A 121,148-nucleotide genomic window follows, 5' to 3' on the forward strand; every position below is an offset into this window, starting at 1 on the left:
CTAAAAAGTTGATCATAAAAATTATTTAAATTAATACTGATTTTTTAATAGATTATTCAATCAAATATTTTTATTTTAAAGTATTTTTATTAATACTAAATTTTGTAAATAGCTTCATAAATAAAGATATATTTTCAAATAATCACAAGTTTTTACTTAAAATTTATAATTTTAGTTAACAAATTTAAAACTTTATGAAATAAAAGTATTTAATTTCTCCATATTTTATAATTTAATCTATATTTTTATTATTATTAAAAATTTTAAAATATATTTTTCATATTTTATATGAATTATAAATACTTGTAAATATATAATTTTATTACTAATATATGATGTTAAACACATATACTCATTTCATTGTTTAGAACAAGAGCTTAATAGGAATGCATGAAGATGTAAATAATTCTACACTATTATTAAATCATAAATTATTATTGGTATGACTTTTAAAATAATTTTATAAAAGTAAAAAAATTATCATACATAATAATAATAATTTATGATTAAATAACATTATAAAATTATATCATATTGTATAATTTTTTTCCTCTTAGAATAATTAATTAGCAAATTATATATCGGAATTAAAATTTTATGTTATAATCACATGAAATATAGTGTGATAAAATTAAAGTCAACAATATTCAAACACATGATATTAATTTTTTTAATTAAAATGATAAATGCGAAAGATTTGACTTTAGAAATTCGAAATTTAGTCACCACTCATAAAACTTAAGTCATTAAAACCCATTAATCAATTAAGGATCATTCAATTATTTCAACAAAACCAATTCACATCCTCATAATATTTTGCCCATTCATTCTCCTTTTTACTCCTTATTTTAGATGGGGAAAAAAATATTTTGGGCAACTCAGATATGATAATTAAGATAAAGGTAAATATCTAATTTGGTCATCGAATTTGTAAGTTGTTGATACTTGAGTTTTTTAAAGATGGAAAAATAAAATTTTGTCCCTGAATTTTAAAAAAAGTGCGACAAATTCGACCCACCGTCAATTTTTTTTGTTAATCAAAACATCTAATCCTATGTGACGTCGTTGAACTTATTTGTCATCTTACATTTTGTTGTGTATTGCATTGAAAGGACTAAATTGTCATCAAAATTTCGATGAACTAAGTTGTCAGTCTGGAGAATTGTAGATCATTTTCTTTTGTTGTTTTTCTCTTTCTCTTCCTATGTTATTTCCTTTTCCTTCTTTGTTACATCTTCGTCGCGCCTCTGCACTCTTTACCAATGCTGCATCTTAATTTCTCACCGCAAACCCAACACCACCCCCACACAATTTCATTCATCCCCATTTCCCCCCCCCCCCTAAAATCATTTAGAAAAAGACTCATCAGGAGGTCGACGCTTGTCGCCTCTACGGAGATGCGAAGATAATTTATTGTTAATTTATTTTAACCGTGATGTTTAAGGTATAAGGGAATGTAAGAGATGAGATAGAACCAAAAGGAAAAAAAAATGAGAAAAGGGCTTCGTGCTTCAATTTTTTCCTCTTTTCTTTTTTCCTCGTTTGTTTTTGGGGATTGCAGGTCTCCAAAAATATGATTCTATTCATGGCAGTTTGTTCTGGTTTTTTGTTGTTGTTTGTAATGGATGTTTGTTGTCACTATTTATAAAGATAGTGTTTATGAACTTCCACCTGAGAAAAATGTTGTGACTTAACTACACATTCTTTAACTGGACTTTACTACACAATCCCTATAATATTGGGGTTCAATTAGGTTTTAATTAGTAGTAGCGCGTTACACGACCTTGCGCATGTATCTTGTTTCGTGAGTGTCACTTAGAAATTAATCCATATCTCAGAATGGCGGCCCCACCACCACACTCACTAGGTGAATTCTCAAAGAATGGTTTGAGACCCCCACCCCTACAATAATTGTCATGTGATTCATTAAGAGGTATTTTTTTTACCAAAAAATACACATATATAAATACCATAATCTTAATATTGTCACAATTTATAATACACCTCGTCATAGGAATGAGAAACAGAACAATTCCGTCAAATTTTATTTTGGTGTACTTTAGTCAACAAGCAATTTAGTTGTTACCCATTGAACTTCATTCATGGGATCACTAATCACACGGAGACGGGTGTCCATTGTTGTAACTCAATAATGGGCTTTAGTCCCATTTTCCTCGACGGCTTAAGTATTTGTTGGCGCGACAACCCTTTTGTAAGGGGATCTACGATATTATTTTCTAACCTAACAAAGTCAAGAGAAATGACACCATGAGAAATAAAATTTTTGATAGACTTATCTCTCACTCTTAAGTGTCTTCTTTTTTCATTAAAATTTTTGCTAGTAACTTGAGATATAACAACTTGACTATCACATAACAAATTTTTAAGAAATTCAGTCTCACTAGTAGCAGTATCTAAAACAATTATTTCTGCTTTCATGGTAGAACGTGAAATAACAATTTATTTAGTAGATTTTCATCATACTGCACCATCAGCTAAAATAAAGACATAATCACTTGTCGATTTTGTTTCATCAGAATAAAAAATCCAATTTTTATTAATTTTAAGAGAACTTATTTCATCATTAATAGCTTCTTTCCAAAAAGGTACATCAATAGACCCTATGGTCTCACCATAAGTTTTAGAATCATTTTCAAGTAAAAAACCAAAATTCAAAACCAAAATCCTTAACTTTTTTAGATCTTTTACTCCTCCTAGGTTCAAAAATAATGGCCTTATTAGCATTACTACAAGATGATAAATTAGAACAAGAAGTATCGCAAACAAATTTAGACAATTTATTTTTCAAAGGAAAAACATTTTCAAAGAAAGTGGTATCTCTAGATTGCATAATAGCACCATTAGAAATTTCGGATACTTTTGAATTAACAACCAAGAATCTATAAGTAGTATTATGCAAAGAATGTCCAACAAAAACATAATCAACAGTTTTGGTCCAATTTTCCTTTTCTTATTAATAGGGATGTTAACCTTTGCTAGACACCCTCACACTTTAAAATATTTCAAATTTGATTCTCTTTTTTCTCCATAGCTCCTATGGGGTTTTTTCAAAAAATTTATAAGGTACCATATTAAAAATACGACATGCAGAATATAAAGCTTCATCCAAGTGTTCATTCTAACTCCAATTATGATAAACTCATCCCTTACACATGTTTATTTTTTTTAACAAGGAATTACATATATAGAAGCAACCAGTCACCAACCTGTAGCAACAAAATACTTGCAGCAAGAAACATAAAATAAAAACTGAACAACAAACTTCCTAACATTAAAGACCCTGTAACGTTCATAAAGGAAATTGATCAAGTAAAAAATAGTTTCCTAACATATAGAAATGGAACTAATAGGGTGCTTTTAGTTTTTTTTTTCACGGAAACTAATTCTAAAAGCATTTTATCTTTAAAAAATATAATTGATAAAGAAAATATATTTTAATTTTAAATTTCAAATTATAAGAAAATATTTTCCAACAATCTACCACTAATTTAAAATTTAATGAAATGAAATAATATAATAAAACATTTTTAGTAGAGCATAATACATTATGTTTTCATCCATTAATTTTTCAGGCTTACTAAAAAGGAGACTTAATCATATCCATGACAGATATTTTGGTAAAACAGAATGTTACTGCAAAGACTATGTAAGAAAAAAATAGTTTTTCTCTTTAAGACGGTTAGAAAAATAAAATAAAATGAAAGAAATAAATAAGAAGAAAATGCAAAGTCTTAAATTAAATAACAAAATAACTTTAATTGGCAGCAATGAATCAACAATACACTATATCATACAATAAATACAAGGAAAAAATAAATTAGGAAAAGAAATAATTAATCTGGATTGAAGCGCACAAACGCTATCCTTAGAGAGCAAAAACTCTCCCACTATCCAACCCATTGGTTTCCAATCTCAAAAATAAGTTTTTAGAGAAGGAAGAGAAAATTTTAAAGATAAAGAAATCAAACTCTTTAAAAAGACTTCGTGTATATATATATCCCCTTATACAATAACAAAAACATAATTCATTAAAATAAAATCTTAAAAAGATAGAAAATTTAATTTTACGTAACAGAATCTAAAATAAATATTTTATTTTATAAAATAGAATTAATATAAGTAATATATATTTATAAATTTTAAATTATAAAACAAATATTTAATAAGATTATACACGTCTATTTAAAAAGAGTTGGTCCCTATGATTTGTTTCTCTGAATGCTTAATCTAGAAGTGTCAATACATCATCAAGTATCAACTGCAGGCTTTTGAGACGCTGGAATTTCTGTATTTACAATTTTTTTGCAATTTAGGTTCTATGCAAATTTTATTATATGAATAATATAAATTTTGAAGCATACCTCGTACATTATGTGCAAATTCTGATGTCTTAATTGTAATCAAGACTCCTATTTGATCTTTTTTCATTTTCACAGCTATTAATAAATTGTGGAGTTTAAATTAAATGAAGCCATATTTGAAAAAAGAAATCATACATTTGTCACACAGCTTAACTTCCAGGTTAGAGAAGGGAAGTAGGGAAGCAGAAACTGTGTCAATTTGCTTCTATATTCCAAATTTTCCATTTAATGATTATTCTTTCCAAGGCATTTCAAGTAATACACAAACTTTTGTTCTTTCGTTTTTCTAGTGTCCTTGTCTATGTGACTATGTTCACATAAAAAAAATTCAAAGTATGACAAACAATTGTTGTAAAATAGTGTATGGTACTAAAACAAATTGAATGGCAGCTAGCAGCAGAAGAAACTGCATTTTGTTCCTCCTTGTAGTGAATGAAATGCCAGCCAAATGACAGACACTTGAAATAATTCTGATGAAGGAGTTCCTCTATGAATTTGGAACAAAGGTGCCAACATAGCCAACCCCCGCAACAAAGAAGGCCATAGATTGCAGGAAGAGATATATGAAGTAGTGGTTCTTCCCATATTTCAGATCATAACATGCACAGAAAAACAGGTAGGCCCCCACTAGAAGTTCCAGGAAATGAAGCCTGTTAATCATCAACAAACAATTAGTGAAGGTGAAATAATGAATGCTGGTTATGAAAATCACATTTTAAGCCACATGCAAAATGATTGTTATAATGCAAATGTAGACACCAAATTCCCAACTTGAGGGAATCAAATGAACTCTTTCATGTCTATGTTGTTCATACTATTCTGTTATAAATGATAACAAATAATTAGAGTGTTATCCTTATATGGGTGTACCTTTCACCGATTCTGATACGAGGCTTCCTAGCTGCTTTGCCACCTGACTTTGTTTTAAGAGCATCTCCCAATTTCTCAGTAACTACCCATTCATTTACTCTCCCTGCCTCTAACAAACCTGTAAGTGTTGCCTTGGTCCTATGCATTGACATAACATTTTCAAAGAGTATCCAGAATACCAGTAAGTGGATTGACCTGCACAAGATGTACACAAGTTACTAACATCACAAATGAACAAAGAAAACCTTGTTTACCAAGTTTTTCCAACTTAAAAATGCTTACCTTGGAGTTCCAACTGCATTAAGGAGTGTAATGATAGAAGGAATATACACAGCACCCCACTTGGGAACTTCCACTTCTGGAACTAAAACAGTTGCAGGCATAATCACACAGTAGAATACAAATGTGACCACATGAGCAACGATTTTCCGGACAAAGAAGAAACTATAAATCACATATAACTTCTTCCACATGGAAACTTTCTGCATGGTATGGTAAAAAAGGAATTAGAAGAGATGGTGGATACTAATATAATTTGACTTCTTCAAACAACAACCTAAGGACATTGAAGATTAATTACAAGGAAACTGATACCTTGTTTCTCATGATTTCCATTGCCATTTTCTTGAAAAGATTAGCTGGGCCACATGACCACCTGTGCTGCTGATAACGATAGGCTTTGAAGGTACTTGGCAATTCACTTTTCACCTAAATTTATTTACATAAAGTTAAAAATTGTTATATGAAATAAACAACTCAGTATAGGAGAAAAGACTCAACAGAAACTTGATGTATAACTGAAATACTTTTTGTGCAATCTTTTCTAAGTAACTCATTGAACAAACTCCTGAGTATAAACAGTGAAACTAAATGCGCAGCGTGTTTCAGTGATACCTTGAGATCGCTAAGATACACAAATTTCCCGCCTTTGAGACCAGCACGGACAGCCAGATCCATATCTTCCACTGTTGTGCGGTCCTTCCATCCACCAGCTTCATTTAATGCTGAAATTCTCCACACACCAGCTGTGCCTGCACCATGCATCATATCGTTTACATTCACATGACTGCTTCCACTAGCCAAAGAAACATTATTGTACTGTTTATTAGGGAAATGATATACCATTGAAACCAAAGAAGGCATAGGTTGAGGACCCAACTTCCTGCTCCACAAGGAAATGATAATCCAATGACATCTCTTGCATTCTTGTCATTAAGCATTCATCAGCATTAACTGACATACACAAGATATATAACTGTCACACCTTACCTAAGGCAGATATTGACATTCTACATTGTGACAAATTTATTTCTTGTAAAGTGGAAATGATTTTTTGTTGTAGCTAAGACATTGGTATGAGTCCTGTTCTTTTCTAACTGTTGATTTGCTTTGGTGGAATTAAATTTTGTTCTATATCAAAATGGAGTTGTGTAGATATCAAAATATTTTAAATATTAGGTGGTATTGGTGCCGTGTGCATGTATCTTTTCTGTGCTTCTTAGCTTCCGTAAGACATTTGTATCTCTAAGCAGATACTATTTTTGAGTCCATTGGCTAAGCTTGGCCACGATGCTCTAAGAATTTTCTTTCCATTCAGGATTGAACACTTCTGATAAGCACAATCATGGTCTTTATACTGATTATTAAAATGAATCGCAACTAATAAATAGGGTTAAAAAAAGAAATAGACAAGCAATTTTCCTAAACTGTAATCAAATGTAAAACCTTTTAATTTGTACAATAAAGAATCTTCGCACTTAAACATAGTTTTCAGACGTAGTAGACTCTTCCAAAACTGTAATCAAATGTAAAACCTGTTAATCCTGTTTTAGTTAAAAATCAAAAACCAAATATTTTAAAGATACCTACATGTCCAAAATCCCCGCTATAAAACCATTTGTAGACTCAAGAGTCCAAAACCCTCACTATATAAACATCTCTTACAGTCAGAGTATCTGCACACACTCAGATTCTAAACTCTCTTTCTAGTCAAAAACAATAGTGGTGCCAATCGCACCACAGCTAGTAGCGTTACAGATTAACACTAATGCTGCTGGAAGTGGAGCACGCCAACAATCTGTAGGGTGTTACTTGCTCTCGGCCTTACAGTGGACGAAGAAGACCACACCATCCTCTTGGTCTCACCTTCTCCCACCCATATGGCCGTAGGTTGTAAAAGTCATAGCCCTAAACCAGCTTATGCTTGAGACTAAAATCCACGTACCGCCTTCTCCCATCTCCATGTCTAAGTGAGGCAGCCCATTCTGCAAGCATTTCATTATTCGGAGAGTTTTCCCTCTGAACTTGCATGTTGATCTGCCTATCTCCATCTAGGACAGAAAACCCTTCTTCTTTGTACTTGTTTGGTTTCATCATATTCACGAAACTAAAACTAGGAAGAGTTCTTTGAACTTTATGTTCCTTGTTGATTTTCATATCTTTGACCACTTTTTGGACCGTACATATGTCCGCTGCATCTTTGAATGGAAGGAATGAAACAATGGTGATAAGAACAATTCCATGCAACAAAGAGAACTATTCTTTTCACCATTGTGTGAATGGCTATGTGGACAAGTTCTCTTTGTTGAAGGAAACTATTCCTATCACCAATGTTTCATTCCTTCCATTTAAAGATGCAGTAAGGACATGTGTACCGTCCAAGAAGTGGTCAAAAATATGGAAAAAAATCAACGATGAACATAGAGTTCAACGAACTCTTCTTTGTTTATCCTCATGAATCTGATGAAACCCAAAGAAGTACAGAGAAGGGTTTTCTCTCTCAGATAGAGACAGGCAGATCAGGATGCCAGTTCAGAGGGAAAACTCTCCAAACAACGAAACGCTTGTAGAATGGGCATCCTCGCTTAGACTCGGAGATGGAAGAAGGAGGCTCGTGGATTTCAGTCTCAAGCGTAGGCTGGTTTATGGTTTTGACTTTAACAGCCTACGACATGCAAAGTAATTCATCCCACCACTTTCTCCACTTCCTTGGCCATATGGAAGGGAGAAAGTGAGACTAAGAGGATGGTGCGATTCGCACCACTATTGTAGTTTTCTTAGGCTTTTGTTGTGGTGGCGACTGATCCACCCTTGCATCGGTTTTATTAAATGTTGTTGGTAGTTGTGATGGTGTTAAAACTAGTTTACCTGAGGGTTTGTTTGCTGTCCGAGTAGCAGCTGCTGAGCAATTGGTGTTTTGCTCCCTTGCAGAGGAAGCAGTGACATCATCTTTGCTGCCTCTACTGCTCTCGCTTTGGGAAATTGGGATAACGGTTTCTTTAGTCATATTAGAATTAGGGGAATTGTTGCAGGGGTTCAAGAGGTGCCTGAAGAAAAAGATGTTCTTGACTAGAAAAAGAGTATAGAATCTGAGTGTGTGCAGAAATTCTTACAGTAAGAGATGCTTATAAAGTGAGAGTTTTGGACTATTGAGTGTACGAGATGGTTTTATAGTAGGGATTAGGATTTAGTCGTGTCGGTATCTTTACAATATTTGGATTCTTGTACGTGTGGTATCTTTACAATATTTTGTAAAACTGCTTCGCAATTAAACGTAAGTTTTTAATTGTATAACTATATTTTGACACCAGATCCTTTGTAAGAGACCACAGTTTTAATTTTTAATTTTTAAAGCAGGCTTGCACAAAAGAGTTTCATGAAGGATGAGAAAAACAATACCGAATTTCCATCGAGCTTGGACTAGTGCAACTTCTGGGTTGTAAGCAAGGAATGGTATGGTGCGCCAAAGGAAGTTAGGCTCAGGTTGGAAATCAGCATCAAAGATGGCCACATAGTCACACAAATTCACATAGCTGTGCTTCATGCCTTCTTTGAGAGCTCCAGCTTTGTAACCATTTCTGTTCTCTCTGATCTCATACTTTATGTTTACGCCTTTACTGGCCCATCTCTGGCATTCCACCTCCACCATATTCTGTGGTGTTTTGGTAAAAAAGAAAACAAGAAAAAAAAAGAGGTTATGTGAGCACTAACTAGGAATATATGAATGTATTGTGTTATTTTATACATGGACAAATTGATGGTCAGGATAGATAATGCAGAATCATGTTTTTTATGGATAAATTGATGGTCACCGTTTTTCTCTACCCCTAAATGTTCAGAAAGCATGACATGTGCAATTGCGTTTTGGGTTGAAGCCTTGGATTTCCTAACATAAAGTAATTTGTTCATAAATGTTGTTTTGTGAAGGAAAATTTTCCATGCAAGTTGACCTAGATTATGAGTAATGAGTAAAATTATTCTTTAGTAGCCCCTAGAGAGTACAAAAGATCTCAATAGGTAAAAAAATAATAGAAAGGTTTAACATTGCTTAATTGTGGGAAGATAAAGCAGTAAACAAAATAATTTATTGGAAGATAAAGGAGCAAATTGCCAGTTAATTTTATTAGTAGGAAGGGATGATTTCAACCTTAATGATTGGGTCAGTGGAATCATCAAGAACTTGAATAATAACCCTATCAGATGGCCATGATAGCCCACATGCAGCTCCAATTGACAATTGATACACCTGCAACCAATGAAACAGTACCCACAAAAACTTTAACTTCAGTAAAAAAAAAAAAAAAAACTATTTCAAGAAACAATCCATGTCATAACAATTTTTTCTTTTGAATAAAAAAAAGAGGTTTATTAAAGGAAATAACTCTAGTAATACCTACCTCTTTCTCATTGTACATTGGAATTTGCACCAAGACCATAGGGTATGCAGAGTTTCCAAACTCAAGGTCATCCCTGAGTGGCTCCCATTTATACTTCTTTTCTGGCTTGTACCTAAACAACTTCACAAAGATTATGACTATACCCATATAAACTCTCTCCACAAATAACATAAGTGACATGGCTAGGCACAAAACCACTAGCAATTTCATCAATGGAACCACCAGGGGTGCCCTGGCTTGTTGCCAAATCAAACCCATTTGGCTTGCACTGCCATAGTGCATGCTTTCAAACGTAGCTGCTGATGAAAGCCGATCCATTTGGTGGCTTTCTTGGTTTCCTATGGAGAGACAAAGAGCACTAGTACAATGGTGTGACTATATAAAACAATGTGATATCACTCACTCACTAGTTGTGCTTGGTCTTGGTGGCTTATTGGCTTTGCGAAAAGAACACGAATTGTTTGTAGTTTTTTTCACTTTTGGTCACTCAGTGATTGTTGCTTAGGAGTTACGTCAAGGCAATAAGGAAGGGCTAGAGTCAGAAGGGACTATTATAGCACTGTGGTAACAAAGAAACAATGCATTCACACACTGAACTAGCTAGTAGTTCAGCTCCATGTGCCAGATTTTGTGACACCAAATGGAGCTAACGTATGTTGCAGTGCTTTTCAAGTTGTATATCTCTCTCTCTCGCTGGTCCCTCTTCTCGTTTATGATCGGTGAGAGAGAGATAGAGAGAAGGGTGTTTGGAATTTTGGATGTCGTGTCTTGAGTAAGAATATTAAAACAATGTGTAATGTATTTATATATAAGAAATATATTGCAGTGTTTGTATCAAAGAGAAAGAGAAATAAACTGAAAAACAATTATGATGAGATCGATTATGGACACAGCTGGCTTGAGGGTTGAAACCAGAAAAGAGTGTCACAATCCAGTAGCGTTAGTAGACATGTAGCTAACAGAACATTAAAATATGGAGCAGTGGTTTCCACAAAGCAATGTTGGGAACTTCATTTTAGTCATTAAAATTGTTTTGCGTATAAATGTAAAAGTACATTTAACAAAGTTTTTAATTTAAAGACAAAGTTAATGTGATTCCTATGACATGGTCGAAAAATTATATTAATATCTACTTTTAAGTTGGTAAAAATAAGTTGATGCTACTTTTTCATGATTAAAGTTGAAATTAATGTTAATTCTTTTAAAGGCCAACTTAATATCATTTGCATCTTTAAAAACCTAAAATGAGTATATACTCAGTTTGTTTTTATGTTTAAAAGAGTTTTCAAGTGTATTAAATTATTGTATTAAAGAAGTATTTTTTTATTCATAAAAATCAAATATAATATCAGAAATTTATAATAATTTTCACATTTTAATCAATTCAGCTAAAAAAATGTATATCTAAATTAAGAAGTGCTTTTGGTTATAAGCTGAAAAATTTTAGATTTGATTTTTGTTCTTTCACGTATCCAATTACAACGGATGTGATGGATCATGAGAAGGTATTGTTAAATTAGACAAAGAGCAGCCAACAAAAAGAAGGTACTTGGCGGTTGACATGTCGATATATTTTATAGGTCTTAAGTTCTACTCACCTTAATTTTATATCGAGAATTTAGATGCCCAAAAAGTATACATGACAATTGACATATATAATAATTTTGGACCTTCATCAGCATAGTTCAAATTATATGATTAATTATAATTTATATCATCAACTTTCTTCAAATAAATTTAATTGAACTTGACGAATTATTACGATGTCATAATTCGTATTGAAGGCCACTTTAATATCATCATAAAAATATATTAATATGGTGATTTAATTTTTTTAATTAAAATGAGAAAAATGTGTAAAGTGAGACAATCAAAATATATTTATCAATAATTAATTTTAATCAAGCTATGGTCATGATCGGATCAATCGAGTTTAAATCCAGAAATCCAGTCCGACATAACCTAGATGATTGTTATTTTAGAATCAAACCATCTTATTAAAGTATTCGATTTGGACAGGTTATAGATTAGGCAGATGAGTTGGTTCGCTTAATGCATACACTGTAAATCAATGTGAAAAATGAAAAATGAAATAATAAATCAAAAATCAAAACACGGATTAAAAAAGCGTGCATAAATTGGGTTGATCAAGTTTAGATCCAGAAATTTAGTCCAACATAACCTAAATGGTTGTTAATTTATAATCAAATTGTTTTATTAAAGTATTCGGTTTGGGTGGGTTATAGATTAGGCGGGTGGGTTGGTTTAGTTAATGCATGTACTGTAAATTAGTGTCGAAAATGGAAAAGGAAATCAAAAATAAAAACATCATGTAAAAGGAAACATAAAGCATAAATCAAAGTCTTGAATGTGAAAATAAAAAATACCTTCATGAAACAATGAACCCAAAGCATGACGCAAAAGCTATGGCTTCACGATCTCCACTTGAGTCGATGATAATGAAGGAATGTGGATGCGAGCTCCATTTGAGAGGACGACAACTATTCAACCTTAGGACAACAATGTCTTAAGCTTCTTAAGGTTGTGAGTGATAGTGACTGACTCTTATTGTGACTATGAGTTGTTTGTTTTACACTTTTATACTCTAAATTTTAGGGTTAATTGGTTAATATGGGCCATTGGGCCATGTATGTATTGATTGGGCTCATACTCATTTGATTTAAGTAGTGTAATCTCATGAAGGGAACTAAGTTGGGCCTAACCAAACTTATGTTAATATAAACATTTTTTGGTTGTGTTAGTTTTCGATGGATATAAAACTTACATGGCAGTTGCTTTGGACACACAACATTTTTGCTGGGACACCCAGAAACTAAGGTGAAAGGGCTAAAATGTCTTTCACATGTTCACTATAAAAAAGAATAGTGACTCCTCCGTACGAGTCACATTCTCATGCTCTTCCATTCACGTTTCTTCTTCCTTTCCTGGTGCTAGCTCATTGTTGTTTGTTGTTCGTTGGTTCATCTCCTTCTTTGCTTCCATCCCTGTTCTTCGTTGTTGCTTCTTCTTCGTTGGTTCATCTTCTTCCAGGTAAGTTATTTTTCGTTTCCTGTTTTGCTTAATTCATAGTTTTGGTTTTTTGTTGTTTGAATTGAATCAATGTATTACTTCCCTGTATTGAATCAATGTATTGCTTCCCTGATGTTTGAACTAAAACCATTGGCGAAAAAATTACATTTTTCTGGAAAAAAAAAACCCATAAGGATTGTTGATCTGTATGGGTTTTTTTTTTTAATTCTAAATATATTTTTTAAATTGTTTTGTAGTGTATTTTTTTTAATAGTTTTAGCAATTTTATAATTTTATATGATTTATTTGTTAAGTATTGATTTTTTTATATAAAAAAATTAATTATTAGATTGCTAAGACTAATATTAGATTAGATTGCTAAAAAATTAATTTAAAATATTTTCATATTAAATTTGTTTAACTTTAAATAAAATTGAAACAAATATTTAAAAGATATTAAATTTGTTAGTTATAAAAACTATTGAAACGAAAATTTTAAATAATTAAATTTGTTATAAAAAATAATGAAACAAATATTTTAATTGTATAATAAATTTGTTAGTTATAAAAAATTATTGAAACAAAAATTTAAAATATTTTAAAATTTTTAGTTAGTTTTAAAAAATTGACGAAACTAAAATTTAAAATTTAAAATATATTAAGATGGTTAGTTTTAAAAAATGATTGAAACCAAATTTTAAAATATATTAAATTTGTTAGTTATATAAATTGTTAAAACCAAAATTTAAATTTGAAAATATATTAAGATTGTTAGTTTTATAAAATGATTGAAATCAAATTTTAAAATATATTAAATTTTTTAGTTATAAAAAATATTGAAACCAAAATATAATATAATTTAATTTTTTTAGTTTTAAAAAATATTAAAACAAATGTTTAAAAGTGATAATAAATTTGTTAGTTTTAAAAAATGATTGAAACCAAAATTGAAAATATTTTAAAATTGTTAGTTAGTTTTGAAAAATTGTTGAAACCAAAATTTAAAATATATTAATATTGTTTGTTTTAAAAAATGATTTAAACCAAAATTTAAAAGATTTTAAATTTGTTAGTTTTAAAAAATATTACGCGGACAATGGTTAAAACTAGAGGTCTCGAGATGAGCTTTCCCTAGGGAGGAAAGAGGCTAGTGACGATGATAATGATGCCCCAACGGCGAAGGCCTACCGCATCTGCCCGTAGGAAGCGATAAGAGATGCCTGTTGTTGAGGATCCTCCTACAACCGCGGATTTAATTCTTTTATCATTAATTAATTTAAATCAAGCTATGGTCATGATCGGATCAGTCGAGTTCAAATCCAGAAATCCAATTCAACATAACCTACATGGTTGTTATTTTAGAATTGAACCATCTTATTAAAGTATTCGATTTGGGCAGGTTATAGATTAGGCAGGTGAGTTGGTTCAATTAATGCATGCACTGCAAATCAATGTGGACCATGAAAAAGGAAATCATAAATCGAAAATCAAAACACGGATTAAAAGGAAACGAAAAGTGTGCATAAATTGGGTCGATCAAGTTCAGATCCAAAAATCCAGTCCAACATAACCTAACTGGTTGTTAATTTATAATCAAATTGTCTTATTAAAGTATTCGATTTGGGCAGGTTATAGATTTGGCGGAAGGGTTGGTTCAGTTAATACATCTATTGCAAATTAGTATCGAAAATGGAAAAGGAAATCAAAAATCAAAACATCATTTAAAAGGAAACATAAAGCATAAATCAAAGTCTTGAATGTGAAAATTAAAAATACCTTCATGAAACAATGAACCCAAAGCATGACACAAAAGCTATGGCTTCACGATCTCCACTTGAGTCGACGACAGTGAAGGAATGTGGATGCGAGCTCCATTTGAGAGGACGGCAACTATTCAACCTTAGGACAAGTGCCGTAAGCTTCTTAGGGTTGAGTGATAGTGACTGACTCTGATCGTGACTATGAGTCATTTGTTTTACACTTTTATACTTGCAGTTTTAGGGTTAATTGGTTAATATGGGCCATTGGGCCATCTATGTATTGATTGGGCCTATACTCATTTGATTTAAGTAGTGTAATCTCATGAAGGAAATTAAGTTGGACCTAACCAAGCTTATGTTAGTATAAATAATTTTGGATTGGATTAATTTCCGAGGAGTATAAAACTTACATTGAACACGATCAAATTTAATCATTTAAATCCTTTTTTTTTACTCGCCAAACTTGTTGACCCACCCGAAACCACCTGAAAATGGATTTTTTTCTTGGTTTCTTTGATTTTGGGTCAGGTCGCCCTAAACACAATGGTTGGAAAATGGGTCAACCCATTGCAACATGCCATGATCCGCCAAAATTAGATCGGGATAAATTATCCCACATAAATAAGTTTAAATCTCATATCATCCAGTTTACTCTTAGATTGGTGAGTTAGCATCTTGAACCCACCAAAAAAATTTTAAAAATGAAAATAGATGATTATCTGTGAATAATTAATATCAACACCAAAAATATAATTAATTATATGCTCTCACTTTTCATGTTCTCACTAATTATGTTTTCCTAGTAAATAAAATTATATAAATGTTTCATGAATATCCTAATGAGTGTCAACGTAGAAATAAAGAAATAGGAATAACATGATAAATATAAAATGATATTTTTTTATGATTAATATGATATGATATATAAGAAGAAAGAAATAAAAAAAAAAGGTGTCAATAATATTTACACTATTGCTTACAGTTAAATATAGAATGTCCCAAAAAATATGGCACGTTTTCTTCGCTGTCATTCTGACGTGGAAGTTCATTGTTTATTGCTTATTGTATAGTATAGCGGTTATTGCTTGTTTGATTGTAGCTGTTGATCACTGCAGTTGGAAGAAGGTTCCAATTATGTATTCTTTTAAAAAGCTGAGTTTGGTTATAATCCATATGGATATCAATCAGTAACAAAATAAAATTTTGCTTTACGATATTGAGTTTATTTGGATGGTCCTCGGGGCAATATAAAACAGGATCAGTACGTATGCACATGCATACGCAGAAGAGTAATCAGTAAGTATATATATCAAATCAATCTGCTAACGGCTTTCTATAGTTTGGCTTCACAATCAGGAGGCAGCACTTAAAGCAAAAGCATTCAATAAACCATGCAAATGCTGAAATGCAATCATCGTCGTTACATTAACGCAGAACCTCCCTTCTCAATAATACGTGTAATATTTTGAAACGACGTACACAGACTCAATTTCACCAAAAAAAAAAGCGTACACAGACTCAAGGTGCAAAATGTATCCTTAATTATATATCAATAAAGAGAACTTTAGATTTAAACCGTCAATATATAACATTAGTTAGGATCCATAAACCATGCCAAGATCGACGTTTTTGAACTGATCATTGATTACGATATATGCCTATGTATATATGTTTTATAAGATGTTGTTAAAGGGAAATCTGATGTCGATTCAGACCATTGATTTGTTAAAGCTATAGCTTTTGTACTTTGAATCGGTGGGAATCATTTCAATTACATGTACACTTGAGAAGGGAAATAATTTAATTTAATGCAAATCTATGTTATGTATATATGCTTTTGATATAAATCATTTAGCAATCAATTGTCAAGAAATTTAGAGTAATATTAAGTGTTCATGGATTTTGGTTAGAATATATTAGTAGTTGTCGGTAATAATTATATTAATGTTAAAAGAAAAATCTATTAAGATTACATGAAGAAAAGTTCTATATATATCTAAGTACAAGTACAGTCTCTGTAAAATATGGTACTCGATCTTACCGTTTTATACTACTTATGCAACTTGATATGCTTGGTAAGGAGTCAACAACACTCTCATTCCAGAACAATTATTACAAAATAGGATATTATTTTGCAATAATTATTTCGAAACATAGTTTTTGTATTCCAGAATACCTATTCTGAAGTGTTTATTCTATTTTAGAATAGGTATTCTGGAATATGAAAACTATATTCCATAATAATTATTTCAAAAGAGTATTTTATTTCGGAACAACTATTTTAGAATAGGATACTTTTCTAGAATAATTATTCTGAAATATAGTTTTCGTACTCCATAATAACTATTATGGAATGTAGGTTTTTGTATTCTAGAATAGCTATTTTGGAAACCTATCCTATGTCAGAATATTTGTTTCAAAATAGGCATCAAGACTACCTTTCCTTCTTCAAACTTGAACTTGTGCTGCCAAGCCATTGTGCCACCGTGTGTTACGTCTACACCTCCGCACCACTATGCACCACCTTCTCACATCAACCTAGGGTCGTCACATGGAACGGTAGGGAAGGTTTGAACAACAACATTTTTGGTGTAGCCAATGATGATTTAGCGACCACCGATGGCAGGCGAGTGGAGGGGAGTTTGAGCCAATTACAAGTGGCGACCATGGTGGGGTAGGGGGAGAAGGTGTGAACTTTCTTTTTGCCGTCGTTGAAGCCACCCGTTTGGACAAGGGTGTCATTGGGTGCTTGGGTGCAAGGAAGAAGGAGAGGAGGTGTCAAGGCTAAAGGTATTTTTTTTACCATTGAGGCTTTTTGGGAGGTATAGGATACTAGAGGTGTTCGCGGTTCAGTTTAGTTCGCTTTTTCGTCAAAAAGTCACCCGAACCAAACTTATAAAATATATACGGTTCAGTTTCGTTCAATTTTCATTTAAAATAAAATTTGAACCAAACCAAACCAATATTTTGAGGTTTAGCCCGATTCGATTTTTGCGATTTTTACTAAAATATTATTTTATTAAAAATTATATACTTTCTTTTCATCTTTTAAATTAAATTACATTAAAAAAATTGCTAATAACAATCTACCAAACATATTAATATGTTAAACCTTCTACAATAAGAATCTGTCAAAACTTTATCAATTTTAAACCAAGCATATCTTAAAAAATTCGTTTGAAAAATAAAGTGGTATAACATACATTGTATAAGTTTCATATACATAACACTACAAATATTGTGAAACTCAACCGATATACACATAAAATGCATAACACTAAAGTAATTTCATTATTAATATAAGTATTGTAATTTATTTTGGTTTCAAAAACATAAACCACAAACTAAACTAAATCAATTAATTTAAGAAAAAAAAGTATCTAAACAAATCTAAAAAGAATCACAAAAACTATCAAAACCATATTGCTAGGTTTCAAAAAAACACGAACCAAACTAAACTAAATCAATCAATTTGAGAAAAAAAAATCCAAACAAATCTAAAAGAATCACAAAAACTATCTAAGACCATATTGCTACTAAGTACTATTACTAATTTAATTTTAAATCTTTTTTTTATTTGTGGTGGAATCAAAGATGCAACACAATAGTACAAACAAAAAAGCTTAAATCATCGCATGCTAAATGAGTACCAGCCCAAAAAGGCCCAAAACCAGTACTCCAAAATGCTTAATCTTGACTTAAAAAAGACCAAAGGATGGCATGCCACTGGATTGACCTAATCTAAAGATTAAAAAATATCCCTGAAGAACCTGAACAGAAAAAAATCGTACAAAAGTATAATGAAAAGAGAAACCCAGTAAAATATTTTCTCTTAAACAAAAATAATATTTAAAACATATCTAGTTTGACGAATTTTTATTTAGTTTAATTTTTTATTTTATTAATTACTATAAAAACAACAGCTTATTTTTCGTTTATTTTCTGTTCTTTCAAATATTTATAAAAGACACTGGGAAAAAGTATCAAGCTTAATTACCTGTCTGGCTTGAATATTTGGTTTATTGGTTTGGATGTTTCAATTAACTAAAGATTTATTATACCTTATCGATCACACCATCAAGGAATTTAGAAGCCATGCAAATCAGTGTTTATAAAAAAAAAATGAAGAGCTCTTGCTACTCTAAGAAAAAGAATCTAAAAACCCCAGAACCTGGGAAGAATAAACACTTATTGTACAAGCACAAAATGAGTCGAATAAGGAGATGAGACAACTCAAGTGCTGTCAAAGTCAATAACCTATGGATGCTTCTAAAAAAGAAAAAAACAAGATAAATTATTCATGGAGAGACAAGTCATAAGCCAACTCAAGCCATAAAATATTGACAAATATCATTTACGGACAAAATATACACACATTTTTTATTTTTGTCCCTCTTTAATGGTTTATTCACGCTTTACTCCCATCTCTTTTTGTCAACTTGCATAGCTACATAATATCTGCCTTTTGCTTTATAATTTATTAAAGCGACGTCATTATATATTTAGCGTAAGCATTATGCAACAAATGATTTTTTTGGTACAGAAGCAGCAACAAATGATTTTGCTTCAGTTGGCATGTTTTTCATATAGTAATATATAATAATTCCTACCATGTTTTATTTTTGTACATTCTTGGGGTTAATGAAGCCTTATAGGTTGCATAAAAAAAAAAATCCCTGCGGACATGGATTAGTCAACAGCTTACCAAGACCAAATAAGCACTTTTTTGGTTTGTTAAAACCAGAATAAGCAAAGCACTTTAGTTATTTGTGGACCATTATATTACATTTCCAGGGAACCTTCCATGCCTTTTTTAATTACAAGACAAATTGGACAAATCCATATGCCAAGCAAGAGCAGCATAGTACTGGCAAAATGTCAAGAATCATGATGACTTACGAGGTTAATTGGATAGGAAAGTGAGTGTGTAACACAAGCCTTTCAATAATTTTCATTAGAGAGAGAAGAGAAGCTTCTGGCAAGTGTACAAAATTCCTTTTGTTTTCTACTAAAATTTGTTGCTCCTTTCACTTTAAATGAGAAAAAGTGTAGAGCATCTTACTTTAATTGGGCAAACCGCAGACATATGCGTGCATGGAAAGAATTGAGATGAAAAAGAAAGGAAAAAAAATTAGGAATAATTAAAACAAGTATAAACAATTCCTAAAAGAGAGAATTAGAATGCTGTATAAGGTTGAAAGTATGAAGGGAAAAAACTGTTAAAGGGGCATTGAAGAAAAAGTAACAAATTTATCTTTTAACTGGTTTACTTGATGCCATTTAATGTGTTTGTAGTTTGTTTTACGGAATTTTGATAGATTTTTTTGGAATATGAATACAGAAATATACATTTTTATACTTGTTACAAGTTTTTAAAGTATATCTCCGAGTATTATTATTGATTCTTGAAAATGTTATAATTTTTTTTATTATGTTTTCTTACGTTTATATCCGCATTAGGATGGGTTAAAAAATTGATATTTCCATGAAAATGTGAAAATTTATTATCTAATATACATGTAATTTTCTTTTTTATTTAAATTATTTTAAATTTTAAAAACTATTCCTAACAATATTAAACTTTAATCAAACATTTTTTAAAATGCCTGAAAATGATATTTCCATGTTCTATTCCCGAAAATAACACTCCTCGTGTAAGAAGATTCTAAAAAATAAACGTCCCCTAAAAGTGTTTGTCCAATAGACTAAATTATATTTTTGGGATTGTTATTTTTTTGGAATAATTTTTTTATTAAAGATGTTTGATAATCAATTATCATTCCTTAAAATGTTTTAATTTAAAATAAAATATTTAAAAATAGAATAAAGGGAAACTAGAAAGTTGTAATAACTTTGATTTTTATGGGGTATAAAGATTTTTACTTTTTTTCATGTAACAATGAAAATAGAAAGAGGAAAAAATATGTGTAATATAAATTCTTGAGAATAAATAATACCTGGGAATAACTTTTTAGAATTTGTATGAAACATGAGAATGTTACATTTTCAAGCTCATATTCTTGAAAATAACTTTTTAAAACTTGAAAAAAAAACACTCTTATCTTAATAATAAAAAATATGGACCTATTTTTAAATATAATAATTGTTAATTTCTAAATGTTTTTAATTTATCGTATATCTATTAATAAAATATTCACTCATTTTTCTATGCAACTTATGTATTCATTGACCTGTTAAAATTTAAACCATATATACTCAATGATGGAAATAATTATTCTTAAATTATGAATACTGTTATTAAATATAATTTTCACTTAAATCATTTAATGCTATAGTAATTTCTTAACTAAAATTTAAATTTCTGATATTATTAATCAAATTTATTTCAAAAAATCTTGATGTATTAGTATTTTTTTAGTATATACCACAGAAGGAAATATTAAATATGAGTTCTCTTGTGTTTTTGGAAGAGGAGTTTTTCTTCCCCCAGAAATATCTCAGCAGTGTATATATTTTGAAAGTCAAAGTGTATATTGTTTTTAAATTTTATGCAAAATGTCTAAAAGTAATTATATTTTTGGCCTAACTTTCATACTGCAATATTCATCAACAAAATCCTTAAAGATAATTTTGGTGACATGGAAGATTAATTACTCTTATTTGTCTTTATAAAGTCAAAGTAGTGTCCAATAAATAGTGGTCCGACTTTTCAAACTCATTCATTGATTTTCTTTTTCTCCTTAAATATTGTTCATGGGAGAAAACTAGGCATGCATGCATGAGTATGGGATCATTGATTATTAGTGTTATTTTCAAAGGTTTAATTCGAAACGATTTGAAATATGATGTGCTTTTTAGGTAAATATCTACAAAAAAAAAATGTTCAGGAGACTAATAGCCGTCACAGAAGGAAAATTCAACTCATAATAATAGACTTCAAAGTTCATTAACATCGTCACTATGGCCGGTGGCGTACTTGTATTAATGGTGGGGAGATAATATGCTTTGGACTTAAAACTTTTTTTCAAAAAAAACTTCATCCCTTATCCCAATATATACTACTACTATAATTAGAGTAAAAGAATTAAAATTGCTTTAATTTATTAATAAGCAACGTTACCAATGCAATATTTTATCATCAAGTAAAATTGATATAGGAATAATTAAATATGGGTCTCAGTTCTAATCTAATATGTCACACTTCTTATTCATTAAGTCACAAATAATTTTATTTAATCACAAATAATATATATATATATATATATAAAATGAGTGTCTTTTGTGCATTTCTTATCAATAAATAGTTTTATTATGATGTAGATATTTATATAAAGAATAGCGCACATGTATGTAGTCCACATGTATATTGTCCACTTGCAAAGGTTGATGTAGACCTTGTACGGGTCAACCCCAGTGAATTACTTATTAATTTTATCAAGTGAATTAATTTATAAATTAAATTAAATTAAAATGTTGTTAATTAGTATGAGTAGAATTGGATTAAGATTTTTTAAGCAAGATATTATTTTCAAATTTTGTGGAAAAAAATATAATCATTTTGCATCAATGTTAAGATGATAAAAGAAAAACTTAAACTAATTCACGTCATTTACTACTATAAACTATTCCAATCAAACACGGTGTATTGTTGAATAATTGTCATTTAATGTTGGTATACCTGCACAGAATCTCACAATCATCCTTGTTAATCATTTTTTTTCCATTTCTCTAATGATCATATATAAATACTTACGTTATATCTTCTTTAAAATCTAAAAAAGAACAAAAGTGTACTATAGAAATATAAAAAATTACACTAATGTTTTTTAAATGATATTTTTTAAAGGTAAATAGTAATATATATATATATATATATATATATATATATATATATCTATTTAAAAATACATAATTCAGATTACTAATTGAAAGACAAATGATAACGACAACCACTTAAGTTAGTTTCTAACCTTTTACTATTGAAAAATTTATTTGATGGTTAGTTAAACAAATATTTTAAATAAATTATAACATTTTTTTTAAACACTACTAGAAATCATATTTTTTATTTTATTAATTTTTAACTTTTAGTTTTTTACATATTATTTAATTTTTATTCTTAAAATATTTATTCAATTTTTTTATTATTCTTTTTAAATATGTTATTTATATTATTTTACATTTTTCAACTATTTTAACGATTAATTTTATTAAACACTTATCATATATTAAACTAGCTTAAAGGCTTATAGTTAATTTTATCGAATATAACTTAGAAATTTGTATAAATTTATAATATATACTAATACTCCAAATATACATCTTCTTTTTTCTTTTTTGGGTATTCATACACACCATATTAAAATTATATTATGTGCCTTTAGCCAAGAGTTAATGGTCAATTTTTATTTATTTAAATGAGCTAATCAGAAAGGAATCTTGTTAATTACTATGCGTTAGTTAATAATATTTTAGTTAATTTTTTAACTCGTTAATATTTGGCTTTTTAAAAAGTATTGTTGGCTAGTAGGTTACTCAATTCATACGTTGCCAACATTTTTTTCTCTCTCACCAAGACAATAAAATAAAAGCGGACAATCAATGTATAAAGGTAGTTGTCATAAAAATGAAGGAAAATAATCATCATTCTTATAAAACAATTTATTGAAATATCTAATATGTAAATATGTAGTTTCAGGTTTGACTCTTGATTTTTTTTAATTGTTAATTTATTAATGTTTCTTAACTCGAAGAATAAATCTATGATTTTTTTTTCATTGTCTTCTGGAAAGATGTGAGTTTCTAATTTTTAAATGTAAATTTAAAAATATAACACATTCAATTAAAATTGAGTTGAATTAAATTTTAACTCAATTTCAAATATTTTTTAGTTTAATTTAAAAAAAACACGAGAAGATATTTTGGGTTTTAGATTTTTGATGTAAAAATAAATTGAAAAATATTAACTAATATCTTAAAGATATTGATTAAAAAATTAAAAGTAATTTTTGAAAAAAAATATTTTTAATTCTTATATTTCATTAAATCTTTTATTTTTAATATTCTTCGTATCATCCAATTTAGTCATTTAGTCATTGTATTTTAAAAAAAAAAATTGTTTTTAGTCTTTTCTCATATGATATTGATGTTGACATTATTTCTTATAGGACAAATACATTATCTATTTACCGTGAGAACTTATGGAAGTAACATTTTAAAAAATAAACATAATCAGAACAAGACGCAAAAACAATTATGCAACAACGGTTACAGAATGATATGATAATCGGAATCTATCAATTAATTCTAAAAGGTCAATAAATTTAAATATTTTTTTAATTTCTTTATTTATCATTTAATGATAAAAGGAATCAAGTTTATGTTGATAAAAGACTTTTTTTAATCGTTACCTAAAGACAATTATATTTGAATTAGTTAAGGAAAATTGTATTCAAACTTTAAAATTATTCCATTTGTTTAGTTATTAATTTTTTTTCCAACTCAAAAAGGTAACACGTAATTAAGAGAAAGAAAAAGAAAGACTAAGGAAGATTAAGCATCTAATTAGATTTACACATATACCCATTAGTGAAAGCAATTATTTTCACAATTTACACATCAACGCCCAAAAGTGAAATTGTTGTCCTAACAGTTACAAAGATTAATATCACCCCGAGATAAAGAATAAGAAACTAACCAGGAGCATCTTTTTTAATGCAATCTAACTAGTATCTAAGATAGTATTATTCTATTTACAAATTTATGTGTTGAATTCTACATAATTTTCTAACTCAATTACTCTCTTCCCTTAGTTTCGAAATCATAAAATGGTTCACTTAGCTGTGAAAAGTGAATAGGTACGTGATGCGGGTTATTTAAAACAAAAATCCAAATTTTGTTAAATATTTTAAAATCAAACTAGAAAGATTTTCTTCATGTATAAATCTTCTATTAGAATGGTTTGTTTTGACTAGAGGCAACTGACTATTTGCATAAAATAGTATTATACCGTTAAGACTTGTTTGTTTGTGTTATCTTAAGAACAAAATTTAAAAACTGTATATAAGTTAATAATACATTTTCTTTAGAAAATAAAAAAAAAATTTAGAGTTTTTTTTTTAGAAGTTGGAAACAATAGTACCTCTAAAAGAATAAAAAAATTATTATTCTAAAATTAAATAAAACGAGTCCTAAGTAAAAAAAATATTAAAAGCAATAATTAATTAATTATTAAAAAAAATAATATAATCACTCAAAATGGTTGCTTTCAAGTTTAAGTGTTTAACCACGAACATGATTGCTTTCTCACTTTAACAACTGTGAAACTAATCAGAAGAACTCAGTTGTATTGTAGCCAGGTTTCCCGCATGTGTGAAATGGAAATCTTTGTATGGTGACAGGCTGTATCTGGTCAACATTTTCTCACAAAAATACATAGAATGTGGCAACCATAATATATAATATACTATAATACAATGCAGCTGATTAAATTTGACTTCAATATTGATGCTGGATGAGCCACCTTGATGCTTTATTCATTGTCACCCTAGCCCACCTCACCATGCCATAAAACTCTAAGCATTCTTATTAAACTAATCATCAAGCAAGTTGTTACACATGTGTGTCACTGTCTCATATACCATTCAAAATCATCATATTTTTTTTTTCCAACGCACTGTAGTTAATCTTCTTTGACCTCAACCATGTTTCTGCTGTACCCCCTAAACTAATTTCGGTCTTTTTCAACATTCTTGTCAACTTGCCTCTCTTATTTATTTATCTATCTGTGTACGAGATCATATAGTATTATTGTTAGCTCAAGGTACATATATGAAATTATAAAAAACAACAACAACATAGGAGATACAAAGAACAAGGATTGATTCGTATCAGAGAGAGAGAAGATGGGAACTGTTACACGCAGCTCCTCTGAAGTGTATTCAAGTGACAGTGAAAAGGGGTTTGCGATGAACCACTCTACTTCTACTTCCCCAGAGCTAGATGCAGGGGCAAAGTTTGTTCTTGTATCTCGAGGTGAGGCTGCTTTTCCTTTTTATTCCATCATGGTTGTGATGAACAGAAGCAAAAGCAAAAACAGCCTTTGTTTTTTTTTACTTTTCCATCAAGATGAGAAAAAGGGTGTTTGTGTTGATGAATTGTTCACTATACGCAGGATCATGGTTGCACTGTGGGTACCATTTGACAACATCTATTGTGGCTCCGGTGCTTCTTACTCTTCCTTTCTCCTTCACTTTGTTGGGTTGGGTTGGAGGAGTGCTTTGGTTGACCCTTGCAGCAGTTATCACATTCTATTCATACAACCTTTTATCTGTGGTCTTGGAATATCATGCACAGCTTGGCCGTCGCCAGCTACGATTCAGGGACATGGCTAGAGATATTTTAGGTGATTTTTCAGATTCTTTTGCTTCCTGCTTTGAATTAAAAGCATCTCACTTTTCACAAAATTATCTTGTTTTTTTGGGGGGACATAAAATCATCATGTTATGTATTTTCGTGGTCCAAATTTGCTTTCATCTTCAATTCAAAATATGTTCAGGGTGTTTGGAAACCTGATGAGAAGTATAAAATCATGTCAGCCGCGTGGAAGTTATATCAATTAGCTTCATAGTAAATGTGAAAAATCAAAACTGGGCCGTGGAACCAAAAGCTGGAACTGCTGCTTTTCCGAAATTGGTTTTCTAATTTCTTTGTCAGAAGAAAATCACTTCTATTTTTGAAAAAGGCTGTGCACAGCTTGGTGTAATAGCTTCAGACTCTTTATCATATATTAGAAAAATTAGAGAGAAACTATACTGGAGTATAGACAATAGCTACTAGTCATCTACAGAAACTTTTTATCTGCTAGTGTTATCCACTACTTTAGTAGGAATTTGGACTACTTGTCTGATTTTTCTTTTCCCGAGACTAGTAGTTTCCTTATTTTCATTGTTGCATTCCTTTACTTGGATGGCTTGTGTGTCTTAAATGGTATAATTGAAATGAAAATGTTGTGGCAGGACCTGGATGGGCAAAATACTTTGTAGGCCCTCTTCAATTTGCTATATGCTTTGGCACAGTGATTGGTGGTCCTCTAGTGGGAGGAAAGAGCCTCAAGGTAATTTAATTATTAGTGTCATTTGGCCATTACAGTTTCTGAAATTTCCCATTCCCATGTTACTGTGTTTTATTGAGAATCTACATTTCCATCTTCTTTGCAGTTCATTTACCAGCTCTACAACCCAGAGGGATCAATGAAGCTTTATCAATTTATTATTATATGCGGGGTCATAACACTGATTTTGGCTCAACTTCCATCCTTTCACTCCCTGAGGCATGTTAATATGATTTCTCTAATTCTTAGTGTGTTGTATGCCACATGTGTCACGATCGGTTCTATATACATTGGTAAGGAAAGGAAAACACAATGGCATTGGCAACCTGAGCAGAAACTTGTAATCAACTTGATGTCTTGCTTGTATCTACCACAGGTCACTCCAAAAATGCGCCACCAAGGCATTATTCTGTAAGAGGTTCTGATGCTGATCAACTCTTTGGTGTGTTCAATGGTATCTCAATCATTGCTACCACATATGCTAGCGGAATCATTCCAGAAATACAGGTTAGTTTAGCATCTTGCTATTCATTTTTCACAGAAACAAATTCTCCCTCCAGTTTTTTACATAAGAAACAAATGGCTGCATTTCTTTGGTCCTAACAAATGCCTATGATTTCATTTTGCCTATGGTTTTTTTTTTTATCGAAATTTGTTAGAAATTCATTGGAAATCATTGTAGAAGTGCATTAATGACACTTTTTAATGAAGAATTCCAATTTTTTACTCCTTAACCACTGCCTGAACTATTTAATTATATGGGTAGTTCTGGAATAAAATTTGAATTTATAACATTATTAATTAAAATTAACTAACTAAGCACCTATTAGACATCATGTCAAGTCACTAAGTAGAATTCTTCTGCAATTTGCAGGCAACATTGGCGCCTCCTGTGAAGGGCAAAATGTTGAAAGGGCTATGTGTCTGTTATTCTGTTATAGCCACCACCTATTTTAGTGTTGCAATCTCAGGTTATTGGGCATTTGGTAATGAATCCGGTGCATCAATTCTTGCTAACTTCATTGGTGAGACGAAGCCTTTGCTTCCCAAATGGTTTTTCTTGATGACTAACATATTCATCCTTCTACAAGTGATGGCACTGACTGCGGTAAGAACAGCTTCTTGGTATAATATACATTTGTCACTTTTTGCAATTCACAACATTCCATGTTCATGATGAATAACCATAGATTGGTCATGTTACAGGTTTATCTGCAACCAACAAATGAAATGTTTGAAACAACTTTTGGAGACCCAAAAATGGGACAATTCTCCATGCGCAATGTTGTGCCAAGGGTGGTACTTCGGTCACTATCAGTGGCAGCAGCCACGGTTTTAGCAGCTATGTTGCCATTCTTTCCAGATATAATGGCTTTGTTTGGGGCATTTGGATGCATTCCTCTTGATTTCATTTTGCCTATGGTTTTTTATAATATGACTTTCAAGCCCTCAAAAAACACCATAATGTTTTGGGTGAACAATGTGATTGCAGCAGCATCCTCAATTTTAGTTGTGATTGGAGGAATAGCATCTATTAGACAAATAGTTATTGATGCCAAAACATATAATTTGTTTGCAGATATGTAAAAATTATAGCAATACATACAAACATCAGTCTAAGTTTCATTGCAATTCTATTAGTCATCTCGAATCAAGCAATTTTTTCAACGGTGTGGATTTTCTGACCCATTATCTTGTTAGAACTTAGAAATTACTAGCTAGTAGTATGTTTTATTGACAGCTTGATGGTTGTGGGCAATGCACGTCTATAGCTACTGGGGTTTAGTAGTTTATCAAGACAGAACTGTGCAGTATTAGTCTTTAATGTGTAACATCATTTGATTGCTGGTTGTAGACCCACAACGTTGTGTGGGTGCCAAAGATGTAATTAATAGTTGAATTGTTTAAGACATTATGTTGATTGAAAACCAATGTAAAAAAATCATAGTCAAGGAAATAACCTTTAGACGTGGGATAAAGTGGAGAAAAGGTACCAGAGAAGTTAAATGAAAATAGTTAATTAGAGTAGTAGTTGAAAAGAAAAAGAATTAATAAAGGACATTGAATGCAATAGTAGTGAAGGAGGTTGTACTAGACTCCTTTGTAGAGGTCTATGATCATGAACCAAGCTAATGAGTTGGCCCATTACAATTAAACTCAATAGCTGGTCCACAAAGACTCAAGATTGAGAATTTTCTGCCGCTACACGAATCCCAATTCACCCGAGAGAATAAAGTTTGTTAAAAAAGCAGACACAATGAATTTCACAAGTCACTCTTAGTCCTAGAGACATTTGCCACGCCTTATCATGAAATACTACTATGAGTAATATAGAAATAACTTAAATAGGCCATATATGCCTCAAGTACAACCTCTAATTTTTACACATTCATTTTCCTCTTGTATGAACATCAAATTCCTTACAAGTAAACTGCTCAAATTTGATTTGTCACATCTAAGAAAATTCTATTTAGATATTCTTCCTCTATTTAAGCATTGATTGAAAGGGAGAGGGGGGGGGGGGGGGGGGTATTTCAACCACAAGGTGCCACCTCAATCAAAAACGTTATCCTACCTTATCATACTAAAGTTTTACTTAAAATCAAAATGGCCATAATAAATTTACGATTTTTAGGTGAAAAATATTCAATGAAAAAGTATTTTTAATAAAATTATTACTCAAACTAACAATAAATAAAATAGATTTAAATAATAGAATTTGAATTTATTAAAAATACAATTCCAGAATGCAGATGAAACGTGGTATACTATACTATCATTCGGTAGTATATGTGTGTTTTAGTTTTTTTTTTTTTTTGATAAGTAAAATTTGTATTGATATAAGCTGCACAAGTGCAAAAAGTTACAATAATTACAGTAATTGGCAATCCCCATTCAAGAGCCTACACAATCAGTGGTATAGCAATAGCAGAAGACAATTCAAAAAATTCCACCAATAACATATTAGCTTATAGAAGAGAGTTGCATATGGGAAGATGCTATCAAACATAAAATAAGGAACGCCCTCCACCTTATATATGTGTGTTAGTGTCACTAGTTCAATTTCATGCAGCTTTTGATTTCCATAGCTATTGCTATCTCCTTGACGCTTGAGAAAAAAGAACGACAATGACCAAAAACACTGAAATTGAAAGCGCGGTGACTGAAAAATTACCCAAACAACCCACACCGAACCTCTTCTCTTTGTTCCCTAAACTCAACTTTCAACTCCCTTTTCTCCCACCCAAACCTCCGAACCACTTTTATTACTTTTCATGGAATAATTTGTCCTTTTCGGCGTCGGAATCCGAAGCCCAGCGTCGTTCGGTTTCCCATAACCAACGTTGTGGTGGCACCTCTCCACGCTGAACCTGATCACTCTTTTCCCGCCAATACATCCAATCCTCTATTACTCTGCCAGTTATTCCCCTCTTTTATTTATTTAATTTGAATGTTGAAGGGCATCATCACTTGGTTAAAGTTTTGATTTCCCTTTCTTGAAGCGAAAATTCCATTCATATGTATGATATCAGGGTTTAGGATCTCTCTTGGAGCTTGCAACTCTTATATATGAATTTTTACAAGCCGCAATCATAATGCCATTATTAGCACAAAACCTCATACTTGTCCGGTGACAAATATGATCCGGTGAATATTTTTATGAAACTTTGTGATTAAGTGACGGTATACTATTAAGAAGGTTGGTTACGGAGATATAAAGTTGGTTGAGTGTTTAAGAAAGAAGAAAAAGGAAGTAAAATCACGGGTTTGATTACATTAGTTCTGATGTATATTTCTTCAAGTGTCATTGTATATATGTATTTTTGTATATGTATGTATGAGCTTTCCAAAGCTGGTTTTTTACCAAGTTAGATATTCCATAATAAGCTGTTCTGTTCAAAGACAGGATATTCGTGGAAGAGGTTGATTAGTCTTGTTATACTCCATTTACATATTCTCACAACGTTACTTCGTTTGATTTCAGATATATGCGTTCGTAGGGTACTTCATTTCAACATGGATTCGGGCAAGGTGGAATGAGAGGTAGGGTTGAGGAAGGTCTCCCAATGATAAGAGGGCTGAAGGAAGGCATTCTGATGATGGTAGTCATCCATCTTCAAGGAAATGGGATGAATAGAAATTCTCACTGGACACAGTGCTATGTCAATACTCTCAAATTCTCTGTATGAACAAAAAATTGGTTTATTTGCTTAAATTGCTTTGAAGAACCAAATGCTGTTGAAGGTGCTCTTTGTCATATACCAAAAGTTGTTGAATTGGTACATATTTTCTTTCTTTAGTATCAAGTAATGACAAATGATGACATTGAATATATATAATTTCTAGTACGTTGTAAATCATCAATTCTTACTTTTCTCTTATAATTTTAAGTTGCAAAATTATTTATCAAAATTTCGTATTCAAGTAATTTTAACATTTCCTAATAGATAAAATAACTAGTTTATATAATTTATATTAATACATAATTAATCTCAAATGAGATTTAAACCATTTTAATTTTGAAAATTTGTTTTTAATGGTAGCAACAAGTATATTATTGTGAATATTCTAGTCCGCCGGAGTTAGATGCAGGGGCAAAGTTTGTTCTTGTATCTCGAGGTGAGGCTGCTTTTCCTTGTTCTTAATGAACAAAAGTGACAGAAAACTTTGTTTTGAGAAAAGGGTGTTGATGAATTGTTCACGATATGGTGGTGGGCAGGATCATGGTTGCAATATGGGTATCATTTGACTACATCTATTGTGGCTCCGGTGTTTTTTGTTTTTTGTTTTTTTTTTTGAAAAGTCAAAGAAGAACTGTATATTACTTTAACTGTAGTTTGGAGCACAAGTAGTGCCACAAAAAGAAACAACTACGTAAGATCATCATGTCCAGTGACAGATACAAATAAGCTAAGTACCCTGTGTACATGCACAATATCAAGTGAAGTACCCACAACCCATAATATGATCACAAAATAATTGAACCCTGTGCTATCAGCAACTTGCGCCAAGAGCATTCCTCGATCCGTTACTACTGCACTCCGCTTGACAACGCCAGCTCACATGTGCATTTTGCATGACATCTGTTAAGCTCATAGGCAGTAATTCCATTGTGAATTGCTGAAACCCACCCAAATAAACTAACCCAACTGTAATAGTTCAGCTAGCTAATACACCACAGAGGATCAATCAACCAATAATAGTAAGATGCAGAGAAGCCTTCCTTTTTGCCTTTCAGCCACAGCCAAGCTTTGAACTTAATCGTGTCAATGATTTGCTGCAGATTTCCTCTCTCATCTTTAAAAATAATCTGGTTCATGTGTATCCAAATCATTGCAGCCCAAGTCACCCACCACGCCAATCTTACCTTGTTGCCTTTGAAACCAAGAGCATGTTCCAGATGTGTGGAATGCAGGAGTCAGGGAGTGGTTGCTGTCTCCCTATCCAAGCGTAACATTCCATCCAAATCTGATAAGAGAACCTGCAGGAGAAGAACAAATGGTTCAAATTTTCTGCTTCCTGGTTACAAAAACAACAACACGACCAAGCTTCTTACTCTTCCTTTCTCCTTCTCCTTCAAGCAAATTTTAAATATGGAAACATGCTTGCGTTTAGTTAATTAGTTCCAATAGAATAAGCACCAATATGTATGTCTGTATATGTCTTCCATCCACTCCTAACATTACAGCCCCCATAGTAAAATCAGCAACATTACCGAATTCTGTAATGAAAAGTATCTGCATAATTTAGTCCGGCAGAAACCAACACATCTCACACTGTAGCACATTACTAATATTTATCAATTCTTATTTTACCCTTATACTTTTAAGTTGCAAAATTATTTACGTATCAAGTAATTTTAACATTGTTTTATAGATAAAGTAACTAGTTTATTTAATGTATTTTAGTACATAACTAATCTCAAATGAGATTTAAATCATTTTCATTTTGAAAAATTGTTTTTAAAGGTAACAACTATATTAAGTAAAATCAGAACTATTGATATCTGATGAAGAAAATTAGTAAATCATTTGAAGTCTTTAAGATTCGAAACCTTTGTAACTTGCTTGATTATTTCAAATGTTCATTTTTAAAAAAGAAAAGTAAAACAAATTAATGACATGAATGATAACAAATCAACAATGAAAAGTAGAAAGTTAGAAACATGAGAGAGGTTCAAGAATGAGAAGGAGAAACAATAGAAGAGATATAGTTTTTTTTTTTTCATGGCAAGGGAAGAGAGATAGCTAAAAATATTGAATATGAAAAAAGTTGTAGAATAAATAGTTATAATTTTCTTTAATAATTATCAATGTGTTGATTAAAAGTTTACAACAATAACTTGGATAGAAAATAATGAATCTCTAATAATTATAGAATTTAGTTAAATTAATACATTATCATTAGCTTAAATATTTTTACATTATTAATTAATTAGGTAGTATTATTGTAAATATAATTTTTAAAATAATTATTATGAAGTTGAACAATTCTATCAAACATAATATGATTTGATGTTAGTAGAATTTTTTTTATATAAGTGTATTCTAATTTAACTTATAATTTTAAGCTGTAAAAAATCAACAAAAAATAATTCATTAAAAACATAAATAATTTAGAGACAGATGGAGGGCGTTGCACGCAATAGAGTGATGGTGTTGGACGAAGCGAATGAATGAGTGACGTAGTAACGACCAGCCTACTATTTCAGATGAAACGCCGTATACTTTCTTTCAACTCTCCAAACTTCATTCTACTATATATATATATATATTAGGGTTTTAATTTGAAGCAGCTATTGTTTTTGCTATTGGTATCTCCGTCCCTTGAACAATGAGCAGAAGGAGCGATGAAACTGCGGTGACTGAAGAAGCACCACCCAAACAGTCCCTACCGAACCTCTTCTCTTTGTTTCCTAAAATCAATTTTCAACTCCCTTTCCTCCCACCCAAACCTAAACCCAAACCTCAAGAACCCAACCCTCAGGCTCAGCAAGAGGGTCCGAAGCCTAGCCGTGTACAGTTTCCGAAAACCCAAGTGGCGGTGGTTGCTTCTTCGCCTCTGCAAGCTGAACCTGATGCTGACCACTCTCCCGCTGCTAAGACAACCAATCCTCTTATACTCTGGCAGGTAGGTTGTTTTCATTTCCCCCTTTTTTGAATCAAAAATTGCATTCATATGTATCATCATATTAGGGTTTGCTTCCGTGAAGAGTAAATAGTCCAATCAATGATGACAAAGTTATATCTGTGGTCCCTCAATCGTCTTGTGGCGTGAGCACTAGTCTACCCCAGGAAGTGCGCGTAATTTGTATCGTTTAACTATTTTGTTTGTGTGGGTGGGGGAGGGAAGAAAAATTGCATTGGTTTTACACTCTCATATGCATAATTAGGATTTGGATGATTGAAACATTCTTCTGGCGCAGGATGGTACTTTTGTGATGATCTTTTGTTTTTTGTTTCTGCACATATGGAATAAACAACCACGATTCTTGAAAATATTTTTTCACAACCAGCAATCATGATTAAGCACATGCGTATGAATTGTCAAGGTTGTCTAGTCAGAATATGATTCAGTAAATAACTTGTTGTGAAAACTTTATGGTTACATTATTTCTGTTCTGATATTTCTTCAAGTGTCAATGTATATGGATGGTTTTATGTATGGTTTGAGTGCCTTGGATTAAGGACCTACGGATCCCCCCCAATCCATCAACCCTTCCTGTGCCTCTAATCTGCTTTGAGCAGCCAACCCCTTTCAACCCATTTGGATAAAATTTTCTATTTTCTATTCCTAGCATAGTCACCAGCAACTTGTGTCTTGTATGCAATTGTGCATGTTGACAGTTTAATGAGTGAGCATACAAGCTTCTGTTAAGAAGCTGATACTCTGTTCTCATATCCAAACAAATAGTCCATTTGTACTTGATAATATAGTTATCAAATCACCTAAGATAGGATCATCTTATCACTACTGATCTATATATTTTAAATATCCCTTGATTCTAGGAGTTAGTTTTTCACAACTGTTGTCACTTGTTTATGCATACATGTAAACATTCAAGAGATAAGCACACTCAGATTATTCCCCTAAATTTCTTTCTGACATTGTCAAGAAGGCTGACAGACAGTTAAAAAGTTTTGGAATAAGAGGTCATTGGTTTCAAAGCCCAGAAAGATGTAGCCCGTGTCACATGGGAATGGGGTTAGCGACCAATTCGATTAAAAGACCTTCCCCTCTGATTTTCAGTTTTATGGTGAAGTTCAAAAGAAGTCCCTGCAAATGATTACATGACAGTTCTCCTTTCTCCCTCTCTGATAAATCTCATGTCTACCATATGGAGAAAAGGAAAGACTAAATATTATTTTTGGATATTGCTCAAATGAGCAAATCTCACTCATTACATGGATACATTGTGCCTTTTATAACATAATTGGTTACAAGAGTAATTAACTTGTAACTAACTAATAGCTAATATGCAACTAACTAAACTAACAACTAACTTGTAACTAACTAATGTTAGGAGTTTATATCTCTAACTGGACTTGCATAAGTGGGCATTCTTTACCTATCTTGCCTGTATAGTAAACTCTTCTTTTTTCTTATTTTCCTGTATTATTCTGATACTCCTCATTCCCAAGGTATGTTGGAATATTGCATTTTAATCTTAATATGACTTTTGCGGTGAGAGTAATGAATTCATGTTTAATCCATTGGCTGTTTTGGTAATCCAACCACTTTTGGTGAGGTATGTTTTGATTAAGAACTACCTTTAAAGTTTGCATTATATATGTATTTCACTATTTTACATATGTATGAGCTTCCAAAGTGTGCTTTTTGTTCATTGGTTTGAGTTATTTGACCAATTAGGATATTCCATGATAAGCTGTTCAGAGACAATATATTCGTGAATGATGTTGCATAATCTTGTTATGCTTCAATATGATGTTAAGTCCATTTACATTTTCTCACAAGTTTACTTTATTTGATTTTAGATTTATGCAATAGGAGCGATTGCGATTTCATCATGGGTTTGGGCAAGATGGAATGAGAGGAAGGGCCGAGGTGGGGGGTCTCCCAATGATGAGAGGGGTGAAGGAAGGCATTCTGATGATGGAAATCAGTGATCTTCAGGCGATGAATAGAAATTTCCATTAGCTGTATACAGTGCTATGCCAATACTCTCACATTCTAAGTATGAATGAAAAATTGTTTCATTACCAAGAGTCGCCGAATTGGTCATATTTTCATTTTAGTGTCAAATGATGGCATCGATTCTTTCTCGTTTCTGTTCTCAAAACCTCTGCAGCCACAGGTGATCAATTAGCAGATTAACCTTAACAATTGAAGATAATTATAAACGTTTTTTTTTTCATCAAAACTTACATTTCCACTTTAATTTTCTTTTCAGCAAAATAGTATAGCTGTATACAGATAAACAAATAAAATAAATTGTCTCTGAACAAGATTATGCAACATCAATGCCTCAATATGATGTTAAGTCCATTTACATTTTCAATATGATGTTAAGTCCATCTCTAAAATATTAATAAAATAAACAAATAATTTTTTTAAAGACGAGTGTTAGACATACACTTCTTCAAACACTAGTTAAAATCTATTAAAAATTACAAAATTAAGAGATAAATTATTTTTTTTAAAAATGAGTGTCAAACATACTCTTTAATTAATTAAAATTTATTGAAACCTGTAAAATTAAGAGAGAAATTATTAAATATTAAATTTGATGTGAAATTCATAAAGTTTAATCATTTTTAATAAATTTAAACTTATAAGAGTGAATGTATTAAAAAAATGTGTGAATATGTTCTTAATATTTTTCTTTTAAAAATAAGTTGAGATGATCATGTAACATACACAAAACTGGCCTTAAATATTAAAACAACCCTTTCCTTTAATGTTCTAGATTTTCAGTACTACTTTTGTATCTTGGAGTACTTTTGAATAATTTATTTATTATTTTAAATTTCAAATATGATTTTAATTATTATTTTTAATTACATCCTTATGAAAAAAAAATATGTGCAACATGTCTAAATTATAAATAATTTTAATAAATTAAAAACTCTTGATTTATGGGGAAAAAAAATAAAGGGAATAATGAATATATGACAAATAAAAAAAGAAAAAAGCGAGTTTGTCATCGCTTACCTCCGTAGCCTTTCTTAATTTACAACTCACAACCTCGTTTCGGTTTCTATGTTAACACACAGAACAGAGAAACAAAACAAACATCCCTTAACTGCACGTTTGATGACGGAAATCGTTACAGCCTCCGTCATAACGTCGTCTCTGATTCCTCCGTCACAAACCCTAACCCTAACCCTAACTAACCCTAAGTCCCTAATCCCTCTTTCTCTTGGTGGTCACCGAAGCTACCCTCTCCTCGACTATCCCTCCCACGCGCAGCCGCACCTCCACGCTCCCACGCGCCACCACTTCCTTTCCTCCTCCTCCTCCAGTCCCACCACTCTCCCCGCCGCCGACATCGCCACCGCCGACTACTACCCACACGCCTCCTCCTTCTCCGACGACTCCGCCAAATCCAACTCCAAACGCGCCTCCGCCGCCGGCAGCCCCTACTACAACAAGAAGCTCAAATCCACCACCGATTCGGTTCCAGCGACCGATTACTCGAAGGACCGCGAAGAATGGAGCGACACGGCGATCGCGTGTCTGTTGGAGGCGTACACGGAGAAGTTCAACTTGCTGTACCGCGGCAACCTCCGCAGCCGCGACTGGGAGGAGGTGGCGGAGGCGGTGGGGGGACGGTGCGGCGGAGAGGGGAAGCATCAGAAGAGCGTGGAGCAGTGTAAGAATAAGATTGATAATTTGAAGAAGAGGTATAAGGTGGAGCTTCAGAAAATTGGGAGTGGTGGCATTGTCTGTGAAAACTGTTTCTGATGATGACAAGGCTGGCAGTAGTGGTGCTGCTGCTGCTAATTCTCCTTCTATGGCTAGACAAACCAAGAACAGGTCTTAGTTTTTTTATTTATAAAATCACCGTATGTTAGTTGTTGGTTATGCTTGTCATTTTGTGTTTGTAAATATTATGTAACGGATTCATGATGCAGATTAGATAACCGTTGGGAGAAATGCTAGCAACAAACTCTCTAACTCTTTATTATTGATTCAAATTTATTGAAAATCACAAAATTTTGCAGGTTTCCCTTCGTATTCAACGAGTCTCACTTATGATTTTGTAGTTTCTAATAAATTTTAACCAATAATATATAGTCTTACCACTCCTCTAGTGTTTTGATTTTGCTCCAAGTTATTGTTCAGTTTTCGATTTACAGGAAATTTGGCTTTGGTTGTCGACTTTGAATGTTTTCTTTTTTGCTAATAATTGTTCTATAGGTCATTTGTTTGTTAGTTGATGTTGTTGTTTGGTATGTGTAGTTAACTTCACCTACTGAGACAAGGTTTGATTGTTGTTGTAAACTTGGTATAGTTCAGTCTCTTGTTCAAGATGGTGTGACATGACATGCTTTTTAGTTGTTCATAACTTCTTGTTGCTTGTCTTAATAGTTGGTTGTTCAAGGCATGCTATGCTGTAAGACATTGGGATGGCCTTCTTACCATTAGTGATAAATTTGTTGGCAGATATGCACCTAGCAACGCTACTGTGGCAATCAACCTCAAATTGAAGCCGGCATCAAATCTGAAATGGCATAGAGTTTTGTTTAAAATTAGTGGCTCTGCATTGGCTGGAAACTGCCAGAACATTGACCCCAAGGTGCAATTGTTGTTCTTGATTCTATTATCCATTCATATTATATTGTTTTTGGAGGATATTTGAATGAATAGGTTGTGCTTCCTACTCTTAGAGACTTAATTGGAAACTGCAATTCAACTGTTTGCTTCCATCATTAGGTGGCAATGCAGATTGCTAGGGAAGTGGCAACAACTTGCCGCCTTGGGGTGGAGGTATTCCCTTGCCTTCTTTATAAAAAATTTTAACAGTTTTTGTTAATGTTGCCTAGAGCTCAATTTATACAGGTGGCCATTGTTGTTGGTGGTCGTAACTTCTTTTGTGGAGATGCATGGGTGTCTGCTACCGGGTTGGATAGACCTATGGCTTACCAAATAGGGTAAGTGATTTTAGTTCTTTGATTGATTATTTATGAAATTATTTATACTAATTAAGCAGGTTTTTTCTTTTAATGATGGCATTTTGTGAGGCTCTATATGTAAAGAGTATAGGATGAGATTGAGAAAATACAATAGGATCTTTGTTTAAAAGTAAGGCAAAGTTTTTTATATTAAGCATAATACTGTTGTTAATAAGGTTATGCTCTGTGCGTGTGCAATGGGTCAAGTGATGTAATATCAACTTTACAGTACAACCTGCCTGAAAACTTCTAGAAACATATTATTGATTGCATCCTGACTTTATGTTATTTTCTGTAAAACAAGTATGATGGGAACAGTTATGAATTCTATTTTGCTTCAATCTGCTTTGGAAAAGCTGGGTGTTCAGACACGTGTTCAGAATACATTCTTGATGCCAGAGGTTGCTGAACCATATAGCAGGCAACGAGCTATTAGACATCTTGAGAAAGGAAGGGTCATATTTGGTGGTGTTGGTGCTGGCACTGGAAATCCACATTTTACCACTGATACAGCTGCAGCTCTCAGAGCTTCTGAGCGTATGACCTTGCACTTCCACTTAAGCATCGCATCTTTAGTTTTGCTGTTTTTATGTCAGTTCTAATTATGTGCTCTATAATCATCTGTATATTATGCTTGATGCCTGAGTAGGAGTGAATTTTGACAGTCTTCCAACTATATTTTTTTCTGGGTTAATGCTGATGCGGTTCTGAAAGTTACTAATGTGAATGGTGTCTTTGACTGCCATCCCCATAATGATAATGTAACACTCGATCACATTTCCTTTAGGGAAATTGTTTCTAGGAACGTCACCTCCATGGACATGATGGCACTGGCATATTGTGAAGAGAATGGAATACCTGGTTGGTATTTTCTCACTGTTTTCATTCAATGTAATCATACAAAAAATCCATTTTTTCTGAGGTAGTCTTTCTCTCCAGTTGTAGTCTTCAACATGCTTGAACCAGGGAATGTTTCAAGAGCATTATGTGGAAGTTGACACTTTGATCGATCAAACTGGTAGAGTGGAGCATCAGCTTCCTAGTTAATCGTGCTTAATTTGGTTGTAATCAGATTATGGTAATCACTTAATCTTCAACACAAGTGATCCCTTGATTTGTTTGTATTTTAACTGAGGCGTTGCCTGTTAGCTAATGTAGCACTATTCATTAGATTTACCACACATGTAACTTAACTACTGAAATTTGGTACTTATTTAACTAATGTATGACATAATAATATATTTGACATATTTACACTAAAGTACTCATTTACTTGAATGAAGATATCGGGTTTCACTTTGTTACTGTAATAATAATTTGATTCATTTCGCCGCTTCAACCTGTGAAAACCAATAAAATTATTGAACTTGCCTCTTTTTCAATCCTTTCTTACTCGTTTAAACATAATCCGAAGTCACCATCTTCTGCAATTAATTGCCACATAAAGAAATAAAAAAAAACTAAGGTCACCTTAAAATTCAGCAGCTTCAACAAATACTAAACAGGAGGATTGACTCAACAAGTCAAGGTGGATCTTCTTCATTAATAGAGGGTAACATTATTCTTGCTATATACATTGATCCCTCAAGATGCATTAAAAATAGAAAAGCTTGATCGTCTGTACAAAATTGATCTTATTCAAGAACAATTACGATGTATGTAATCAGCGACTACAAACTTTAAACATGCATATATCATCAATGTGGACCACCATGATGCGCATCAACCCAATACATTCCCATATAGATGTCTGCACCAAGATGATCTCCAGCCAACTCTTATAGCCTGTACAATTCCCGAGACCCAATAAAAATAACAGGGTCCACTACTTCTCCCCATCTTGTCATTACAAGGAGTGTTACAAAGAATTAATAACTATCCTCATTGCTTAAAGAAACCAAAATTGGTTATGCAACTGTTCACTGTCGGAGTCTTTTAGGAAGTAAGTTCCCTGTTCACTCAGACTTGAAATAACTATCATCAATTGATAGTTTGTCAAATGCATCAAAATTTGCCTTCAGGCCAACATACTGGCTACCTAGTTGAGCACAACCACCATTTGGCCACCTGCAGCCTCCATCTCCAAAGCGAAATGGGCATAGGGTTTCACATACCCGACCATCTCCAAAGCGAAATGGGCATAGGGTTTCACATACCCGACCAATTGCATTGTTTCCATCATCATCATCACCTGCTGTAATCACTACTGAAACGGACATATCCTTTTTGTCATCACGCACATTACTATTTGATTCTTTCCTAGAGGAACAACACAGAATGTCTGGGTTGCTTTCAATATCAACAATGCATTCACCACTACTACCAGAGACATGAACCTTGCACCCCATTGACTGAATTGCACGCTTTATGGCCATATTTTCTTTGCTCATACTCTTGGCCATGTTCATAGCTGAGCTGTTTAGCTGCTTCTCACGTCGTAATTCAGCATTCAACGACTCCATGGAATTTGTAACTTCTTTAGCTTTCCTTTCTGCCATTTCTTTAGCCTGTTACCATCCCAACAGCAATAAAGTTAAAAGGAAAACCAAACAGATCAACAGATTCAGGACATTGTTCTGATAATTGATAAGATAAAAGTAAAAGGCACCCACTAAAATTAAGGACCTACAAACGTGTGTTAATCAGTAGTGGCTTTCCACAAATGAAGGCAATGCCTTTTAAATGGGGCATAGTCATAATCAGAAAATAGAGTAAAAATAACCACCTTCTGCATCTCAGCATATTTCATAACTATCTTCCTGCATTGTGCTTCAATCTCCCCAGCTTGAGCTTCTTCTGGACATGCCCAACGAAGGTGGAATTGGGGCCACAAAGTAGGGGCTAATGCTGCTGCTGGGGGCAGCAGAGGACCACTATGCTTCAGTGGATCATAAAAGGGATTGTAATGCACATGGGAACCTCCTGATGATGTCCGCAAATCAGCCAAGTATACCCACAGACATCCACATGCCTCGAAAACATTGAATTGCTGCCTCTCCTTCTCACTAATTTTTTTTGCAAACAGCACAAAATACAACAACCAGCATAAGGGCAACTGCAATTCGTCCAATACTTATTTCACATTTTCGATACTTTAATCCCAGTACATTTATCATTTAATTGACACACAGATCTATGGTCTTTTTTATTTCTAAGCTTAATACATAAAGAAGGGTAGTGTTCCTAAGACTAAACATCAATAATAATGACAGACATTTCAGGTTCTAAAATGCAATCATCAAACCAATATTGTGGTATAGATATATATAGCTTTAAATGAAAATTAAAAAGGTTAGGAGTTACAGAGCTCATTAAAGCAAAGGAAAACATTATTAACAGTAATTAATGACGAGAAAATGCTGACTAAGCAGGACATGAAATCATATAAATGTGAGTATAGCAAGATGCAGTTTGATATAATGGATTTGAGAATTCGCTGACACTTGTATTTGCTAGGAGATACCAGTAGCTATAGTAAATTAGCAATCATAAACCAATTTTCTGGCATGATAAAAAATTAGACATAACTTTTCATAACTGTTAACTGTAACAGCCTATCGGCAAAAATCCCAAATTACTAAACATTATCATTCTTAAATCCTGAATTACGTCTCAAAAGTGAAACCTACTCAACAACCACATTGGTATCCTTCACAAAATTCAAAGTGAGAAGTGTCAGGAAAAAGGATGCCAATGACCACATCCATTCCAAGGAGAAGACAAATTGCAAACAAAGGAAGTACCTGTTACATAAGAAGTTTCCAAAACGACAAGAAAGCATGCAGTCTACGAAGTCCACCAGGAAAGCCTGGATCATGAAAAAGTAGAAGCTACTAGAAGGAAAGATACGAGAAAGAAAACCATGCATCAAAACAAATACAAAAATATTCAAGGATACATACCGCAGAAAACTCAAAAGCAAAAGGATATATCCGTAATAATTGCGAAACACAATCAACCCACTGAAAACATATAAAATACAGTAAGCTCACAATAATATCATTTCAAGTGATAATACAATAATACAAATCACCCTTAAAACTGAAGAGCATCCCTATCGAGAAATATCATTTTAAAAACAGGAAAAACCAAGATAAACTATAATAAAAGATTTCCAACACATGTCATACAGGTACTGGTGTTGGAAACAGGTCCAACAATTTGATACTTTAAGCAAGAGAAGTGTATGTACTTCATAGCTTACAATAATATCATTAAATTTGTAGTGATATACCGATATCAATATTCAAAGAATTAGCTTAAGCCATTAAAAAGAAAATGAAGCATGTACTCAAGCCTCAATTTGAAGGTGAGATTTTCAGGAAGGAAAAATGCAAAGATATAACCCACTAACCCAGTTAATTAATTATAAACTACTTTGACGATTAAATGATGCATAGAAGTATTCAATAAACAACAACAGTAGCCTTTTTACCACTTGGTGTGGTTGGCTAATGGCTACATAGATCAATTGACTTCATAGTATCCTATTATATACGTAAATCATGTCTACAATCCATTTAAATCTAAATCTAAAATAAGGAACCAACCTGCAAAAAAATGGGAGAATAGTTGTTGGAGTTATGCGAGTGAGATGAAGCTGGAGGTTGCGACACAAAAGTCCCTGATGACTGGCGCATGGGTGATGGTGGGAAATTGCTAGTTGAAGACTGCCTAGATAACTCGAAAGGCACATTGCCAGTTCCAGAGACAGATGGCATTCCCACCCGATCAGAAAATGGATGACCAAAAGCAAGCCAGTCTTTATCAACGAGTGCCTGCATAAGGGAGAAAAAAGTGAAGCAAAATTAAATAGCACATACATTGATTCATTTTCAACACATGATAAAAAAAACAGATAAATGGCAGCTGACTAGTGTGGAATGAGTTTAAATGTGATATCAATAGTAAATAGTAAATAGTAAATAAGAAAGGAAAAATTGCTAATCTTCTTCTAGTGGCATTGACATAGAAGATATTTAACTAGTTGAGTAATGCCAATCCCTTACCTGAAACCCTGTGAATGTCCGATAATATGGATCAAGCAACAAATTAGCAAGTGAAACCAACTGGCTTGTCCTATCCCATCCATCACTACCAAAAAACAAAAGGTGCAGGGGGTAAGGTGCAATGCTAGATGCAAAACAAACCTGAATATCATATGAAGGATTATATTGAAAATTTTCAATTTAGATTTCAGTGAGAAAATACATCATAGCACCTGCAATGCACAAGAACAGAAGCATTTTCCATTGCAACACGAGCAGCAATCCAAGCTGCACCAGCCAACACATTCTGAACATGTAGTAACCATCCACTGTCCCCAAGGGTTGATACCGAAGCAGACATACTACTTAGATTGCCACCACCCCATGTTGACCCACCTTGTCTCTAAATAAAATTCATAGAAACAGAGTGGGAATGCAATTCACATAAATTTAAGAGACAGACTTTATGAATCGATGCCCCACAAAGTTAATCTAGCCAACCATAAAAGCTAAGGGTGTTCACAGACTGGATTGGATTGGTTTTGAAGAGAAAAATCATCCAATCCAATCAACTCAGTTTTCTTAATTCATCATCCGGTTTGATTTAAAATCTAAATCCAATTCAATCCACTCTAATCAAAAGCGGTTTGGATTGGATCAATTTTGATTTAAGTCTTGGTTCCATTTTTCTTAGAAAAAAGTATTAAATAATATTAAGATATATATTAAGCATAATTAAAAAAAATTAAATATCTAATCTACAAGTGTCATTATATAGCTAATAGTAGTATCACTCTTCAAATATCAAATATATACTAAAAACTTCGTACCCAATAAATGATTTAATTACTCATTTGGTCCTTATACCTATGCACCATATGTATGTTTTAGTTCCTACACCTAGAAACTACTCGTTTTAGTCCCTACACATACATTTTTTAACCCGTTTTAATCCCTGTCATCCAAAACTATAGGGATTAAACGACTTAAAAAGTGTATGTATTGGGACTAAAACAAGTAGTTTTTAATTTTAAGGTGTAAGGACTAAAACATAAATATTGTGCAGGTCTATATAGGAACCAAATAAATTTACACTACCTGAAAAATGATAATTACATTTTGTTTTAACATTCACGGACTAACCAAAAAAGAGGACATTCCATCTGATGACGTTCTTCCATGAGTGTCCATGTATTCTCGGAGCCGAACAAAGCTCTCTCTCATCGCATGGATGTTGTCTATCCCCAAAAAGACTATCTGATAATATAAAATAAGAATTTAGATAGTTAGAAAATAAAGTCAAATTTATAATTATAACTGGAAAACAAAAATCACAACTGGACACTTCAAGCTTATTACAGACCTCGGATTGAAAATAGTTTGATGATGATTCTGAACCACCTCCCATGGCACCATTAGCCAATGCATTTTTCCTAGGCCGTGCATCAACAATATATAGCTTTCTGAAATACAATTTAAAAAAGTTTCAAAAAAATGCAGAGGATTGCACCAAATTCCCCCCTTTTTCACATGCACAAAAAAAAAGATGCATAACTACCTGAGGGTAGCATCATGTATTCTGTCAGTTAAATATTTAAATGGCAGTATAATAATTTATGGAAACACAAGAACTTAGCCTTCATTCACCTAATGAATTAAGTTTTTAATCCTCAATAGGGATGACAATTTTCCCCATCATATTAGAGAATTCACATGAGAACTGCTCCATTAGGGGCCACAAAGTTCATGTGTTTTTTTCCCAGCAAGGATTGGGAAGGAAACACCCCCTGAAAGAGATTCATGTCCGTGGTACGGGGAAGGTGTATAAGGTTCAAGTATAATGAAAATGATAAAATTATCCTTAATTATAAATACACATATAAATGATTTTTTAGTCTTTTTCTTAATAACCAATATATAATTATCTTTTTATTTTTAATATATTGTTTTTTTATAATTTTATATTCAAAGGAAACTTATATTTTGTTATCTAACTTTATTTTTTTAAAAATATTTTAAGTGTATATTATTATTTATTTTACAATGTCAGAGATCCCCATGGGGTAATGACAAACAAGAATAAGAATTACCCCCTTTGTGGGGAGCAGGAATGGGGACAGGGAAATAATGTACAAAAGGGACGGACTGCAGGGAGGTACTCTCCATCCCATGCAAGTGTTATCCTAATCCTCGGTATAATACCAAAGCCTCTACGAACGAGCGATCCCCAGAATTTAACCCTTACTGCCCATTCACAATTAAGTTGAAATTCAACACAAGGTAAAATGGGCACATACATTGTCCACATATCACAATGAGTATAACATTAATATACAAATCTTACCTCCTTGAGCCATTATCTAGTTTGCTGCAAAGTGCACCCACCAGTTTTTCATCCATGTTGCTGCAGGAAAATACATGAAAAAGATTGTCAGTCTTCTGTTCATTTTATTTCTTATAAAAAAAGAAGACCCCCCCCCCCCTCCCCCAAAACAAAAATAACAAAAATAAAGAAGTCTCTCTACCATAAGAAACAAGACAAACATTTCGACATTCACATTTCACTCCATCAATAATATACCCCACAAAAAGTAAATAGTCACAGTTTATACAGAATAAAAAAACTTGGTTTAAAACCAATGTTTTCAAAACTGGTAAAGGCATTGGATCAAGGTTCAACACGGTTGAACTGGTATTTATAAAATAATGATGATAATTAAATAATACAAAAAATATTAAACAAACATAATATCTTAATTTTATAACACTAAAATTTAAAAACAAAACACCATTTTATAACACAAAAGTATAAAAAAAATTACAACATTCAAAGTACACATAATATTTCAAATCATATATATTATAATACTTAGATCTAGTTTCAACTTTCAACAATATACAATAATATCCAATAATAATAACAAGTTTGCATATAAAATAAAAAAGAAAATGACAAATATCTTAGGTTCATTTGACAACACTGCATCTCAAACAAACAATTTGTTTCTTTTGCCTTTGAGACAATATATTTGATAAAATAGTTAGCATTACCTCCTCATGTTCATCATAAGACCTACTAAGGGTTGAGAAGATCGTGCAACAACTGCTCCAGTCACTATAGTCATCAGTTTCATATAGTTAGAAGGCCATCGTCGATAATAAAATGCAAAAGAAAGAAGAGGAAAGAAAGTAAAAATAAGAAACATAGAATTGTGCCAGCTATTTAAAGAAATGAAACCTAGATTCTGCACATACAAGGATTGCACCATGAAACTACAGGTAGTCGACATCTTGCACGGAAGCTACTAGCCTGGAGCACTTCATCATCACTGGCATTAAGAGCATGCAAGATAACAAATAGTGATTCAGCAGTCTCAACATTATCAATATAGACAAAAGTCACAGCTAGTGCAAAGGCAGAAAGTTTGGCTATCAAAAAATTACCTAATGATCTTTGGAACAACCAAAGCAAATGGATAACTCTGGCACATTGTATAATCGGAATTCACGCTACTTATTCTCCATAGGTCATTTGACAACGTGAAGGACCCGTTTTCAATTATATTGATTGATGCACGATAAGAACCTAGGCAAAGAAGTCGAAAATATTCATCCAATAAACGCACTAGTGGAGTAGTGTTCTTAAATCTAGAAGGTCCTGATGCAAAAGCATAAAGATCCCATAGTCTTGTTGGCTTTGTACACCTCAGTAGCGCATCGTATACCACATGTCTCTGTAAGATTTTCATAATCCACATTAGATCCCAAACATGATCGTTACAACATTCTCACTGGCTTACAACACTTTAAAAGTGCAGTGCACCCAACTACTTCAGATATTTTGTGAGTTGTAAATTATAATGAAATGATTAATAGACCAACAAGAACTTCAACTAGTACAAAATATAATTAAATATCTGTATTTTATCTTAAATTTCTTGCAATTTTTCTGCTAATGAAAGTTGGCTCAATTGAGAGGTCAAGATTCAAGCTGCACTGATGTAAAGGTCATGTAGGCTTCCCCTAATTATCATGTACTCTGCCTTGGTCATGGAACCAACTAATGCACCTCCTTAATTTTTGTATAAAAAAACTTTTTCAATAATGGTTGTTCTACATGTAAACCAGGCTCTTGTGCATGACTGTTGTAAATTCCAAAAACCTTAAATACTGAAGCCCCAATAAATTATAAAAAGTTCAAAAACGCCATTCCAGAATGAGTAAATTAATTAATTCATTAGTAGAAGCAGATATCTCAAAGAGAACTAACACAAAAAGTTAAGACAACTCTCTCCAAGTTTGGGGACCATCGACAAAGACCTGCTGAATAAAAACAAAGGTTTGTGATTCATTCTATCCATGTATGATGAAGTTCCGTACGTGTCTCAGACTCATTTATGCTGTTCATAGGATTCTCATGGCATATGAAGAATTCTTGAGAGTTTTTGTGTTGTTTCCTTCTAAGATGCAGAAATGAAGGAAAAAGGAGAACTAAATTGATACATTAGGAGTATTCACAAACAGCCTTTCAGTTGAAAGAGATGTCAATGAAATTTTGACCTTTTTATAAACTTCAAAAGTATTTAATCTCCACACCGTAAATATTTCATAAACCCAAGGTAAAACTGAGACTTACACCATTTTACAAGGTCATGGCTACTCTCTTAATAGAATTACCTGTTTTGTACGTGGCCTGAAACTGAAGACTAAAATTCTCATATCTTTTCCTGCATACGTGAATAAAGATAGAATTTTATTTAATAAAAGAATTATTAAATTTCAGACAAAGATAAAAATACCACAATTTTGGAGGATAAAGAATTCCCCTTAATAAAAAAGGAAAAAAGCAGCAAAAAGGAAAATATTTTCTATCTATTTCATTTAATAATTATCCGAAAGTATCTACAAACCTTGCATAGGAATTTCATTAATTACATGTTTGACAGAAAATATTGATCAAGAGGAACTTATGCATACCAATCACCTGGAGCAGTCTCTGTGCTGGTGTCTTGTCTACATGGCGAGTATTTGACTGAACCTTTACAGCCTAGATTTAAAAGAGAGCAATGCATTAGGTTCCAAATAATAGCAACAAAAGTAAGAACCAGATTAAGACACGCACAATACACTTTATATATAGACATAGTTCAAAATCTTCACAACATTAATAGATATGAGAAAGAATCCTGATATTCATTCCAGCGGCTGAGCTGATATGAGCACGTGAACTAATGGCACAAATCCATCTCATCGGCAAGTCAAACAAATCAAAAAAATTCAGAACCATTCAAAATAAATATTTATAGAAGAAACCAATTAAAATATCAAAGTCCTATTTTCCCTTCATCAATAAGTCTAAGTTCATACTTTGTGGGTATTCTAATGTTTGATAGTTGGTAACCACAAGAATTAGTAATGATTTAAAGACTTAAATATGATAAAACCAATGACTAAATTTATACAAAATAATGAGTGTGTGCATGCGCATGTGTACATCGAAAAGGGAAGCAAAAAATAAAACAAACTAAGCAAAGAGATAGATGGGATTAAAATGGAGGCTGACCAAACTCATACAAAAGGGGTATGCATGGTCATTCCAAAATCATTATTTGAATTTCATTTCAGTATATCTGATTATAGTATGTCAAACTTATTTGTCAGCATATATGTGAGACAGACAGAGAACGTTCAGATCAAACTAATGCAACATAACCAAATTAAATAACAATAGACACACAAAAGAAAATAGTTTGCAGAAAACATCCCATGAACTTACTGGCTTGATAAACTTCTCAATGGTTGCTAAAGGTATTGTTCCAAGGGCAATAACTTTTCTAGTTCCCTCGCTCTAGAAAATGCAATGAAGGAAATCAGAGAACGAAGTCGATACAGGTTATTTACATATAAATAAGCAGGTAACAAAATTCCAGACATAACAGCTGAAGTTGACTCATAAAAATACACACCAATCAGCAATGGAGCCCAGGAGCTTAAATAGCCTGGTGATTTGATGAAGGTCAGGCAACTAATTGCCACCAAGCATATCCAATAACAGAAACAAACGACTTGGCACAAGAGAATAATGTTCCATAAATTAATTATATAATTCACATTCCATACCATTACAGATGCTAATGTTCAGTATATAAATCAAATGATAGATTCTGCAAGTGCAAACCACAGACAGCAAAGGACATTAGGTTTGGGTAATGCCGAAATTAAAAAATACAACTTGTTTTCAAACATATCTACGACTTAATGAAGTGTTTCCGCAAGCTCCTCGTTAGTCAAGTGGTCAAGACCAAATCAAAATTCAAAAATTCTTCAAAAAGTAGCATGCCATGATATTTTAACCAAAATCCATAATTATCACACCAGTATACATTAATATTGTATTTCCTATGGATAATCAGTTGCCTTTCTAGATTCCAGGCATTTCCAAATCACAAATTCAAGACTGCTCCCACATCATAATACCTCAGAAAACAATTAAGAAGCTGTGCAGAAAACATTAACTTACCAGAAAAATAAGACGAAAATTGGTTACCATCAGCGTGCCCGCATCATCTGTATTAACAAGAACAACACCATTTCCCTGAAAATAAACACCAATACCAACTTAATACAACCGATACAATCAGGATAAATGTGAATTTAAAAGATCATTTAAGGCTTGAATTAGTAGTATAATTTAGCAAAAGGTTCACACAAAAGAGAAATTGCTTGGAGCATTTGCTTTCCTTGGTATATTTTCATAATGTTTTATTGCTAAAGGTTCACACTGGAGAGGAATCAGAACACTTGCTTTCTTGGGTATATTTTGTTCTAGTATTAGTCAGGATTTCTCAAAAACTTATCCAAATCATCTGTTATTATTTATCAGTTCGCAAATGCTCAGATTCTCTTTCTCTTTTTCCTTTCCAAGTGGTGTACCACTTTCTATGCATCCCATATATTTTCAAAAATCCATTTTATTTCTAAATTTCTAATTAACTTGTTAAGCATTACTTTTGCATCACAAACTCAAACCGATTTTAAAGCAAAACAATTATCTATGAACCAAAAGATCAACTCAAAATAAAGCCAAGGGTAATTATCTGGAAAGTACATAGACTAACTATATATTCAACTCTCAATCTTTTTATCATTGCAAAAATCATAATTAGACAACTATGATCCCCCTCCTCCCTCCGTCTGCCTGAGGAAATACATGGCTGTCAGTCATAATTACACACTTGGCTGATTTTTCATATTTAATTAAAAGTAGAATAATCATCCAATTTGTTTCAAAATATGTGCCACTTCAGAAAATCAATAACATATTATTCATTATATTTTTTTCCAAAAAATACCCTTACTTATTGATATATCACCTAAATGCTTCATTTCTAATTCACAACTACACTAACTATTTCAAAAAGGGTATTTTAGTCAAATTTGTCATAGTAATGCAATTTATTACTCCGATAATGTGTACATACCTTAAATGACAAATAATTTGAAACAGAGGGAGTAATATACAACTGCTAGCATATAATTGAGGAAAATATTAGCTCTTTGGTTGCCCAATTGCACTAAAGATATGAGCAGTGTCAAATAAATATTAAATAATGAACATATATAGGAGGTATTTGATTAGTTGGTATTGTATTTTCCCAAAAAATATTTGGAGACTGTTTATAAGATATTTAGGTATAATTATTTGATATTTACAAACAAACAAAAAAATCAACACTCTAGTCCAGTGTTTGATATATCATAACCAGGTCAAAGATCTTGAATTCTGAGTATATTTCTGTTTATGGAAGCAAAATCATCCAACAACTTGAGCTTGCAGCTAGATAATGTGGATCAAAGAACACTAACCCACACTTAGCATGGAATGTCCTATCCACTAGCCCCCAGTCCCACCTGGGGACTATACTACATCTTGTTTGGCTCCATAATGAAGGGTGCACTACCAAGGCTTCATGACCTAGTGAAAAGAGCCCTGTTGCTGGGAAGGTCTAAAGTGTTCTGAGGCATCCCTTTAGCTGATGCCTGATGCAGCAAGTGACATCACCATTTGGCCTCCCATTTGACCTATCACTATTAATCTCCCTCTCGCCTACCACCTCCCTGTCCGCTGACACACTCAATTGTCAACAGTTGATCCTGAAGAGTGAAGATGTGTAATCATCATCCTACAGGCCTCCACACATGGTTCAATGTTTTTTGTCTCCTGCGGAACACGCTGCAAATGTGGCAATTACGCAGCATGGCCTGACACAGCACATCTTGAGCTGAATCAGCCTTAATTGCTTGGTAGAAGATTCCTTGGAAGACAAGAAGGACACCGCAAAAAGCTAAGGAAAAATGGATTTGCATCTAGAGAGAAAGAAGAAACCTAAGAGTGAGAGACATTCTTGCAACCTTCACCTTGTTGAAGGAAGTTTCACCATCCTAGCCATTTGCCCCCACATCCCTGTTAACCTATCATCTAGAGAACAGTGAGAGGTCAAAGAGAGTAAGTCACATCCCACTTCCATGGAGACCAGCAGTTTTGGTAATTGTGCAAAAGTGAGTGCTCTCAATTGGAGTACAAGCCCAATTCGGTGCTTTGTGACTGTCCTTTATTTTCCTTGCAATATGCGTTATATTTGTTCTCTACCAACCACCTAATCGCACTTCAAAGAGCAATAAGCCAAGACTCATTTAATATACCCCTCAAAGAGCACGTTACGTTACCCTCATCCAGAGCAATCTTATTCTTATGACAACCTGGCATATCAATATTTGTACTATCATATTATTTAACTGAATGAATGTAATGATTCAGAGCCAGTTAGCAGCTGCGGGACAGAATTTTCATACTGCCATTCAATTGGCAGACTGTTTACAGGTCACACGTGTCAGACTCAGCACGCCCATAGCAATTCCACAATGTATTGCACATTCACATAGAGGTAACAAACACAACAGAACTACTAACCCTAATCAAGTTTCCAAGAAATGCAGCAAGCTGTCTCGTTGGGCAAAGAAAATAAAGATTATGTTACTAGTCTCTGCGGAGCTAGCCCCAAACCCTACATGTATTTTTGGCAAATCCCCAAATCACCCTACAATTCTCTGCCCTATCCTCATTCCTCGCATTCGACTCACTTTCGCAGACTTAGCACACACAATCAAAACCAGATAAAATGATTCGGAAAGAAAACTTCTGATTAAAAAACCAGAACCGCTTCACAAATCACACAAAAAACAACCTAAATTACCAATAAATAAGGGACAAACGGCGAAATTTCAAGTCTTTGGAAGAAAGAAAAAATAAATAAAACAATAGAGAGATAGAGAATTCAAGGTATTATTGTTGCGTACTTCGGCTGCAACTAGCTCCGACTCGAGTAAGAAATCGAGATTGGCGTGCGAGACGAAGCGCGAAATTGGCGGCTGATAAATTAAGGGAAAACGTAAATAATAGATTGAATCGAGGAATGAAGAAGGCTAAAGAAAAGAAAAGAAGAAAGGAACCTCAATCTTGGTCCATTCGATGGCGTCCCAGCTACCGGTACCTTCCAACTTAGAGGAGTCGGAGGCGTCTCTGAGAGACGTTGTTCGAGTGGCGCGGTTCATCGGCATATCCATGCCGGCGACCAGTGGCGGAGGAGCTTCGACTCCGGCGAGTGATGTTAGAGAGAGAAGGTTACGTTATGTTTTCAGTGTTTGTGTAAAATCGAAGAATACCAATACCAAACGTTCAAGCGGGGTCTGGTGGGGATAGTAAGTATCGTGCTCCCGCGTCGCATTAATAAATAGTGTTGTGCCAAACAAACAAACCTTTACCGCCCTAGTGTTCCAAGCCAAGCTATCGTTATTTCTCTCTCTGAAATAATTCCCTTTTCCCAATTTTTTATTTTTAGTTTTATAAATTAGTTTAGGATAATTATTTTTGTCCAAATACAAAAAATTATTAATTTATAGTAGTACATTACTTTTTTTATTCATTCCTACAGATAGTATAATATTTTCAAAAGTTTAATCAAATAAACTTTTTTGTTTTTAGTTATCTTGAATTCAAATTTTTAGTATGTAATTTGAATAAAATTGTCTTTCATAAAAAAAATATTCATGGTCTTACCAAAATGGTTTCTTTATCTTTGACGTTGCTTTTAGTACGTACGTATAATAATAATAATTTTAATTCTTTTATTTTAAGTACTTCTATTTATTTTTTTATAATTTATAAATTATTAAAATTGAGGTTCTCATCTCAAATTTCATAAAATAATTAATACAAATATAACGTATGTATAATGTGACATTGATTTTAATAAATTGCTCATGAAAGATAATTGAAGCAAAATTAAGAAGAAGAGAAATACATATAATATTTTGTTTTTTCTTTGATGGTTGATTTGTGTTGCGGTATTGATTGGGGTGTTCTTAGGTACACCCAGCACTTAAGATGAAATGATAAAAATATCCTTAATCTGTAAGCCTTTTAAGTTGATCTGTGTAAGCCTTTTACATAACAACACGAATCAACTTGATCCGTAGAAGCCTTATGGATCAACTTGATCCGTATAAGCCTTACGGATCAACTTGATCCGTACAACTTACAGACCATCCTCACGCACACCCATCACAAATGTGAAAAAAATATAGGGGCAATTTTGGTATTTTTAAAAAATGTTGGGTGCATCTAGCAACACCCTATCGATTGCTGCAACAATCGTAGAATGAAATCATTCATGTAGTGGATATGGGCCTATATGGGGTCTGTCTGGCCTGCTAGGCCCAATTCCCATCAAGGCAGTGGCTATTTCTTCCCAAACCAAAGGGAATTGCTATTGGTACTACCGCGTGGGTGCCTTTTAAGGCTATTCCAAAAATGTTTTTTTGATAGAAACACAAGAATCATGGTTTCATTGCCTATATAGGGTTGAATAAAACAAAGCATAATGAAAAATGTGATTCCGTACTAGTACAACAAAATTGTGTTTTCGTTGTGTAATTTTTTTACCCCATATAGCCAAAATCACAATTTCGTTGTGTAATTTTTTCACTCCCAAATAACACGATGAAATCATGATTTACTGTGCATTTTTTCACTCCCAAGTAACACAATAAAATCATGATTCCTTGTGTATTTTTGTCACCCAAACAACACAACAAAATCATGTTTCCAATATGTAAGAGGGATGCAAAGAAACACAAAACGGAAACATGATTCTATTATGTATTTTGTCAACAAAATCATATTTCTATTGTGTATTATTTTTAATCCTCTTTTATATAATGAAAACATGATTTTGTTGTGTATTTTTTACAATTTTTTAATTAATTTTAATTGTAAGTTAGCTTTTTTTGTTCATTCTTAAAGTGTTTTAGATAATGTTTTGAACAATAAAAAAATAGTTTGATTGGTGAACAAAAGGTTATCTAAAGCGCTTTAAAAATGAAAAACAAAACAAACACTTCTTGCAACAAGGATTAAAAAAAAATTGCAGGGTGAAAAATGAAAAAAAATTGTAATAGTGAATGCACATATCCCTTCAAAGGATCTTGATATGTATTATAAAATAAAAATAAAGTTATGAAATTTGAGAGTTTATGTAGACTCACAAAAAGTTTATATTCAACTCGTACACACTCAATTTGTAAACTCGTAAGAGTTTACTTCATATAAAAATAATAACAAAATATTTATAAATAATATACTAATTAAACATTTCAATAATATAATAAAGTAAAATAGAAAATAATAAATTTATAATATTTAAATATCAAAGTCTAGCAATGCATCACTACAAGATAATAACTTATAGTAGTGATAGAACATTTTCATCAAGGATTTGATGTTATTAGATAACAAGGGTTTAATGTTATTAGAAGTGAGAATTTTTTGATTAAAAAACAACACACTTAATGAATATATATTTAACACTAAACAAAAAGAAAACAATAAAAAATGACTTATATTTTGATATATTTTTTTTAACTTATTGACTTATTAACTCGTGATAAACTCTCAAGTATACTAAATTTACTTAGATTTTATCGAATTTATCCAGAGTTTAGTATAAATACAATTTACACACTACTCACAACAAAGAATAAATAAACTCGTAACAATTAAATATCTTGAATCATTTCTTCACGGCGCGGCTGAGCAGAAACAACTCCTCTGTACCTAGTTACGTAAGCCAAACAATGGATGTCACTCCCTATAACAACATTCAACAATTAAACAGATTAAAAAATCTAGAAATAGGGCTGAAAAAAGAACATAGTGCATTATGCAATTAGTAGGACTATTAAACACTTCAATTTTTATGACTTTTATAATTCTTTAAAAAAGCCAACGAGCCCAATTGAAGGGGCAATATACGCTGATAGACTTTGATTTAAGTGTAATTACATATTGTTCTTGTATAATTTTATATTTTGTGTTAACGTACTTTTTTAATCTTTTACTGTTACTGAAATCTCTTGAAATTTAGGTTGACAAATGTTAAATTTTGTTAATCTTTTCTTTTTGTCAACATATCATTGATTGAAAAATGTCAAACGATGATAATACAAGTAGGGTGCTAAAATGAAAGAAAGAACATTGCAACAATGCACGCTGTCACACAAACAACATCTAATCCGGGCACACACTCAAAACAAACATGTTCAAAACTAACAAATTAGGAGTATTAGTTAGCTATTAATTTTTTAGAAGTATTAGTTAGCTATTAATTTGTTTGGAGTAGTCATTAATCGTCATAAACTATGTATTTGAAAATATTGTGGTAAGTGTTCTAATACAGATCTAATGGATGAAAGCAAAATAAACACAAAAAACAAGAGTTCTGATCCTTTGCAAAATTACTTTTGACCAACAGAACTGAAAGCCAAACATGACCTAACAATCCTAAAACTATAAAAAGTAAAACATAGATCATCCTATAACATTGAACTTTAGTAGAACCATGGACTTTTCTGCACCTTTTTTCCTTTCGTTATTCCTTCAAGGCCGGCACATGCCCAACATAACTCCAATGAAGATGACCCGATGCATCTCTAACAGTATGAGTACGATCTACAAAGACTCTACCAAGTTCCCTTGCAAAGGAAGATGTGATTGTAATATTATTTTTTTTTTACTTAAAAATGGGCTTAATTCACCTTTCTTCAAAGATTTGAAAAGGTTATATATGTAGATTCTAAACTTCTAATATTTTTATATAAAAATTGCAAATTTTATCCAACCCCTCCTTCTCGAAACAAAAAATACTTAAAAACGTTAACATTCTGTACTCGGAAAAAAGAACCATGACGTTTAAAAACATGCATGCATGAGAGAGATGACCACAATTGGATCCAATGGACTCCTGGCATAGCCCGCACACGTGTGTCGCAATTGTTAAACATACCTCCCATAATTATAAAATATACTTTATTTTCTTGTGATTAAATTTACTTATATCCTCTTCTCTCAATTAAACTAACAATTCAAGGACTGACAAATTGGCTACCAAAATAGAAGAAGGTCATTCCCCTTCAATTGGAGGAAGATCTCTTCCCAAATCTTCTACCATCCTATCCTTTTGTTTCTTTGGTTCATTTCAATCTCTTGTTGCCTCCTCTTTTTAGTATTCGTTTCTTTAGTGTGGGTGATTTGTGTTGTGTTTGGTTCAAAGAAACCCTGTCAATTGTTTTTCCTTGTTTCAGCGTCGAAATCAATGAATGAATGAAAATATGTTTTGAGTATTATTTTAGTCTTTATTTCCCTTTTTACTTTCTTGTTGTCCAGTTTTTAGGTTAATCAGAGTAACCCTCGTTTTAGCAATCTAACAGAAACTATATGAATGCATTATTTATAAAAAGCTTATGACAATTAATGACTACTCCTAACAAATTAGTAGCTAACTAATACTTCTAAAAAATTAATAGCTAATTGATACTCCTAACAAATTAACTACTCTTAATATTAACTTCCAAGAAGTCAAATGGTCTCGAGTCTCGACTTTCTCATATAGCTATTAGAATATGTTCAAGAAAAGAAAAATCTTTTTGTTAATAGTTCCACTTTATCTTATGTATCCATTTTTATTTTTCACAAATAATCATAAAAATATTATTTTCACTATTTTCTGTACAAATTTTTAAAACATGAAATAAAATGGAAACAATATATATTTTTTAAAATTATTAATAAAAATAAAAACAAAAATATGATTACATGCCAAAAGTATATAGCATTTTGAAATCTGTCTTACCATTCAAAAGATATCAATATAGAAATATCCAGGTTGATAAAAGCTATACAATTTAATACATATAAGGCTCATAAATATGCACCCACAAAACAACTTTTCAAGGATGAGACCAGAGATCCAAGTTAAATAAGCTAGGATCTCCTCAAAGAAAATTAATGCTAAATATTTTAAAACAACATTTCTCACCAAGAATGCATTTCTGACACTAACAGTTTATGTGGGCAATTCTCTCATGCTCCATCTGCACTTGTTTCACATTCATTGAGATTTAAGAAGCAAGAATTGGTGTGCCTGAAAAGATTCATCCCAATCACTTGTCAGGTACTGCACTTTTGTTGAAAAGTGAACCTCACATGAGCTTCATAAAAATTGCTTATCCATTCAGTTGAGAATATCCAATATCTACCCCACCACTGCCACAGTCTAGCAGAGCTTTTTTATTGAACTCCCTAGCATATCTCCACACATAATTCAGACCCACAAGAAGCTCAGTGATTATTGCTTCAGTTTTTTCTTGACTTGCAAAATAAAGGGTTTGCACCAGCAACACATTTGTCCTGGAAACAAAGCAGTGTTGCTCATAGCTTCTCTCGGATTGCCATCTAAGCATGTTGTGAGCGAGCGGGGCTAACCATTCTAATATAGCTGTCATTGCTTCGGTCCATTCTTCTGCTAGACCTGCATCATAGACTGCTGCAGCCATGGCCTTGGAATATGGCTTTAGCTTGGTCCTAAGCGCAGATCTTAAACGTCTCGGTAACATGTTGTACAGATCATCTCTTGCATCAACACCAATCAAGTATGGAGATGTTGCTAGCTTCTCGATCATGATGATAACATTTGCATAGTGCAGGGCTAAAGAAGCAGCACCAAGGGATTCAGATGGAGGCTGTAACCTGCATAGGTAATTGAAAGTGGATTGAGGGTGATGAACCTCTTTTCCAGGAGTAACAAGGTTTGCTTTAGGGTCATTGGGATTTTGTGTTGCTAAACGAACATCATTTGGGCTTGAGTGGCTGTCAATGACCAAGGAACTGTCCGCAGGCATAAATCCTTTGAAAGGTTCTACTTGAGTCAGTCGACTTTGCCTTGTGTGAGTTTCCTTCCCATTTGTGGTGGTGGAGTTACCATGAAAGTTCCAAATCTTGCTATTTTTATTTGTTCCATTGTCTGGAACTGGCTTTTTGGAATTTCTACCAAGAGGACCTGAGAAAAATTTGAGACTTCTGTTCTTTGCTGAAATTAGGCCGGACTTTGTGGATGAGTCCCCACCATCTGAAGGAAACATGCTAGCTTTATTTATTCGAGCATTTGGACGAGATGTAGCAGCAAAAGCACCAAGGGGTCCTGAAGCAAACCTGGCACGAACTTCGCTGGAGGGTTGGACTGAAGGTTGCAATAATTCAGAAACCGATTGACTGCCATTAGCATGATCAGAATTCAAAGCACTTCGATTCTTGGTTTTACCAATATCTATAATCTCTTGAATGCCAAATACATTGTTGATCCTACTGAATATTGTAAATAAAGATCTTGCTAAAAAAAGTACCGTGTAATCATACGTTCTGTTCCACAGAGAATTAGCCTTTAAGTTCTTCACCTCGAGCCTCTTCCATGTAACCTTCTTTTGATAGTCAATTAAATTCGGTCCATCTGATTCAGTGTAAGCCTTCATTCTTCCAAGAGTTTGCTCAAGATCTGCCAGCAGTTCCATCTCTTGATACAAAGTTGCGTTAGTTGATATAAACTTTTCCATCCTTTTTACCTTTTTTTCCATTTTCTTGAAAGTGAATCCCCACCGATATGGATCAACACCAAAAGTGATCAATTCATCAAAGGCATTCTCAAAATCTTTCAAACTTGGATCACTGCATTTCTTACCAAACCTAGCCACAGATTCAGCCACATGTGCCATATTCTCAAGCATCTCTAGACTGATTAAGCGTACAATGAAATTCTCATCCTCTGAAACAAGCTTTCTGATGCCCAGAGAATTTGTTATCTCTTCTCTCAACTTAGCAACCTGTTTATCACTCAAAGACTGCCACAAATTAACAAGCTTGGACATCAAGCTCGCAACTTCAAATGCTAACACCCCAATCACTGCCTTCTCAGAATTAGTATCATCCTTCCGTTGAGTCTTCCATAGAGTTCGAAACCAAGATGCACCAACCATTGCTTACCTAAGAATGGTAAAAAAATGCTCTTTAAGACAAGTTCTTGGTCATAGCTCTGTAGTACTCAGCAAATAACACAAAATAAGATTGTCAAAATGGGCATTAAGTATCCAGCTATGAGCTACCAGATAAATTTCAACCTGAATCAAATATTTTTTCTTATTATTCACAAGAATCAAATATTTAATGACACTCGGTGTAAAATGTCATCTAAAAAGTTTAATATCAAATATTTTTAATTTCATTAATTGTCAGTTAAAAATAATACAAAAAAAAAATGTACTTGATCTTCTTACAAACTTCTTTTGCTTGAAGCAATTAAATTTGGTCTAGTGCATACTAGTTTATTCCTATTACTTACTTTATGGTGCATGCAAGTGCCTATCCAACCATGTGAAACTATTCCAAACATTTTGGTTTGAAAGCTGATTCTATCATCTTCTGCAATTTTGAAAATTTTACATGTTTCAAGTACAACCAATCAACAATGGTTTATTTGAGAATTAAAAATAGTCTTTTTCCCCTTGCAAATCAATCTTTCTTTGCCCTTCAACTGCTTAATTCAAACCTTACCTCATGAGAAACAACCTAATGGCTGCTCCTCTTTAGTTTTATACAGTGCAAATTCATTCCTCATATTTAGCATTTTGATGCAATAGATAGATGGGGCTAAGGTAAATCACTTCATCATCGTATAGCTTAGTGATTTAATTACCAATTTTCCTATGTCTTGGAATGTTTGGCAAAAGCAAACTACAAAACATTTGAAATGGATATCTTATGGAGATCGTGAATGTGATATATGCCAAAAGCAAGTATAATATAGATTAAATAAAAAGGTGATATAATTCTCAGTGAGTTCTTAATTTTGACTTCAAATTGTAGTTAAATTAATATCTTATCTTATAGTTACCAACCATGGTATGCCCACACCGATGTAACAAAAAAAAAAAACATAAAAAATAGAAAATGCATATTTTTTAACAAATAAAAATAAAAGAAAAGGGGGAAATAGGCACCAACAAAAAAAGAAAGAAAAAAATCTTTCCATTTACATGATTTTGCCTTAGCATATAATTCTGGAAAAAAAAATTAACTTCTTGCATCAACTCCACAATTTCTTCTGGCAAATATTGCTGAAAAGTATTTACTAATTAAAATAAAAATGAGAAACAAAATATAAAACCAAAATCTGGAGATTCTATTTTTTTCTCTATTCCCTTTACCCCTTTTTCTCTTCGTTCACTTTATTACAACAAATAGTAACTAAAATCACAAGCTGAAAGGAATATACTTTAGGGGGGAGAAATGGTTCCACACCAATTCTGACTGCAATTAGAAAGGAAAATGACAGAATCATGAAATGAAAAAAACATGGAACTTCTGAAGCATGACAAAAAACAAAAGTGACAAGTGGGAGACACAGAAACTCACCGATCACAAAAACGAGGACTTGGGCAAGAATCCTCCTTGAGCTGAGAACAAACAAACAGTGGAAAATGGTAACAGTGGAGAGAGAGAGGGAAGTATACGGAAGAAGCTGTGCAGTGAAAGGAAAATAAAAAAGGATAAATTGCAGAGAAAGCGAGCGTGTGGACTATGGAATTAAAGACATGTCATTTTTCCTCCCTTATTTACTATTCTATTCCCTCCTTCACACGCTCGCATAATTATCTATTTACCAGAATTAATTTAGTTTTTTTCCTGGGCGAGAGACTTATAACCCGACTCACTGATATTAATTTTGCTTACAAAAAAAATTACGTATAATAAAATTAAATACATTTTTCTATTAAATAAATCCTGTGTTGTTACTAATATGAATGCAATCAAATCTTATCAAATTCCACCAACTTAGTTTAATACTAGTTTTATGATGAAAATACATAAATTGATTTAACTGTTAAGAAATTATATAATTAATAAGTATCCCATTATACTCGATACTGATAAAAAAATATTAGTTTGAAATAAAATAAATTTATTAATGAAATACTAGTTAAAGAAAAAATGACAATTAATTTTCGATATAGAAATTTAAAAGGCATGTCATAATTGTTTAAAAAAATACATAAATAACAAGTGTACATGCGAATATTACAACACTCTTAAGAATAAAAGCTTGAATTTATTATATAGAAATTAAAATAACTTAAAATTAATTTTTTAATAATCAATAAAAAAATCTATAAATCTTCTTAATTTTATGTAATTCCTAGGTTGAAGAAAAATGAAAATAATTATTCCCTTTATTTATTTTCATCTCTATCCCTCAATTAGTAAAATAACAGGGAAAAATAAAATCTCTTTTAAATAAGGTTTAGTTTTCTCTAACAATTTTTTTAGTTCAAAAATAAATAATTTAAATATATTCTAAACTCGCATTGAGTTTGTTAAAGCCCAATAAAATTAGATGATGTAGTATAACACATTCTCTAACATGTTTTTACTAACATTCACTTTGTCATTAGTTAATATTTATTAAAAAAAATAACAAAATTAAGAGATAACAACTAAATAGTAAGACCTGTCAAAGTTTATAATTTTTAATAAATTTTAACCAATAAAAAAATTGTATTCAAACTATTGTGTTAGATAGTGTCATTATAGAAATAAATGTCAGCCTAAGAGTAACACAAACAATTAAAACAATTATTAAAATAAATAACTACTGGTTCAAGCTTAAAAAACTTGTTTTTTTAATCATTGTGTCCCTACGGGTGTTTGTAGTTTAGTTAATGAGAGAAAAATCTTTTCTTTCCTCCTTAACTAAGCTATGAACACTCCTATTATTTTTGGAATTGTTGTTGAATCAAATTTATTTTAACTCACAAATTTAAATTAATCATTTTTTGATCTTACTATACTTTATACTACAACCACAAAATATATAGTCTAAAATTAGAATTTAAAAAAGTCCATTTTGTGTTTTGTGGAGGGCCATATTGATAGAATAAGTATTTAATATAATCATTTAATTGATTCGTTTATTAATAGCTACATACTAATAAGTTGTCTATAAATAAAACACTATCATTAACCATCAATTAAACGTGTGTAATTTTTTTTATTAACGAACAATCACACATCATAATGAGATTAATTTTTGTCTGAGATTAAAAGATATTCATAGTCTTTGACAAAAACAAAAAAATAAATATGATATTGAACCAATTGATTTAAAGACTTCAGCCGTTCTTACTCGTGTCAATTCTTATTGATGGTGCACCATGCATCCCATATTATTTAGAAACTTTTAAGTAATTTTGTATATTCCATTCTTTTTAATGTTTCTTCAACAATTAAGAGTTTTTATTTTTAATAGCTTTTTATAAAAATATATTTAATATACATTTTCCTTAAAAAAAATCAAAATAAATTAGCACAAATATTCTCTTACTTGAAAATTATTTTGTTTTTTAACTTATACTGTCAAGGTTGTATTTTTTGACTGGGATAGCGAGAGAGAAAAGATTTGAACGTCCAGCTCGCCATGCATAAGAGCCGACATCAATTTGGACTACTTTTGTACTAATGTTTCTTATTAATTGCCCCAACCAATTGTATTGGCATCAAAAATCACTTTCATACAATAATATACATTTTTCTTTAGTTCGTAAAAAAAATACATTTTATTTAAAAAATAAGATAATTTTTGCCTGCAGTATTATATTTATGCAACTACACGTCATTTTTATTGGGCGATATGTATTTTTAAAATTTTATATTAAGTTATTTTTTTCTAACTAATTAATTAATTCAATAATACTTTTAAAATTTATTTTTTAAATAATATTAAAAAAAATTTGATCAACGTTTGACATTATTATAATTTTTTTAATAAAACAGTATTATTTGCTTAAAATAATTTAAAGATTTTTTAAAATTAAAGTTGAAACTATACATTTTTTGTTTTAGTTTATATCACTGATTAAATATATTTTTACATAAATTTAAATTTAAAATTTTCAAATTTAAAGTAAATATATATTAGATATATAAAAAAATATTTTTTCTTAAAATTATACATACGTGGCGGGGGTTATATTTAATGAAACAATATTAGTGACGGTGTGTTGTATAGTAATGAAACAATATCAAATTAATAGAAAAAATATTAAAAATAGCAATAATTGCATGATATTTTTTATTTTAATCCTCCAGTTTATTTGAAAAAAAAATAATTCTCACTGATCTAAAATATAATTAAAAAATAAATACAGTCAGAAAAAAATATTTTTTTATTATCAAAAATTAAATAATTTAATTTTAACTTTAACACGTTAATTAATTATATTTCAATTGATTGTTGCATTTCATGATATTCAAAATTGGCAGTGGAACTAATTTTAATTGTGGAAGGTAACAGTGTTCAATTCCATCGCAATCATCCATGAGTGGCAATTACGCGGAATTGTGACCTTTTTTTTATCAATATGGACCCCAGATATTAAAAACGGAGCCCAAAACGGTTGCATTTTTGAATAATAATAGTCACTTTGATTTATTATCGGCTAGAAAATTCTACATTATCCATTCACAATTTATTATCACATTATAAAACATTGGCTTCTCGTTTAGAAAAGAAAACAATTGACTTCTAAAACAATTAACAATAAGTTTTGTTTTCGTGGTCAAATTGTAAATGACCCGCTTTAGTTTTATATTTCTGGGAAATTATCTTAGCATTCAACTTTATTAAATATCTGTTTAAGTAATAATTATGTAGTCAGTAAATTATTACTTATATCAATTGTCCTTTTTATTTTACTTAAATATGCTCAAAATTTCTACCAATATAATTGACGAATTTTATTTTTAGTTCCTATTAAAAAAAATGGGTATTTGATCCCCTACAATTACTAGGTTCTCGTCATGAAATATTAGCAACAAGCCAACAACTTCTGTTGCATCCTTGTAAACATAATAATTCTATGTATCAATAATATTGTTCTCTTTGGCTTTTTTTTATTTATAAAAAAACATAATAACTTTATGTACAAAACAAAATGGAATGTGCTAAAAAAGAATAATTTTGTTTTTACGTCCAAATAAATTATTTTGTTTTTTCTCTCCTTACAAATATAGCAATCTTTACTTTTAGTTCATGTCAGTATTTCTCTACAGAGTGTAGGGATTTCTATTTTAGTCATTGTCGTACAACGGAAGCCAAAACAAGCACTAAGGATTTATTACAAAAACAAAAAACATAATCGTTATATTTGAAGAAATATAAAACATATTTAAGTAATATCCTTTTGAGAAAAAATATCATGCATTAAAAAAATTATATTGTTAAATTACTATCTGCTATTAGTTTATTGATTTTTATAAAATTATCTTAAAATGAGGGGTCAAAATTATATTCCAAAGTTAGACTAAAATTATAGTTAAGTTTATCTTCTTGAATTATTCAAAAAAGATTTAAAAATGTGTCTTAAAATTAAAAATAATTATTATTTTAAAAAGATTATTTTAACCCATTTTAAAAAATAAAGAATTAAATTAAACATTTTAACCGATACACAACCATATTGAATATCGAAAACATAAATAAGTAAAACTATATTATAACCTTTAAAAAATATTTTTTCTAGTCTTTTTTTATATGACTAGTTTAACTAATTTATCAAGATTAATAAATAGTTAGTTTATTTAATAATATTAAGTATGTTTGAAATTTATATTTTTTCGTTCAAAATTACTCCTTAAATTAATGAAACATACTCTTATTTTTTTCTCCAATTTTTTTTATTTCACTTTTTTCTTTTAATCCCTCTCAAGCTCTTATAATAAACACTAGTATATTTATTACTTCAATTATTATTAACTATACATGTAAAAATGCAAAATAAGATTTTCAAAATGTTTTCTATAGGACACAAAGTTGAACTCTTAAAGAGCCTAACACATGAATGTATTTCATCTAATCAAAAAATAACTTATACCTAAGCGTACATTTTGTAAAAAAAAAAAAAAAGTACAGTCAAATGGAAGCAAAGGAGTACTATGGAAATAAAAAGAAAAGAAGAAAGAAAGACCTTAGCAACCTTTTTCTTTTCAGTTAAAAGTGGCTAGCTGTTTTTGGAGGCAGCCGTTGTTTTGCTTAGTAAAGTGAGTCTAATATAATATAATATGGAATGATCAAATAAATATTAATATAAAATGGCGTTCTCCGCACAAAACCAGGGCGCCTGTCTGTCAGCCACCAGTAATAGACACTCATACATGCATATGCAATCCAACATCTTTTTCATCTATATTACTTTATAATTTAATTTTTAATATATATTATTTGAGATTTTCTCTTTTTTTTTCTTAATTTAAAATATTATAAAATATAAATATTATATTATATAATTCTTTTAATTAATTTTAAAATTACTTATTTATTAAATTAAATTTTATATATTTTTTTATTTTTTCAAAAGAAAATAATATTATTAAATATAATTATATTTATTTTATTATTTAATTTACTTAACATATTTTTTAGATGAATATTTTTATTTAAAATCTAAATTTTCTAATATAATTATTTTGTTTATATAATTAGATTTAGTTAAAAATGAAAAGATTTTTTGTTTAAAAACTTATTATATTATATTATTAATAAAATATTTAAATAATTATACTTTTCGTAAGAAAAAAATTAAGATGGAAATATATTAGAACATTTGTTTTTGTTTTCACCATGTTACCGATAAATTTCATTTTTTTTTTTTACTTTTCTGTTTATTTTTTTCTTCATCTATCTCAATACAAATTATACTATTTTTTTTATAAGGGAGGTATAGTTGAATTGATTATAAATCTACTCTCTTCAATTTTCACTTATAAAAAAATTATAATTCTATAATGTAATTGTATGTTAGGAATCAAAACTACTCTTTAAACAAAAACAATTCAACTAATCCACTATTCTTAGTCCACACCTTGCAATATCGTTTAACATTCAACATTTGTCTTTTTTGAATTTTGATAGTTCAAAGTTCTGTTGTTTTACCAGCCGTCCCCACGTGATGACTTTGGTAACTTCAAATCAACGACGGGTGTTGCATAATTGCTGTAAGTTGTAACACGTACTACATCTACACTACACTTCCTATTTATATTTACTTTTGACTTCCATTCTTCAATTCATAACATTAGACCGTACAACACTTTCTGTATTTATCGTCCATTCTCTCTCACTCCATAATTGCTTCTTGCTTTGGTCGATCCATTCGGTGATCACTGATCAGTGGTTTGGTGTTGTTGATAGAGAAAATGCATTCCAGCCCTTTGCTTCTTGAGGAACCCATTAGGATGGCATCCATCCTTGAGCCATCCAAGCCTGTAAGCATTTCCTTCTCTCACTCTTTCTTTTTCATTTCTATTTTCATGTGTGATGATGTGTTCTGCTAATATAGTCTTGTGTTGTAACTTAATCTCTGTGATCATGAGAAAGCAATCAACTTTTGGTGACCCATTTGTGGTGTTGTTATTTGGACTGATTGTGTGGTATTGGTGATGATGTTTTTGATTGCTAAATGCTGAGGAGTTTGGTGGATCAAGTTGAAAAATGACAGTGACTGACGAAATGAAAGACATTTCTACTCTGACAAATGGTGTGCAATTGATATGGGGTTGTGCTGGTTTTGTTAATCTTGTCTTCTTTTAAGCACTGTGATTCTGAGAAACTAATCAACTTTTAGATTGTTGGTAAGGAATTTAGTAGATCGAGTATTAAAATGACTGTCATAGATGTAATGAAAGACACTTTTAATCTGAATGGAGTTTCAATTTGCTAGTCGATTTGATTTGGAGTCAAAGCAACGGTGTGATCGAAATATTATTTGTGCTTGTTTGTATCATATGACAATGATATGGTGCTGGTTTTTCAACCTTTGAGGAAAGGAACTTGAAAAATCTCACCAAATGGATAACTTATTTATTTAACGGAAGGTAGCATAGGTTTAGTTTTGGAGAGGGATTGGTGTGTGTCCTTTAGATTATTTCATTGTTTCACATATTCTTTTTGGTAAATCAAAAGAAATATGTGTTAAGTCTTTAAGATATGGAAGTTAAGTAGTAAGTTTTAAGATCTTGAAAGAAAGGGTCAATGAGTTTCATGCAATTTCCTATAGAATTTTTAGTCCATATTCAATGAAGAATTTCAGTGTTTGTCAATTTGGGTTTTGATTGAAGTGTTTGAATGCATTCTGCAGACTTTTTTTCCGGCTATGACGAAAATTGTTGGCACACTTGGTCCAAAGTCACGATCAGTTGATATAATTTCCCATTGCCTTGATGCAGGAATGTCTGGTATTCTTCCGTTACAACCTTTGATCACTTGTGATCCTTGTCTGAAAAAAGTCTTAACTTTTGCCCAATATTGATCTCATTATTTATCTTCTTTCAGTAAAGGGTAGTAAGATGTGAGATTTTTGATTATTTTGTTTCTTATTGCTATATTGTCAGAAAACTAGAATAGATCAATCAATTAGAGTCAACTGTGCTTGACCAAGTGGGAGGGCCTAGTAGTTACCCAAAAGGGGAAAGAAATAAAAAGAAAACCTAATGCCTTCAGTCACAAAATCTATTTGAACAACACTTAAATATGTTTTTGATCTCTGATATATATTTAATTTTTGCGTTTTTTCTTCGACTTTGATATTTGAAAAGTTTTGGTTTAGATTCTAACTCTCTGATATTTGAAAAGTAGAAGTGCCATTTGTGGCGGCTCAATAACCGCCGCTATTTGTTAAAAATGACCGCCTCTCTCGCGACCCCTTTTCGCAAGAACCGCCGTAGTGATGTCGTACTCAAGGCCAGCCTGGAAGTATTTCACCAAATCCTCCGCCACAAACTTCGCCTACCCACTCGTTGGCACCGTCCTTCCACCGCACAAGATACTCCAAATTCTCACCTTTCCCTCTCCGTTCCAGAATCTCCTGCACCTCCGCGTACTCGAACACTGCCCCTTCCAACGCCAGATCCTACGCCGTTCTCGGATTCCCACCTTCTAGTCCAATCCTGAGTCCGAACTGCATCGGATTCCCCTTTGGCGTCACCATCAGAATCTCCCTCACCAGATCCAACGCCATTCTCCCATGCTCATCTGCCACCTCGGGATCTGCACCAAGATCCAAGAGAACCTTCGCCACACCGGGCCTGACGTACCCTGCCCCCATGTGCAGGGCCTGACGTACCCTGCCCCCATGTGCAGCGCCGCGAGGCCGCCGCTTTGGTCGCAATGGTCCAGATTCGCACCGGCCTCCGCTAGCCGCTTCACGTGGGTCCAGATTCACAAGGACGACACATGGTGATGAAGATGGGCTGTTTGAGCTGAGTGGTGGGCCTGGGTCCATACTTGGGAACTATCAACAGCAAGGGTTTGAGGTCGACGAGCTGGGAAGGGGAGAAGTCCGGGGGAGGGGGTGGTGGGCGGCAGAAGTGGATGATGAGAGCGTGGAGGAGAAGGATTCTCAATATTTGATGTATTTATTTTTCCCTTTAATTGATTTTGGCGGTTTTTAATCAGCAGAAAATTTAAATTTGATTTTGAAACAAACATTGACAATTTTTTAGTTGTCACAAATCGCGTTATCAAATATTTAACAGACACGTCATCATTTAACTAACGGAAGGAATCTAAAACAAAACATTTCGAATATCATGTGGCCGATGGAAAAATTTATCAGGTATCAATTGCAAAAGTTAGGTATATATCAAGGATCAAAAATATATTTAAGCCTTTGAACAATTGTGTTTTGCTCATGTCTATAATATGTTTCTGAGTTATCTGTTTTGTCATCTCATTCTTCTTTTCTTCCCATGTGCTAGTGGCAAGGTTTGACTTTTCATGGGGTGATCCAGAATACCATCAAGAGACATTGGAAAATTTGAGAGTTGCTATCAAAAGTACCAAGAAACTCTGTGCGGTATACTTGTCATACGTTTGCTGTTTATTTATTTATTTATCATTCACACATATTATGATGACTTGTGACAGATCCATAAATAATTATGTTTTTAATATGTTAACTTATATCTCCGGATGTGCAAATACCTTATGAAGGGTAATTGATGTAAAATTATATGTGCATTTTGGTCCAATTCCAGGTTATGCTAGATACTGTGGGTCCAGAATTACAGATTGAGAATAAGACTGATCACCCAATCACCCTTGAAGCAGACACATTAGTTGTCTTAACTCCAGATCAAAATAAAGAAGCTAGTTCAAATCTCTTACCATTAAATTTTACCGGGCTATCAAAGGTCAGTGTAACTTTTCAGTGTACTTTGTATTTTTGGGGTTTGCAATATTATTCTGTTGAATAAGTATGTTGGGCTCTGCCTATTTTTGTGTATAGTCACTACATGCATGTTATCCTCTTTGCCTTTTGAAATTGTTTCTGTCAGTTCTCTTGTTGCATCTTTGTGTTTCATCCAGAATGTACTCGATAGATTCTTAAATGCGGTTTGCAGAATGACTGGTTTGGTATCATCATTTTCTTGGATATTTTTTTCCTTCATGCTTTTTGTGCCAGTCCATATTTGATAAGTCTGAATTTTCATCATGGCCCTTTGAAATGGCTCAACCGCTCAAGTTCCTACATTTCGTGACTCGTGATGCCTTTATTCTACATTACTTTTATAAACCATTCTATATTGGTTGACGAGGATTATGCCCCATTGCACTCTGTAAGGATTGGCTACGATTTATGTAGTGTCCCCTTAACTAATGTGCCCATAATTATGCAGGCTGTGAAGAAGGGTGATACTATTTTTATCGGAAAATACTTGTTTACTGGAAGTGAAACAGCTTCTGTATGGCTGGAGGTAATGCAATCTTGATTGACTGATACAATCTTAATGCATGTAAAAATATTTTATTCTGATTATGTGATTATTTTAATAAATTCTGTTGTGTATGTTATTGGAATGCCTTTCTTTTGACCTCCTGGGGCTACGTAATTCAGTTATAGGCTAGTTATTATACTATTTGCCAAAGTTTGACAGTCAGAGTCAGAGATGCTCATTGAAATAAGTTACCCTTAAGTAGATTACTATGTGTCACAATTGCAGGTCAATAAGATACTCGTTATATGATTATTACAATTTACAGTGCAATACAATTCTCTAACTTAATACTTCTATCTATTAGTATACTAATTGCCACAATTCCGGTTGCAAATGAGATTGTGGCACTAATAATTAGTTCAAGTACTAGTACTTTTTACTGCAAGTCCAAGCCATACTAATACTATAACAATATCTTAAATTTTTTCTTCATCAAAATTAAACATACAGGATATTTAATTTGTATTCGAGTTTTGGATGGTTTATGATTTCTGGTGGGCATTGCCGTATATTGTTTTCATTTTCCTCTTTTCCTGCTTAACCTCCTTTTTCATTCTTCTATCTTTATTTGTTCCATTAGTCTATATTAGTTTTAGTTCTGTATATTAGAAGGTTTGTTCTGCATCAAATAATAGACTTGCCACATGTATGCTGCTTTTGTGCAGTTAGCTTTGTAGTTAGCATTATATGAGGGTGCAAAAAGTAGAATATTGCCAATGCAAAGTCAGAATTATTCTGTTTTATTATTGTCACTAGAGTAGTTTTCGTTTCACAATGCAGGTCAGTGAGGTGGAAGGTGAGGATGTCACCTGTCTGGTAAAAAACACTGCCACACTCTCTGGATCATTGTTTACTGTACATGTTTCTCAGATTCACATCGATCTTCCTACTCTTGCTGATAAAGATAAGGAGGTAACTAACAAGAAACTTGAGCAAAAGTAGTGAGAATGACATAATGTGATCAAGTTGCCAATATACTTTGTGTTTGAGAATGGATGCTTCAATTTTTATCTATATTCATGGGGAAAGTAGAATTGTATTTTGTTGTTGAAATTATAGCTTGAGTTGATCAATGGCTGAAACTACTCAATTTTGTTTACAATGACTTATCTTTCAGTTAGTCTGTCAATCTAGAAAATGGACCATTTATTTGACAATCCAAGAGATCTAATGTATAACTGGTTTGAGTTTCCCATTTTTCAGTCATGAATGGCAAATACCTTGTTATTACCTTGTAATTTTGTAAATCTAAATGTCCCTCTTTTCATTTTACTCACTAACTCAGGTAATAAGCACATGGGGTGTTCAAAACAATATTGACTTCCTTTCATTATATACCCGGCACGTTGAAGATATTCGTCATGTAAGGAATATTCTTGATAAATTTTATCTTACCCGTTTTATCATGTGTCTTTCCCTTTTCTCCAATAATCTTCCTGACTTAATTTCCAACTTCTGAATTTGCTTAGTTTTTGTAGCACTTGTCAATTGTGATTCGGTGAATCATTTTTATTTTTAGTTTTCCTCAGCATTGAAAAAGTAAACAAATGCCAGCATTTTTCATTTTGCAGGCACGTGAATTTCTCTCTAAATTGGGTGACCTGAAGCAGACACATATTTATGCAAAGATTGAAAATATAGAGGTAATTAAGAAACTTCAAGGTCTTTTGAAGAATGAACTCTCCACACCTATGACAGAAAGATGCTAAGCTGTAGTGTGCTTAATCGTGATTCTAAAACATGTCTTTCTTCTGTAAAATTATTGTAGGGAATGAAACATTTTGATGAAATATTGAGAGAAGCAGATGGTATCATCCTCGCTCGTGGAAATTTAGGGATAGAACTCCCACCTGAGAAGGTCAGCATTTACTTCAAGACAGAAAAATCCAATGTTATATATGAGATATTTCCATTTTGTTTAGTTGTATTCTTCAGCATGAAGAAAAATTGTGTCAACTTGTGACTTTTACAGTATTCCTTACTCTCTCCAGTATAAAACTTTACTACAATCTTCCTAATATATTTATGGATTTGACAGGTTTTCTTATTCCAAAAGGCTGCTATTTACAAGTGTAACATGGTTGGAAAGCCAGTTGTTGTTACACGTGTTGTGGACTCTATGACTGATAATCTAAGACCTACTCGTGCTGAAGCAACAGATGTTGCCAATGCAGTGTTGGATGGTAAATTACTTTTTTTGTTATATTTGGTGAATCCAGTTTGATTTATTTTGATAATGATTGCAATACAGAATTTTATAAACTCTAGCATTTAATACATGTGCATGATTTTGTTATTCATCAATATTCCTTTAGTTCATTGCGTTCATCACATTATGCATAAGTATGCCTTGCACCTTTCGTGTCTAATTTTGTTTTCCTCTTTCTTTTTGATCAGGAAGTGACGCAATTCTCCTTGGAGCAGAGACCCTGCGGGGACAATACCCTGTAGAGACCATTTCTATAGTTGGAAAAATATGTGCTGAGGTTAGTTTGTGCCTTACGTTTAAACAAATTCCTATAACATTTTTTACCATGAAAAATTTATTCCTGTAACTCTTGTTAGACATTTGGGGTAAAGTTCTCTTAAAAAAAAATTTCAATTTTGAAATATAAAAATTTTCTCATTGTCCACCCATCTCTCATCTTCTTATGCTTTTGAATTGATTTCTTGTTATTCTTGGAAAGTTTCCTTGTGTATATATTGATAATTTATGACTCTGTCATGCATCCCTCACAAAACCACTTCCACAGTTTAATCTTCTTGGTTTTTCCATTATGCTGCCTAAACTGCTTTTATGTTATAAAGTTTGCTTTGACATCATTGCTTCCAACATGTGCACATTCATTTCCTCGGTCTTCTTATTGCTGACTTGTTTTCTACTTCTTGATAGAATGGTAATCGCTGATATCCAATAAATGATTGAATTTGTTTTACTAATGTGTTCAGATGTACTTTAGCTATAAAAATTATCTCACCACCATATTTTATCTTCAAAAATGATTTGTCTTGGCTGTTCATAATTGTATCATATATTTGCCTTAGGTTTTTAAAAATCTGAGCTAACAAGTTTGAAACAATCTTCATTTCTCTGTCTTTGTTTTCCCCTCGTGTTGCTGCTGATCTATAAAACAGCTTGTTGTCTTTGAAATTACTTTATGATTTTTTTATTATGGTAAATTTTATTTCATTCATTATACAATGATTACTGTTTTCTGTTTGCCCTGAAGAGTCATGATTACTTCCTCATTGTGTGCAGGCAGAGAAAGTTCATAATCAAGATTTGTATTTTAAGAAGGCTGTAAAATATGTGGGAGAGCCAATGAGCCATTTGGAATCAATTGCTTCCTCTGCGGTACATTTCTGGGTTGCACTACTCATGCTTTTTGGATTGTTTTTATGATTCTTTTTCCACCAACATTCTTCTATGCTTGCTCAAAGAATTATGTACTTACAATAGTGCATAACATAGCATACTGGGAAGTAAATTTCTCTTTGCTGAAACATACAGGTTCGGGCAGCTATCAAGGTTAAGGCCTCTGTTATTATTTGCTTCACTTCATCTGGAAGAGCTGCAAGGTTTCATTTTATCTCCTTCTATGATTCCCCTTTATTAAAAAGACTTCTTATTTTTGGGATTGTTGATGCCAGATTTCGCATTTGTCAAATTCTTTCTCTCAATAATTTAGTTCCATGTTAGATTTAAGTTATCGGCACTAAGTTATTCTCTATTCTGTTGCAATTTGATGTCTTGCTAACATATTAAGTATTTGTTTATTGTGTATCTATGTAGATTGATTGCTAAGTACAGACCAACCATGCCTGTGATATCTGTTGTCATTCCTCAATTGAAGACAAATCAACTCCGATGGACGTTCACCGGTGCTTTTGAGGTATACAATTTGACATTAGCTTTACATGAGTTTTGAAACTGAATTGGACTACTGAAACTAAATGTGGGAAATTAACATGATATTATGAGTGATTACTATCTAGAAATCTGTGGTGGAGCTAAATAGATACTAAACCCATATTTTTGAGTTAGCTGGTCTTGAACTTGACCAATTCAAGTTATTCAAAGAAGATATTTGCTATGGTGTTAGCTTCTTCTTCTAACATTGAGAACTTCAATTCTTGATTAAGAGTATATAATTAGTTTTGTTCTGCTCGTGCTGTCAACTTTCTGGGATAAATTTCCTACTCTCCACAAGATCATTAATTCTAGTTTTTATGTCAATATTATTTTAACTGCTATTGGTTTCGTTGCTTTAAAAAACAACATCGATTTGAATTTTTCTTTTTGGAAAAATTGCTTGTTAGCTTTTACAAACACGTGTAGAAACATCTCTTGTGAAAATACTTGGTTCAACAGTGAAAATTATTTGAAAAATTTGCTGCAGTTCCATGCTTGTGTAAATTACTTTCCTGCTTAAATTCCCTTTTATGCTTTGTTTGGACTAGAAGTGAAACAGAGAGAGGAAAGAAATAAAAAGAAAAGAAAAGAAGGATAGAGATGAAAGAGATATAAGTAAAAAAATGCTTTATTATTTCAACTAAAGTGTTACTTTTGTCCCAAACGTAATTTTGGAGGCTGCCCACTGGATTTCCAAACATGCACTCAAGTTTGTCTTTAGTTGATTTGCATTGTGAAACATGACACTGAAACTAATCACTTTTTGCTAACTGATTCCTTTTATGACGCTATGGCAGGCTAGGCAATCTCTTATTGTGAGAGGTCTTTTTCCTATGCTGGCAGATCCACGACACCCAGTAAGAATTGTTCAACGTGGATTGATATAATGATGTAACCAAAGAACAACACAAAAATTCAATATAAAAAAAACTCAAATGATAACGTAGGTAAGGTGTATTAGGCAAATCAAATAAACATAATTTTACTAGCATAATGCTAATCCAATCAGAAATAAGATATTCCAAGGCCCAAGACAATTACATTTTAAGACCTAATTAACATTAAAATCCCCATTTCCCAGATTGAAACCTGCCATAAAATCAATTTCATTCAAATATAATATCCCATTTTATTTATTTAGTTTAAATTTTTTATTGCCCTCAGTTAAATGTCTTTTAAGAGGGAGTAAAGGTTTGTGATTTTGTGGCTTGAGTGCAGGCTGAGTCCAGAAGTGGAACAAATGAATCAATTTTGAAGGTTGCTTTAGACCATGGCAAGGCTTTTGGCATCATAAAGCCACATGACCGAGTTGTTGTCTGCCAGAAAGTAGCTGACTCGTCAGTTGTGAAGATTCTTGAGCTCGAAGATTGAATGATTACAACTTATGCGTTATTTGATGCATAATAATAAAGATTCTTGGGCTTGTGTTTGATAATCGGAGCGATATCCAGTTTTGAAATCAAGCATGGTGTGCTGATCTTTCGGCTACTTATGTTGTTTAATAGTAAACCATCCGAATTCGAAAACGAAATTGATTATCTTCTAATGAATTTTATGCTGAAAAGAAAAGTATGAATTATAAGACACTTTGTAAACACTGAGTGTGCCAGATAAACTTGTGAGATTATTTTAGCTTAATCATGAGTTCAAAGTATACAATTGTGTTGAATACTTTGATAAAGTTTTATTTGCCTACAATAATTCTATTTCATTCTAATAGGATTGTCTCCAATAAAAAATATCCATAACTTTTGAAAAAGAAATCTTTTTTATTAAAATTATTATTGCAAAACTAGGGATGACAAAAAATAGAATTTAAATAAACTATTTGCATACGGAAATTGCTGAATACTACGAAGCATATCTCACATGAATAGTACGAAAATATAAATCAACGGCAGCCCATGATTTCTGTCTATTTTGTTTTTCAATTTTTATCTTTTTATTTAACTTTTAACCAATATAAAAGAGCCACACACATTTCGTATTCTTTCGTGTATGTTGTTTCGTACTGTATAGCAGTGGTCATTTGTGTACATACCTTCTTATTGAAAAATATACAAAATCTATTTTTGATACTATTTTTCAATTAAACTTTGCATATCATTTCGTTAATCAGTGCTGTTTTTTAATGTTGATTTTTATTATGCAATTTATCAAGTGAAACTCAATGTGATCGAAGAATAGCACTAACAATGGCTAACGTACTGTAGCTTAGTTATCTCCTTAAGTCTTGTATCTAGACTCGTATTCATTTAGTTAAAGGTGTATGAGATTCACATGAAAGAATGGTGTATGAAATTCATCCAAATTGTCGAGAGCTTGAAAAATAAGAGTCCGTTTGCTAGTGGCTATACAATGATTAAACCGAAGGTGCTACCTTAAAATGCATAACCATATTCATCAACGTATGCAATGGACCAATGCCAAATTGACTTAGATGAAGAGATTTAACCAAATTTCCCATTATTAATCCAACCACTAGGCCAAATCCTAGTACAAAAGTTAAAGATAAAATGCTGGGGAGAAAGAGCCAGACCAGGCTTATAGATGAACATTGAACCAAAAGTACCATTGTGCCAAATCATGCCATCGCTTAAATCGGATGACAGATATGCAGCACATGAAAAGAATATTTATTCATCCAAATGTTGGTATTTGAATGACTGTCTATACAAAGCTCTTCATACAAAACTACCCATCAAAGAGCAGCAAAGTGCCTAATGAACAAAAATTCCAACGTGCTTGAATCTCAATTGTTGAAAACCTAATGTTAGATGGTACCTTGGTGGGTATTTTCTCAGGATATTTAGTAATTAGACCCAAGATATTATTATACAAAAACTAATGAGGCACAACAATTGAAAACTGTTTCAGATGATGAGATAAAAGTGAAAAAGACAAAAATGGGGATGCTATGCAAGTTTGATCCTGGTTGTGGTGGATCCACATAATTGGTCGTGAGAAGTCCAATCAAGTAACGTGAAAATTTGTGTTGTGTCATTATAAAAGAAGTCGTCTTATATCACTGAAGTTTGATTGCAAAGCAGAGAGAAATGCACCTGCAAAATAGAGTTAAACCACATGAGCAACCATTTAAAACAGTACCTTGGTGGATTGGATTGCTGAAGAAATGGTCCATAGGTGTTATTCAATAATCAATATGTATCATGCGCCAACAAGCATGTAATCATACACACAAAAACTCTGTTCCTAGTACTGAATATACGGCAATTTGATTGTGATATTTTAACTGCTTTGATCCTAATCAGCATTGCAACTTTGATTACTAGAAGGCATGCATGTAACAGTAATCAAACTTCTTCCTACTTTCCATTGGCCAACTAAAGTGTTCCAGTAACACATACCTCCAACTTTGCCATCAAAAACACGATGATCAGCAGACAATGTTAAGCTCAACTTAGTGGCAATTGATGGCTTCTCAATTCCTATAGCAAATAAATACCAACGTTAACACAACCTGAAATTTTAGCATTTAGTGGCACATAGAGAACATCCATAAATTTATACCATCAGTTCCAATTACTGGTTCCACAACTTTGTTGCCTCTCCCTACAGCAAGAATGCAAGCCTGCAGCAAATGAAACAAAATAATAAAAAGCCTTAGAGCCACAGTAGCAAGAAGCTAAAAAAAACTTTGGACATTTTACAGTCCTGCTCACAAGGGTCAACAACTTGGGTAACTAATCTCAGACTAGTAAACCAGGCACTCTGAAAAATCTTCCAAAATAGCATGTTTTCATCAAGCGTATGTTCTGAACCAAGAATGGTAAACCTGAAATCCAATGAACTGTTTCCAATTTTTTCCCTCTTATATAATCAATCATGTTAGGAATTAGCTGTCCTTGGTTCACTGTGATGGATTGATTCTTCATTGCCATAGTATAAACTATAAAGTAGAGTACATAAAATAGATTTTGCTCTGTCTTTACCAAACAAACATAATAGGGAAGGCAAAAGAACTGGAATAATTCCATGAAGGGTCTGCACTCTGCAACTAAAGGGACTACTAAGAATATCTATAAACCTGAAATCTCCAGTTCTCTTTCCTTTTTTCATTCTTCTAAAGAAAATCAAATTAGGCAAAAGTCATGCTAGGTTCACCATGCTAGTTTGCTTCTTCATTGATAGAGTAATAGGCTAATAGCATCTTAGAAAAAGTATAAGTTGGTTTTTCCTCCTTACTAAGTAATAAAATATTAGGAGTAAGTTGAGGAACATAATTAACTGTGCTCACGTGCAAAAATAAAATAAAATTACTGATATTATGAAAAGTTATACATCTTTACTAATCTATTTATGGGTAACTGGTATTGGACCTGCACATGGTAGATTCACAATCCACTTGGCTACATCCACATCCACCCTTATACTAAGTAAAAACTAAATAGAGTTGGCAAGCAATTTTTTTCTTGTTGCTCTTACTTAAGGCAAATAAATTAGATTTGTAAGTGCAGGTGTGTGCGTGTGTGTGTGAGAAAGAGAGAGACAGAGAGAGAAAGAACCTGAGGGGGGTTTATAATAGCACAAAATTTATCCACAGGAAACATTCCTAAGTTTGAAATGCTGCATTAAGGCATTGCGCAAAGCTCAGAATTATTACTTTTGGCACAGTAAATATTGCTCAAGAAATATGATATATGGGGAATTCCAAGGTTGCATGACAGTATAAGTAGTAAACTCACCTAAAAGTTCCCCCTTGGAATTCATGTGGCTTCAATTTGCCAGCACGTGCCTTTGCAGCTAGTTCCTTGACCTAAAATGCCAACAAGCAATCAAAGTTATTTGAGAAGCAAACAAGAACATTACTTTCCTGTCTTTCCAAAGTTTAAATTTAATTAGGATGCCTAAATCAAAATGGTTGTTGAAAATCAGGATAAAATAATATACATTTTTTGTATTAGGATTTGTAGGAAAGTAGAAACTGATTTTGAGGAAACTAAATATCCTCTCATTATTAGTATTTATTGAAATGACATCTATATAATAAAGCATTCGGGGTGTACTCAAGCACATGGTTTTAGTCCAACATGTCTCTGTTCTTCATCTGATTTAACAATGATGTTCTGGTTTTGAACTTTATCTGTGTTTGTATCATTGTATGGCTTATTGTGTGTATTTAGTAGATGAAGAACAGATGAATTATCACAAATTTCTTCTACAAAACCAGTGATCGTGTCTTTGAAAACCCTGCCAAGAGAGTTGTTGGGACTGGCCAATGGATTTTGGAGAAAGGCAAAGATGTTGAGCTCCTAACTGCACAACAAGTGATTGGGAAAAGGAACGTACTGGTTTTTTGGGAAGCCAAAGGCAACCATTTTACTAAAACAAAATGGATCATGCATGAGCTCCAACTTGCTACAAAATCAAGTCCATCTTCAGTAGACAATACAATAGTGTCCACCATTAATTATCATTATCAAAATTGAGCTCAATACAACAGTGCTCAATTTTGATAATGGTGGACACTGTTGTATTGTTTATCAAAGATGGATTTGATTTTGTAGCAATTTGGAACTCATGCATGGTCCATTTTGTTTTAGTAAAACGGTTGCCTTTGGCTTCCCAGAAAACCATTACGTTCCTTTTCTCAATCACCTATGGTGCAGTAAGGAGCTCAACATCTTTGCCTTTCTGCACTACTCTCCATTGGCCAGTCCCAACAGCTCTCGTCAGGGTTTCCAAACACACGATCACTGGTTTTGTAGAGAAAAAAATTGTGATAATTCATCTGCTCTTTATCTACAAAACACACATAATATGCCATACAAGGATACAAACATATAAGAGGTCCAAATAAAGTGACAGGACCTTAACACGTGCATAAAAGTGGAAATTATGAAGGGCCTAATGGTAACAGGCATGCTGGTTTATGAGAAGAAAAGAAGAATAACCAAGGAAAGGAAAATTTGGCTACCCGAGAGAGGGAAAATCATAACAGACTGGTGACAGGTGGTTTGGATGTGTGGGGGTGAGGAAATTCAGGAATCAATATATGGAGGAGGAAAAATATTGGTGAAGGTCTTGGAGGGTAGGTGGCACCACACCAGCAACAATCATTTTTATTTTGTTGAGTATTCTGTTATTAGAGGAATCTTCCTCAGCCATAAGGAGCTTTGCTCCCTGATTTCTTAGTTAATAGCATACGGTATATTCCAGTTTCTATCATAAAGTCATTAACCAGAAACCTACATAAATGAGATAAAATTACCTCTGAGGAGATAGCAGATATTGTCTTCTGATCAGCATTTTTTATTATTGGAGTCATCAAGCCCTATAGTCAAACAAAAGGTTTGAGTATTTTGTATAATGATACTATCATACCGACAGTTAAACACCATCAATTACCTTCTCAGTGGCAACTGCTATGCATATGTCAATAGAATCATTTAAAACCACCTCACCCGTCTCAACATTCCAGTATGCTGCCAGAATGAAAATTGGATTTCAGCACTAGAAACTCACATGAGAACAATTTAGTTTTAACTTTTAAGAGTGGATGTGCAAATGGGAAAAAAGGTAAAGAGTAATATATCACAGGCCAAATGTTAAAAGAGAAACAAAACGGAGGCATATTTGTGCTTAAACCGTGTGTTTGAATACACAACGGGTGAGTGTTATATAGGCTTATTGTATCTATTACACATAATTAGAGGATATTCAGTTTCCTCTAAATCAGATATTATATGCCTATAAACTATATTTGTTACAATAAATCAGAGATTATGATCTGATTCTCAACATCAAGAATGTAAAATATCACTCCAAATTAGTCTTGTATCCAAGCACTTCATAGTAGTTAGTAGTTAGGCTCGTGTCACTCCAAATTGACATGGCATGTTTGGTTTAAAATCCAAAGAAATGGACAAAAAGAGGAATGACAGGTACATTGACACTGCACAATGCACCAGGAATGTAAAAGTATCCAAATCTAGAAGCCAAGTTACCAGGTAGTTCAGACAATTATATACCAAGTTTACCAACATTATAATAGTTTTTAACACTTGGCTACAGCATATTAGAGTATATGTTTGTATAACTGTGAAAACAGTTTTGTAATATGTTTGTATAACTGTAAAAACAGTTTGTAAGGAGCTAACAGCACCCCACTGATGTTAGGCTGTTAGCTTCTATTAACAGAATCTCCCTCCTTATGGTTAATTCTGTGTGCTTAGTTCAGAGGTCTATATATACCTCTTTCTAACTAACTCTGTAACTAACTTTTCAGAATGAAATGATATCAGTTTTCTCTCTTGCTCTCTCTCACTCTATCAAATACAGCAACATGGCAAAGTATGGAAAACAGAGCAGCAAAGATTAATGCCTGCCAGCTGGATTCACGTGTGAAAATTTAGGCACATTTATCACTTCAAAACAGACTGCATAAAGAACATATGAAGGGCATTAACTTGAACAAGAATAACCATAAACTTAGCATGTTAGGAATCAGGATTTGGCTACATAAATCTCAATTAAAATTTAATTGGCATCTGTTAGGTCATAGGATATTAGTTATTCATGTTTTAGAAACCTTGGTATTTTATTTATCATATTGGTTGGGTTATGCTAGCTGTACTTGGTCGAGATTATTAGTATAAATTTTAGTGCTTTGTACCTAAAACATATCATATCATAAGAAGGGGGCATATCTAGTGAGAGGACCATTTTTATATGTACATCTGAGCCATATGACCATATGTGGGTAGTCAAGATTTAATTATGTACCACTTAAAAAAGTTGACTTTAAAAAAAAACACACACACACACACAACTTGTGTATTTTAATCTTGATCATTCATGAAAAGATCTAATGGTCAATATTTATTCCTCCCTGATAAAAAAAAAAATATATTTATTCCTCCCATTCATAAAAAAAAAAGCCCCTGTAACTAGATACATCTCATATAATGTTTCTCTCATTCCTTCTAATTCCACCAAATCCTTAACATTTACTCTTTGAGGGGTTAAAAAGCCCTTGTGATTTCAACATGGTACTAGAGCAGAACTATTCTCCATGACCTAATCTGATTCTTATTCTTCTGTTGAGTTTTGGGAGTATGGAGTCTTTTATTTGGTTTGGTGCCATCTGTTTTCACCCTATTTTAGTGTTTGGCGACTGTCAATTTTTCAGGCATGCTTTCTTGTCTGGCACAATTTCTGTCTCCAATTCTTGCCTTTCCTTATGTCTGACTAGTGATATGATCCTACAAATGGAATCAGAAGATTCCAAACAATAGGGGCCTGAAATTTCAGATCATTAGCCTCCCCATGTACTACCCCGCAAGAGTCGCAAGACACCTCTGTCCAACAGCTGTTTGGGCACATGCCAGCACATGATGGCATGTCCAAACTGTCCGTCCAACTTTTCAAGCCTTTACTTGCGATGTTTTAAAACTTGGACTGGTGATTAACCCAATAGAGGTACAGGATCAGTGTGTTAGTACTCCAATTGGTGAGGCACCAACGGAACCACATGAATCAGTAGATATTTAAAATAATTATATATATGATATATATTATATTTGCTGCAAATATATCAATAAATTCTATGGTGTAGCGGTTTAGTAAGCTTTTCCTTAATTACTAGGTACAAGGTTTGATCCTTGTTGGCTACAATTTTATTATTTTTTATAACAAAAGAGAGTGAAGCTGCAGGGGGCACATGAGAGAGTGAAGCTGCAGAATATGAAGAAAGAGGCATGCGAGAATATGAAGAAAGCTGCAGAACATGGGAAACAAAGAAAGCTGTAGGACACAGGACTTGATAGCCAGCTGTTGGCAGGTACAAAGGAGACATGGGACTCAAGAAAGCATGACATGCAACAGGTTTTGAATTCAGAAAATTTTGATGGTTCCATCAGGTACTGGTTTCACTAGTTTAATCCGATTCTTTACCGGGTTGGTGATGCCATCACTGAGTAAATAGCAAATCTGATCCAATAATGGACTCAAACCGGTTATAGGTCTAGCTCCCAGTTGGACCCGGTTAAAAGACTGATTTCTCGTTGAAGCCAAGTCTACTCACTCATTGCAGTCAAAGTCAAGGCTTTTTATCCCATTCTTCAAGTCAAGGCTTGACATTTAAAAGTTGAGAATAGCTTGTGCAGTGTGTATTATACTTATAAAAAAAATGTTAATTTTCTATGAGAAATGGGGTATAAAGGGTAAGTTATAATTTTACCTAGAAAATTATCATAACATAGGATCTTTTTACTCTCTTTTTTATTTTTACTTCATCTTGCATTAAAATGTCTAATAGAAAATAAATTAATAAACTTTAAAATACTTCAAGAGATTTGATAAAAGGGAAAAGAGCAATGCTAGGAATATGCTCTCTAACCCACTATTTTGAACACACTCCCTCCTATTGGTTGAAATTTATTGGAAATAAAAAAAATTGCGGATCCCATATCCTATTTAATGACTCTCTCTCTCTCCTGTTTTTGTAATTTTCAATAAATTTTACCCAATAAGCGAGAGTGTGTTTGAAGGAGTGTGTTAGAGAGAGTGTTCCTAGCACTCCTCAAGGGAAAAAATGTTTTAAGTTATAAATAAGAAAACAAATCAAGCTAAAGCTTCATATATTTAAGCAAGCCAAACCCAAGCTTTAAATTTGACTCATTTAAATAAATGAGCCCAAGCTTGAGCATTATATATTTTTCATAACCCAAGTTTCAAGTACTTAGCTTGGCTTGACTTGACTCTTTACAACCCTATATGACACTTGGTTTTGTTTCTCAGGAAATCTAGGTTAGTTTACATAAATTGAGTTTGCTTGAAACAGCCTTTGCAAGCATAGTTTGGGAGGTTCAACACAGTTAGTTCAGCCAATCACTTCATTTTCCAGTGTCATTATTATTCACATAATGGGAGCATCTACCCAATTGTATGTGTCAACGATATTATTATAGCAGAACTAAAATAGTGAAGAGTTATTCTGCAACCAGAACTAGGGCCCAAAGTTAACTCGCACAAGTAATGCAAACTTTAAGCAAATTATTGGTAACAAGATTCCATTGTTTTCTATACTGCAAAAGCAAAATAATATATTTACTTAAATATTGATGTAGAATAAGCAGGAAAGGACATTCACAGCTCTATTAAATAAAAATATGTTGTGATTGGAATCCCTACTACCCCTGAGACAATTATAGGTAACTAGAATTGATAGAATAATACGATAAAATTATTTACCGTTTGCTTCTGGTACATTTCTGAGAGCAGCAGCTACAACTTTGACAATAATGTCATTCACAGAAACTTTAACATCATACTGCTCTGCAATCAAGGAACAAATATATCACATTGCCATAAAACACATAACTAAGAGTATAACATTTAACACATCAACAACAACAATAAGCCTTATCCCACTAGGTGAGGATAACATCTGACTCATGCCAAGGAAAATTTATTACTGGTCCATACCTTTAAGATCCTTTCGAAGGGAAAGAAGAGGATCCAGTACGACATCTGATACATGGCAATCAAAATATATATTTATTAGTCAGCGCAAACATAAATTAGTTTGCGATAATATGCATTATGCAAGGCATTGGGAATCAAAACCTGATGATAAATACAAGTGTGGTGTATTTTGTTTTGAGTCCAATAATCTCTTGGCGATCACCTACAAAACAGTAAAAAAAATTAGAGAGGAGTCATCATATATTGAGGGGAAGAGTGGAAGGAATCAGAGTTGAATTTTTCCCAAGTATTCATGCAGTTGAGAGAAGTAAATAGCAAGTGTAGGACATCCAAAATCTATCAAAAACATTAAAATGAAATCTGCATCTCTGCATGTATACCAACAGTCAAGGACATTTTTTTTTTGGGGGGGGGGGGGGGGATGTGCCAAACACACTTAACAGAGACCACAAAAACAGTAGAGTTTTCTGATCCATATTAGGTCTAATTACAAGCATTTCCCTTCAGATATTTGAGTAATCAACTCTGAGCCAGAGACACCAGACCATGACTGCTCAGAGACCCTTTTTGTATACTGTTCATATATCCTTATTTGGCAAGATAATTCTCATTACCGTGTAACATGCACTGAAATACTCGATGGACCTACCTTGCGAATTTGACTATTAGGAAAATCTTCATAAGCATCTGACAGCTTTAAGTCAGATTTTGACTCTTGGGAAGCTGCAACTTGTTGATGACTTTGAAATGATGATACCTTTTCTTTAGATGAAGCAGGTTTTGGAGATAATTTTCCTGACTTAATTGCAGAAAGAACATCCCCTTTCAGTAGGGTGCCATAAGGACCAGTTGCATTCAATGTTGACGCATCCAATCCATACTCTGTAATTAGCAACTTTGCAGCTGGACTAATTCGTACTATATTGTTTTTCTGAGCTTTGGCCTCGCTTTTAGTGTCACGTTGGGGAGCCTTCGGTTGGTTTGTTGAACTTCTGCTAACAGAGTTCATTATAGCTTCAATATCACTTGCATCTTCAACCTTGTAGAAAAGCAGGTAGCGTAAGTATTTTGATATGCTCCAGTGCTCTTCATAACAAAAGCAAGGGATAGCAGTTTGGTAGACCAACCAATAAATATATATGATATTGTCAGATTTCTTAGTTTGTACTTCAAAAGAAGATGCATAAATTGTTAGACTTCAATCCTCACCCTGACACATTTCATATTGCATTTGAAGAAACTTACAAAATTGCACAACATTTCCACACTTACTGTTATTGCAATAGGGTGTCCAACTGCCACTTCTTTTGAACCTTCTGGAGCAAGTATCTTAGCCAGGTACCTAGTGCCCACCACCCCATTCAGATATAAATTAGTCAGCTAGAAAGTGAAACTTTATCAGGAAGAAGAAAGGAGGAGTACAAATAAAGCTCATCTGTAAAATAAATCAACTAGAATGCAAGCTTTGTGCTAAAAAATTGGATCAGAAATTTGAGATCAATAGTTAGCAAGATAATAAAATTGAAGAGATTGTAATCTACCACAAATTTAGACAATAAAAGACACCATTCTCGGGTATTACTTTTAGTGGAACTTTAATTTTATGCTTGATGGAAACTAATCAGTACTAGTCATGTCATTTCTATAAACACTTCGGTAAGACATCAGACATGTAATGAATATGTTTACTATCCAATATATGACACGACCTAGTCTTTGCTACATTCAAAAAATAGTTAGGATGTGATATCATGGCCAAATAACTCTTTGTCTAACAATAATTCAGTGTATTGCAGTGTAGATTTAGACAACTCAACCATACCAAACAAACAGAACATTTACAATGAATGGCTTTCAGAATAGGGAAAGATTATTACCCCTCTTCAAGAGTTTCAAATTCAAGTGTAGCTTTGTCTGTCTCGATCTCACATAATATATCGCCCACTTCAATCTGTTAGATAAATTAAATGTTATTGCATATCAGATAAAGAAAATATGGGCATTAATGACTCATGTTCATATTTTAAAATTTTAAAAATATATGAAAAGTATAATCTCTATTAGAACCTTAGGTTAAAACACTAACCTTGTCTCCTTCTTGTTTCCTCCATTTAGCAATGTTTCCTTGGTTCTGTGCAGGAAAAAAGAAAAAAATTGACGACTAGTGCTTCCATGGAAGGAGAGAAAATTTATGTCTGCAAGCAATAGTTACAACGGATAGCATCAAAATGTTCTTACCATTGTCGGTGACAAAGCTGGCATTTCAAGAAGGACATGAGGTGGAAGTTCTGATGCATTAATTATAGCAGAAGTTGATTCTGATTTCCTCTCATCTGTGACATCCTCACGTGTTGGTTTCTTCTCTTCAACCCTGGTCTCACCCCCAGCGGAAGCAGGAACATTTTGGATGTCATTTTCATCCTCAACCTTGTCGAAAATTCAGAAATTAATTAAATCCCACAAATTAATAGTTTAAAATCAATTAAGTTAATTATTTATGATTTACCAAATCAGAAAATTTTAACTGTATGTTTTAAATGGGTCATTAGAAACTGAAAGCTGAAATTAACTTCTTACCTCCAATTTGCAAGAAAATTTCAATGTTATTTAAGCCCTTAACAGTATGTGTGTAACACTTTTTTATTAAATTAGTGGAAAGAGGTAAAAGCAAATAATGTTTTAGATCATGTGAGGCAAAGGCTAAATTGAGAAGTTTCTATTAGCACCTTAGAAACCAGAAAAGCACAAATTGGGACATGCAAGGAAAACAATTGTAAAAGACAATTTGATCAAAAGAGATGAAATATATCCAATAGGCATAAGAAATCTTGAAGGAAAAAAAACTACAAATTAGTTTCTCCATAAAAGCTACTTTCATTAGCAAAATGCAATAATGTTGGAAGTAAAGTTCGCAATGGATTCCATATAACAGTAATAGTGAAAGAATTGGAAATTAATGATGGCTTACTGTTATTGCAATTGGTTGTCCAACAGGCACGTCCTTTGAACCTTCAGGTACCAATATCTTAGCCAAAAATCTGCAGGAATCATTGAATTACCACAACAGACACATTTTATTGGTGCACTAAAATTTACATGCCTCATGCTCAACACTCACCAGTCAAGTATATTGAACCCTGATATATTAAAGGCCAAAATGCACAAGAAATTAACAATGAGAATTATTATTTTTATTTTTCGATAATCAATTCATCACTTCTTGGTCTAAAATGGACATACATGCATAAAAAGACAGAAGACGGCTAAGTGGAAGAACAATTAATGACGACAACAACTCATGGGTGGTTTTCTTGGTTTCAGAGCACCAAGTAATCTTTTTAAGCTTTGATCTTTGCCACTCTCATGCAAAGCACATGTGTAGCTATCGGCGGTAAGTAGGACACAGTTCAAGCTGTGTTTATTGAATAGGCTTCAAGTGAAAGTGCATATTAAAATTATTAAAGACATTATTGATCCCCCATTTAAATTCAAACAAAATGGCTCACGTAATTTCCTGAAGACCTTAAATGTGGAGATCCTTACCTGCTGGTCTCTCTAGAATTATTCACCAACAAAGCTTCTGACTTGTTACTTACCACTTAGAAAGAAGTGGACCAAACATACTAATTTTCTAGATGGTAAGAAACTGAAGTGTATAAAGCTTAAATTACAGGTCATCCAAAACATGGGAAGAAAAAATAGAAAGGATGAAAAAGAAAATTACCCCTCTTCAAGACTTTCAAATTCTAGTGTAGCTTTGTCAGTTTCAATTTCACATAGTACATCCCCCACTTCTATCTGTTAGATTAATAAGTACCAATGTTGAAAAGATTAATTAATTCAAAGAAGTCAATCTCCAAAATGAAAGCATCAGCACAAACAAAAGTATGATCCATAACCATCAAAATATAAGAACTATATACTAACTGACCTTTTCTCCTTCTTTCTTCCTCCATTTTGCAATATTACCTTGGGTCTGAAACCAAAAGATGAGGTCAACAACCGTACGTGGAAGCCCTAAACAGAATAGAGATAAAACAAAGAGAGAGAAAAACTGTTTCCCCAAGCTTACCATTGTAGGAGATAAAGCAGGCATCCCAAGGACTTCATGTGAAGAATCTATCAAGGAAGAGGGGGAATGATCAGAACATAAGCAGATGCACATGACTAAATATATGCATATTACACTCTTTAATCACTAAATTCAGTTAAAATAGCAAGCAATTAACAAAATGATAAAAGAAGAAAACTATTGAGATGAAGAGAATGAATTACAAAGAAAACAAACAGAGGATGAGGAATCCTCCTAACCAAAAAACAAAAACAGAAATGGGATGGAAGAGTCTTGTGGGAGTACGCGAGACACAGAGAGAGAGAGAGAGAGGAATAAGGTCAAAAAATAACAATCAGTGGGTTTTTTATTTTGCTTCACACAGCATGACCCACGAGTTCACAGGTCTAAGGCTCAGAAGGATTCGATGATCCCACAAATTTTATAATAATCCCAACAGTCCTGTTCTGGTACCAAAAACTGGTCTAGGAGTGGACAGGAGCGGAAAAGGATTGAAACTCAGTGACAGTGACAGTTAGATTCAGGTATGCAGTTGTTCAGTTATATATATATGTGCAGTGTACATTCAGTTCACAAACTCAGTTGAGTAATGACAGAATATAGTTAGATTCATGAACAAGCTTTCAACTCTCCATTCTCTCTCTTTTCCCTTACTTTCTATCAGATTCTCTAGGCTTGTTGATAACTAATACAGCAAGGCTACTTAATCTCTTTGCATTGAGATCGAGGTCTCAGTTCTGTAGCAGCAACCATGACCAGAACACCTAAGAGAAAAATTCTTGATGGAACACGCATTAACAGTTTGACTCCCAAACACAAAATGCTGCATCATCCTCTCCCAGACCCATCAACAAAGTCTGCCAATATCTCTCGCGGACACATGAAGAGCATTGAAGGTGGTTAAGACTTGAGAGAATTCTTAGATACCTAAAGAGTCTAGAGTCTATACCATGGTCGTCTTCTTCAGCCAGCACCATTGCACCAGCCAATCCTTCTATTCACCTATTGTGATGTGGATTATGCTTTTGACCTAAATGACGAGATCAAAATCTGGATACTTTATCTCCCTGGGATCAAACTATTTCCTGCTGGTCCAAGAAGCAACCCCTGGTTGCTAGGTCTAGTACTGAAGCAAAATTCAAGAGCTTAACTAACACTGCTGGCCAGCGGCTGAAATTCTGAGGATCCAGTCCTTGCTTGCTGAGTTGCATTTGTATTTTCCAATTAAAACAACAAGAATTGTGTGACCATAAAGATCATATAACTAAGCTACTCTTATAAATAGCTAACTCTCTATACTGAAGACTAACTTTTGTTATCTCTGCTCTCAATAGTAAGTTCGCATCACATAATTCTCTAAGATTTTCCTTTTCTTTCAGTCATTTTCTAAGATCACTATTTTACAATAATGGCACATCACCCTTCTGTCTCATTCTCCCCTAAAATCCATCTCTTCCTGTATATGAATGCATTACAATAGTCTCTTAACTTTCTATGTTTAAGGTTCTCTAATATTTAGGTTTATAAGCCGTTTGAGTCTAATTAAGAAGGCTAAAAGTTGCAAAACATGATGTTGCCTCTTGGATTTTATAGCTGATAAACATATTGTCACTAAAAAAACAAATAGACATCCAACACTATATGCCACTCTTTCAACTTAAAAGGCTAACACAGCATAGCATTAATTCACATGAAATCTCCAAAATAGGAGCTTCAATAACCAGCTGTAGAAAAATACATCATAAATAAGAGAAGCAGACAAGCATGTTGAATAAAGCCAAAATTAAAACACTAAACAAGTAGGAGCTTTGTGAAAGTCGAAAAATGAAACATTAGGTACCTGAAGATGAAAAGTATTTGACATCAGTCCACTGCCAAAAAAAAGTTGAAAGTTGTCAGAGAACATCATAGTCACGATTGGAATTTTTATCCATTCAAATTCTAACCTTTGACTTCAAAGATCTGTCATGAATTCCAGTAAGCCTAGAGCAAGATGCAGGCCTGATAAACATCACCATTAGTAAACCACCACGATAAGTAAAAATGCAGAAGGCAGAGAAGAAAGACAAATTAAGAGAATGATGTAACATTTCTAATTTATATGACATGTCTAACAAAGAGAATGTGAATCCCACCACCCATCCATAAATTGGATGCACTGGAGAGAATGCCAGGCCAGCCAATAGAGTTCAAATTTGGCCACTTGCCACTTGTTACTAATACTCATTATGTTAAGGTGAGGGTTGTCTCTTACTTTATATGTTATTATGTTGGCCATAGCAATAGCACACTCTTCACGACGAGAACTGGACGTCTCCACCATAAAGTTTGCAGAACTGGACATTTGCAGGCAAGTAGTGCGATAGACTCAACAACAATCAGTGCGACAGGCTCTGATACTATTATAGAATTTGAATTTGGGCTTAACTATCAAAACCTAGCTCAAGAGGCGAAGGTTTATCCCCACTTACATACATTATTTCGACCGCATCACTAGCTGATACGGAATCTCTATCTTAGAAGTTCAAACTTCAAACTAATGGCGTAAATAAGAATGGAAAGCAGACTAAAATAAACCTAAATTCACGGATAATGAAAAGAAGGAAGAAGGGTAATGGATGATGCAAACCTTATTATATTGTGATGATCGCCTCCGAGGGTAAAAATAGATGAATAAGAAGTTCTGTAAGAAAAAGGGAAGGCGAAAGTGTGGATTAGAAGAAGCATTATAAGAAAAGCAAGAAACGGGAATTAGAATGAATAGCGTGAGTACCTGGAGAGGGATCTGGCGGGAGAAGAGAGGATGAGAAGGGAGCGAGAGAAGAGAGGGTGACGAAGACGCGACAGTGCCATGTCGAGTGACTGCGTCGATTTGATTTGATTCGATTCAAAAGAGAAGTGGCTCAGGCTGCCACTGCCGGAATCGGAATCTTCTTCTCTGGTTAGTTACTTTTCTCTAAACACGCGACGGGCGGGGTCGGTAGGTAAGCGAGGTTATTGTTCTGATGTTCTACTCTTCTTCGTATACACACGTGCACGCTTCATGCACCCGTGCCAGCCACCGTAGGCGGCGTTTTCCACACCGCCGATTTTTTTTTATTTAATCACTTTTTCATTTATGAAGAATATTTTTTTAGATTATTTTGATCGTTTTTATAGTCAAATTCATCAATAAGTTCAAATATAATTTTTTAAAAAATAGATATTTAATTAGATTATCTACTCAAATATAATCTAAACATTTAAATAAGTTATTTATATAATCATGTATTTACAATGGATAATGTAAAAAAAAAAAGAACAATGAATAAGGTCTAAATAAGATATTATACTGATTATAAAAAAAATACTATGATGTGTTCTATCCATTTTCATATTAGTGTTTTAAAAAAATAATTATATGCAATCTTGTATTTGTGCCAATTATGAATTTAGTTTTCGCACTCATTACTCATATTTTACTTTATGTGTAATAAATCAATAAAAATATTAAATAAAAAAATATTATAACTAAATTGAAAATACATTCTTAAATCATCCAAATATTACTCAAATTAAATCTTTATAGAGAGATTTTAATAAGCCCAACCCATTGTCACCATAAGAAGAAGAACTTGAAAGGGGTTGTTCTAGGCCTCAACAACATTGTCATTAGCCCTATTCACATTTTAAAACTTCTAAAACTATCATTTTTCACATTGTACCTAGCAGAATCATATTTTCATTATATAAGTGGGGTGTGAAAAAATTGTATGTTGAAAATACGATTTAATTGTATAATGTATAACAAAATCGTTCTTTTTGTGTATTTTATTTTTACATCCTCATCAAAATGAAAACACTTTCATTGTATTGAATATTAAAACGGAATCATATTTTGGTTGATCACCTTCGCCACACCCCAACCCAAACAACACCTTTATCCTTTGCTTCACCTCGATGTTGGCGCACTGCCACTAGCACCACTATGTCGTTGGGTGGGGAAATGCTCCAATATCCACGACCTTCTACCATCATCAAAAAGGAGAAGCATTGCAAATGTCATCGCATTGAATTCGTTGACCGTGGTGGTGTTTGGACATGTATGAGGTGGTGACAAGATGAGAAGATTAGGCATGGATTTGGCAGGTGTAGGGGTGTGCGTAGTGGTTTTGGTATTTGGCGAGTGGTGGTCGTGCACAGCATGGAGGAGACGGGGTAGGACAGTCCCACGGTGCGGAGGTGGTCGGCGGTGATGATGGCTGCACGATTTAGATATGGGCGAAAAGAAGGTGAAGAGAAGAGGGAAGGGTAAAATGGTACTTTTCATTAATGTAGGGGCCAGTATCAATTCCCTAACTTGGACTGGGGTCTAAGGCAGCAAAAAAAATGGTCTGAGGACTCCATTCGGTCCTTATCCAATACAGGCCCAGTGCTTAGGGGGAAAGAAAAAACGTTTACTCCTTGCTACAATGCTGTATGTTGCAAGAACATTAAAAAAAAAAATCCCCCAATGAAGCGAGCCATCATTGTTTCTTCTTACGGACAATTGAACGCAGGAGAAGTTAAAAATTGTCAAGTGCAGGTTCCATACATCACCATTTCAAAATAATTTATCGCAATTCAATAATAAAGTTGAACAAACAAAATTTATCACCACAATGAGCTATCTACCCATGACATGAGTGGACACGTTCAGGACAACACAATAAAATAGTGCATATCTGATGGTTTCCACGCAAGAGGCAGTTCCAACCGTTTGATGCTACGTAACCCATTAAAACACTTGGGTTATTACTTATTAACAATGTTTTTTTTTAATGGATTAAAAATTAAAATTAATTGTCATAATCGATTGTTCAATAATTACTTATCAAAATAACGTATGAATGTAGGAAGTATCATCTTAAGTCGTATTTTATGTTTTTTTTTGTCTTTTACTTGAAGACATTATTATGATATTTAGTGTCAATCAATCCAACAATAAATATATGTTTAATAAGTAGATTAGTAAATATAGCTTCACGTAATTTAATGTTGGTAAAACTGACACAAAATTTTTATATTAGATTAAAAAAATAAAAATTACTTATTTTATTTAAAAATACCTTTAAAAACATAAGTATTTTTTTTATTCATATGTACTTTCTTAATCTTTCTTTCAATTTTTTGTCAAAATTATAAAATATAAGTACAAAAATGAAGAGTATTTTATATTTACAAAGTTTACAATGAATAGTGAAAGGTTAAACAATAATTGAAAAAGTTACAATGGACATTATAATTTTCTTATATCTTGCATCAATTTAATCGATGTGAAATTAAGTAAAAATGTGTTTTGTCTATAAATATCAAGAAGGATCATATCGAGTTAACGCCTCTTATACTCTTGTGTTATAAAATTCACCCAATTTTTATAAATAGTTTGGTGACCAATCCATTATGATAATTAGTTTTCATTTTTAAACCATTTTAGTTAAAGAGCTTATAGGGTGTTGAGACTCCATCACAATAAGGAAAATGGGAGAAAGAGCAACAAAAAATAGCTAGTTAGGCCTCAGAGGGTGAAACTATGGTCCAGCTCAAGAAACAAATTGCATAAACACCATTTTAAGAAATTGTTTATTTTCTTTAAAAAAATATTTTTTAAATGCTCAAACAAACAAGGCCTTGTTAATATCTCAACAATAGCAATAAATTGACTCTTTATCAAAACTGTTTTTTAGTTAAAACAATTCATATCTATTTTTAAAAAAATGACTTTTTTTTTTAAGTTTAAACAAAGTGACGTGTATATTTTGCCAATATAAACATTAACATTACAACTAATTGAGCACCTCTATCACGATCAAGCTCAAGACACCTAAACTCACTAAAAGCTTTTAACACAACTCAATCTTATGTCAAGATGTCTCGAACTATTTGGATCCATTTAGCAATCTTTCTCATGTTGACACTAAATATGAAACTAATTTAATAACACATTAAAAAGATAATCTATATCTATATAAAAATTGTGTAACCGTCACCACGTATTAACAATTAGACAGTCCTGTCATTTTTATTCTTTTAACATTTTACTCTCTTTTTTCTCATTCGGTCACTTCAAAACCCGTGCATTTGCATGGACTTACTCCTAGATTATCATTAAAAATGTTAAAGTACATCACATATGACATCACTTATGTTTTTTGTCTTGTGCAGTTTGGAAAAGCAACAAGATCAAACCTTAATCTAAAAGGAAAGCTAGGTTTGTAGAAATTAAAGGGTTCTACAACTTTTACATGACAAGACGAGGTAGCTAATTGATAATTGCCTTAGCCTTTTCTCATCATCTCACACCTTTGCTCACCCTCAAATATATTTATTTCTTTCTAAAATATTGTTCCCCTATCAATTTTTTACTCACTTTAACATTTAAATATTTGTATGAATCACTTAATTTCTCCACTATATGCTCAATTGTGATTGAAAATATAAGACATCTAGTAAAAGAGAAAAATATAATGTTATATAATTTATGATGTGATAAAAGAGAGAAATTAAAAATGGTAATATGGTGTTTAAAATAAGTAAATTTTGTGTAACATTGCTTCAAAACAAACAGGTAAAAAAAGATAAATAGAATTATATACAAACTATAGTAAAAATAATATATTTGATTTAAGAAAAATACAATAGAAACATTGAACGAGTTTCACACCTTTTTTAAATTTCAATTTTTTTCAATGGACTCAAAAACCACTCCATTAGCATGTAAACTAAAGGACAAATTTAAACCAGATAAAAACATAATCCATTTAATAGGTTGGTCAATTTATCTCGATCCAATTCATTTAAATACAAATTAAGATTAATTGGACCAAACAAGTTGAGCTACTCCACATATTCACTTATAATCGTCACACTAACAATTGTTATGCAATTTTGGATTCACATAGAAGATTTAAACTTACTTTCAAATATTAAACATTATTTCTAGGTAAATATTCACATTTACCATTACGTTCTTGATATGTATGATTCCACTATCAATCCAAAAGATCGAATATTATAAAGATACATGAAGTTCTCAACTAGGAGTCAAATAGTTTGTTTACCGTGGTTAGTAAAAAGATAGGCCGAATTGCTAATTTGATTTCTTTATTTATTTAATTAGTTTAATTTGGTCCCTTTATTATTCATTATTTATTTTGAACCCCAAATTTTTAAAATAATGATGTAGTTGTTACCCCTTCGTCAACACTTTGTTAAATTTCTAATGGAGGTTTCCTACGTGATAAATGCATGACATTTTTTTATTGTGTCATCTATACAAAAAATTAATGCCATTTTTTGCAATTGGACGAAAAAGGGAACATTGTATAAATTTAAAAATCACGAGATCAAATAAAAAAATTTAATAATAGAGAAGCCAAATTTAACTAATTAAACAAATAAAGGAACTAAAATATTAATTTAGCAAAAAAAATCCATTCTTCTATTAAAAAATTGATTGTGAATCTATGATTAATTTTGAGTAAAAGCAAAAATATTTTATATTAAATAAAAAACCAACATTGATTTTTTACTACTAATTTACTTTTAAATTAATAAAGTTAAATATAATTTATTTCAAAAATAATTTTGCAAACTCTATCATCAAAATCAATTTTACATGCATTCACGAAACACAATAAGTTTTAGTGTGATATAATGGTCCAACTTTTACACTATCAAAATTTTCCCTCACTCTCCTCGCGTGGTTGGGTTGTTGAAAATTCATCTTTATATATAAAACGTGTAAGATTATTTATTTCCCCTTCCTCGAGTTTATTTCCTTTTGACTTTAAAGGTGTTTTGAACTTGTAAAAATTAGATTCTAGACCTGGTTTAAATACGATAAAAATAGTACTCAAATTGGTGTATAGATTCTTAAACTTGTTTCTTTTTTATGTGACCTGGTTGTACGTTAGAGTATCCCTTATACTTTGTTTTTTGAGAAATTTTTGTTTATAAAAAATAAAATCAAACATTGATGAGATAATGTAATTATTATTTAGAACATTTATGAAATGACACAAAATGATTAGTTTCCTATAGGCCCTTAGCTTTTAAAAAGTTTAAGATTAAATTTTGATCCAAAATGAACTAAAGCACAATATTTATATCATAGTTATGTTTGGCTCAATCGGTGGAAATGGTTCGGTTTAGACCTGATGATTTCACTAGTCTGAGTTAAATACTGGATTAACTGTTAGACCCGGAATTACTTAGTAAGACCCAACCAATTTTGCTTAAAAACAGTGACTTAGATCCGTTTTCCAATTTGGGCCAAGTTGACTTCCAAATTGGATTGCTAACTAAAATCCTATAAAAATAGAAAATAGTAACCAATTAGTTAATTAGTTAGGATCAAATCTAGCCACCAACAAAACTAGCCATTGTCCACCAACCACTAATATAGGGCACACTAATTTTTATACTTTTAACAAATATAATATATATATTAATCAGCGGATATATTTTTAAAAAAATTACTAAAGGAGACTTGAATCGAACATCTTGAAGTGTGTTAAATGTTTATTAACTAATAATCTAACATCAATTGTTTTAATTAATATATAATATATATTATTCTTAATATGATCTCACTTTTTATAATTTATACAATATTAAAAAAATAGTAATAATACTATATGTTTATAGTATAATAAGATATATTATGCTATAATTTTATTAAAATATGAAATATGAATTTATAAAATAATGTTAATTATAATATTTTTATAATTTTTAAAATATATAAGGGATGAAATTAAATCAATAATTGACCCATTGCCTCAATGAGTTGGGTGAACGGGGAACCATTTTGGCAACATTGGTTTATATTTAGTTATTGAAAACGGAGTGTTGGTCCCATCATCAGCACTAGTGAGGGTGACTGTGTGATGTGACAAGGGCAATCTATCACCCCATCCGTTCCATTTCAACCAAATTATAAAAAAGAGCTGATAGCGATTCCGACATGCGCAGACTTTGGATGGACTCACACGTGAAACGTAACTATCAAACGCCACACGACTCATACAATTATTGATTCAAAGCATTATTGTTACCATTTCTAAATTATTAAGTTGTACCCAACTATCCCAGGCAAGAAAAATTCGTCACCTTTTGTGTCCCAACAATTATTTTTGGATGCCTCATCATTATTCACCATCACACGAAAGATTATAATTATATGTTAATTCAACCATCAGAAAAAATAAAATCAAAATCAAAATTAATAAGAATACATATTAATATAAATATGAATGAGAAAAAAAGGAGTCAATAAAAATATTATTTAATCTATAGGTTATTAAGTCTTTTAAAAAATAACTGTTTCTATCATTCTAAAAGTTATAGTCAATTAAATTAAATTTCTTTTTCTATTTACTATTAATATATTTAATTTCACATTATATATAAATTAAAAAAAATCTTCAGTGAGTGTTTTAAACTATTTTTTTAAACTTTATTATCTCTTTTAATATATTTTTTAATTTTTTGTTTATATTATTTTTAAATCTTAAAAAGAAAATAAATTCTCTTAAAAATAATAAAAAAAATCACCTTGAGAATTCTCACCAGATTTTTGAATTTTTTTTTTAAATACTGTGTAATTAGGATCCCAATCCGAATTTACACTATGCATAATAAAATTATATGTTTTTGTAAATAATACAACAGTTGTATGTTTAGGTTTTTTTTTTTTATGTATGTTCCTGAAAAAAAAAAATCCAACAAGTCAGGACCAAGGTCCCGTTGGAGTAAAAATTGTCACTTGTAATTATGGTAATTGACGTTAATAACCTACTTTTGCTTACGTCATCTTTCTTACTAGTTTCGGGGTAAATGGGGCAAAGGGGTTATTGCGGAGATTATTCGGATTATCATGAAGATTTTTTACGCTAAGGTTAAATTACCAAATGGATTAAGTTATACCCAACTATCCTAGGCATTTTCTATTTACACCCCAATTCCCCAAATAATGACTAACGAAGCAACAAAACAAATCAGTAGAACGAATAAGTACTTAATACGGTGATTTTTCTTCTTTCACGAGTACACTATTTTACATCCCATACATACAAAGGCCTGAAACACCACACACAGGAGGGAGGCACTTGAGCCAAATCAAACTAGATTAAAGTTACACTCACACAAACCCTATCTTCTGCAACTCAAAGCCTTACGATGATTTATTCATCTTAAAACCAGGCTCAACAAGCTCGACCAAAGCTGCCACCAACTAGCTGGAATTATTCAATCTGAAAAAGCTACAAACATAAGTTTAAAGAAAGAGTAACAATTTACGAAGTTGTTACTTGTTACAGAACAGTACATTGAAATGGGTGTGAACAGATTCCAAAGAGGCGCTAATTAAGCTGTGGCGAGAGGGATAGCCATGAGGGACTGATCCAAGTCCATGTCCTTGGGGTCCATGTTGTTCTGAAGCTTCCAGTCAAAGTTGTTGATCAAGGAGCCGAGCATGTTGTGGAGCATTCTGACGGCGAGTGGCGAGCCAGGGCAAATGCGTCTGCCACTCCCGAAGGGCGTGAGCTTGAAGTGGCGACCCTTGACGTCTATGTCAGAGTGCAAGAATCTTTCTGGCGAGAACACATGCGCTTTGTCCCATATGCCAGGGTTCCTCCCTATGGCCCACTCGTTGATGAGGACTTGGGCCCCCTCTGGGACCGTGTAGCCACACACTTGCACGTCCGTTTTGGCCCTGCGTGGCAGCAGAAGCGGGGCTGGTGGGTGCATTCGCAGAGACTCTTTTATCACTGCTTGCAGGTATGGCAGCCTCGCCACGTCGGATTCCTCCACGGGGTTTCCTACTCCGATTGTTTCTGCTATCTCCTTCTTCGCTTTTAACATGGCTTCTGGGTTGTGCATTAGTTCCGTCATTGTTCTTTCTAGACCGTACGCTGTTGTATCAGTCCCCGCAACGAACAGGTCCTGTTGCAAATTCAGTAACGCTAATTAGCGTTTCTAGCGAAACAGGAAATGGATTCACTAATAACATTTCCACACATTCGTGTGTTTGTATTAGAGAGAAACTTAATGAATGGTCTCTCGTTAACTTTTTTTTTTATATATAGGAAACCCACTTTCTATCCCACTCTATCTTATTTGCCAAAATTTATAACAAAATAAAATTTTATAGATCATGCATCATATTCATTCTTTATTTTGATTTTGTAATTTTCAACCTATGTTAAGCAGTTAGAGAAAATATGTTTTTAGCACTCATCTTTTTTATCCATAAACTTAAAAAGAAAATGTATAAGAACTCAATCATGAACCAATTGAATAATAAGTTTTATTATTTTAAACCCCACTCAATCAATATTATATAATTTAATTTTTGTTTTATATACAAATTAATCATTAAATACAAAACACATTGATAATTTTTAGTTCACATGATTTATTAAATTATGAAATTAAACTATTTATGATTTTTTTCTATTTTAAGTTGTTATTTTGTCCTGTTTTTGATTTTGTATTCTTATGCTAATATAATTTTTTTTATCTAAAATAAAAATATCTATTATCATTAAAGTGTATTTTTTCATTATATACTACATTAAGCTTTAGACAAAAATAAGTTATTGTTGTAAGAAAAATAAAAAATAAAACATTTTTTAAACATCCGTAAAATTTTGACCTAACTGGATACCGTATTAACCAAATCCAACTCCTAAATATCCCTAATTCATTGATGTACCCGGATAAATATAAGTATTTTAATGTGGTTATTCTTAGTTAATTGTTGGAATAGTTTTTATTTATATATTGATTGTTGAGGATGATTTTGGAGACAAAATTAGGAGGAAAAGTATATAAGTGTTTCATAAAATCAGCTTTTTCATTTGATGAAACTCTTAGCAAAAATATTTCTCTCTCAAAGTGACGAGATTTGGGTGGGAGAAGTATTTTTTTCTTTTTTGGACTCATAGAATGAAAATATATTTATTCATTCTTCTTATTTAATTCTATAATATATATATATATATATAAAATATAATTTTTTTATAAAAGAAAAATATAAAAAAATAAAAGACAATATGAAATCTTATAAAAAGGACACTTATATGTTCATTCCCTTTTCTTCCCACTTTCAAATCAAAATATGTACCCCATTTTATATATTTATATTAGCAGCTCTCCCTTTATAATTGTTGAATGAAGAAGGAAAGGTTAAAATTTAGAATTAGTGTTTTAATTAAATGAATTTATTAAGATAAAATATTAAATATGAGTCTTCTCATATTCATCCAATAGTTTTTTTTTTTACCAAAATATCTTCCGATCTATAGCTAAAGCCTATTTTCTTTGAGACATGGAGCAGATATTGTTTCTTTAAATAAAGTATTTTTCATATGGTATGTTCAAGAATCCGGTTATTTACCAACCCGTTGGAGTTTGTTGGAATTCATCCAACAATTCTGAGTTGCTGAACGAGTGAATGGTTAATCGTAACAGCAAAAAAAAAAGTCCAGATCTAGTGAAACACAACAAAATAAAGCGAGAGAGGAAAACATATACATACGAGGAACAAATGCTTGATCTGCTTCCTATGAATCTTCTCGCTACTCTGGTCAGAAATATCCAGCAAGATATCTAACATGTCATGGCTAGTGACATAACCCTTCTCTTGCCTCCTCCTCATGCGTTCATCAATCATAGGGTCCAACACATCGAACAACTTGTCAATGTAGTTGGTGGTGTGCCTCCGAATCCCTTGTGGATCAAACACCCTCAACACGGGAAAATAATCCACCAAGTTCGGGGTCCCAGTTGCTTTCAAGAGAGTCCCCACTATGTGCTTGTACTCGCCATCACCTACAGAGGGAACAAAATCCAGAGAGAGAAACGTGTAAGACAGAAAGTTAATGCATGCCATGAACGCTGCTCTTCCAATATCCACCACTTCGCCGTTGAGGCTTCTTTGGCGGATATCGGTGAGAAGCTCCTTCATTTTCATGCGCCTAAGCTCCGTGCTTGCGTCAAGGGTCTTTGCGGAAAACAAGTTTCCGTGGCAGATTTTCCTCAGTTCTTGCCAGAGGGGTGAGACAGGGAGGAAGACCAGGCTGTAACGGTTGTGGTTGTACGAGGTTGTGATGTCGGGGTTTGTTCTGTCCGAGAATAAGGATTCATGGGTTTGGAGAATCTCTTTGGTGGCTTCTATTGAGGAGATTACTATGGTGGTTGATTGGCCTATGGTGAAGCGCATTATGGGGCCGTAGGTTTTGGCAAGCTTGGCCATTGTCTGCTGCGGCTTTTTGTAGAGTTGTACGGAGTTTCTGATGATGGTGAGAAGAGAGGGTCCTGGTGGAAGATTGTAGTTTGATTTTCTTCTGATTCTTGCATGCAGTGAACGAAGAACATGCATGATGGAGCATGTCAACATGAGGAACAACGTTGTACTTAGTATAGTGTCCATGTCTGGGGCGAGAGACAAGAAAAAAAAAAGTGTTAGATCATAGATGTGAGAGCATATGGGCCTTTGGGAATATTTTGAAAATTACATTACATGAACACAAATAAATGTGGAGAAATATTTGCACTTTATTGCACGTTTTGGACAGCATATATATATGTACTCTATCCTTTTGAAAGTGACTGTTCTTATTTTTGTGGTTGCAAATTTGTGTGTTTTGTTAAGAGAGTGGCTGATTGGCCATGTCTGTGATAGTATAGGAGCATGATTTAGTTTTGAAAAATCTAAAAGCATATACCAGAAAACGTGTAAGAAGTTAGAGCATGAGGCCTTATAATAAATATAATGCATATTGTGAATTTAGTAACTGAATCTAGTTGAGAGAGAAGAGCATAGAGCTAAGGAATAAGAACTTACCTCTCTCAATAAAAAGCACCAAGAGGAACCAGATAGCAAGACCCCAAAGGATTCCTACCACCTACTCTCTTGTTCTCCTCCTTATATAGATTCGAGGCTCTTTCTACATATGGATTAAAATAGGCAAAATTGTAAAATTGGTTTCTCATTTTATCTTCAATTATAAATTTGGTCCTCTTATAATTTAATTTACAAATTTGATCTCCCAATTTTATAAATCCCTACAAAATTGGTCTTGGAAACTTGATTTGGATGTTGACCGCTAACCTCGGACGTTGACTGTCACGTGTCAACGTCTGAGTGGTTCCCTGTAAAAACTTCATTTTTTGTAGGTAAAATTGCACTTTTGATCCCTTAGTTCTACTCCAATTCCGATTTTGGTCCCCCTATAGTTTAATTCACACATTTGGTTTCCCATTATAAATCCCCTTTATCAATTATTCCTGTAAAATTGATCTTTTGAATGGTTTAGCCAATGGTACTAGAGACCTGGTAGGTCTTCATAAATCTCGCACTTCATCACATGTTTTTCACTCATTTGGAACCCAGAGAAAAATCACTCTTTGTCTCTCTCTCTTTTGGGATTGTTCAACTTGGGAAAGTGGTGCATAAATCTCAACTTGGGTCTGAAATTTTTAGATCTTTTACTTTAATAGGTTTTGTAATAATCTCTTCTTTTTTTTTTCTTTTTTTGCTCCTCCATGCGGTATTATGCATATACAACTGCTTAAGTGGCCTATGTATGACAATGATATTTTTGTTTGAAATTTGAAATACAACTTCTCCACTAATAAAATTTGGCTAAATTTATAAAGGAATTTATAAAACTCAGGAACCAAATGTGTGAATTAAATTATAAGGGGACCAAAATCGAAATTGGAGTAAAATTGAGGGACCAAAAGTATAATTTTATCTAAAAAAATAAAGTTTTTACAGGGAACCACTTAGATATTGGCACGTGACAATCACATGTGACATTGACACGTGGCCGTCAACGTTTGAGGTTAACGGTCAACATTCAAATTGGGTTTTCAGGACCAATTTTTTAGGAATTTATAAAACTAAGGACCAAATTTGTAAATTAAATTATAGGAAAACCAAATCCAAAATTGAAAATAAACTGAGGAACCAAAAGTGGAATTTTGTCATTAAAATAAAACTGTAGAGTTTTCAGTTTTTCACCATTAAAATCAAGTTGTTTTTTTTTTTTTTTTTTTTTGCATGTGATAATTAAAAAAATATTTATCTGATCAAGGGACAAGTGTAGCATTCGCGCGGTTATACACTTTTACCTTAACTGCACTGCTCGAAGAGTTATATTAGTGACAGTTATTGTCTTTCGAGATAAATCTAAATATGAACAATATTTAGACACTTTTAAATATAAAAAATCCATCAATATTCTTCATTTTTTTTATCACATTATACTATTTATTATACATATATTTTTGTCTCCTCTTTTTTATCTCTCTCTAAATGTCCTATAACATTAGGTGTTCATATAACTTTTATTCAATTTCTTTTTTATTCATATACTGTAGAACTTTTATGTAAACTACTTGTTTTAATATATGCAAATTTTAAATTTATTTTAGTTTTTACACATTACATTTTTTAATTTGTTTTAATCTCTATAATTTTGAATGACAGAATATTTTAATCTCTATAACTCAAGGGTCACTATTGTCTTTTTTTTATTATTATTTTAGGTATATATTTGATGCCATGCATGTAGTTACTAGTGCTTAGGCTAAACCCATCTTCGTTGATAAACTCGGTGCTAGTTTGGTATGGTCCTCCTCCCTTAAACTCTTATAAGCAGACTAAAAAAATTACATCATCTCTTATTATTTCATATGAGAAGAAACACATTACATAAAAAGAAGGAAGAAAATATTAAATAACATATTTCAAGAATTAACTAGGAATACCAAAATTACAAGAATGAAATAAAAGTGGAATAGTTGACCGAAATCCTCCTTCCAATGAATGGGATGTCTTGATTAATTGATTTACAACAGCTACTTTAGGGATTGGATACAAATTTGTATGAAGTTAATTATGTAATATAGGACTCAATTTCAAATGGAATCCCTCTCGAAGATTTTGGGCATGGCCATCCTGATCCTAATCTAACGTGAGTTTCGTATTTTATTCGTTAACATTTTGTTTTCTTCCATAACAAAATTATTTTTGAATGTCTTAATGTCATTAATTTTTTTTAAAAAAATTGATGTCATTTTTTTACCTTGTTCTTAAGTAGTAATTCAATTATTAATCACTTTTTTTTTTCAAGTTAACATTTTTCATTTTAAGATAAGTATAAGATTTCGTATATTCTATATTTTTTTTTCCCTTTTTGTACATTACGATTTTTCTCTTTATCTTCAAATCTCAACTTTAAATTATTTGTACCTAATTTCTGTGATGCCACCACTGATAATTCATTATTATTTTTCTTCTGTATCTTCCAAAAGAAAAAAAAATAACTATTATTTTAGAACGAAGGGAGTAATATTTATATAATTTAATTCAATAAACTCTAAAAAAAACTAAGAATCAAAATCGGTCCTTAAAAACATTAGACATTGTATTTGGGAATTCGTTAGAGGAGCTTCAAACGTAAATTCCAATGGTTCTCAACTCTTACTTTTCTATTCATCTTTTGTATGGGAACGCACGTCACAATATTTTAATCTGTAAATTAATCATGCACAAAATATAAAAAATTACATAAAAACACGCGTTTATGCATTAACCTAATTAATAATTATATAACGGATGTATTGCAACCCTTTGTCAAAAACTTCACCACAGTGGAGGAAGCCTACTGATTAAGGGCAAAATCAAGATCTGAGAGCAAATTATAAAAAATAAAATAAGTGAATTCAACTATATAAATATAGATAAAATAAAATATAAAAATATAAAATTTTATTTATAATTTTTAATTTAAAATAAAATTTATTGATAAATTTTAAAAAATAAAAAGATACAAGTGCACACCCAACCTATCGTAGTTCCACCACTGCCATGGAGGAAGCCTTACATATCGTGCATGCATGTTCCACAGCCTCGATCCCTTTAAATTTAAAATAAAACTAAATAGTCAACATAATACGGAATCACAGATAAATTTTCAATTAAACTCAAGCATAATGCATGTGTTTGTACAAATATTACTATTAAAACCTGATTGTGATAGATTATGGATAAATTAGTTGTCAGAATATATTTAATAAAACATTAAAGTACAATTTTAGCATCCCAAGAAGATCATTTTCACACAATGGTCGTAATAAACAAAGTATATATACAATAGAATGAAAAAACCACAAAATACTTCATTCTACATTACATTCTTAGTAATTTAATCCTACGGGATATAAGCTTCTGACGAGTGATTGTCCACCCTCTCATCACCTTCAATAATTTCTTTGACTATATATATAATTGATATTTTTTCACAATAAACCACTAAAAATAATATAACTTATAGCACATAATCAAACCATTACGATTTGAAACATTTTTTCAGCAATTTATTTTTTCCCATGATTTTAAACTGCTACCAATTTTAAATATTTTTGTTTTCCTGTTTCTATGTCTTTATTTTAAGAACCTTGCTATTTGGTACGAAATATACACGTAAGAAAGTAGCTAAGACATACCTGAACCAATCACGGTTGTATGGGGTCACTTAAAATTTGATGATTAATATTTTTTTTTCAAAAATACAATTTGTAACTAGTAAGTAATTTTTTCGTACAATATTAATCTTTTTCGTTATTTTAAATATTCAAGGACAAATATGTAAATCAATAAATAAAGCCCACTATCCTCTCTCAGTATAATAAAAAATTCTTAACACAGGTGAATAAGATCGAGGACATACACGTAGGAGAGTTTAGAAGCAGAGCAAATTACAAAATCTAATATTGTGAATAATTGTGACTTGTGACGCAGGGGCAGAAGAATGGGTAGAAAAGAGGAACAGCAATATAGTAAAAATGGATCTTATCACTTAATTAATTTTAATCTGATAGTTAATATTAAGTATTTTTATTGTTCACAACATAAAATTTTATCACATTATCAATAATTAAATCTATCTGCCAATTGGCCGTGACTTTCGTCCATGACTTAATAATTTATGGAGAGTTGGGTCACCTTATAATGCATGAAGAAGATGTATATGGCTCCACCATATATGTTTATCGAGAGTATTGATTCGCTTGCTAAGGCCTAAGAAGGCCTTCTTGTCCCAAAATATGGGCCGGAAGAAGGTCCTATGATGAGCCACCCGTTTTTCGGCAATTGCTTTGCGCACTAGGAAACTTGCTTGTGCACCCAGTGCTTTTCCTGTTTTTCCAAAATTACCCCTGGAAAATTTATGGATCTGCAAACCATAATGGGTCCATACGGATTGGGCGGACTTTTTTAATTTGAAATTAATGGCCCATGTAGGATTCCAACATGTGACTTTTAGGTTATTAATACAAAGCTCTAACCAATAACCAACTGAGCTAATAGATCAATTATGTTATAAAATAATTAATGTTGTTATATATAATACTAAAATTTATAAAGTAAATTTACATGTGTATTAAATATGCATTAGAAATTTTAGTATTATATATAACAACATTAATTATTTTATAATACAATTGATTTATTAGTTAAGTTGGTTAGAACGTCATCTTGATAACTTAAAGATTCGAATCCTATATGAATCATACAGATTGTCAATCCATAATGGGTCCATACGGAATACGGATCTGTAAATTTGCCAAGGGTAATTTTGGAAAAATAGAAAAAAGCTGGGTGCACAAATAATTTGCCAGGTGCACAAAGCGAATGCCCTGTTTCTTTTTTTTTTTTTTAAATATAACTCTCGTGGCTGACTTAGCACTTGTACAGCAGTGTTCATGCATGCGTTAATTTTCATTTTTTTTATCTTGCTTTATCCAGGGACATAACATTCATTTTATCATGTAAATATAATATGATTAATTTACTCGCGATATTTGATGAATATATATATATATATATATATATATATATATAATTAACATTTCAATTTCATTAAAAAAAGCAAATAATACTTACACTTCCTAAGTTTTTATTTTAATTACATATAACACTGTTATTTTTTCTTCTATATCTACACTAATAATCTTTATGCTTCAAAACATTACATTGACATCTTCTTATATATTATACTAACACTTCTATGATAAGGTTATGGTAATGATTAAAGAAATAGGAAGTGTTTTTGTAATTTACTAAAAAAACTTAGAATTAGGAGTGAAATAAAGAATAAAAGAATTAGTAAAGATAAAAAAAATAAAGGAGAAATATAATGGAAAATATTATGTGGTAATAATTTGTATCTATTAAAAAATTATTCGAAGTATAGGAACATTAAAAAGACAAACCATAATTCTTTTAATCTGAAACATTAATTTATATAAAAAGTTAAAAACCCATACACAAATTTTAGACTTTATCTATCACTTTTTTTTTTTTGAGGTAGTTTATAAATTGTTAGTTGTAAATTTCGATAGCTAAATGAAAGAATTATCTATTGCTTTTCTTGCAATAATATTTTTTATTATTGGCGACATGTATTTTTTTAGACAATGGTTTTTTAAACATTTTTAGATACAAACTATAGAGGTCTCCCTCAAACCTCACTCTCCCTATCTTAAACACCAGTCCCTGAAGGTCCCTCGAAACGTCGCTCTCTCGCCAACGTCCATTCTGTGCAGTGGAGCTCGCATAGTGAGGTCGCCCCTGCCGTGACCTGTCTGCCATCTCGAAGAAGTGTTATCTGCTGTGCGCCTTAGGTCATCGTACCGGTAAGTTTACGAATCTCGTAGCCTGTAACATGCTATGATGAAATGTTAAAGTGTTTTTGCAATGATTCTAGAAATTAACTTCGATTGGTGGGTTGGTTCCACTCTATCTATGGACTGAGTATGGTGGAAAGTTTTCTCTGTTTGGAAAGGAATTACACTTGCTTAACTTTCCTTAAAAGTGGCATGTTTCCTTCGAGGCTTCCTTTTTTCTGCTAATTCTTTTATATATTGGATGAAGGGATTCTATTGTTTGATTGTCTGCTGCAGCAGGGGTTTTTGATGTATGCTTTTGTTTTTGCATTAGAGACTTGTTTATGTTGGTGCTGATTTGTGTGGTATGCATCACTTTTTTTGTCTCTTTATGGGAGCTTATGTAAGAGACTATGTATGTTGTTGAATCATGACTTCCGTTGTGCTTTTGTTCAGCTTTCTTTTGTTAAATATATTATTCTGTTTACAAAAAAAATAATTTAGGTTCCAATCTCACTACCTATGTGAGGACCTTTCATGCCCTGGCTCTTATAAATCCCTAGTCCACAACTCACCTAAAATTTTCATTACCAAAAAACATGGGGTATATTGTATCTCATATACAAGTAAACATATTATTGTTCCTTAACCTGCAATCCTATCAGCACAAGTACTAGAATCCCACACAACTATATGAACATCATTAGGCTAACAGTCTAACACCCTACATTCTCTTCATGCATTCCATGGGTTGAGATTCATTGACTATTCATACAAAGAGAATGAAAAGTTCTTTATCCTTCTAGACAACCTCGACCAAGATCTAAATTAATCATATCAAACACAAAATCTGTAATAGCAACTTCATGAATGAATACAACACTATCTCTATGCAGCCGAAGATACCAAACAACAGCAAACCAAACAGTCCACCATTGATGTGTTGAACAAAATGGTTTTTAGATTCCATTGGCAGCATCACTTGGATTCCAAGCCAACCATAACAGTTAAACAATTATACATTTCTCTAGTAAGTTAGCAAGCCTATGTTAAGAGCCCTTAATTGCAAATTCGCAAGGGTTTTTCTCTCATCTTCCTGACTTCATATATCTCTTCATCTCATCTTCTCGGGGTACTTCTCGGTCTTCAATTCATTTTAAACCTAGTTTGTGGATTGTATTGTCACCTCTAAGCTCTTGGTCTGGTATCTTTTCTGTTGCTTGAGAAGTTGCTTGCTTCACAGTTTCATGCTATCTATTCAAAATGAGGAAAATGAAACTGTATTTGTACTAATTCGATTCATGTATGCTACAGAATTTGAAATTAATAGTTGAAGATTCATGGTTTGCCTGTTTAATCCAATTCTATTTTGTTTGTTTTCTTATTTTAGTAAAAAGCCCTAATTGTTATTTTTATGTCCGAATCAATGTTAGAAACTAGTTAAACCTAGGGAGAGTCAAGGAGGAAACTTCTAAATGTTTTCCATCAAGTTAATTGGGAATGAAGTTAGTGATGTGGTGCTTATATAACACTAAGAAACAATTTTTTTTCCTTATCATTTCCCTTTTCCTACGTACCTATCCTATATAATTTCAACATGTTTGAGTTTCTTTCCCATAGTTATGCAAATTGTATGAAGATAATTGCTCTATGTAGCATTTGACATGTTTGAGCCTAGCTACTTTCAATTTTGACTTGGCGACAGTCATGTCACCCTTCAACCAAACAAATTAAGATAAGACACCAAAGCAACAGCCGAAAGAAAATCATAATTAAAGGAGAATTTAATGCCATAAATGTCAGATGTTGATGGAAAAGCCCTGCAATACAAGTGCCAAAAATAATAAAAGAACAAAGTTATGACAAATCAAAGCACACGGAGAACTTTTTTCTCCAAATCTGCAATACACGCCTTCTTGAAAGAAAAGGTAAAACAAATTTGTAACTTAATGTTTTCAAAGTTCACTAAACTGGAAAAGTCCAGAATTTAATTTTCTTCAACATGGGGGCATGTCTGGCGGTGGTGGTGGCAATGTTAGATTTTTAGACTCTCCATCCTTCACAATAAAAACTGTCTCCATACCCCAAGATTAGTGGCGTTCTAGATGGCAGTGCATAAACCATACTCCTGTAATTGAAATCACATGCATGCAATTCATGTAACAAAATTAAACTCTCAACTTAGAAAACAAAAAATGGAAAAATAAAAAAAAATTCAAATTAATAGAATTAAGATGGTATTCCAAGCCACATACCAGGGTTTACAGCCTCGAATCTAATGGCAGCCCATCCATTTATAGGCACAACCACTGTATTCAAATAAGGAGGATCAACAAGATTGAAATTCATGTGGTCCACGCTTTGGTTAAAATTGCCTAACCCATATCCAACAACATGGAAACTGTAGCCATGGAGATGGATGGGATGGTCTGTCCCTCCAACAAGGTTTGTTGTCCCTTGGAAAACAATTTCAACTATTGCACCATAGTTCAACACATTAACCCTAGTCCCTTGCTTTGGCGTGTTCAATGTTATAGGCAAAAAATCCCTAATGAAGTTAAATATAAAGGGTGGAAATCTAGGAAATCCCGGTTTAAATACCCCATTGATATGACATTTTGTGTTACAAATCATACCATTGTCTGAGAATCATTAAGCACATGAAGCTTGCTGCATGCTACCATTTTTGTTAACTTTGTTCAATTCCATATTCTTAAGCTTTTGTTTAGACACCAGTTTATTAGTTTTACATAGCAGACATTGGTTTCTGAAGAAATTTTTTATCTCATGTAGTCATATTCTAGTTTAGGATAGGAAATTAATTTGTTTATGTAAAATAGGATAAACTGAGGGATATTTGTGTGTAAACTGTGAGTCAGAGAACACAACAAATGCTCGTTTATATAGACTGATAGTAATAATCACACATAATTAGAGGAGTTAAGTTTCTCCTAAATGGGATATGTTTCCTACAAATCAGATCCTAATCAAATCTATACATTAAATGGGATATGTTTCCTACAAATCAGATCCTCATCATCTTCTTAGCATAACCCAATATCTCAGCTTTGGCTTCAATTTCTTCTTCCCATCCATCAAAGGATGAATCATCATTTGAATCAGTATTGGGTGCAGCAAGTTTTTCAAAATCATCCCCTGCCTTGGATGGTTGAGGCTGAGGGTGAGTTACCACAGCTGGAGCTGCTGTTTTATTTTCTTATACCTTTTTGGCAATGGATAGCTTCTCCTTAGGCTCATCTATATCCATTTCATCTTTACTCTAATCCTTCTTAAAGTCTCCTTCCTCTGCAGCTTCAACAAAGACATCCTCAGTAAACCACTTATTCATGATCTCCTCCTGGGTGAGCTCTGCCTAATCATTAAGTAGCACCAACAATGGATTTGCTCCTTAATCACCCTAATCTTCATCTGAATCATACTTGGATTGAACAATATCATCATCCTCACCATCCTGAACAACCAAAAGGTGATAATATAAGTGTAACAAAATTATTTTGCACCCACTCAGCTAAAGAAAAAGAAAAATAAAACAATAATGGTGTTTCTTCCCTTCGAATGTTTAAATATTGAAATCTTTGCATTTTTCTGTTCAAAGGTTTTGCAAGTTTCTTGCTATCTGTTATGCTGATCCTTTGAATTAGTCTAACAGGTGTTTGCATAGGTTCTGTATTTCATTTGTGATTACTTCCATTTTGTCTTCTGTTTTGCTTATTGGCAACTTCAATTCCTGATTCTTCTCCAAAACAAAATTTGTACCTCTTCTTGCAATGGCATGAACTCCTTATGAACAGAATCTGTTTGTGTCAAAAGTTTTTCCGCCTTCTGCTGAATCAAGGGGCCAGTATTACTGCCCAAAGTATCAGCTAAATCTCCAAGCACGACAATTGCTGTCTTAGCAAATAACATCATCCCTGGAAGGACAAGAGGCACCAATAAATTAAAATAACAAATTCAAAAATTTGAAGATGCAAAATTCCCAAATAGGCAGAATTAGAATTAAAGAAAATTACATACAGCCCCAAAAAACACTCAGTATACAATTTTATTTGTAATTTTTTATAACTAAAAAGAAGAAGAAAAAAACTACTTCTCTGCCTTCTACTGGAGGACACAACGTGTTTCATAATCTAGATATTTCATCACCAATTAATAATGCAATGAGGACAAGATAACAATTGAGACATGCAGAGATGGATCATTCATTTATAAAGTTAAAGAGAAACTATCTTTCATTTATGAAGTTAAAGTGAAAGCATCTTTACACCCGTAAAAGAAAAAGCGAGGACCACCTCTGTTCCCCATTATATCAACCTACTTCCCCACTTATTTCGCTTACGTCCTTAGCATGAATATATAGATTGTTGGGGAAATCGAGGGAAGTAAAGTCGAAGTAAACACGAGGGGCGGAAGTCATTAGAATCAGAGACTCATTAGGCCATAAGTTTTCACTTAGGTGAATCAGAGCCTTTCCTTGTTCTCCCATTCAAAACATTAGCACCAACACCACCACTTCCCGCACACCAAAGCCTAACCCTTTTCCTTTTCCCAAATTTTCGCTGAACCCTTTCAATGACACCAATCCTTTGGATTGGATCTTTCAGGCATACCCCAATATTTTTCTTTTTGCCAAGTTCCTTGGGAAAATCACCTTCCTATGGCTGTGTTTTTTATGCAAGGGGATGCCTTGAGTTGGTTCAAATGGATGTACCATAATAATCAACTCACTGATTGGTTTTCTTTCCTTCGAGCCCTTGAGCCTTATTTTGGGCCATCTTCTGATGAAAACCACCAAGTAGAGCTCTTTAAATTGCACAATTATGGGTATCCCACTACCACTTTATTCTTTTGTGTCTACACCAACCCCACCTACCACCAAACACATTTTTTCACTTGACCCTTTGGCCCACCGTAACCCCCTGCTCCAACCCAACTTCCTTGCTTCCTGCAACCTTGAGAACAAGGTCTCTCTTGGGGAGACAATAATGGATACAAAGACCACTTCATCCAGGCCCAGAAAATTCAAAGACTACATTTGAATATCCTTCAAACTTCTTTTGGCTTTTTCTCCAAGGCTTGATTATGGCCAAGTGTTTGGACAAGATGTTGTGTCCGTTAGAGACACAATAGTATACATTCCAGCTTTATAATGATTGAGATTCTTATGAAATGAAATATATTTAGCCTTACATGTAATGTAGCCTAGTGTTAGCTTGAAGTGAGTAACCCTAATATGTGTCCCAATAATGCATCACCATTAAACTCTTTTCTTTACTAGAAAAAACATGTATACTCCAAGATCAAAGTCAGACTTCTTAACAAAAATGTCCCCGTAGTACCTAAGCATCCTAATTCCTATCCATGTTGAAAATCATAAACTTTTCCTTTTGCTAGAAAAATAACTAAATTGACCCAACTAGTCTTTTGTCTAGTACCGTAATACACTAAAACATGAATCATCCACATTATCTAAAAACATTACTATTTCAAGATCAGCCATATAAGTTACATTATAATTTATATATACAAAAGTTAGAAAGATTCCTAAAAATACTGTCATTCGAGATTATTATTATTATTATATCATTATGATTTTTTTATATATAAAAGATAGAGAATTGAATATATGAATTATATTAAAATTTATAAAAATAACTACCAAACAAAAAGATTAACTGACATAAAATTATTTCAGTTTAATCAAAACTCTCAATTTTGAGTCTTGGGCATGCATGATATTCATCTTATTCTACTTGAACTAGATACATAATTTAGACAAAAGAAAAATAATTATTATTGAACATATAAATGATATTTTAAATTCATAATAAATAATTTATATTGTAATATAGCATTACAAAATGAAAATAAATTTAAAAATAAATTGAAATAAACAAAAGATAAGTAAGATCTCTAAAGATGTGATTTGATCAAAATTCCTAAAATGATCTTGGTTGATAACTCTTAAAAAACGGAAATCATTGGAGATAACTAATCTTACTTATTATAATTTATAACTTTATACGAGTTTTGTTTAATTATCGATTTAGTTTTTATCGTTTTTAAATTTATCAATTTTAGTTCCTATAGGATTTTTTATTCAATGAAAGTTAATATGTGAATTTTTTCTAGCATTCATATCTTAATTCTCACAATGTTCTTACCGTTAAAATTTTTTAATTAAATAATTTTAACGACAAAAATCTTTTAAAAATTAAAATATAAAATTTCATTTATTAATTATAACAACTAAAAAAATAAATTTAAAAACTATAAAAACTGATGAATTAAAGCTACTAGTTTATATACAGAGAGAGGGATAGAAAAGGTTAAACGAAACACACAGCGGCGAGTTATACTTTTCATCATTCCCGTGTCTCTCGAAGCTCTTCATTGATTCGTGGCCAATCTTGCTCTCTCTCTCTCTCTAAATTCCTTCTCACTGCCACCGATGCTTATTCCATAAGTTTTCCTCTAGTTTAAACCTATACCAATTTGATACACCAAGGTTTTGCAAACCTTACAGTGCGAAAACTCGTGTTCATCAATCCTTTTCTTTTTCTTTTGTTGTTGAAAATTTTGGCCAGACTTTGGAAAACAGGTTTTGTATTTATCAATCATCAAAGCATAGTGTATGTGAATTTGATTGAATATTAAAATATTTTGGTGAAGGAAAATGAGTGACATGTTAACAACATTTACGAAGAAGAAAGAGGTGGATACCATCATCAGAGACACCTTTGATAAAGTTGTGGTCCTCCGCTTTGGTCGTGCCTCTGACCTTGTCTGTCTCCAGCAAGATCACATTGTATGTTTATGTTTTTATCTGTTTCCTATGCATTCTAATTTTGTTATTTCTTTGTCAAAATTAGAATATTTTTTTATTTAATTTCACACTCTGCCATAATCAAAGTCATTTGTTGTGTTTTTTTCTTGTTGACACAGCTTTCTAAAGCAGCAAGGGATGTGTCCAAGTTTGCCACTGTGGCACTGGTTGATGTTGACTCTGAGGAGATTCAAGTCTATCTCAAGTATTTTGACATCACTTTGATACCATCTACAGTGTTCTTTTTCAATGCTCATCACATGAAAATGGATTATGGGTATGGTCCATGCTCTTTTGTTTGTTGGCTTCAATTTCTGGCATACTTCTTCGGTTTGACTTGTGTTTGTTTCGTTTTATTATGTTACACGTGGTAGATATTGTGTTAGATGATTTGCTTATTGTTAAGATTCACATTGAAAACTATTGCTGGTTACAGGAAAAATTTCAAATTTCGAAAAGTAATGAGGTTTTCATTCTATTATTGTTCTTGTTGTTGTTATTCTATTGTTCTTTGAGAAAGTACCGGGTATTGAATGATTTGATGTGGACAGTGAAGTTATGCAAGACATGAATGGGTTTGTCTAAATACATAATACTGATTTTTTGTTTTGTAATCTTTTATTCTGTAAAAGTTGAACAAGTATTTTAGTGAAGTGTGGTCATCTTGTCGTTGCGCTTGGTACGACAAAGCGATTCCCCTAAATTGCTGGGCCGTGATTATCTTGTATTCTGACTTGTATCGATTAATTTAGGGAGAAGTCTTTTGACACTTATTGCTACTATATGTAGGACTGCTGATCATACTAAATGGATTGGTGCTTTTTACGCAAAGCAAGACTTCGTAGATGTTGTAGAGGTACATATTCTTGTTTATTGGACTAACAGGGTATTCATGTTGATTTTTTATCTGATTGTCATGATCATAAATTGTTTTTAAGTGCTAGTCATTAATTATTTAGCACTGAATTTATTGTTAAAGTAGTAACTAATACTATGAAGTAAAAGCATAAAAGTAAGCTTTTAGTCTTGCAGATACTAAAATTATCAAAGAAGATAATCCTACTTTTATTTGTCAACATCTGCTTCCTTTTTCTCTTATTTTTTGTTTTATAAATCTTGTCCTCTAAACTTCATCAAAGTATAATCAAGAGGCCATTTAAGGTTTTAATGAGAAAGGGTCTGTTTGATAGCTAGTCTTAGTTTGTTGAGAGGACATGTAGATAGCAGACCCCTTTGGATGGTGGGCAAAATCGTGAATGCTTAGAATTTAGAAATGACTTACTGGCTTGTGTGAGCACTGCTATTTGCTAGCATGCTTTCCTCTTTTATTAACTGTATTTGTTTTAACTGTCTTAGCCAGTTGTAAATTGATTTCAATTTTCTAGTACTTGATCTTTTTCTTTTTCTTCCCTTGATAATTGGATGGGAGATGCATAGTTGTATATCTAGGGTTCATTTATTTGGTGTTTGGTTAGCTTCTTTATAACTTTACCCACTTTTGGTGTTTGTACTTATAGTTTAATTGCAAGGGGAACCCCAGGAGGATAGTTTTTTATAATTGCTAATATATATCACTTTTTCGTTCCATTTCATTATAAATCCTTCAATACATAGGAGTCCTTGCCAGAGACGGACCAGAGCCATCCTTGTGCTTCATTTCTAATAAAAATGAATAATACAAATTAATAAAGAAAAAACACACTAAAGGTTTGTACGAAATAAGCCCACTAGACTAGTAGGAGAGGAGGAAGTGGTTCTTTGTTAGATAGAAAATGGGAGTTTTGCTCTGTCAAATGTTTCAAATTTTAGTTTTATTCAAGTGTTAGTTCCTAGATCTGTCCTTAATAAATTGAGTACATCTTTCTTTGGCAACAATTAGGCCTTGTTTGTTTATTATTTTCAAAAACACTTTTCTGTTTTCTAAAATTTGTCTCTAAGCACATTTGAAAGTGTTCAACCCCTAACTACATTTTTGTTTTTCTGGAAGTCATCTTAATTGCACTCACCTATTTCTGTTTTCTATTTTTTCTTTTTGTTATTCAGTTAAACCAATGATTCATTATTGGAACAGATAGCAACAACCATCTCATCTGGGAAAAACCATCTTTTTCTCAACAACGTCTCTGTCTTTTGATCCAATAGCGCTTCTTTAGATAGGAACAGATTTGATAAATATTGATAACTCTCAGATAGAGTATTAGAATGGAAAAATTCATTAGATAATGAACTATTGGTTCTAAGCCATCTCTGACTATGAATCAACAATTCAAAATGTTTTTCTTGTGTATTCTTGATAAACCAGTGTTTATATGTAGATGTAGGAAGATCTGTTTGGGAAGTAAAATATTCCCTTGACATCTCTTCATCTGTAAAGAATTGTTGATGTGAAAACACAGAGGCAAAAGGCTGATCTTTGAATAGGAAAAAGAGTGGATCTGCGGGGTCCCGAATGAATTGGCTTATTAGAAAAAAACCCTGTTCTTTGGAAGATCTATCTCATGTCTGGTACTGCATGGTTCCACCCTGCAATAACTTTGAATCATTCTCTTGAAGGCCCAGCGTTATTGTGGCTTCTTTGGGCTATAGCACCTTAATTGTACTGGGTGTGACGGGGTGTGTTTAGTCACACATCAACTAGAGATAAGGCTAAGTAATGCTTATAAAGCTTGTGCAAGGGGTTGAGTTAGGTTAAGCACAAATTTAAAGATATTTATAGAAGTTTGTCTCATGAGCCCTTGAAGAAAACAGAAGAGGATGAGAAAACATCTCCCAGCTATTTTTGGTTTTTGGTCCTTAAAACACTTGTTTTGGAAACACTTTTCAAAAACTTAAAAGAGATTTTGAATGAGAAACAGGATCCTGTGTAGTGTGGAATTGTTTTAGAAAACAATTTTTGAAACAAAAAAGTAAAAAGGAATCAAACGGGCCCATGAATTTCAGTGTTCTAATAGAATTCTTTTGTTTCTGTTTTAATACTATCATTCGCAAAAATCTCAAAACAATTTACAAATTACCAGTCTCTGGTGGGAATCTGGAAATGTTTGCTCTTCAGGGGGTTATCATCAGTATTCACAAAACTGTTTCTATATTCCTGCAGGCAATATTTAGAGGAGCGATGAAGGGAAAGCTTATTGTGAATTGTCCTCTCCCGCCAGAAAGTATACCAAAATTTCAGATACTATACAAGGATGTCTGAAAATTGAACTCAACCCTTTACTGCTTTTTTTTTTTCTTTTTCATAGGGATAGTTTGTAAATACACCAATGGTCACTGTTCTGTTTTCTTGTCTTTCTCCTTTTTGCTTAGCATGCACTGACCCGTAAGCTTGTGTCTATTGAATTTTTTCTCACTGTTGATTCATGAAATAAAAGTCGGTTGGTTCTCTACCTGTAATTGTTCGATTATAGTTCCAGGATCTGTATGCTGTGAGTGTAGTATATATTTATCCGATTTGGATCATCTTATGTTACTGACATGAAATTGGTGAAAGGTTCAACCGTGTGGAATCAACATTTTATAAATTAATGTCTATGTATATAAAGAGGTTGTTGAAGTTTTATATATTTTTCTTGAAGGAAATTTTTTATTGAAACAGAATTTGTCGCACAAGATGTGTTCCAAATCACCAACAGAGGTTAAGTATTTATGAGAATAAAGAAAACATCCCCCCCTGATACAATGCCTCCCAAAAGAGTAAGTCTGATCAAAACACCACATAATACATACCAAAACCTATTTATCAGCTTATTCACCAAGACAAAAACTCCAAAGCTTTCCATAAAAGCAGTCAATTTGTGCTGTTTCTGTCACTGCAACATTATATTATACTTCTGTCATTCGACTGCTGCAGCTCCAAAACATCTCTATAACTGATATCACATACTATTATATTACCCTCATTAGATATTCTATTATTAAATCCCAGACAAGCTAGAGGATCCAGTAACCAATTCACGACAAGCTAGTGCGAAGACCTAATTCGTTTAAATGTTTTTATCTTTAGTACTATTATTATTATTATTATTATTATTATTATTATTATTATTATTCAATAGAAAGGCAATGAACTACACAAGAGTTTCACATTCTTTCAGCATTGAAATTTGTACTCAAGAACCAAATTGCCAATAGACCCACTAGCTCACCTATAACAAGGCTCAGCAACCCAACAAACTAACTAAGCCCGGCCCAATAATCCATATCTTGGCCCATACATTTTTATTTATAAAAACAAAAATCCCATTATCCAACAGATTCGAATGCTACACAGAATCAATAGCAGCAAGTCTCAGACGCTTGTTCTGGCGCGTTAATATCACTTGCTGGTTTCGCCTCATGCTCCAATGCTTCATGCGTATTACAAAAAGCTTGAACTATTTTGATGATCCGATCTGAATTCTAGTAACCGATTCGATTATCTAATGTTTGAACTTTGAATACATGAATGTTGTATGTGTTTGTGCGCGACAGGGAGCAATTGGGTCAGAGAAAATTCTTGAATTCTATCGTGTTGCAGTTCCCTTGTAGATTCTTTTTCTTGTCTTGTCACGTTGTGGGTGTCTTGATTAGAAATAGATTTTTTTTTATGTGTGATTAGAAATAGAATTTTGAACAATATGATTAATTTTTTTTAATTGATTAATTCTTCAATGTAGATGGAATATGTAATAACATGGATAATACTTCCTCTTTTTTTATGCATAAGATGAATAGATAATATTGATGAGTTATGAGACCATCTTGAACGAAAAATGTTTGATGGATTTCGTAGGATAAGAAAAGGTTTCTTATTTTCTTTTGCCGCTTGAGCAAATCCAGTTGACACTATCGGTTTCTTAAATTTTGGTTTGCGTATCATATATAAGTAATGCATCTCTAAAAAAATTTAAGGATAAAAAATATTTTTTCTAGTCTAAATTACAAGAAAAAAAGGAAAGCATAATTAAGTGAAAAAATATGTGAGCTGTTTGATATTTTTTATC

General features: G+C 32.5%; 11 protein-coding genes across 15 annotated transcripts; 6 read left to right on the forward strand and 5 right to left on the reverse strand.

The window, feature by feature from the left end:
• Nucleotides 1-4,681: 4,681 nt before the first annotated feature.
• Nucleotides 4,682-12,459, reverse strand: LOC114402625 (probable glucomannan 4-beta-mannosyltransferase 9). Of its 2 annotated transcripts, XM_028365273.1 has the most exons (10): nt 12,316-12,459; nt 9,929-10,040; nt 9,679-9,777; nt 8,931-9,183; nt 6,375-6,485; nt 6,147-6,283; nt 5,847-5,960; nt 5,535-5,734; nt 5,253-5,447; nt 4,682-5,032 (listed from the first exon to the last, which is right to left on the reverse strand). In XM_028365273.1, exons 2-10 carry the CDS (start codon nt 9,965-9,967, stop codon nt 4,870-4,872), a joined length of 1,311 nt encoding a protein of 436 aa, XP_028221074.1. In that variant the 5' UTR covers nt 9,968-10,040; nt 12,316-12,459; the 3' UTR covers nt 4,682-4,869. The 2 variants fall into 2 exon arrangements, with proteins under 2 accessions (XP_028221074.1, XP_028221073.1); XM_028365272.1 differs by lacking the exon at nt 12,316-12,459 and having other exon boundaries at nt 4,870-5,032; nt 9,929-10,246.
• Nucleotides 12,460-25,438: 12,979 nt separating this feature from the next.
• Nucleotides 25,439-28,476, forward strand: LOC114402247 (GABA transporter 1-like). The gene is made up of 7 exons (XM_028364751.1): nt 25,439-25,713; nt 25,853-26,083; nt 26,697-26,794; nt 26,898-27,084; nt 27,168-27,298; nt 27,666-27,899; nt 27,998-28,476. The coding sequence occupies exons 1-7, from the start codon at nt 25,584-25,586 to the stop codon at nt 28,376-28,378; spliced, it is 1,392 nt and encodes a 463-aa protein (XP_028220552.1). The 5' UTR covers nt 25,439-25,583; the 3' UTR covers nt 28,379-28,476.
• Nucleotides 28,477-33,523: 5,047 nt separating this feature from the next.
• Nucleotides 33,524-36,055, forward strand: LOC114401613. Its single transcript, XM_028364170.1, has 2 exons — nt 33,524-33,922; nt 35,788-36,055. The coding sequence occupies exons 1-2, from the start codon at nt 33,626-33,628 to the stop codon at nt 35,917-35,919; spliced, it is 429 nt and encodes a 142-aa protein (XP_028219971.1). The 5' UTR covers nt 33,524-33,625; the 3' UTR covers nt 35,920-36,055.
• A 925-nt stretch (nt 36,056-36,980) lies between these two features.
• Nucleotides 36,981-37,748, forward strand: LOC114401779. Its single transcript, XM_028364368.1, has one exon. It carries the CDS (start codon nt 37,013-37,015, stop codon nt 37,715-37,717), a length of 705 nt encoding a protein of 234 aa, XP_028220169.1. The 5' UTR covers nt 36,981-37,012; the 3' UTR covers nt 37,718-37,748.
• On the forward strand, nt 37,658-40,189 carry LOC114401778 (uridylate kinase-like). The gene is made up of 7 exons (XM_028364367.1): nt 37,658-37,789; nt 38,420-38,552; nt 38,690-38,743; nt 38,816-38,907; nt 39,233-39,465; nt 39,643-39,789; nt 39,868-40,189. Exons 1-7 carry the CDS (start codon nt 37,767-37,769, stop codon nt 39,924-39,926), a joined length of 741 nt encoding a protein of 246 aa, XP_028220168.1. The 5' UTR covers nt 37,658-37,766; the 3' UTR covers nt 39,927-40,189.
• Nucleotides 40,190-40,438: 249 nt separating this feature from the next.
• Nucleotides 40,439-53,690, reverse strand: LOC114401777 (phosphatidylinositol-3-phosphatase myotubularin-1-like). Of its 3 annotated transcripts, XM_028364363.1 has the most exons (19): nt 53,427-53,690; nt 53,274-53,345; nt 50,437-50,511; nt 49,693-49,764; nt 48,894-48,963; nt 48,594-48,643; nt 47,361-47,650; nt 47,172-47,245; nt 46,968-47,031; nt 46,261-46,320; nt 45,280-45,379; nt 45,060-45,173; nt 44,150-44,319; nt 43,938-44,022; nt 43,479-43,706; nt 42,831-42,890; nt 42,672-42,736; nt 41,654-41,933; nt 40,439-41,435 (listed from the first exon to the last, which is right to left on the reverse strand). In XM_028364363.1, the coding sequence occupies exons 1-19, from the start codon at nt 53,538-53,540 to the stop codon at nt 40,884-40,886; spliced, it is 2,595 nt and encodes an 864-aa protein (XP_028220164.1). In that variant the 5' UTR covers nt 53,541-53,690; the 3' UTR covers nt 40,439-40,883. The 3 variants fall into 3 exon arrangements, with proteins under 3 accessions (XP_028220164.1, XP_028220165.1, XP_028220166.1); XM_028364364.1 differs by lacking the exon at nt 53,274-53,345; XM_028364365.1 differs by lacking the exons at nt 50,437-50,511; nt 53,274-53,345; nt 53,427-53,690 and having other exon boundaries at nt 48,901-48,963; nt 49,693-49,717.
• Nucleotides 53,691-58,137: 4,447 nt separating this feature from the next.
• On the reverse strand, nt 58,138-61,948 carry LOC114403260. Of its 2 annotated transcripts, none has more exons than XM_028366097.1 (2): nt 61,774-61,948; nt 58,138-60,345 (listed from the first exon to the last, which is right to left on the reverse strand). In XM_028366097.1, exon 2 carries the CDS (start codon nt 60,336-60,338, stop codon nt 58,536-58,538), a length of 1,803 nt encoding a protein of 600 aa, XP_028221898.1. In that variant the 5' UTR covers nt 60,339-60,345; nt 61,774-61,948; the 3' UTR covers nt 58,138-58,535. The 2 variants fall into 2 exon arrangements, with proteins under 2 accessions (XP_028221898.1, XP_028221897.1); XM_028366096.1 differs by having other exon boundaries at nt 58,138-60,394.
• A 5,466-nt stretch (nt 61,949-67,414) lies between these two features.
• On the forward strand, nt 67,415-76,795 carry LOC114403245 (pyruvate kinase 1, cytosolic-like). Its single transcript, XM_028366069.1, has 16 exons — nt 67,415-67,677; nt 68,550-68,646; nt 70,168-70,265; nt 70,447-70,602; nt 71,089-71,166; nt 71,968-72,099; nt 72,473-72,550; nt 72,759-72,830; nt 72,956-73,045; nt 73,226-73,370; nt 73,585-73,673; nt 74,447-74,542; nt 74,699-74,766; nt 74,981-75,080; nt 75,898-75,957; nt 76,319-76,795. The coding sequence occupies exons 1-16, from the start codon at nt 67,609-67,611 to the stop codon at nt 76,469-76,471; spliced, it is 1,581 nt and encodes a 526-aa protein (XP_028221870.1). The 5' UTR covers nt 67,415-67,608; the 3' UTR covers nt 76,472-76,795.
• An 825-nt stretch (nt 76,796-77,620) lies between these two features.
• Nucleotides 77,621-92,664, reverse strand: LOC114403258 (dihydrolipoyllysine-residue acetyltransferase component 1 of pyruvate dehydrogenase complex, mitochondrial-like). The gene is made up of 23 exons (XM_028366094.1): nt 92,395-92,664; nt 92,251-92,304; nt 91,568-91,622; nt 91,462-91,492; nt 89,622-89,668; nt 89,481-89,525; nt 89,274-89,347; nt 88,518-88,587; nt 87,788-87,976; nt 87,636-87,680; nt 87,427-87,500; nt 86,822-86,891; nt 86,199-86,588; nt 85,691-85,751; nt 85,550-85,594; nt 85,316-85,399; nt 81,470-81,546; nt 81,333-81,395; nt 79,807-79,877; nt 79,627-79,687; nt 78,632-78,692; nt 78,469-78,549; nt 77,621-78,162 (listed from the first exon to the last, which is right to left on the reverse strand). The coding sequence occupies exons 1-23, from the start codon at nt 92,472-92,474 to the stop codon at nt 78,104-78,106; spliced, it is 1,887 nt and encodes a 628-aa protein (XP_028221895.1). The 5' UTR covers nt 92,475-92,664; the 3' UTR covers nt 77,621-78,103.
• A 6,979-nt stretch (nt 92,665-99,643) lies between these two features.
• On the reverse strand, nt 99,644-103,569 carry LOC114402306 (geraniol 8-hydroxylase-like). The gene is made up of 3 exons (XM_028364822.1): nt 103,492-103,569; nt 102,184-103,079; nt 99,644-100,586 (listed from the first exon to the last, which is right to left on the reverse strand). The coding sequence occupies exons 2-3, from the start codon at nt 103,075-103,077 to the stop codon at nt 100,008-100,010; spliced, it is 1,473 nt and encodes a 490-aa protein (XP_028220623.1). The 5' UTR covers nt 103,078-103,079; nt 103,492-103,569; the 3' UTR covers nt 99,644-100,007.
• Nucleotides 103,570-109,172: 5,603 nt separating this feature from the next.
• On the forward strand, nt 109,173-119,572 carry LOC114401389 (thioredoxin-like protein 4B). Its single transcript, XM_028363902.1, has 5 exons — nt 109,173-109,352; nt 116,013-116,148; nt 116,286-116,443; nt 116,956-117,022; nt 119,264-119,572. The coding sequence occupies exons 2-5, from the start codon at nt 116,017-116,019 to the stop codon at nt 119,360-119,362; spliced, it is 456 nt and encodes a 151-aa protein (XP_028219703.1). The 5' UTR covers nt 109,173-109,352; nt 116,013-116,016; the 3' UTR covers nt 119,363-119,572.
• The last annotated feature ends 1,576 nt before the right edge of the window (nt 119,573-121,148 follow it).

This window comes from Glycine soja, chromosome 20 (genome assembly GCF_004193775.1).
Source record: "Glycine soja cultivar W05 chromosome 20, ASM419377v2, whole genome shotgun sequence".
NCBI classification, from domain to species: domain Eukaryota; kingdom Viridiplantae; phylum Streptophyta; class Magnoliopsida; order Fabales; family Fabaceae; genus Glycine; species Glycine soja.

What these genes read in the sequence shown, in the direction of transcription:
- LOC114402625 (XM_028365272.1), bottom strand. Translation starts at nt 10,246, where the DNA reads ATGGATCGGCTTTCATCAGCAGCTACGTTTGAAAGCATGCACTATGGC. An exon ending in CCAAGCTCGATGGAAATTCG is followed by an intron (nt 6,486 to 8,930) that starts GTATTGTTTTTC and finishes TGTGTATGTCAG; the next exon opens with TTAATGCTGATGAATGCTTA. An exon ending in AATGCAGTTGGAACTCCAAG is followed by an intron (nt 5,448 to 5,534) that starts GTAAGCATTTTT and finishes CATCTTGTGCAG; the next exon opens with GTCAATCCACTTACTGGTAT.
- LOC114402247 (XM_028364751.1), top strand. Translation starts at nt 25,584, where the DNA reads ATGGGAACTGTTACACGCAGCTCCTCTGAAGTGTATTCAAGTGACAGT. An exon ending in CATGGCTAGAGATATTTTAG is followed by an intron (nt 26,084 to 26,696) that starts GTGATTTTTCAG and finishes ATGTTGTGGCAG; the next exon opens with GACCTGGATGGGCAAAATAC. An exon ending in GATCGGTTCTATATACATTG is followed by an intron (nt 27,085 to 27,167) that starts GTAAGGAAAGGA and finishes TATCTACCACAG; the next exon opens with GTCACTCCAAAAATGCGCCA.
- LOC114401613 (XM_028364170.1), top strand. Translation starts at nt 33,626, where the DNA reads ATGAGCAGAAGGAGCGATGAAACTGCGGTGACTGAAGAAGCACCACCC. An exon ending in ATCCTCTTATACTCTGGCAG is followed by an intron (nt 33,923 to 35,787) that starts GTAGGTTGTTTT and finishes ATTTGATTTTAG; the next exon opens with ATTTATGCAATAGGAGCGAT.
- LOC114401779 (XM_028364368.1), top strand. Translation starts at nt 37,013, where the DNA reads ATGTTAACACACAGAACAGAGAAACAAAACAAACATCCCTTAACTGCA.
- LOC114401778 (XM_028364367.1), top strand. Translation starts at nt 37,767, where the DNA reads ATGGCTAGACAAACCAAGAACAG. An exon ending in GCCAGAACATTGACCCCAAG is followed by an intron (nt 38,553 to 38,689) that starts GTGCAATTGTTG and finishes TTCCATCATTAG; the next exon opens with GTGGCAATGCAGATTGCTAG. An exon ending in AGCTCTCAGAGCTTCTGAGC is followed by an intron (nt 39,466 to 39,642) that starts GTATGACCTTGC and finishes CGGTTCTGAAAG; the next exon opens with TTACTAATGTGAATGGTGTC.
- LOC114401777 (XM_028364363.1), bottom strand. Translation starts at nt 53,540, where the DNA reads ATGGATATGCCGATGAACCGCGCCACTCGAACAACGTCTCTCAGAGAC. An exon ending in CAAACTATTTTCAATCCGAG is followed by an intron (nt 45,174 to 45,279) that starts GTCTGTAATAAG and finishes TTATATTATCAG; the next exon opens with ATAGTCTTTTTGGGGATAGA. An exon ending in AATATGCTGAGATGCAGAAG is followed by an intron (nt 41,436 to 41,653) that starts GTGGTTATTTTT and finishes GGATGGTAACAG; the next exon opens with GCTAAAGAAATGGCAGAAAG.
- LOC114403260 (XM_028366097.1), bottom strand. Translation starts at nt 60,338, where the DNA reads ATGGTTGGTGCATCTTGGTTTCGAACTCTATGGAAGACTCAACGGAAG.
- LOC114403245 (XM_028366069.1), top strand. Translation starts at nt 67,609, where the DNA reads ATGCATTCCAGCCCTTTGCTTCTTGAGGAACCCATTAGGATGGCATCC. An exon ending in CCTTGATGCAGGAATGTCTG is followed by an intron (nt 68,647 to 70,167) that starts GTATTCTTCCGT and finishes CCCATGTGCTAG; the next exon opens with TGGCAAGGTTTGACTTTTCA. An exon ending in TCATCTGGAAGAGCTGCAAG is followed by an intron (nt 74,767 to 74,980) that starts GTTTCATTTTAT and finishes GTATCTATGTAG; the next exon opens with ATTGATTGCTAAGTACAGAC.
- LOC114403258 (XM_028366094.1), bottom strand. Translation starts at nt 92,474, where the DNA reads ATGGCACTGTCGCGTCTTCGTCACCCTCTCTTCTCTCGCTCCCTTCTC. An exon ending in CAGCTTTGTCACCGACAATG is followed by an intron (nt 87,681 to 87,787) that starts GTAAGAACATTT and finishes TTTCCTGCACAG; the next exon opens with AACCAAGGAAACATTGCTAA. An exon ending in TTTTGATGGCAAAGTTGGAG is followed by an intron (nt 78,163 to 78,468) that starts GTATGTGTTACT and finishes TCTATTTTGCAG; the next exon opens with GTGCATTTCTCTCTGCTTTG.
- LOC114402306 (XM_028364822.1), bottom strand. Translation starts at nt 103,077, where the DNA reads ATGGACACTATACTAAGTACAACGTTGTTCCTCATGTTGACATGCTCC. An exon ending in AGATCAAGCATTTGTTCCTC is followed by an intron (nt 100,587 to 102,183) that starts GTATGTATATGT and finishes AATTTGCAACAG; the next exon opens with GACCTGTTCGTTGCGGGGAC.
- LOC114401389 (XM_028363902.1), top strand. Translation starts at nt 116,017, where the DNA reads ATGAGTGACATGTTAACAACATTTACGAAGAAGAAAGAGGTGGATACC. An exon ending in CACATGAAAATGGATTATGG is followed by an intron (nt 116,444 to 116,955) that starts GTATGGTCCATG and finishes TACTATATGTAG; the next exon opens with GACTGCTGATCATACTAAAT. An exon ending in ACTTCGTAGATGTTGTAGAG is followed by an intron (nt 117,023 to 119,263) that starts GTACATATTCTT and finishes ATATTCCTGCAG; the next exon opens with GCAATATTTAGAGGAGCGAT.